Raw genomic sequence first — 121,896 nt, forward strand, 5'->3', positions numbered from 1 at the left:
ATCTAAAAACCATAACAATATTACACATGTAATTCAAACAGTCTATACAACATCCTTATATCTTTGACTACCTGTAACCACAGATTAAATGCGAGCCATGGAGAAGGCTTATCTCGGGATTCCTCTACGAAATCGAATCTTGGGGCGGACTACAGTAACTGAGATGGTCGTATAAATTAACAGTTGTCAGAGCACGTAACTCGCAGAACAAATGGCTGCTGGTACCTTTAGGTTTCGGAATGGAGACCACGATCCAGCAAGTGCAGTGTACGGCATCAACTTACAAGATAAACAGATGTACTCGTTAAGATTGTCAGAAAAATCTAGACAAGGGAGGCCTAAATCTAGCAGTGAACGTCTTATGACTGGAATGATTATAAAACTTTATAATAGCTCGGATCTTTCAGTCTAGAATAATGTAATAATAACATGAGATCTCATATAATAAAACAAACACGCCTGATACTCTTAAAAGTCACAAACAAGGTGAAAAACTAAAAACATCTAACTCGCGTTGCTTTATCTACATATAATATATTTGGTTATAAATTACAGTTTGGATTAACGCCAACTCTAAGAGAAATAAAATATGTTGAGAGTATTTCAGCAACAGGTGCTGAGATTCAGAGAAATCTTTTATTACGGGTAAACTATACTTTATGCTGTGTTTGCCGAATTAATAAACATAGTCTCTTTATTACACATAATATTACAAAAATATATAGATTAGGGTTCTTATAGATTAAGGGTTCTTTAACGTCATATCTATAATTTCTAACGAGATGTCGACTAGTAGACATAAATTACTTTTAAAGATTTCCACAATACCCGAGATGAACCTTCAGGTCTTTAATTATGGAGTACGTCACAAAGCAGTGCCAGCAAACTTTCAATACTGGACAAATGGCATCATAGAAATTACTGAGCTCCTTAATTAAAATAAATTGTTTATCACAATAGATTTCACTTCACTTTTTTTTAGGCGAATAACAGTAGTTAACTTGGAACTGGTTTAAACTGGCTGAATATTGAATAGCTAACATTTCTTCATCAAATCATCTAACAACCCAGAGTAAATTACCGTGATCTTATTTGTAAAATAGTACTTGATTCACCTTTCAGAAACTGGCCGAAAATAATAAGTTTTAATTTGTGCTTTATTTTTTTTCTCATAGGAGTGTTATTCGACCGTAACAGCGGTTAAGCAAGATTTAGAAAATCACGTCTTGGTTCTAAACGAGATCAACAAGCCTATGAAACACACCGGCAGCCATCCTCCGATAATTCCAATGACACAAACACGATGATGAATTATTAAGACACTAACTTAAATTAAACAATTCACTGATGAAAGCTGAAGATAAAAATAAGTAATTTTTTCTGCCTTTACTCTTTTAGTATAGTAAATAAGCAAGCATACACCGTTTGCTTTACAGTAAGTGATCCCAAGAGACTCTAGACGTCTATTCTGTAAAGAAAGACTCCTACGCGACGTTATTCTCGAGCACAGTGAAAAGCCTAAGCATCAATTTAACGGTACTATTTTGCTAGCAATTTCATTTCCCTGTTGTAAAGAATAAAAATATTAACATAAGAGATTTCTAATAGAAAATAAAAATATTTAACAAAAATTCTAAATATCTTTATTCATGTGAACATTTATATGCAACAGCATTCAGCATCAACAGATTCCTCGATTATTTGAACATTTTAAGTAGTAAGCTACCTCCAACTCGGAACGCTGATCTGTTAAAAAGAGCCAGCCAGGAAAAACAACAATATAAACCCTTAAATGAAATTTAACAATTTTTTATATGTATAATATAATATCAATCATGTATATGATTCAACAAACGAGATTCCATATAATTTAACTAACTAAAAACTCCTTTTTGCTGTATTAATATTCATTTAATTATATACTTTTAATATTATATTTAGTACTAAAAAAAAAGGTCTAAGTTATTTATTACATGATAATTTCGCACATTAAATGAAAGTACATTGTAGTACATTGTAGTATTGTACGCATATGAAATATGTATTAAACTAAAGCCTAAAGAAAAGTATAAAATACCTAACTGATCGTCACTCTAATATTATATTTCTACTTCTACTCATTACCATGTAATAACACGAAAAACTATGTAATCTGTTGTTTCGTATTTTTTTACTATCAAGAATCATTATATTACTGAAACGTTGACAGCTTCTCAGTCGATGAACTTTATACTTTTGGCAACTTTGGTGGCATAATAAACGCTACTTCAAAAAAAAAATTCCATTGTGAAATGCAAAGTTATTATTAAATTAACTTTGATTACTAAAAATAATTTAGAGCAGGTAGGATAGTCTATTGCTTAAGAACTATGGCTTTAATTGGCAGTTTTTCAAGTACCTTTACAAACGTTTGTTTTGGTTTAAATTTTTTTACATTTTTACTAATCATAAACGATAAATAATACACCAGCAGGATACCGGTAAACTTGTTCACTTCCAACACCCCTCAGTGTTTTAAAACGAAAATCAAAGATCAATGAATTTTACACGTGATAACTTGAACGAGCGCAGGAATATCGTCTCTCAATTCATCCCAAAATTAACACGCTCGCAGTCGCTCAATAAGCCACGGCCAGGGCTGTGCTCGAGATTTGTCTACAAGATCGAATTAGGTTTGAAGAAATCCGTAAACAAACCAAAGTAACTGATATAAAAAATAACAGTAAGTTAAAGTGGCAATCGGCAGGGCACACAGCGTGTAGAACCGGTAGCCCTTGAGGCTTCAAGGTTCTGGAGTAGTGAGCATGGATCAGCAAACACAGTGTAAGCTACCAACTCACAGTTGGACATCTGTCCATTCAGTCCATCCGTCTGGCCTTATTTAGATCCCCGGAAAACGCTGAAAGCATGCTGCTTCCAATCAGTTTTGTTTTTGTGTTAGTGAGCAAATCTACCATCAATGTCTTTGAAAACAAAATTATGGCTTTGTGTCTGACATTAACAATCCTTGGCTATAAGTAACATATACTTATATTTCTTATAATTATTAGGTAGATAGAATATTAATACTTTACTTTTACGAAACTTATGAACAAAACACTTGATGCTAAAATGTCTAAACTATATATACCTATATATTTTTCTATATTGCTGGTGTAATAATAGGTGGTCTTATCGCTAAAAGCCACTTATTAAATAAATTAATAAAATAAATCCTAAACAATACACACTTATGACATGTTATGTACTTAAAAATTTATATAAAAAAAAAGCAATCACCGTAATCATCTAAATAAGCATTTATGAATAAAGAGCTTTTTGATGCTCTTTTTAATCCTCTGTTTTATTAAGACAAGGCAATGGAACCCATTGTCGAGAGCTTTGACAAATGATATAAACTCTTAGAGAAAGGTGTCGTTTTAAATGTTGTATAATCATATTGGAAAATATTCTAACATACCTGAGTTTACAATAAAGTTGAAGTTTACATAAAAGAAGATAAAAAAGACTGTCAGAGTAAGAAATATTTATTTACTCCGTGGGGCGATAAATAAATGGAATTACTAAATAAAAATAATATTTCTAATTCTGATGAATTTTATAATTAAAAGGCTGATAATCTTATAATTTTATCACATTAAATGACTATGTATATGATTTATGATATTTTAATAATTCATTACTGGTACAAAGAAAATAAACGTTCTCCACTTTACCTAAAAAAATGGCAATTATGATTAATAACACAAAAAGGTGTTTGGCCCACGAATAAAGGATTTTTTAACCGAAGTAAGGCATGGATTTTTATATAAAGCATTGTCGTCATCGACATAACCTTTCGACCTCAATTTAACACGAATGTAAGGACATCTATTTGACCTTTACGAGTTTCATAGCTAACTACGTGGCCGACCCGTAATCATTGTTTACGGCATTTACCTACGCTTTTACCGACGAAAGGACAGTAACGACGGGCGCTTGCCATCTAATTAGAATTGTTACCAACGATCGCTCTAGATTGTCGCACTTTGTAGAAGTGAATTTAAGTTTTATCGTAGAGCAATTTTTCATAACTAATAATTAACGTATATTTGTTAATAGCGTTATAATTTAACATCTATATGTGTACTGAATTCTAATAAAGGAAACAACGGAAACCGTAATTCCACACAGATTTGAGAATATGTGTACAATTTGAACATGTGAATGTTCACCAATATGAATAACATGTCTACCAGGTTTTTCGTTCCATAATATATATTTCCTACTAAATACTTCGTCTTGGTTCTTTGGTAATTTCCGTTGTAACTTTTTTAATAAAATTAATTTTGGTGGAATAAGGTACTTATTCAGATTTCCTAACCTTGTGGGTTATAAAGTGGAGACTACGACCGGCAAGCGCAACGTAAAACGTCCACACATAAGTTCAACATACAACCTTATTAAGGTCGTTTGTAGACACTGGATGCAGGCTACGTCCAATCGATCCTATTGAAAATCTATAGGCTCTATTGACATAGATGCCGTAGGACATTCATAGCTCTCCAGAGATCCCTATGAAATACAACATAAGCTGAAATTATTATGAAAACGTCATCGTCAATTTTGAAAATTTAAATTTATAACGCATTTTATAAATAACATTTAAACACATATAATAACATTTAAAAATAGTTTATCTCGTTACTTTATTGTTTATTATTTAATAAACGAACTGGTTATATGATATATATAATAGTATTAATACCTATATTAATGTTCAAATTATTTACTCGACGTATCATAACTAATTCTCTTTCGATATACGAGCATTATTACTTACGTACTCGTACTTTTTTCTTTTTCAGGCATTCAAGGCGTAATAGTTAATATCCATTAATTAAAAAATATATATATTTCAGTATATAAAGAGTGCTACAAAGACAAAGCGGGTTAGGCGCAAAATCAAAAATTGCTTTATTCGTGGATGTATCTCCAAATTGTTATATTTATGCAACAAATTAAAATGTGATACGTTTATGAATGCTTTGAACCCAAATAAGCTTGATAAAACTTGTGAAAAACAAACAGGAGACTGTGTACGATTTTAATATAAATACGATAGAAATATTCTTAGATGTCCCGCTAAAATTATGCAAATCTACTAGTAATATCTAAACCTTGTAAATACTAAGTAATAAAGAAAGCTATACAGGTTGATTTATAATAGTTTTAAAAGCTTTAAAGGAGTGAATATATAGCTCATTTGTTATCCAAAAGCTCATAAGCTTTTACGCCTAATTTCAATCAATCTGTAGAAAAATCATTTAAGAACTAATAAAATTTATTATATTTCAAATCTTACAATTCGCTCAAACTCTCATATGACGAAGGTTATTGAAACAGAATATACAGTAACTTCTTTCATGTCATCGCCTATTTCCTTGATGTGAGCACAACCCTTATTGTTCATAAGATATGGAAGTAGGACGACAACGTCTTTATAGAGATACAATAGCATATTGAGATGTAGTGAAACATTTATTGCGAAAGGCATATCAGAAATCTCTACAGATTCTAAGATTATTTGGTAGTTATTAGCGTTTCCAATATATTTTACCTTATTATTGCCTGAACGAACTAATAATAAAAATCATTTAGACATTAAGTTTAGTAATATCAATTATATACTTATTATGATATTACAAAAAGTGATACCGAAATAAACATTTTTTCTACGAAAAAATTCTGTCAATATTATTAAATAATAAACCAAATATTTAAAATGTTATTATATGTATGTATATAAATATATATTAGTAGTCAATTTATGAATATTCATCAACGCATATATTATCTAGGCCAATAAGTAAACACGATTATAAAAATATAATATTATATAGAAATAAATAATAACTATATGTTTGGTTTCGTATAGCTTGATAACGAAGACTGGAGTTACGGATACATTAAATAGCTTCAAACTTAATGTTATCACAATGTTGACTATTTATTTTTAAAAAAAATTCTCTTTATCCACATAAGGTCATTTGTAGTGATCACTTGTACTGCGTAAAAGAATTCCATAAAATCCTTACGAAAAGTATTGATTGATTATGTAATAACTTAATATAAATCTGTTTTTGGGGTGCGACAATTTCGTCGCTTGACGGCGGCAACAGAAACGACACGATTAATGTTTTAAACATTAGATAATATAAATAGCACAGAAGTATGTATGTTCAAATATTAAATAGACATATTTACACAAAAAAAAAGATATTGTATTATTGTTAGGTATTGGTAATTGCAAAATTTCTTAAAGATAAATAGTTATTCCTACACAATTCTTTATTAACGACGTTAAAGTATCGAGAACAAAAAAAAACGAATACAAGGAAATTCCAGCTTGATTATCCGATAGAAAGCACAAGGGGGAATAATTTTCTCGGCATGAATTAAGGCGAGACTCCGTTGATTTTGCTCTTGTTTACTTCGTTTTTGGTCTTTGTTATTTTTCTTTATGGTTTTTCTTTTTAGTTTCTAGTGCAGAGAGGAATAAGCATATGAAATAATAAAATTATTTAACTATAAGTAATGAGGGAAACTACATTAATCAATTTTCATGTGGGACTTAAAGCTAGCGCGTTCTCCCAAGTAAATAATAATCGAACAAGTGACGTAAAATAAGCCGTACTACAAGGTTTTATGTTTGTTACAGAAATAAATAAATTAAAATCTCTTAAACTCATTTGGGATAATATAATAATTATAACTTTATGGATTTTATTATGTTTGGTTTAATTACAAACATGAATTGAACGTGATTGAAACGTGACAATCAATATTTCTTCTCGATTTTTACCTAGAATACTACAGTTCGTGTTTCTTTTTTTAGTAAACTGGCACAAAAGTAAAGTTTCTACGTTATGCATTTAATAGTAAAGATGGAGAATGATATTTAAATATGAATAGTCTTTCGGAAGACATAAAATGTTGTTAGTGTCATGCTTAATACAATACCGGCACGCTATAATAAAAAAAGTTTTAAATAGAAAATAAAAATAATATTAACAACGTAAATTTAAATCAATTTTAAAAGACCAAGAGAGTTATTTTTTATTGGGTTTATAATACTCGGAGTTAAAGATTATTAAATCACTTCCCCGATTATATTTTTCTAGTTTAAAATAAATTTTGTGTAAAGATACCGTTATTCGTAAGTACATCGGAGAAAATTTGATATCACTAATATTATTTTGGTGAACCACCTCATTTCCAAAACAACACATTTTCAGAGAATCTTTTTATATTCGACTAACAACGTAACAACGTCTGCGAGACTTGCTTCTTGTCGGTGCATCGTTATTTATAATCACCAACAAGCAATTTATTTATGTAATAAGATATTTTATTTATGTTGAAAGGTACTGAACGTTAATACAGCCTCCCATTTTTGCATTTCAAAAGTTTATATAGCAATCAAGTGATTATACACAGTCGCTTATTTTTATACTCTATCAGTCACCGTTGTGTACATTTCGTGTTAAAGAAAATTTGTAACGAGAAATTGTTTTTTTTTATTTTCTGCTCTTACCTGTCGGGTGAGTGGTCGAGCGGCGTGAGGGGCGGCCACCAGCCGTCGTCAACTTAGCGTCATGATCCACTCCACGGCGGTCTGCGACGGAAAACCGATCCGACACTACGACCGTTCAATTTCCACTTCACTTCACTTTACCACATTTTTCAAACCACACTTTCAAACCCATTCACTCTTCACTTCACTTATAACCTGAAACAAATTAAATAGTTATATTAATTGCTTATAGTTATAAAATAACCTACGTATTTAGTCTTCCTATTATTATTGGTACATGCGCCATAAGCTTAGGGTAACTAAACCGATATATCACATAAAAATTCAATAAAATATACATGATTTTGCTTGAACAGGTCGTAATTCTAAAAGTGACATGTGTGTTCTACAATAAGACGTGAAATATTCGCCGATACGCTTCATAAAAACTTAGGAGGAAAACATCAACATTACACGGTAGATATGTGGGATGTACACAACGAAACAAGATAAAAGAAACTTTTAATATATTGTCTGTATAAAAGCTTCGGGAGACGCTTCAGTTTAGATAATAAGGTTATTTTGGTAAAATTCTAAACGAAGTCGAAGTTACGTACGTCAATCGTATTATTCTGGAAAGAGTTTTGTCTGCCTTTTGAATAACTTCACTCATATTTCTAGCTGGTAACAAAATATATTCTATTACAAATTCTTCCCATGTACATTTTGAATGCACTCGAGAAGTACAGAATAAATCGACTAATTAGAGCTTAGTAAAGAAATTATTTGCTATTAAACATAAATGATTTCCATGTACGTACAGACTTTCACAATGCCTCTAAAATCATAAGGCTCAGAGAATTAAAATTTGGCAGGAATATTTCTTTCATCGAGTAAAAGTCAGCAAAAGAATTTACATTTTCTGATTTAATGGAATTCCACCTGCAACGGGGATTGAGAGAGTGTTCATTAAAAAAGTGCATATTTTCATGCTTTTGTAGGTATAAAACTTGGCCAGGATATTTTCTTAGCGAAATAGAAATTACCAAGAATGGATTTTAAAAATTACACTCACAAATGAAAATGCAGGCCACGTGAAAATGTCAGAGATAGCTAGTTTAATGATATACCTTCACGTGCGATCGGAATCGCTGTACCTTATAGGTAATACGATGTAAGCAACACCATAAAGATTTATTATTCATGGTATTGAAATGTATGATTAATTTAAAAAAAGTAATGAATCTCTTCCATAAGTAAACATATGAAAACCACATTGTTCTTTTTTGTACTATGAACAGAGATTATAATAAAAGAATTCACTTAAAGACTAATGATAAAAATAAGCAAGACTAAGTTACTAAAGCAATTATATTTAAACATCCTCTGTACAGCGTAAAGACACCAGTCTGAAATAAGTTGATGTGACCAATATCTCTACATATAATATGATGCCCACTACAAGGCCTCTCCCAAGGACCGATCTTGTTCTGATCGCATGCAGCGACTTCCCACAACCTTCATTAAATCGTCATACACATAGTGGAGAGCCTACCTATGCCGCGTCTACTGGCTTGTGGTCCTAAAAAAAGGCTACATGAGTCATATGCCGACGTATTAACCTTATAACTATAAGAAATAGTATAGTTAAATTTTTCATAAATTCTCACAGGTCTATTCTGTACCTAAATTTAAATAAAAACGTGTTACTTTTATTACTTTTATTTAAAACCTCCTTTAAAGTCTTCTGTATACAAAACATTGAGTCAAGTATTTTACCCTATTACGAATGCAACTTATTACTTAGCCATAACAATAATTTTATAGATAACAGAAAAATTAGAAAACTTTTAACTGGCGCAAGACTAAAGACACCATATATAAAAAACGTAGAAGTAAAACGAGGACATATTTTCAATTTTGAGCGCTAGTAAGTAGTACTTGTTCGAAACAAATTATCTGTTATAACTATCTATACGTGAGTATCGATTTTGTACAAAACAAATATAACAAAAAGTTACATAGTCCTTACGTAATAAATTAGCACTCACGATTACAAATTCAGATAATAATTTATATATTTAGATCCACAAGGGACCGTTACAAAATAGTAAAACCAAAACATTAAATTTTGCATAAAACCAAGGACCTTAACTAATAAGGTAGTTCGTACAGGTAATGGAAAATTTAGTGATGAAAAATTATATACAATAATACACAAACAGTATACATCAATAAATCATTTCGGTGGCAGATTTCTTGACGCACATCATTCTTTCTTACATACTAGCATATTTCAAAACTACATCTGTCTTTACCAGCTACAAATAACACGCCACAAACATTTTGCTTATAAACTAAAAAGTACCTATAAAGTTAAATAACGAAAACCACTTTCAACTGACAGCGACTAGAATAACAAATGTAAATAGTTACATTTTATTATCACGGAACCACTACAGGCACTCCAAAGATAATGTCGTATCGGAGATAACGAGCGGAATCAGGCTTAGCGTACACCATGCTAGCCAATGTAACAGATTTTATGACGGTTTAGATAATAAAACTTTTCTAGCACTTTTGTTAGAGAGCACACTTACGGGGTTACGCTTTAAAAACGAGTGCGAAAGGTACTCCCGATGATTTATATTCCCCCTTACCCCCGCCCGAAACTCGATTGGATTTCATTCCTATATTGATTTAAATTCCTAATAGCATTCTAATAATGGAAATGATTTATTATTCGTCATTATTAATGGTAATTATTACTTTATTTAAACACTTCATATATAATATAACTGAATTTAATTATTCTCGTATCAGCTGAATCAAAATAAAAAAAAATCTTCCTGATTTTTTATATTTTAACATATACTTATGGCGTAACACAAAATTGTATCTAAAGTAGTTGTAAGAGCTTCATAAAAAAAAAAAATTTAGAACCCATTTCCAGAGGTGTCCCGTATGTACATTTTCATTCAGATCATTGAAATACGACATTGTAGCAATGTTTTATTGTAAGCAGTTAAAAATTAAAGAAAATAGTGATTATTAAACATTGTCAATGCTTTTTAAATCAAAGCTCATTATTGTATGATGTAAAATAAAATCGACCAGAAGATTGTATGAAAAGTTATAAAAAATCATTTGAAGGAAGAATACTACTGTTTATATAAAAGATATAGTAACATCGTGTCTAAAAAAGCTCACTATGTCGTACGCTATTATATGGGAAACGGGTCCCTAATGTCTGAGTAACAATTTCGCCAATGGTCGTGCGGAAAAAAAAGTTACACTTTACTCGGCAGATCGAAAGTACGACCTGGCTCTACAGCGAACTTTATCTAGTTTAAACTGCCACGTATAACTGTCTAGTTTGTGTCTATTGTAAAACGTCTATTTCAATATACATATTTCCCTTATACTGTCGTTATTGTGTTTTATTTACTTTACTTTTATTTCATTTACTGCACATACTTCTTTAATAAAGTTAATATAAGACAACGTTTATTTTAACAAACGATAGTGTATTTCACTAGTAGTCTACGATAGTTTTTGACATTAACAGATATTGCATCTCCGTAAGGAATAACAGCTCTATCTGGTTTAAAGAGGTATAAGCGTATAAGCTGTTAAAAGTGCTAAGCTTAAAAATGTTTAAAGTAACTTAGCATGTAGGCCCGGCTCGGCTTTGGTTTTTAATTTTTTTTTTTTAATAGAACCCGACTGCTGCCGTTGTACTACTTCGGTGTAGTACGAGAGATGGGTAGCACCCTACAGAGCTACCAATCTCCGATCACTAAGATGCCTCCCAAAGGTCGCAAGCGATGTCAAGGGTCTGGTAAGATTTTTTTAAGTTCGGTTGGCTGCAGCAAGCTTGGTTGAAGTTTAAAAAAAAACTCTTTATTCATTACAAATATTTGGAAGCATTATTTAAATATATGATATATATTAGTCTCAAATCATCTTAAGCGTCATTTCAGCCGCAAGACGAACACTGCCATATTGCAACATATGGCCTCCTCCATAAATTCACAATAAGATCGATTTAAGGCGGTCTGCATCTAGACGCAGACCGCCGACTTCCGACCGTAACAAAGTCAGACGAAGGTGGACAGACACCTTATGGATGTATATCCTACGCTGTAGTTTCAAGTAATATGCAGTAAATTTCAATTTAAAATCAATGGTAAATATTAATTTTTAATATCTCAGAAAATAATACAACCCAACATTAATAGCTTAATGCGCAGAAAATATCTTAATTTGTTTAGGCGACACTGATTTGGAACTTTAAAAAACTCTTTATTAGTTTACATGAGTTGATTAGATATAAATACATCATACATCTTCTACATCATATTAACATAAAGTTATTGAATATTAATACAGGTCATTATACTACAGATAATAAAAATTGTTGCGGTGTAATACTTAACTTACTGTACTTTACTAAGCCGGAATTGACTCTGCATTTTGAAATTCAATTGTCATGGCAGATGTAGTTATTGAACGCGCACGAGACGGCTTCACAGCCTCGGTCCGGCCGCATAAGTTCGGTGAATAGATTTGCTTTACGTAAGCGTAGGTACCCAGACCACTATATGGTTCTAATACGACATACTGGTTCAGATTGTTCATCTCCTTACCAAAACTTAGTTGCTTGTGCGCTTTAAAATGAATGAAAAGATAGAATTTTTATAGTAATTCGTAAAAATTTTTTGTCAAAACTGTCAAGTTATTAAAAGAACGTACTCGTATATTGTCGCAAATGGAAATGTGTGCGGCTTATTTTTATTAAGAAAAAAATATTATTCGAAAGCAAAAATTAATATTTTAACAATATGTAAATATCGCAAGTCATAGAAAAATAATTCAACAGCGGAGACGTGTACGTTAATTGACTTCACACTGATGTATCGTTTAACATATTTCAAACAGTGTTTAAAGACAAGGCGCCTTCCAAAGTAAATGTAATATAGCCACACTTAAGTGTGGTTGCTTAAATTGTGAGTATAGAACAAAACAATCATCAAAAACATAGGGAGGAGCCCATTCTCTGTCATACATTTAAAATTTTCATGTTTTTAAAATACATTTCATTTTTTTTCTTTATAGGTCGACACATTACGCTGCGCTTGCCTATACGTGATCTCTACTCCAGAATCTTAAAGCCCTAGCGGCGAAACATTCTGCGCACTATGACGCTTTACCCACCGCTACTTCAAATTGCCAATCTAATGGGGTTTTTACTCTTATTCGTCTACAGGTCTTCTCAAACTTCATACGAGTTCATACAGAAATCCCGATTATAGTATAAGAATAAATAAAAAGTCTAAGTAGCGCATTGTAATAACCAGATCGTAACTTTTTGTTTATTATCTATAACACCATCCTTGTGTGGTTAATACTACAACTTCCTCTATGTTAATGCTACATAATAATACAAAAATATGGCCTCTTTGCTGTCAACAACATACCAATAACTCACCTCAACCTGGATTATCTAAGAATAATACTTGAATTAGATACCATTAATTGAACCCCAACGTGATGTTTAACGAGAATCATAATAACAATAAAAATTAAAATAAAATATTTTACGTAAATAACAATGTTAGCAACTTTCCAGGCACATCGTGGTCTCTCAGGTTTAATAAAGTCATAAACAATATCTAGTTTCTTTAGTTGTGATTTTAAATTACCATTTCAGTATTTAAAATATAATAAACTACCAAAACTTTGGTTATAGCTCCCGCCACAACTGTACTTTACCGCACAAAAAGGAAAGTCCAGTATTGAACGTTAAAATGAAATATACGAATATCAATGTATGAATGTAATCTCGTGCTACGGTTCCGACCGATAATGGAAAGTGTATGAGAAAATAAAAGCTTTCAATTTTCCGTGCATATTCCACGAAATGCATTTCATAAAACATCGACAAACAGACAGCCCTTTTTCCGATAATCAAAGCTTTGTACCCCGAGGCAATGAAGCTTTGGGCGGGAAAAGTTCATTCACAAAAAGATTCTTGATTATACTGATTCGATATTCTATTTCAACTCTATTGTACATTATCCAACGTTGCACATAAAATATAAGTACTATGTGTACTAAAATGTTAGAATATTTTAATAAATATTTGATATTTATAAAAATATTAAACGGTATGGTAATAATATTTTAAATATAAGTGATGTGGGACTAGGAGATCGCATCTGCATAAAAAAGCTAACCCGTACCTTCGCTCGATTGCCAGTCCAACATAGCTCCGCGCACCGCGGATATTACCATGTTTAACTGCATCAGAGAGTCGTTTGTAAATATTGTTAAAAACATATGTACACGATATACCTTAGAACATCTGTGTACTTTTATTTTTTTTATTTATCTGTATAATTTAGCTACAATACATAACAAATATGTACTTTTGACATTAATCCGGTACTTTCTTCAGCATATACAGGTTATAACTAAACTATTGCGAAAAACACGGAACGAAATCCTTACAAGGTATTCGGAATATCCTAGAAATACGAATGTTATGTGAAGACATCTAACAATCTGCACTAAGCCCGCATAATGGATTGCTTCGGTCCCTCTCTCTGATAAAAGACCTGCATTCCAACAAGAAAACGTTAAAAGAAAGGATGATATCAAACAATGGACACCATGTTGTGCCAATTTATTTGAAAACCTTTTGAGATTTTTAAAACTCATTAATATTGTTAAATGAGAATATTGTTAAAATCTTATATTTGTATTTGCAATATTCTCAATGGTACCACAAGTTTCCTATAAGAGCTCAGGCCCTCCATTCAGGATCTACCATACTGGCTTCAACCGGATTAGTAAACAATATAAGGATGTGATTATGTAACGATTTAACTTAGAACGCAGTAAAATGCTGATTTATTTCATATAATCTCGATTACTTATTAAATCATTTTAGATGTAATAAATAGTAATTATAATATTATAATATTAATTAATACAACACCATAAGTCATTCTATGATCCTAGGCAATACCAAGTATGTATAAATAAAAACGATTAAAGTTTTATAAACATAACGATAACGTTTCAGCTAATTACGCATTTTATATAATAGTAAGTAACGACTGCAAACATCAAGTAAATCAAACCTTAATATTATGCTTTGTGGCAATAAAATTAGATGTCAAATGTCTGACTGATCAAATTAATGAATGAAAAGTATTTTATAAGGTGAAAGACTTGATACTATTACTTAATACTATTTAAATGCTACTGGTTTTCTTATATGTAAATAGGTTGAAACGCTTAGATATCTTGTTGTTATCTCAAGGTCCATTCACTTTAGTAAAAATGCGAATTCGGAAAATGTTGCCTTTAATATTCCATATAGAAAAAAAGTAAAACAGTATTTTCCTCTCTAGAAAAAATAATGAAAATCCATTAAATTGAGCTATTTCAGCGAAAAAGTACTCAACATTACTCTGCGTATAAAATAACCATTAATTTTACGTCTTCATTAAAAGTACAATTGATTACTAATGCCAATGGTTCATAAAACTAAAAACATAGATTTTATTGGAAGGAACCGAAAATAAGAACATCAAATTTTGTTTGAAAAATATATTATTTTTATATGTGACTGATTATAATTAAAAAAAAAATACATAAAACTTACCACTACACACGAAAATGAATATAAAAACAAACAAAGAACACCGCACGCCGGAAACACAGGATTAGAAAATAACGTTTTCTTCCTTCATCCCCCGGATACGCGAGGACGAGGCGTTGGCAACCGCACGGCAACAGGTCGCATCCCACACTGACGGTCCCGGACCATGCTCCGCTCACGCTCGCGCCAAAAATACTCCAGGACATTGGAACTTCCCATTGACCCTATTGGAAAATGGATTTCTTTCGCATTTCATTATGTGCACCTTTTCACGGCAAATTGTTTTAATTGTATGCGGAAGTAGCGACGTTTTTTTACACGGCACGAAGTTAGCTCGGATTTAATTGGTACTCTTCAATTACTTCAACATGTGTATGTGCCATAAATTTGTCAAATCGTAATATTTATCCGCAGCAAATGTTCACATCTTGTTTTTGATATTTTTTAAAGATATTACCAACATAAATTTTTACACGATAAATATTTCTAACAAGTTATTGTTCCAGGGAATAATAACTTTTGCTGTTTTGCTCAAACAATCGACTATTATAACAGGGGTTAGACAACGATATTATGCTGACCGGAGTTGAGTAATCGTTTTAATTTGTCGTAAGACCAGTATATTTCGTATTCATTAACGTAAAAGAACAAAAATAACCGATCTTTACTAGCGGATCCACGAGTTAAATTAGCATTTGGCAGGCCACATAGCATGCAGATCAGGTGGCGGCTGGGGACTTAAGATTTTAGAATAGAGATCACAGACTGGGAACAGCAAGGCATCATCCGACAAGGTGTACGTACAGGCAACCTTGTTAAGATCGTCGAAAGACCCTTAACATAAACCAATTCCAACCGGTCCTATTGAAAATCTATGAGAGTTCTATGTCTAGCTGTCGACGTCCTATGGCTAAAAGGTGATGATATTTCATCTAACATTTTTAATAGCATGCATATACTAGTAAAATCTTGGTACGTTTTCGATATTTTATCAAAATTGCAAGTAGCGTACGGATTATTGAAAGACTTATCACTTGAAATTAGAGCTATTATTAAGATAGCGATATATTCTCTAGGGTCAAAAACCAATTCGTAGTGCTACGTTGAATTTCGTACTTTTGAAATCACGGGGGCTTTATATTTCAAAAGAAAAACTACAGTGAAAACCAGCTCGCATGGAGTATCATTTTAATTTTTAGATGGTGTAAATAATTCGATAATTAGTTCATAAGAATTTATTGATTTGTAATTCTACTATACTATATATACTTATCAAAACGTACTATACTTTTATGATTCCTTTTTATTTTTTACTAACCCTTTTTTGAACGCTAAAACACATATCTACTTATAAAGTAAACCTGTATTACCCGGCACTTGATTCCGCACATCTGACACAATGTGTAAGGCTCATGACAAAGTTCGGCTGAGTTCAATATTGTAAAGCGTTATCTTCATTACGTTGTTTTGAAACATAAGTAAGTATGTAACATATATGAAGAAGTTAAAATTTAGAACACAATATTTTATAAAATATTAATATTACTGCCGGAAGATATTTCTAACGTGCCAAATCAAATGACGGATACTTTATGGAATCCATATATTTTCTTTTCCTGTACTTTCATGATAGCGTAAATTTCTTACACAAAGAATGTACACTCGCCTAGGACCAAACTTGCGACCTACGGACGTAAGCCAACAGACTACCCCAGCCCAATATTTCATATACGTTTGTATAAATTAACATAAATGTAAAACAAACATCACATTCAGGATACGTTACGTTATCAATCAATGTACTAGGTTAAGGCAATATCCATTCGCTTTTAATGTTTCTGTCGTATAAAAATTAATTTGTTTTTGAGTTTAGATTTATTATGATTGATATCGGTTATGGACTCGCATTGAGTGCGACGCGTTGGGCATGAGTGAATACACGCAAACCATATATATTCAGGAAGGGCGCGCCTTCAAAGAGTGCCACCGTTAGCAAGTATATTCCATATACCTGTACTGTTTTTCTTGTTATCAGTAAAAAATATTATATCTTAATTTACTTATAAATGGGAGCATTGGTGCTTTTTAAAATCCTTCCTATTGTTGGTTACAGGCCTCCCCTATAAACTCCCAATAGGACCAATTAGAAGCGATCGTAACATCGTCTGTACGCCTTAAGAGCGGGCGTTCCACCCTTACAGGTTCGTGATCTCCACTCCAGAACGTTAAAACCTTTGCCGCCATCTGGTCGACGCATTATGTTACCCTCTGCCACTTCTATTTACTAATCCTCTGGCCTATGTCGGTTATTTTTTTTTGGTCTGCGGATCTCCGTATAGACCTCCTAGAGAAATCCCGAGCATAGCCTTCTCTATGGCGTGTTGAGCGACTTTGAGCTTATCAATAAGGCTCAGAGGTTCTCTTCAGTTACTAAATTATGTACACCCTAAACTGCCATCTCTTTCGTGTCTCTCATCTTCATTAAATGATTGTCTTGTAGAGATCGCCTGGAGCGATAAGACTGCCTCTTATACCTCTACATAAAATGTATGTTTTGTTTAGTTAATATCTATGGTGTATAATAAAGTGCAAATAAAAAATAAACAAAGATCGCAAAGCATGCTAGATAGTTATTTTTGGTGGTTTCCCATTCATACACCTATATTACATATATTTACACAACACTTTATGAAATAAATAAACATGAAATATTAATACATTCATCATTCTTCCTCTCTAAAATAATAAAATGCCTATATAAAATAACGTATCAGGAAATCGAAGAAATAATATATGGTGTGACATTTTGGTGGACGTCTTAAAGTTTATATATACCATTATTTCAGTAAGCAAAAAAACAAACAAATTGTGGCACATAACACGCACACATACACATCCATATACGCAGAGACACACTCCTATGAGTTTATTAATATATCTAGTACATAATTTTTAATATTAAGTAGTAACAGCACTTGCCACTGCCTAGATTACAGTTTACAATTAGAGGAGAGGGAGATAGAGCAGTGTCACTGTCCCAAGTACATATACCTATAGTTAAAAGAAGACACCAAATTCTATTTTTTTTTGCCACATGTAAATCTCAATCTTCTAAAGGCAGACCTAATAATACCATAAGCGATCTAATATAACTATTAGTATATTTAATTTTTTCATTGGTCTTTTTTTTTACAATTTGTCCTATTTCTCTCTCTTTTTTTTAATTTTCAGTTTCAATCGACCAGTTCCTTCGCCTTTATTGCACTATCATAGGTTTCTATACTTCGTTCTTCTTCTTTTCAACCGTAGGACTCCCACTGGAAGGCGTAAGCCTCTGCCAAAAATCGCCACGTCATGGTCCTGCGCTGCTCGCATTCAGCGACTTCCGGCGATCTTAACTATGTCGTCGGTCCACATATGGAGGCTTACCCACACCGCGTCTAACGTCGCAATTCAAATAGCATTTCTTCCCATATATTTTAGTCTATTTATCTGTATGCTTGCTATCTTTAACTTAGATAAAGCACGTTTCAATTATCTTAAAATTTTCTAACTTAATTCTATGTTATTCATCTTAAAGCTTATTCTATTATACACTAGTTTTTTATTTTCTATTTTGTGTGCGTGCGATATATTATCCAAGTTGATGGCATTTGGCACATTGTTATTTGCTACATTGCTGTTGACTACTTATCTTATTCATTGTTTATATCCTAATTATTTACTAATTCTTTGTTAATTTGGCACCGGACGGGCCGCAGCCGGCGCGAGATTTGTGTCACTCGCCCTTGTCCGGGTGAAATAAGCTGCCGTTCTTGACCGGAGCTTTTAAGACTATTTTATTGACATTAAGGTACACCTAATCCTTTAAAAATTTATATTTTATTAGGATGGCGAATTAGATTTTTTTTATATCTGTATTATAGTATCATATAAAGTAATAACTGATCGACAAAATCATTAATGCGTCCAGCTAAAAAAAGTGCCATTATATCCACATTCCGAAAGCCACCTACCTTTTCGAGCTTTTTCTTTGACGTTCCAAGATTCCCATCCGTGCGCTTTATACGTCAAATGTAGCGTGGAAGCAAGTAAGTGCGCAAAGGTATGCTAATTCTGACTGAAAGGCATTGGTACCAAAGGCACTGCAGAGATTTCTAGGTGAAATCTTCGTGCTTTATAATTCTAATAAACACCCTTGTATCATTTTGCTTTAATATGCTTGGCTGTACGTGTCATTTAAAATGGCCAACAAGAATATTTGTGATTTAATCAGACACTGACATAAAAAAACGCAGTGTATTGTTTTTTCCATTGCAAACGGATTGCCATAGTTTTTTTTTCCTTTCCGAAAACATTGATACAATAACGGAATTGGCACATATCGCGTGAACTCAACAGTGATTCGCACACCCACGTAGCGCGGCCGCCTGTACAACATCAGTCCACTGATTGATTGCCTCTCCACACGAAACATTCTTGTTCCCCGTCTAAAATAATGGAGTGACGCGTTATTACAAATTCTCATAATACATTATTCTATCAACAATCCTCAGGCCGATTAATCAACGGGCTAAACTAGAAAATGAGAATTGTTTGTTATTATTCCGATATTCCCGTTAAACATATTGCTATTTTACGTTCATCATATTGTTTATGTGTTGAGACTGGTTTTTATATTGACCTGAAAAATTATAGTTTATTCAACAAATTTTTCTTCTTAATCTGGGTTATCTCGTACTTAACTAATCATAATAATTTATAATATATGTGCGTTTTCAAGTAAACAAAGCCGCGAAAATGTTATATTTTGTAATTTTGCTCTAATATAATTTTCAAACAATCTACTAAAATCTTTTAAAACCGGAAACATTTATCTTCGTTTACTAAAACAGCAGTTGTAACTTTTTGAGTTATCTAATTGCATATATTCCTTTTATGAAAATTTGAACATGAATCTTTCAAATTGACCTGTAAATTATAAGTAATGTGTAATTTGTACGACTAGCAATATTGTATTTAAAAAATTAATATAACTAATGCATATTCGATAAAAGTTTGGATATTAGTAACCAACATAATGAATCAATTTTTATTTATTGTTTATATGTATATATAATTAATATTTTTCCTTAACATTATAAAAATCTTTAATATTCTTTGATATACCAGTAACTTTCCCTAGAACAATAAAATCACTACAGATTTATCTAACAGTTTTTATATCTGCATTCATATTATATTTATAGTATATTTAACCTAATTTCAAAATGTTAGTCATTTTTATAATGGTATGTTAGTTTCCACATATTATTTAAACTAATCAATCTTCAATTAACTGATCACCGTTGTCGTTGTTATTGTTTTTTTGTTTATCCTGTTTAATCCCAATAATCCATAGCTTAACTCGGTTGTACAATACATATGTAGAAATTTTGTTGAGTTTTAATGTTTGAAATTAGTTATTGATTTCTAATTGTGTTTGAATTGACTTGTATTTTATAATTATTTAATTTTGTTGTGTGAAATTGTTTATTATATCCTCTTTTCTGCTAATACTAATAATTATTTTTCCTGTTCAAGTTTTTAATTCAAAACATTGTTGAACCACAATGAAATAAGTTTGTCACGTTTGTTAGATGTCGGGCATGCCTTTGAGAAGTGGAACAAATATGTTGATACGAGATTTATCCACTGAGAGAGAGAAATAAGGTGACTCACCCTCTGAATCCTTATTTCTCTCTCCTGCGCCATTTTTTTTAAATAACTTTATTATATATGATCATTACAATCTTCTTTAATCGCCAGCTTAAAATCAAGTTTACATTACTTCGTAATGAGCCACCTGTTGAAAGGAAGTAACAATAGAATCAATTGGATTTGCAATTTTTTCCCTTAAAATTAGAAGAATTCTATTCATTGGTTGCGATTTTTAGTAATGTTTATGGCATCGTAAGTTTGCTGTAGCAGATTTGATCTGTCCAACGTATTGGACCTCTCACCCTCTCTAACCTTCTTGTCAACTCCTTCCCTTCCCTTCTTCTTCTTATTGGATCCCTTCGTCTTTGTGCGCTAACCAAAATACACAAGGACTCTTTCTAGAAAAATGATGAAGCCGCATGTCTTCAAGTTCTTTGAGTTCGTTGAATATCGAGGCGTTTGTTAGTTTCACCATCCAAGGCAAGTCCAGCATTTTACTCAAGCAACACATCTCGGAAGCATCCGTTCGTCTACAGCCATTAGATTTCAGCGTCACAAACTTCAAAAGTTGCGTAAAAAATCTTAGTACAGGAACTAATTTGAACCGGTACTGATTGTCCCATTTAAATAATAAATAAAAAAATAATAAAAAATGATGCTGTCGTTTAATTAACACACTTGTAATGCCACTTTTTTCTTAAAATAGTCTTGTTGATATTCCGAATCACAACAGTAAATATACACATGTCAGAATAATACCGCATTTTAATTATAACACAGACCAAATGTATATTTGACATAAAGTTTATGTGTTTATCTTTTCTTTTTAGGTATTGCAGGTAATTATAACAAAGGGGATTTTTTTCGAGAAGCATATGCTATGTTCTGGTGCCGTAGTTAATAAAACTAATGCACTAAGGACACGAATGTATTTAAGCATATTAATAAATAAATATAAATAAAATTATTGTTATGTTATTACAGACTTTTAATTTTGTTAGTAATTACTAACTACTCCATAGATTGTCCTACAAAGCTACTTCATAGTTTATAGCCTCCATCAGGTGAAATAAATAATGTGCCATGCCGTGATTCCTTAGGGAGCCTTCAGCCTGAATAAGTATGAAAAGGTTTAGCCTAGGCGCCTTTAGCATTATAAGATTTAAAACTCAGTGAAACTTAATATTAACAGCTAAACAATATTATCCGTACAAAAAAAAATGTTTGGAACTTTTGGAATCTTACAATTATCTAAACAGAGGAGCATATTAACATCATCAAACTCTGACTGCAAACCGCGTAAAGACAATTCTGTTGGAACTCTATGCAGGAGTTTTATATCCAACAATGGAAGTCTTATGGTTTAAATGATGAAAAAAATATATGCATAAATGATTAACAAGAACTATTCCTATGAACCCAAGACAGAGGCTGTACGTGAGGTCCCCAATAGCAGGGACCATAACAAAAGTGAACACGATCAAACAGTATTTTGCAATTTTAATTTGCCATAAAAATAGCTCTAAATTTATGGCCGTTATTTTTCAGCGCAATTTTGTATTTTTAGTATGCAAATGGTTTATTTATATAAGGGGCAGCAGATGGTTAGCCTATGTATTATTAATTTACATGCCGGTGTAGAGAAGAGGTCACTGGATTAGACTTTATCTAGGGTGACCAATGTAACAGATGTAATGAAAAACAAACATTTGTCTTGTGCCAAATACATTGTTTTACTAAGTATCATCAAGTAAGTTGTATGAATACTATTGCCATGCTTGAAAGCGGGTTGGCGGGCGCAGATTTTTTATTTCAAATATGTTCCTATGCCATTGCCTATTGTCTGTGAATATTTTTTACTTAGTCGGCTCAAGATTAAGGTCCATGTTAAGAAACCTGTCTAGCCTTGGATGTATTCCGGCTGAAATTGAGATGAAATTTATAGTTGAAATATTTTCTTTCATTCAATTAGTTACTGTAAGGTCTGTACCTAAAACTTTACATTAGTGTGTGTATCGATTGATTTTTGGTAACATATTTTTTCGAAATTATAAATTTTACATCAACATATCATGAGGTGTATCTGTATGAGGCACTACCGTTTCAAGGGATCATCTTATTTTTTATAGATAATAACGATAACAAAATTATAATAATTTTAACAATAAAAATACAAAGAAAAGATTAGAATCCAAAATAAAATTAATGATATAATTCACAGGATAATTAGACATAGGTGTAAAGACTTTAAGGGGTTGAAGACATAGCTTATTTACTAGTAATTAATGTCCAAAAAATTAATAGTTTCTGGAATAATAGATAATGTAATATTTTAAAAGCGTTTTCAAAATATGTTTATTTCAGCGTAATTAAAAGAATTATTGGTTACTATATGCCCAGAGATTCAGAAAGCTTTTTGCTGATAAAAGAGTGTACATTCACTCCTTCATGACTTTTATACCTTATCCGATCAACCTGTTTAAATTGTATTATTGTCAGACGCAACTCTCTTATGGCAGAGCTTACTTCGGTCAATAACAGTTTACACAGACTGCTTCACAATACTTTCCATGACCGGACCACGTCATCCAAAATAAAACTCGAGGTGGCGTAATGTTCCATTTTTTTATTTGGTGTACTTTTTATTTTTTGTACTGTCAATGTTGTCTTTTTTTTCCGGATTTTACTTATACATATAATTAAGAACTACACTTGTTGTTCCAAAATTAAATGAAAATATTATGCTTATAAGTTATTTTAAAGAATTATTGTAATGCTTTTCCTATACTATATGTTATGAAATAAAATAACTTAATCAATAACGGTTCTTTTATTTACTTAAATTTAAATCTACGTTGCAATGCTGAGTTGACAAGGCTAAACGTAATACGTAATTTCAAGGGATTGTCGATATGTAAACGCCCGTATCGAGGCTCTCCGGGGCCCTTCTAGCTCCGCTACCATACAGGAGGTTTTTTACTTGGCTCCTTGCATCCGTGGAATCTCTAAATCCTTCTTGGGCAGCAGTGAAAACCAGGTTAAAAAAATTTAAGGTTTGGCAAGCGCTGGTATTCTGCAGAAACATCTTTATTCAAATGTAATTCGTTCTTTAGCGACCAAAAGGATACGTCCATCACTACAATGCAAGTAAAAGCAAACATCGAAGCTCGGTAAAATAAGTAAGAAATGAAACTATTAAAATATTAATGTTCAGTTAAATAAAACCTTTATTCTGTCAATAAAAACATCTTAAAAGGTTTATTTTGTACAAAGAAAAAAGGTGACTATCGGTCTTATAGGACGGAAATTGCTCCGACGAGAAATGGCCCGATCTAATCTATCTTTTGCGTGTGGGTGACGGCTTGCGATCACTAACTCACTAATAGTTTTACCATTCGTTTCTCCACCAATATTCCACGTTGAAAGGGTACTTATTGTCCCCGCTGTACAGAATTGGTTTCTAACTCTGTAGGTGTTTTAACCCAATTCAATTGTTCTCGATCAATTTACACGGTGTAGTTAGAAACATTCACAGTTTTATTCAAAAAATATATAGATAATTATAAGACATAGACGTAAAAGTACTTTTTTCATTCGTTTTTGTTTCGTTGCATTATAATAACTTAATTGATTAAGCCGGTTAAATACATTATCATCATCATTACGTAAGCCGTAGAACGTCCACTTCAGGATATAGGCCTCTCCGTAGATTTCCAATATGTACTCTTTTCCCGGACGCCATTTCAGCCTACCGCGTGCTCCGCAGTGTCGAGATGGATACGGTCTTGGCCCAGCTCTTCACGGGTCACGGAGGTTCTCTGAGTACCTTCATAGGTTCAAGCTCAAGGAGGACCCCTCGTGCTTCTGTGAACCGGGCGTGGGCCAGACCGTGGTCCACCTTGTGGCCCACTGTCCGGCGTTCGGTAGACTGCGCGCAGATTCCGAATGCCGGATGGGTAAAAAGATAGAGGAAAGGAATATCTCGGCCATCATGCAAGACGAAGGGGAGAGAGAATGCTTCCTCAGCTACTGCAGGAAGGTGGTAATAAATGCAATAAGTAAAAATAAAACGAACACTAAAATATAGAAATAAAAGGAATAATACGTGTTAAATATTTTAACAATAAATAATGTTGCAAAATAAAATAGTAAGGAAACCTAGAATGTAGTGGTTGAGGATGAATGTATGGCTAATGGAATGAAAGAGAAAGACTGGGAAAATTGTAGAATGAAAGAAACAGTATGACAGATAAGATGATATATGAAAGAGAAGAATGATAATAATAAAAAAAATTACTAGAATTAAAAAGTCCCTGTCCCACACGAGATAGGGGAACGAGAGGTCCCCAACAGCGGGGACCATTAAAGAAAAAAAAATTATATGTATATATGTACTCTTTTTTGGCCCCGTTTTTGAGTGCTCTCGTTCGACGCATGTCATGGGTGAACAGGTTCTTTATTTACATAATTATTTAATTACATTTTTTTTATTTCTATACTCGTCTTTCGTCCTTCTCAACGTCGTTCATTCTTTCCCCTAATTTACTTCGCGATATCTCTCATCCCTTCCACAATAGATACATACGGTTAGAAATTGCCTGAAAAGCTGCCAGCGTCTTCCGACGACCCTGACTTAATCGCCTGTCCTGCGCTGCGCTTGCCGATCCGAGATCTCCACTCCAAAACTTTAAAGCTCAGGTAATCTCTGCGCGCTTATGCTCATGGCCACTTCTACTTGCCTCCGCTGGCTAATAGCGCTTGCTTTCGTTGATCTATGTATCTCCTCACTCTGACTCAATCTCGTAGAAAAATACCGAACAAATACAATTTTTCGGATAGAAATAAAAATATACTGGATTATTTACAAAACTATAATGTATTTAAATTAGATTCCAACGCAATCAGAAAACGATAAGTACCCCCACCACCATAACCAAGTTTTAGATAACGCAAAACCACCGTATCGTGAAACAACTTCGAATGTAGATCAAATCTGCCCATTGCGTGTTCCCGCTGGCGACTATTAACGCCTTCCGGTGATAACAACGACTCTACCTTAACTTCGTATAAGTTTTAAACAATACTTTATAGCCTCTATTGTGATGAACTGATATTTCGAAAAGTACTGTTGCAGAATTTATATAACCCTTATTTTCCATATTGCTATACGAGTAATTAGTTATAAACGTAAAAAGTTTTAAGTAGAGAATGTATAGTTCACTTGCTGTTAATTAATATACGGTAGACGCTATCTTAAAATCAATGGTTTAGTAAATAATAATAATAAAATAAAAGCGCTTAAAATTCAGATGACTACATATTGTAATGAATTATTATGTATATCCCTGTAAATTCTGTATCTGTCACCAGAAATTATTGCCCTGTCGCATTTCATAACAAAAAAAATATTTCCTAGTGATCACTTTATATGGAGTAATTGAAAAGAATTGTAAAAGATTCTCATATCTCAACTTTAAGGTTTTCTTTTACCCGATACAAAACCATTGTTGTATATAATTGATATATTCTTTTTGGATAAAATTATAAAAATCAAAAAAGTTTCAAGAAATACTGAGTGAAAATTTGAATACGTAAAATTCGATGCGTAAAAAGTTTCGTTCGCGTAAGACTTTTAACATAAAATTATATTTTTAATATTCTTCACACATTCTATAAATTCAAACATCAAACATAGGTTTAAACTCAAAAAGAAATTTTATGATTTTTGATTTGTACTGTAATTAAATGTTAATAATGTACAAATCAAGTATTCGATTAACATTAGTTTTCAGTTTAACTTCATTCAAAGCGATGTATTAACCAATCCACAAATCCGTCTCTACTTCGAACGCAAACTAAGTGACAAATAGAACGAATAAACTATTAAACAATTCATGTTGTTCAGACTACAACGTAACTGGAGCTGTCACTTGCTGTACGCATAACAAAATAAATATATCGGAGTAGGGCGAATACACATTGTTCGTCATAGAATAACGTCAAAGCTTTGCTCTCTTTATATATTATAATAAAGTTAAAAATATGTATTAACGAGAACATAACTAATGGAAATTATAAATTGTTGTAGAATGAGAAAAGTATTTTTTTTGACTTCTACACTGCGAAAAATTAGTAACTCTTTTGTATGAAACTGCGCACGGTCTTACTTTTTCTTATAAAATTAAGTTTAAAAGTTTTTATTTTTTTTAATTACCTAGTAGTAAACTCCTGTAAGAGTAAAACGAATTCTTTAAGCGATAATAAAGCTTGGATATAATTTTTTTATCTTTATTACTACTATTGTAACAATGATGACAAAAAAATCCTGTCTAGGGTTTTTGTAAGCTTTTATCAGATCAGGTTATATTAGGACATCTCGTATATTAAACTTTAAAGTTAGCTTATCCCCTAACAGGGAAGCTATTCTTGTACACAAGTAAACCATTCAAGTGATCCTAGGTGGATAATAATATGGATTTGTGAAAAAAATATATAAATCTAATTCTTAAATACAGTACTCGATTGGATACAAATATGCATCATAATTATCGACATCGATAATGATTGAGCCAAAGTCTTAAAATAAGAAGTTACTACAAATTCTAAATAATAGAAAAAAAATAGTAGAAAAATAGAAGAGCAACAGAAAATATCAAATAAAATTTTTCAATTTCAAATTTCAAATAAACAAAAAAACGTATTTTTAATATAAATAAAATTTAGAATCTTCGTATACGTAAACAAAATACCGTACACAAATTCATTTATTATTGATCCTACATAATAATTCTTCAGTTAAGTTACAACAATGACTGCTTTTGTTATTTACTCAAATATTATTTTAAAAGAAAAATTTGGTAAAGATTTATCTATTTAGGTATATAAACCATACCAAACATAAACCATATTGATTTTATAACACACTCGCTTTAGTAAACTTGACGAGACAAAGTCGAAGAACATTTTGTACGTGTTCTTTACAATATTTTTGTACTGTGACAACATATCAAAATAAATTTGTTCACTTTTTACGAGCGCGCGAGGCTTAGTTAGAAAATACTGTGCTACGCTGTGAGCTGATATAATATCGAAAGACATTTGGCCGAAAGATATTTGGCCGTCGGAGTGAATTTTTTGAGTCTAGGGTAGCTTTTTTCCCGATTTACGATTTTAATGTATTTTTTTAAGAAAATCATCAAAAATTATTAAAAAAAATCGGCAATTTTATACTTTTATTCTAATCGGTTCTCTGGTTTATCACCATTTTGATATTCACTTAAAAGAATCGAACATTACTACTATGATAAATCTGCCAATCGCGCCGTCTTCTATGTATTTCCCGGCAGGTTAAATATATATCGTAATATTTAACTCTTATAAAATCATATTGAAATTAATGCAATTTATATTTCTTATATAATATTTTGCGTTAATGCTTAAAAAACAAATTGCTCATTACCAAAGAAGTTCCGGTGATGTGTCTATCAACCAAGAAAGAAAGATGTCGGTCGGAATCCATCAACGATGGTACGACGTCGAAAGTCAATTAAATTACTTTATCGATATTCTTGTCACATTAAAATATACAAACTGGCGCTTTAACATAGTCGCATAGGTAGCTTAGATCTAAAGGATTTAAAATCGTAGATTGCGGGTTCGATTTCGGACCCGACCAAACACTATGTAACTCAAGTGACCAGCAAAGCTCAGTGGATTACCAAGTTGAAGCGGCATTGAGCAGGTCACACAGCGTGCATAACAGATGATCACTGGGACTTGAAGGTTCTTTAGTAGAGACTACAGGTCAATAAGCGAATCGTAGAATGTTTAACCACAAGGTTGACAGACGACCTTAACGAACTTGGATGCAAGTTGCTGCCAACCAGTCTACTTGGAAATCTATGGCAGAGATGTATATTGTAGGTACACTTTGTTAATATTATCTCATATTACTACTGTTGAAAAACGCTAAAGAAAATCCTTACGGAGCAGCCGGAATATCAAGGCGAAATATTCTGAAGTATGTTTGATATTCGCCAATCCGTATTACAGCTTGCAACCTCTTTAATAGAATGCTTGTGTTCCGAATTGTAAATAGTTGAAACACTACAAAGCTAATTCAAAGTAATAAACTCCTAAGTACTTTCTATGTAAATAGCGCCATACAAGAGACCCACTACCATTTAGTCTACTTCATGTTTACTTTGTACCGAAAGCATTATTAATAATTATATATATACGTTGTCCTCCAATGAATCTTTAATTGATTTCAGAAATACTATAAAACCTTGTTAAACATAGATATTTTATATACTTCACGGCAATTTATAATAGATAAATAAATATATCCCAAAAATACGACAATAACTTTCAGCAACAGTCGGTTTCAGTTTAATCGTATGCACGTTGACACCCACTCGAATAAAATTAAACCTTTCTGTAAACACCAACAGCAAAGCCTGCGTCATGCATTTAATGGAACATTTTAAATTTACAAAATTAAAACTTTATCGAACAACATTTTATCGCTTAACAAGCTCTATAATTAACTCAATTATTATCACGGCTTTTAATAATGCTTTTGGAATAAAAAAAATACATTTATTTAAATTTGGAATGTAGATGTCAAGCGCTCGCAGTATTTGAATATGTATTGTTAGCTTAATAATTTATGCTTATTGTTGTCGTGACTTTCAATTGAATCAATTTTCATTGGCGAATGCGATATGTAACCCGGTCCTGGGATATTTCGGTAAGTAATTCTTGTTACATTCAAAATGGCGATCATTAAGTACTTAAACAGTTAAAGTATTACTGTTATATATTTAGATTATATTTTCTTTTCTGTGAATTCTTTTTTCTGTGAAAATTAATGAGTTATCAAAATAACTTATTCATTAAGGAAGAATAATAGTAATAGTTGACATTGTCTTGCGGATTAGCAAGTTGGAATAGCAGTGGACAAGGACTACGACCCAGTGAGTACAACATAAGAATTCAACCCACAAGGATGACCTTGTTAATGTCGTTGAAAAATGGTCTTCTTAATAATCTATGGACTAGGCCTAGGTTCATCAGTCTAATTTCAATGTCCTTCGACTGAAATGACTGAGATAAATCATTACTATTTTATTTTTCGGTTTAAACCATTTCTTTAGAGAAGTTAAAGTCGTGAATTCAAATCCTTCAGCCAACGGTTGGGAACCGCCGCTTAATTAGCGAAATCATGACCGTTAAAACAAAAGTAAACAGGACTTTGCAATCTTAAGGTACTGTTTTAATTAATATTTTATAGTAACCGTGAGAAATTTTAAACTATTAAATGAACTTTAATCTTTATCTGTTAGTCTAATTAAGAATATACGCCCGATCGAACGCAATTCATATTTTTAAGTCAAACATGATATGAAAAGGTGTATGGTTTTATTTGATTAAGTTTATCCACTTACAATTCTTACACTTATGTAACATAATAAAAAGATTACTACTACTCTACTCTACTTATATATAGAATAGGCTGTACAATAAATTATAAGCAAGCACATAAAAACATGTAAAAAATAATCTGTGCAAAAGCGTGAAAAAGGGCATCACTGTTATTTATTCTACGGGAATACTAAGTATCAGTGATTTTCAGAGAATGGCCAGCCACGTCGTCTGCATACTACTGTCACTACTGTCGGGAATCTGCCAGCTAACTGTGGCGATCATATTATATCCCCCATAGATACTTTGAGGAAGGGATATGCCTTGCAGTGGGCGTCTATGGGCTGAAAAGACAACAATGTCGACGATTAGGGGTTAGGACCGAATTGTATGTAGTATGGTAGACTGTATAAAACATTGACAAACGGTGTACGGAATATATTAATAATGCTCATCACCATGCCAGTCAACAGACGTCTACTGCAAGGCATAGGTCTCCCTCAATGATTACCTTTTACCCCTACGATTACTTTTACCTTTACGATTTACCCTTACGATTCCCGCAACCCTCGCTGTGTCTACCGGCTTATTACACTAATTAAAACAAATTAAATTAAAAAAAATTATAATACTAACGAATGTTAATATGAATAATATTTCGTTTGTTTACTTTTCAAACATTTTTCCGCAACAAACGTTTTCAAATATTTTTAACAGTGGCAAAGTTCCACGAAGTTAGTGTAGGCACGTTTCGCAAAGGCTCCCGTGGCGGTTCTCCACAAACCTTTATATATGTGCTTTCTTGTGGCACGCTATTGATTGTTGCGAAGGGATAAGCAAATGCGCCGTTATCTCTTTTGGCTAAAGTATATAATCTCGTGATCTAAATTTACGTCTTTGATCTTCCTTATTTGTAGACAAGAAACACATTAACAGTACAACAAAACCTATTGTAAAACTGTATATACCCGCTCATTAGTTCTTTCATACTGATGCTGTTCGCAATTAAATTGAAATAAAGAATACTTCTTTTTATTTAAACTATCTGTAATCGGTTGAAAAGTAATGTGTACGTTTTTTAAATAAATCTTCAGCAAGCATGAAACATGAAACATTTACATAAACTGAATAATTTATTCCTGACGGATACTTTCACGTTATTTTATCATGTAGAAGCGTATATTATACAGTAACATCAGACTATGTAAATACTATTAACTTAAGCTATTTACTTATATCGTATTTACTTGAACAAGCGATCTAACGTTATTTTATACTGAATGTTTAGTTATAAGTGTAAAATCTTTAAACGAGTAAATGTATAGTGCGGTTGTAAGCCAAAATCTTAAAGTTTTCACGCCTATTTTTATATACCTAGCTTAAAATGATCCCCCTTAATCTTGATATAGATTCGACACGCTAATTTAATTTGGCAATTATAGTTCACAGACCCCTGCGTTCCGTGAACTCGTTTCCGATGAAGTTGTAAGAACAGCAAGACTAACAGCAAAAACTTTACATGAGACAATAGACAATATTTTGACAGTATAATATATACAGGGACAGATAGTAAATAGTAATTTTAATAAGTAGTAATTAAACAATAAAAATAAAACAGTTTTTACATAAACATTTAATTAACTGTTTTATTTTTATTATCATTACGTTATTATATTTATTATTTCCTTGACAATTAATTTTTGAATATGATGTTGCCTGGGAGGTTTTCTCACAACTCTTCTCTCGGCTCATGGTTGCCACTCAAGCGTAGCATCGTCGTTTCGAGACTAGCTCACTGCAAAGCCTAGGCTTCGCCCAAAGAGATCTATGGAAGATTATACCATAATAGTCGATGGCTGCTTGACAGGGTTGAAGATCGCGGTAGGGTATAATGATATGTAGAGAACGCTGTTGTCCATCCACAGGAAAGTTGTGTATGAGCGGTAGAAATCTTGTATAATTAATGTATAAACTGTGAATATAAAATTTTATATTTATATAGGTATCTATATAAATATAAAATTGTATCCCATGCATAAGGTGTAATAAACATTTAACACAGCAAATAAGCTATGCACTCATCCCGTTAAGACTTTTACACATATAATCACTCACTTTATTTATATTTAAATCATTTTATAATCACGTCCCCAAACCTACTATAAAACCATCAATGTTAAGTAACACCTTGAAGTATATTTTGATAAATGACTCTACTCTCCAATGTCTAATTATAATTAATGACATCTTTCCGCTTTTAGCATAAGCGAAACTAACTTAAAATTGAATGGATCCTAAGACGTAACATAAATATTCATAGACGATATATTTGACATTCAAGAGTTTTTGGTGTATTTTTTACACGAGTATCCTGGGTGATAGTTTATAGCTGTAAAAACATTAACGGAGTAATTGTATAGCCCATTTGTCAGCAAAATGGAGGTTTTATCACCTATTTCCAATGATCTTCATAAAGCGACCACTCTGAAATATGTCACGTGATTTTATTTTTTCTTGGAATGCAACAGGCCAATAAGTTCTGGCAGTACAAAGTCTGCTGGGACAGATAATAAACATTAATTAACTTTAATATGTAGTATATCTGAAGTTTGAAAAAGTTTTTTGTTACTATACTATTCAACGTATTTATTATTTCTGATTTTTGAATATAGTATACCAAACAATAACTGTCTGATTTTGTGCCTGTCATTCTCTCCTTTAAAGCTTTTCCAGCTATAACTAATTACTTTGTATAACAAGAATTATTTACACCCATAAATAAACATATAAACAATGGCAAAGTAAAAATCGTAAGTAATAAGCATTTAAGTGGAAAGATATTAACGCAAGAACGGAACTATATTGCCGGGACCTTTCCCCTTCACAAATGTGAAATCGGTCAGTAACTTATGGACTTAACAGCAATCAGGGTGTACCAAATAACGCGCCCTAACACTTCTGGCTCGATTCAATTCTTGATTGATTGCCTCTTCGCACGTTACATTCGTGAAATGTAATTTCGGTTTTCATTGCGTGTTTCCGCTAAACAAAGAACAAGTCTGTCAAATATTTGATTATTTTTTATATCTTGCGAATATCAAAACACGCCTATATATCAATTGTTTTATAAACAGCCTTCATTATAAAAATTATATATATAAGATGATTACAGAAGAAAAAGCTTTGAAAAGTGAACATATAATTTATTTTTCAGCATTAAGCTTTAAAACTTTTAGACATATAACCCTATTTTTACTTTAATACCTATTTAAACATATAACCCCTGTATAAAGTGATCACTCTGAAATAAGTTAGATAATTTATTTTTTCTTTTAATATGCGACGAGCCAAAACCTTTTGGTAATATTAAGTCTGCAATAACAGTTAGTAAATCTGTCCCTGCAAACCATTAAGTATTTCAATAAAACTATTTTCCTTACTCTATTATCATTACGGTATTTATTTCTGAAACTACTGTTTTTTGGTAAAATATACAGTACTACATTAATTTACCCTTCAAAGCTTTCATATCTATAACCAATCATGTTATATACTTTGTTTTTTACAGACAAATACAGATATTTTTACGTAATAAATAAATTATTTTTTGATATTTGTCATGGTCTAATTAATGAAATGTATATCATCATTTTAATCATTAATTAACCCTAATCTAGTATAAAATGTATTCACTATGCAAACATGTGGTAGAACATTGATTGACGCTTGTTATTGTTGTATAAACTCGTTGAATATGCACACCGCATTTGATGCATGGATGGCGGTTTGATAAAATTACAAAGTATTTTCTAGACACAATATAATTTCGCTCAAATGGATTCATGAATGGACATTTACATTTCGTAATTGTAGCACAACGATTGTTTTCATTAAAGTTACTTATTTAATCTCGATATTGTGTTGGTCTTTGGGTGTTAATTAAATTGGCTCTAGGCTAATATAGGCTATCTAAATAATTTTATCAACATATTAACACGAGTTTACTTAAACTTTAATATACAAATAATAAATATAGTATATTCAAAAGAACAATTGACTTATTGTTTAACAGAATTACGCGATTTCTTACAGCAAATCTTAGAACAGAGGATAAACAATTTAGAATTTAATTGTTTTCATTTTTAATAATAAATATTATTAACTCTACAAAAATATTAAAATAAATGATTTTTAGAACATTATACATATAATACAATACTCAAATATGCGCGAGCTGCGATAGCCCAGTGGTGGAGAGGACTGAGACTTAATTATGGTATATTCTTCCATAGATATCTTTGCAATTGGTTGAAACTGTACATGCTATATATATACATATATATGTATATATATATATGTATATATATATATATATATGTGTGTATATATACATCATAATAAAGAAAATTTTTGAAAAGAATGGAAAAAGGTAAATATAATTCGAAAACTGTCCAAAATATTGCAGTTTTAATAGCTTTTTAGAACTGGAAAGAGATTTCTCCTTTCGGCATAGGTAACTCATTGCACAGATGGGCGTCATGTAGAGTAAATGAGTTGGAAAGAAAATGTGCAGAATGTTTGCAAATTTATAACTCAAGAGTTACAGATATTTTTTATTATTGAAAAATATGTGCTATGCAAGCTGTGCGTCTTCTAATAGGAAGGTGAAGTCGAGAGAGTAATATACGTGCAATGAAAATAATCTATGGATTTGAGAATTACGAAGTCAGCAACTCTAGTTTTAAAAGAATTTCTGACAGAAACTGTACAAGTTCATAGTTATAAATTAAAAATATACGTAATCCTAACTTATTATTAGACTATACGTAAATAACAACAAACATTTTCTTTATAAATATATAAAAAGAGAATATTTCTGTCACAAACGAAAAACAGGCTATCGGTACAACCAAGCGGAAATTGCACCCCCAAGAAATGGGCCGATGTAATCTAGTGATGGCGTAGCGCAGGCCACGGTCACTGTGGCGAACCACAGATAATATCTCCTGAGTTACCACATAAAATGACTTTTAAATTAGTGTAAACATGTGTAATGTGTAATATTTTATGTTGTCATTTTTAATTTTTCCGGTTATAATACAAATTTTTACTCATATTAGATGTATTTTGATAAACAGAATTATTTATAAGCAAGTATTATGACAAACTAGTTACTGTAATACATAAAAATGAACTTTGTTAAAATGCGAAGTTACTTAATAAGACATTTAATTAATCAATATTGATTTTATTGCGTAATATTATCACATTGAATGTAGATCTTATTGAACTTATTAGAATTTAGATTATATAAAACAAAAGATTAAAATAAATCTTAATAATATCACGGATAAAATAGCATCTTGTTGGCGGAAATTGCGGCGCAAAGAAATAGGATGACCTAATTTACGGCTTGTGCGTAACGCCTGGTGGCAATAAACACGAACTATTGATAGTTTTCTTTAACACTGTATATACTTAAAAGAGCAAGGCATGGCATGTATGTTTTCTAAATAAATTAATAAATATGTTGGTGCAGTTTAATTCAACTGCATTTGGCCTTTGAGATCGCAACATATTTCTCACTCTATGGTATTAACATAGGAGCTCAGTAATTAGAACCACATATTTGAGCTATTTCGATCGATTGTTTCATTGACGTGATATAGCAGTCGGCTAAGAACGTTTTTGAGCCGTATTATATTTTTAAAAAATTATAAACTACTCCGTGTATTTATATTATATATACAGGCTGAATATAAATAAGTTTGAAATATTTCATATGAATGCTCGCTCTATATTAATGTATAGTATACCATATTAAAAAACCAATAGTTACTGATATAATATATAACGTAATAAGAATACAGCAAGAAAAGACGTTTTCTAAAATCGGAATACTACATACTAAAATTAATCTAAATCTGTCTGTGCAGACAGACTAGTACATTAAATATTTAATATAATGTATTTCAAAACGATCATTTTATACATTAGGATGGGAAAATTATGCTCTAAAGTTTAGGCTCAGAAATGGGCTATACAATCACTCCTTTGCAACTTTTACACTCATTACCTTGTAAATACTATGATGCACAAAAATCTCACTGCGCACAAATAAAATTTAAATAATTTTTGTAACTCTGATGTTAAAAAATAAAACAAAAAAATAGCTTTAATTATTCTGTAAAACGGTTTTCGGACGACCGTGTTAAATACAATTCGCGCGACGCTAACGCAGCGAAAACAATTTTGTTTTATCGCTGGAGGCGATTTTTGTCCAGTGATTTTATAATATTAAAATCTAAAATCAAACTAATATTAGTGAGTAAAATTTTTTTGACTCTCGCTATAGTATTTTCTTTTGTACGTATTATACTTTGTTTGTTTAAAACATTTTTATTTCGATCTTTTAATATAAATAAATTTCTTAGTTAAAGAAATCTGCTATGATCATCTCTCCGTTACTCAAACATTATACAAAAGGACGTACTCCCCATATAAGAGAAGATGCGAGTTGATATTAAAGTTTGCTTCTCTACCGTCATAACAAATTCCTGGGTTATAATATTTTCATATACGTTCAGGATATAAAGGTACATGTTGTTATCTGTTCTCTATTTAAAATATCTGTAACTATTTTCAAAGCCAAAAAGAAAGTGATTACAAATAAATAGACCCTATTAGGATTATTGTCGTCTCTTCTAAGATCAGGGTCCGTTATGAACAAGTAGTCATGAATTTTTAATTGAAGAATCCTTTTGTAGGGTAACTCAATTAGATTCTAACTTCCACCAAATTGTACTCTTTCGGAATTCCTCACACTACATACAAAAATTTTAACTATATATGATGAGACGTTTGTAATTATATGGATAAAATAACTATATGGATGGTATTTTAAAAAATATTTTAAGAATTTTATTACACCGGTAATTGCAGAAATTTTAAAAAATTGTAATCCTAAGAGAATTTTCGTACGATAAGCATTAAAATTTAAATCCATCGCAAAATAAATAAAAGGTAAACATTTTATTAAATCATAAACATTTCATAAATTTTATTTTATACATTTGAAAATACTTAAGGAAAAGTATTTCTTCATCATCATGTCCACCATTACATAGACATAGACCGTCCACTGCTATACATGGGTCTCCCTATAGATCTATTCATATGGGGATATATAGTTTCAATTCTCATCGTGCTTATTATGAGGGTTTTCGAGCTTATTATTTTCAAATGTTTTAGGAGCTGTTGATGCCCATCGTTCGTGGCAAAAGCAAGCTACGAAATAAATATTCGCCTTACTACAACCAAGGGAGGTGAGGGTGGGATCTACTATATTCACCGGTACAACCACTGATGAAGCTTGTCCTATGAATTATTAATTTTTAACAATCCCAACCAAGATCATGTTTTAAATTTTATAGATATTAACAGTGTTATTAACAGTATATTTTAAAAAGCCTGTAAATCAATGTATCAGTTTATACATTTTTCATATATACAATACAATTTAGATTACATTATTTAATAGATTCAGGCGTTACTTTGCGGAAGTCCATCTTAAGAAAGAAAAGGACTAATACATAGCTACTTCCGCTATGTAGCAATAGTAGTGCAATAAAGTTCACCGCCCGCCAGCCCGCTGATAAATGCGCATGCGGCAAACAATGCGAATTACACAACTACCACCGTTAAATCACTCAACACGTGTTTCACCCCTCCACGGGGCATCCTCAGGATAATCCTCAGATAATCGATTTTTTATAAAATTTTTGACATAAAATCTTACGTTGCATCATAAGTTTTGAGCATTCTTGTACTACACAATAGAAATTGAAAAATGTAATCATCAAGACTTTTGACAACATTTTATATATGAAAGTGATGTAAAGAATAAGACGATCGCCTGCGCGTAAGAGGTAGATGCAAAACAATATTAAACTAGAAGGTTTAAAAAACAAAATCCTACAAAGCACCACATCTTTACTCGTCATCCTAAGATATGAGACAATTCACTGTACTACGGTGTTTAACTCAAGAGATATTTTACCAAGGAAATCAAGTATGAACATATTTTTCATAAAACGCAATAAAATATGTGATTTCAATTCTTTTCTTTTTAATAACTAGCACGCCTTCTGCTAACGGCTCAAAGAACAGGAATAATTTGAGCTTCAGACGTCAATAAACAAAAGACCTCCGCACACAAAGCCGAAGCACGAACATGCCAGTTCTTTCACCTTTCTGAATTACAGGAGTCTGAAGTTTTCACACAAACTTCCGCTGGCAAAATTTTAACCAAAGAGTATGCTTTAAGCGTGCTGTTTGCGGAAGGTTCGTATTTTTAACTATAAATTGTGACGTATATAATCGTATTTTAAGGTACCACATAGAAAAGAAAAAGTAATTTTTGTCAAATATAAATTTATAACATATTCATAATTTTTCCACAAAGTTCAATAAAATGTATACCATTTGCTATACAATTACTTTTAAGTACTATACTATTACATGATATATACAAAGAATCTAAAACGTAAAAAACTAAAATATCAGCCGTGTTTCTAAAAACCTACTTAGTCTGGCCATAAATACTATTATGATTAAAATTAAAGGAAATATTATTTTTGAATTTGGAATCTGTTATTTTTATTTGATTGTACGTTGTGTTTATTTATTTTCGCGCCATTGTATTGTAAAATATTTTGTGATATTAAAATGGAGAGGAGTAGTAAAAGAACCGAATCGCTATGATTGCATTACAGAAAGTAGGTATAGTGCCAAATACAATTTTTAAAATCTAAAAAGAAAAACAGCCTTGGTATAAGTCAAACCTTTTTGTATCGGGCTTTTATGTAGATGCAATGAAACTTCTGTTTATGGCAGAAAAAGATTTTGCAGTCCGCGTAGTGCAACCACGAAAAACGCGATCAGAGCAGTATTAGAAAGAATTCGAAAAAATTATGGCTGAAAACAAAGGATTTTATCTGGGGAGATGAAGATAAAACCTAGCTCCATGTTGTGTATTTTAAAAGATGAATTAGGTCTGCAACCTGTAAGACATTTGTCATTTCTCACTGATTTTTTTTTTAAATAGGGTGGTAATATCAAAACAAATACTAAAGCGGTTCGCAAAGGGAAGTCAAAGAATATTTTTTTACGGATGAAAAAGTTTTTGCAAATAAGCAATATTAACAATTAAAAGGACTACATATAAATGTCAGGATAACCTGACAGCTTTTTATAAATTTCTCAATTAGTCAATAGTATGGAAAATTTGGCGACGTGGCCATTATCCGATTTCCGTGGTCCGATGGTTTGAGGGGTCGAAGGAAGGAGTGACTGATCCAAATTTTTATGTGAAAAAGGTATCAAAACATTGGCACAAGTTTATAAAGATACAATTCTTTCGAAGGTAGTTAAGTCCTATAACATAATCATGTTTAATAACCAAGAATATTTCACAGTAAGACTTGCTGTCTAGTCATAAAGTTCAATCCACTCAAGCTTGTTCAGAAACGAATGATTCGGACTTCATCAGAGCTGAAGACCTGTCGTCGTCTTGTCCAGATCTTAATCTGCTGGATTATGATTTATGGTCAGTTTTAAAGAATAAGGCTTGCTCTATTCTCACCATGATATTTTGTAGTCCCTGAAATAATCAATAGCAGTAAAGAAGTTTCACAAAAAAAGAGCGCTTGCTGCTATCTACAACTGGCCTGAACGCTTAAAGGACTTAATTTTCACTAATGGAGACCACTACGAATAAGCTTTATATATTTTAAAGGTTCTATATTGATGTACTAAATTGTAATTATAATGAATGTTACATACCATAAAAATGTTATTTTTCTGTGTTAAAAAATTTATTGCGAAACTTAGTATATAAAATATAGTTTCACCTTTGTCAGTGTATGCAAACGCACGTTGAGTCAGTACTTATAGCGATATCTCTGAACCCACAATGCTCAGAGAATAGGAATTTCCTTTCGCCTACTAGAGACTAACTAAAAAATGGATTTTACATTATTTCACCAGCCAAAGGCTTTTAGGGAGCTTTCGTCAAATTTGAAAAGCAAGCGAAGGACAACTATAAAGTTAGTTTATACTACAGGTAAGAATACCTTAATTTTTGTTTACAAACTATTACTTATACTAGTTTCTCGTGTCAGTTTTAACTTTTTACTTTTTAAACTATTCATATTAACATGTAAATAAAATATTACTATGTATACTGTATATAATACCATAATAAATTCCGAAATACGTGGTATGATTTGCCGTTATATGTACGACCAGCTAGTCTAAAAGCTTCGTAATAAGAAAATTAATTAACTTCTTTAAAAAAACCTAACATAAACGGTATGGTGTATGTGTATCGTGTGGAATCGAACTGTATAAGAACGGTTTGACTTAATAGTGCTTTGTCTCTATCGCACAATGTATTGTCAGTTTCAAATTGAATGCCGAGTACTTTACTTGTAATTACTGAATTGCTCCGAATAATTAATTATTTTTATAATTAGATCGAGTAATGCAAAGGCCCTGGCATATAAGCGCGAGTTTGGATTCGGAAGCGACGTGACGGCCGAGTGTATAATGCACACTTGACATACTCTGGTTTTTTACCAAAAAACATAGCCTTAGTCTAAAATTAGAAGCAATGTAATGTCGGTAACAACATGTAAACAGTAATTCATAAACAACAATGCTGCTCTAGCATAAATATTATGTGCTACTAATATTTTAAAGCCACGAAAAAGTTATACCTTTCCCGTAGCTTTACAGAATTAATAACTGTTATGCAACTGTGCACAATGTTGAATCTGTGTCTACTTTCTATCAAATTAAACTCTTCTAAATGATCCTATGTAATAGACAATGATGTAAATAAATGGCCAAAGACTGTTTGACATTATTACTAATCGCATTTGTCGTATCATTAATATCTTCTTCTCTTAAACGTAAGCTCGATGATATAAACAACTCTTTTGTTAACAGTACATCCTTCTACAAGAAACTCCCTTATAATACCACATAATGATTATTTATTTATTATGACGTCTTTCGCAGCTGACTATTATTAACATAACAGAATATTAACATTAATAGATACCTTACTTCAATGACAACAATAAACAACAATTACGCATTATTACCAATTAAAATTAAATTACGATAGTAGACTTAGAAGAAAAAAGCATTAAAGCATTAATTATGAAAGAAGTTTAAAACGTTCATCAAATATAAACTAATTTAAATAGTAAAATCATGTCTAAAAGGGTTTTTTGTGATAAAACTGTTTAAGAATGAATTGTTAGTAGGCAGTAGTTAACTGCATTTTTGAATGTGAGAGAAAACCCGAGTTTATGGTCAACAAAGATCAGAATGCCTTAGGAATTATCGCAGATCTCCAAAACGTACTAATCTCAGGTTTACTAAAGGTAGAATAAGGGAGCTCAATTTGATTCCAATATCTGTTACAGGTAAGTAATCACTATAAAGTAAAATTAAAAATAATATCATTAAAATAATAGGCTATATTTTAAATTTTAATTTATATTCATTAATACTCAATATTTGAGTTAATGAAAAGTAAGCGTTGAAGTATATGAATTAATAAGCGCAAATGTAGTATCGCGTATGATATTTTACTTTAAAATTCTGCTCAGTACAATACCGTTATGAGCTGGTTATATTTATCATCTAGAACGGTATGATTGCTTGACACAATAAAATATAAAAATCTGTATTTTAATGATGCTTTCTTTTCAGAATGAATGACTACCAAAACATTGTGTGTAAAATATTGACACCTATTCGATAAGTAGGTTTGTTCCTTTCTCTATATCACTTCGCTGAAACTCAGAAGGAAACCAAACAAAGCCCCCTAATGGATCTCCTGACGAACGGTGCCGTGCGAATGTGAGATAAGCGCAAAATGCCTTTGAAAACGTAATGGAACTGTGTCAATAACCTGCAAAAAAATTTATCACCTTACTATTATTGGATTTCTAATATTAATATCGGATGAGTTCATTCGGAACAAATTTGATATTTAATTGAGCTAATGTCATTAAAAAATTCTCGTTTCTGTTCAATGATTCATATCCAAATTTGATTTAAGTATAGTGTGAAAATAAAATGTGTTTACACATAAAGTAAAAAATAGTGTTTTATGCTTATATCTACATTGAATAATCGAAATTGTGACAGTACTGAACAGTCTGTATTCACTTAATTATTCTAGTACAAACCGATCGAAAATAATTAACATTCATAATCGAATATATTAAAAAAGGCTCTTCATGGATTAAAAATACGCATTTCACAAGTTTAACCAAATCATTAAAAAATAAATGAACTTACGATATTTCACATATACTGTTTAAAAACACCAATGAATGACAAAAGATTTATATTATATAAAATTTTTCTTACAATAGAGGTAAAGAGTAAAGTTTGAAACAGTTTTAAAAAATTATTGCAATTATAGTCACTTAAACGACAAATATTCTGCGAAAATATTTTATAGGATTAATTCCCTGCGTTCGATCTAATTTTCAAAGACGGTTTCTGGGTGGGAACCGACACATCGTTTATTTCCTTCGGCAAACTATATTTCGCAAATTTCCGTTTTCCATTTAAAAGAATATTAGATATAGGCACTCCTGAATTATACATAGGAAAAACAAAATCCAACCAGAGCGTATATCGTGTATTTTTATTTTTCTTGGTTTATCAAAAATATTTTTTTATAATTTTTTAACTAGTTCTAAACATTAATCAAGATTATAAAATATAATTACATTTGTATCTGTAACTATAGATGGGTTCAAGGTGTCCAAGCAATATTTTAAGTTTATATTAAGATAATATAATAATATTGTAATAAAAATTAATATTCATTAAATTAAACTATTTAAATATATCGCATGCATTTCGTATAAATATTAACATTAAATAACTCTATTGATGATAAAAGAGTTTCCATCTTTTACATTTCATAGCACGTCAGCAAAAGCAAAACCATACACATTTTTCTTAACGAAATTTTACTCCGTATTATAAGTATGATGTTCCCAAAACAGCAAGCTCATTTAAGTAATCATTATTCTGTAAAAAAATTTTTGGAAAAAATTCAAATTATTTTAATACTAATAAAATTGAATAATGAAACCATTTTTATTTTTTTTAATAATTTTAAATCGACGGCGTCATTGCGAGGCTTTTTTCATGGGCGAGTGTTTTCAAATATACTTGTATATTTTAACGTCACAATAAAATTACTAAACTAAAACAACACGCACAATTTAAATTGTAATTTCTTAATTTTTTCACACTTAAATCCTCTAAGAAATATTTATAGTAGTGCGTCTAAAATGTTTATAATTAATAAAAAAATTACACAAGCAATAAAAAAATGCTTACCTAATTTTATTTATCGAATTCCAAAATTTAATTCACACAAACACAAACCCTAACACGACCACCAGGCACTTTTAAATACCGCGCGTATATTCCGAAGTTATTCCTTGTAGGCGTCCGAATGTAGTTGGATCGCTTCACCCACTGGATATCGCACCTCTACCGCGCAGTAACATTCCGTGAACACGGGAAACAACTGTTGCGTGGACTAGATAGAAACTCGTGAAGGGATGCTTTACTAACTTGTTTCACTAAGCTGTTCCGTCGTATTCATCCCTTGTTCGAAAATGGAACACGTTGCACTAATGCGTTAATTTGAACACGTTTTGTTTCTGTATTACTTTTCTGTAGGTTTCTTTTAAGACAGAAAAACTATTTATAATGGAACACATACCGAATAACATAGCGTAGAAACATTGGATATGATCAAATAATCAAACACGCGTACAATACAATATAAAGTATTTTATTTATTTGAGATATTCTTAAATATATATGTAGTGTTTTAAAACATAAATATTATTGACAAAATAGTTATAGATGATTTAAAAAAATTGAATTAAAAATTACGAATATTGCGATAACGAAATTCATAATAATGTACAGAGTGATTATTGATGTAAAGGCTTTAAAGGAATAAAAGTATAGATCATTTGTCAGCAGACAGCTTTTACACCTTTATCCAATATCCTGATATAAAGTGGTCCCTCTGAAACTCCAATGGAATGCAACAGGTTAATAACTTCTTGCAATACAAATTCTGAGAGACAGAGATAAGTAATAATTGATTTTGATATGAAACAATTTTCAAAAAAATTTTTCTTACAATATTATCATTACATTGTTAATTATTTCTGTAAACATTAATTTTTTAATAGATGGACGATACACTCGTAAACTAATAATTTGACAGCATATGTGCATACAATCACCCTTTTAAATCTTTTACTTTTATAACCAATCACCCTGTTTATCCATCATTAATAAAAAATGTTTAAGAAAAATTTAAAATTTTAATAAACTTTAGTACCTGTACAAAGAACTTTTATATGAATAATTAGCATACTATATTACTCAAACGTAGCAGTCGTAAACCGCTACAAAGTTGTATGCTTTGAAACGAGTCCTTACATAGCTAAAAAGCTTCGCAAGCGGAAGTTAGAATGAAACACCAGTTTTCTTGCGTGTAGTTAAATAAACCAGTCATAAGATAGTTGTATAGGAAAAAAAATTGAAAAGGTAAATCAAAATATCATTTTAAAAAAGTAAGTTTATAACACATAATATTTTTACTTAAAATCTCATCACAGTTCAAACGGTTACAATAATAATACTTGTAGCACTATACCGCTGTACCGTGCCTTAAGTACCCGGCGAGACGCAAGGTAGCATCGGTTGAGCCATTTCATCAGTCTGTTGCCAACGTCCGAGGCGGCGACGTTCATGCTCTATTCTCTCGACCCCCACCTCGCTGATCTTTCCTAAGGCAAGGTACAGCAGTTTCGGCAGCACACAAACCGCTTTACAATCTTTACTTTATGTGACGTTTCTTCATACTTTGATGATTTTAAAATGAACAATCATTTTATAGCTTTTTTATATATTCATTCGAAGGAAATTGGAATCAAAGTAGACTCTTTTATAATATCATACTCCAACTTAAAAGTACGATGGTTCCTAACGTACTCTTATTTGATAATAGCCTGCAATAAATACCGACAAGTGTTTTATGCGGTCATTGTCATCAAGATTTTAGATGCCCACTGCTGGAATTGGGCCTCCTCCATAGATTACCAGATTACAGGTTGGAATCATCCTGCCCACCTTATGGGTTAACGTTTTTCAGTGCTTTTCACTTTGATCACTTTTGTAATATCTATAGTATCTTGGTATAAGATGTATATCTTTTATTTAACGAGTTTTTTATCTCACATGGTATTTTAAGAGTATTATAATGCCATAAACAGTTGCCTACAAAAGAATTATTAGTTTTATCAAGCTAAAAGAATGGAATAACACGCTTTATAATAAATACCAGCTCGAAGCTCTTGACTCGGAAGAACAGCGTGCAGTTCAATTTAAAGGTGATGATGCATTAGTTTCTAAGAAACTTCCCACCCTTGAACACCGTCGGCAGGCAGCAAGTCTGTAAATTTTTTAAAAGATTCATTTTGCGGAAAGCGCTTCGGAACTTTATCTTACCCCACCGTCCTCTTTTCTCTATAAGACGAGTGAGAAGTGTGAACACTACCATCCATACACTGTGGAGTTTCCTTAGCTTACAGGAGGCGGAAGAGGTGTACCAAGCGTTCCGATTATACAATCCCGATTCACACAGCTCGAATTTAGAACGATTTGCCGGCTTTCTTATTTTTCGAGAATTACACCCATCTCTTCAGGATTGGAGTTAATACTTACTGAGCCTACATGCTTAATCTTCGCCAAACATCGCCGCATTCCATCAGAGGAGACGGCGTTGAAACTGCTTCAAGCGTCTTCCGATGAGCTTAACAATACAGTGTGTCCACCTTCTGGATGGGTGTGCCACTCTAGAACGGTTAGGCCCTTCAATTAATTAAAACAATCAAATATTAATTAATAAAACCAAAATAAAACTGTTCCATAATTGCGTTTAATAATTATTTAAATATAATGACATTTAAAACGTTCAGAAACAGAGTTAAAAATTTCATTCCTTAAAGTATTTACTGCAGCTAATTAAATAACCCTGTTAGCGGATGAGGATTTTCCTGTTACTCCAGCTAAATGTTAAAGGTTTAAAAGTCATAATTTTGTTTTTGGAACATTTAGTTTAGCAAAACATTAACTTTATAAAGTAAAATATAATGAAGAATTGTAAAAATGTTACAATGTTGGAGCTATAAATACAAATTTCCATAAAACAGTGAATACAATGCAAATTGATTAGCGATTAAACAATTTCTTTAATAGAAAAGTCTTAGTCGTCAGAAATATCTGACGACTATAAGCAATGTTCAACTCCTATTTTTAAGTCAATATCATATTTTTTATTAGTTAAAAGCAAAGCATTTGTCCTCTGTCTCGCGTGATGTTAAGCGATGACGTGGTCTCCGAATGTACATGCTTGCCTAAAAGATATATACCTATTCACTCTTATCTTGAAGACCCTAGTTATAGCTAGCTGAAAAGAAAAATACCGGAAGGTTTTTCCATACTTGGCTGTTTGCATTATAAAAGTATTTCAAGAATTTCAATCGTGTATGGATGTAGTGAATCAGTTATCTATTATCTATCAATTGTTATTTAAACACCCCATTTAATAAAAAGAATCGTTACCCTAAAATGATAGATAATAGATAAAATACCATCAAAATAGTACTTAAATTTTTTTACAAAAATTCTTTATTTAACATGTAACAAATTATAAACTTAACATCAAGATCTTCCACCAGTTCGGGTGATAAATGCCTCCGACTTGAGAAAAATCAAGCCAAAGAAATTCCGCGGGACGATACATTTTTTACAAAGAACCTAGAAACAAACACATCATAGCCAAGATGTGCTCTCTTCTATGAAGTTATTAACAGTGTAGTAACCCTTAGCACATAAACATTCTTAGAAATTTTTTTAATCCAGAAATTAAAAATTTTTGGCCATTATCTGAGATCCTTTCGCAAAAGTTTACTGTTTGCCTATAGAAAGATTTTACCTTTGTTTTTTTTTTCGATATTTCCACGGTGTCAATTCCATTTCCTAGGAAAATCGATAATGTTTAAATGTTTTGCACATTTTCATATACGTATTGAGAAACGACCGTCAATGTTTTTAAACTCTTTAATTTTTTTTCTATCACTACTTTAACAATTTCAAGGAAAAACTACTTTTAAACATGGGCACTTAGAAATGAATGAAGTGAAATTTCAAGAAAATTATTCAACTGTCTTCATTCCATTATATTAATTTCTATAAATTTTAATAACAAAAGTATGAACACTGAAAAGTACTGCCATTTAACAACAATCATAATAATTTATTAATTTTATAAATAGTTTGCAAATAAATAATATCACCTTTTGTAGATAAGCCTAGATAATATCAAAACCTACACGATCCACAAATTGCTTGTTTTCAAATTACATAAACAGATCACGTTCTTTGCACAAACTATATGTTTATTCAATTAATATTAGTTTTATCATCGTAATATATTTATGAAAACAGTATCAATATCTAAAACTACAATTGCTTTATTATAATATTTGACAATACCTTCGTACTGATATTGTTATGTTATTGTCATTAAACATAATGTAATAACGTAGTTATTATTTTTCATTGACTTATTTTCTAAATGCGCTATGGCGATAGCTACGCACAGGATATCTCTACGAGATCGAAATGGACTAAGTAGACTCTCAGACGAACACAAGTAACTTATATAGCCCAGCGGATTGGCAAGTGGACAGACAGTGTGAGTGGCAGTGGACAGATTTTATAGCACACAGAACAGATAGACGCTAGTGCCTTTAGGTTTTTGAGTAGAGACCACGGTTTGTAAAATGTGACATTAGACGGGCATCCGACCCTCAACGTGGACAGTTGACCTTTTTAAGGTGGTCTGAAAACTTACGTCCCAGGCCGCTTCTAAAGACCCAGACTAGCAGTCAACGATATTTTATCACCTCAGACTTACAAAATGGCCTAATTTTATGAGGCTCATGTTTTATATTTAACACTAAAAAGCTCGATATTTTATGCCCAGGGAACAAAATACGACTGACGCAAATAATATTATAACTGCATCTTTCTAACAAGATATAACCTAAAAATGTTTTTGCCTTATATATGTAGATATTACCTGTAGAGGTAAAAAAGCTATGGGTAAAACTATATGCAAGTATATATCTTCATAACAAAAACGTATTTAGAAAGGAAAAATAATCATATACATAAATAAAAAACAACTTAAACTAAATGGAGGAACGGAGGTTCAAAGCAAAAATCTGTTAGTAAAGTTTCCCAGCGAGTCTGGAAGTAATTCGTAATAAAAAACATGTACAATTATGGCTTCTAATTTTTAGGAATTACTTCGTTCAGTGCAAATTAGAGTATAACATAAGTAAAGCTCTCTTAAATTTGCTCAACTTTACAGGAAGGAAACGATAACCGTTTAATGAGAAGACGCCATCTTGGGGTTTTAATTCATATACTAATTTATTTTTTTAAGGAAGCTGATTTAGGTCTTCACGCAATATTTTGTGTTGCAATGATAAATACACACTTAAAGCATATAGGCACGAAATGTTAACTTTTCGATTTACTGTACATTATTGAATTACATTTATTAATAGTCATAAAAAAGCGAAAAAATTTGTAATCAATGCGAAAATGAAAGTGCAAATGCGATAGTTTTATTTGCATCAAAAAATTAAAATCTCCATTTCGTCTCAATTATCCTTTCATTAAAAATTGCGAGATTTGAAATCTTGAACACAAAATTTCTTCTGAATAAGCTACTGGGCTTCAGCTAGCAAGTATAAGGACTATAGATCCTGTATTTTTAAACATGAAAATTTTTCTTCCATAAATTTTACGGAAAAAATTTTTTCATAATGTTCATTTTACAATACAATGTAACAAAGAAGACGTTCATATGTAAGTTACAGTTAATAAATTTAAAAAACATATTTTATTAAATGGTGGTTACTATTATTTAGAGTTTTATATGTACTAGCCTAATAATTGATCTAATCCTCCTTTACCTTTAACAAGATAAATAACTAACCTACTATTAGGTGGTACCTCAGTCCCTTTATAAACTGCTGAAGTATTTAGGCCTATCAAGAGCAAATACCAGTTCCTTACTCGAACGAGCTTTCAAAGCGGCATCAAAAGGATTATTTCAAACTTGTTTTATTAGGAAGAGAAGCCTTGTCGGGGTGAACGCTGATACGCATTGCAGGGAGGCATCCTTTAACCTGCTACGCGAATCGACGGCCCATGGGCATCGTATCCGATCTTTCCTTCTACAAAATGATCGACCCGGCATCCGCACGGTAAATCTATGAAGTGCTGAGAAATTACGTCTCTTGTGGCCACAATCGCCTCTTTCTTATTATCAAAAATTTAAATCACCCGAATCTCTTCCATCTACCGTTATTCTTCATAAATTTAACAGTATTCATTTACGACTTTATCGCAACCAATATAATTTACAATGTAGTCCAACACAAAGAAATTCAAAACAATTAAGAAACAAAGAACGTATTTTATACCAAATCGCGACGGAACTAAGGAAAATAAAAGGATTATTATAATAACTAAGTGTTATTTTATTACTAATTTATCACATTTAAAAAAATACATGTTTGTAAGGCTAATTAGTTATTTATTACCGCAATGACTACCTCTTAACTTAATTGCAAGTTATATTTATTGAAATTCATTGATAGAATTCTAAACGTTATACTGTTTCATCCATCATAACTAATTTTATGCGAAGTAAAGATTTTATAGTAATAATTTTTCTATTTCAAATATAAATATTTTATAACAAAATAAAATCACTAGTAATACTAAAGAATATAAAATATGAAATTATTATTTATTATTATATTTCGATCTCGCAGCGAAACTTCGAACATCCCTCTCCATTGCTCTTTGGGTGACTTTGAGGTGACCCATCGTAAGTGACCGCCTCTCAAATCCGTTTGAAAGCCAAGTCACGTAAGAAGCTCGAAGAATCGCTCGTGTAACCGACGGCTGTTGAGGCCAAAAGGTTCTCAAGTGGTAACCACAAACCGGTAGACGCGGTGTAGGTGGGGTACGCTCTCCGCAACCAGCGCCTTCACGCGACAGTTAAAGTCTTCTGTTAAAGTTAAAATGTCTTTTAAAAAATGTATCATAATTTTCACCGAAAACCAAGTAGATAACAATTAGTCAATACAATACGTCAGTTGACGCATCTGATGTAAATTTTTTTTATTAGTATTACTATAAAGAAGCTGTAAAAACCAAAACAGCTAACATTTACAGACAAAGCATGGTAGCCGTAGTTTGCACACCGTAGTCCATTAGCTTATAATCCGTTCAATTACCCGCCTCTCTCATGTTTAGCGGAAAGACAACCTGCCCGTGCACAGCGTGGGAGGCATATTCGTCCAGTTAATGAAATTAGCCCTTGCTTTGGTGTAAGGGCTGTGGTCTAAGCAAAACAATACAATATGTTTCCATTCACTATTCACATTGAGGTGTAATAAATGTAATATAATATATATAACTTATAGCAAGGATATTTTTAACCGTTATATTAAAAGTTTCTAAAATATTGAGCACGCCCTAATAAACTTTTACAGAAAGTAAACAAATTACTTTGAACTTAACTCATTTCAAATAAGAAAAGGGTTTGCGATTGAAACTTTGTCGTAGCAAAACATAGTAACAAATTTTCCGCCTTTGAATTTTAATTAAAGAATTCAATTAGATTTATTTAATCTCGATTTATTTGTAGTAAAATCGATGGCATTACGAATTCTGATAAAGTTACCTCCGTGTTTAGAAAGACGATAAATCCCAATCCTCGTTGTTGTTTCAGGATAAGTAAGGTCACGCTAAATAAAACCTTTAGAGCTTAAGCGAGGACGAAACATATATAAACACAATCGTAACAATATTTCAAAGAAATTTTTGCGTTTTTGTACAAGATTTTTCAACAAAAAATGTTTTTTCCAAAAGTCATGTACAGGTTGGTTGGTTGTTATTGCAAAAGCTTTTAAGGAATGAATTTGTAGCTCATTTACTGTCAAGTATTACTAATAATTAGTAAATTATATCCTAAAACTAATGGTTTGAAAAATAATAAATAACATAATAGTAATAGAATAGTTTTTCAAAATTCGGATTAATATATAATAACATTAATTATTGTTTACTATATGTCCCTGCAGACTTTTTAGTGCCATATGTTATTGTCCCAATGCATTCCTATAGAATTTCCTTTAGAATGCGATATTTATTGATCACTTCATACAGTCATTGGAAATAAGCTTAAAAATTAAAAGGTTTCGCTGACAAATGATCTATATATTAACTTTTTAAAAGCTTTTACACCTATAACGAATCATTTTGTACATAAAATTTCTTTTTGAGCTTTTCTCACCCATTAAATTAGTGGAGTTTCTTCACCTCTTGCCACATTTCGTGCAATGAGGATTTATTTGCTACCTTTAGGATGCTATCTCTCGAACACATTCGTTGTCTTCCCCACGGCTTTTTTGATCGATGGTCTCCATACTACCAGGAATCTTAGTTTCTAGTAAAATATCCGGGTTAATACCATTTGAGACTTACCACTCTATGGTTTTTACCTGTGCCTTTGTTCTATTTTTAAGCCATTTATTTGTCTTTTAGTACCTTAGAGTGACACCCATAAACTTTCTCTCAATTGTCCTTTGTGCTACCTTCAATTAAGTATTATGATATTACTGGAATTTAATTTTAATAGATCATACAGTCACCGAAATAATAGCTTTATTGCGATACAAATTTTCCGGTCGCATAATTTCACGAAATTTAGTTAATGGTAATTTGTCGCCCTGGTGATTCTATTTAACACGATTGGATATTTTGTGTGAAGTTATGAAATAGATAGGTTGTATGAGAAGAACGTTCGAATCGATTGCAACCTTAAAACTCGAAGTTAAATTGACCCGAGGTGTTCCTTCACAAAAAAATTGATTTCGTCATGATTTTAGCCGTAGACATCAATTGCGGAACATAGACCTACCCTATATTTCCATTTCGACCGACCAGTTGAAAGCAGTCTTCCAACGTCTTTAATAAAGTCGATAAATAATAAGATAAATTCAAAAAAAAAATGAAGTTCACATTGTTCGTAAAAACACCTGCCCGATATAATTTTCTTACTTATTTTTATTTGTGGTGTATACCACACTTTCTAATACAAGAAAAGAGAACAAAAAATGATTTTCAAATTTTATGTTCTATTTTCTCTCCTTATAAAATTACACATAAGTAATTGTTTCCTTGTCCAGTTGAGGTTGACACTTCGAGTTAAAATTCAAATATTTGCATATACTAACATCGCTTCGCAATTGAATTCAAAACTTCATCCAAGTAGGTTTTAGTAGTTAACGCTTGTAATGAAGCCACTAACGCAATATAAAACTTACGAGCCGATGTTGATTGAAGCTACACAGTGACCGCATGCTCTTATCGTTGCCTATTAGTACATAATCCGTTTAATTACCCGGCTCTCTCGTGTACGAACAGAATTACGGATGTAATAGACTTCGATAATTCTTCGGAGACATTTATTTCACAACAGTTTCTACGTGTACATTGACCAAGATATCTTTTTATATTGTTTTACTATAAATGAATATAATAATATAATAAAATAATATAATAAATATATAATAATATAATAAAATTTCTGATCTTATCCTAACATACGCCGGTTTAAATTATACACAAACATATAAAATCATGCATGGGACTTCTGATAAGCCTATAACATTTCCAATTAAACAATTAACAAATTGTAATTGCATTGTTTCTCACGGTCAAATACAGGCAGATAAAGACAGTAATCTGGTGGACTGCCCATACGTTTAATTAGATTAAAATAAAGAGAAAAAGTGTAATAAGGTCAACACTAGCAATAAAGACAAGCTCCTTATACCTACAGGCTGTTATATTTTCGATAAAATTAGAAATTTCTTATTGATTTTTGTACAATATCTGTAAATTTTCATGTAACTCTCCCCGAAACATAGCACGTTTTCGCTAATAGTTTCAAGTTAAAGAATGTGATTATAAGGAAGTTCAATATGATTGTAATTTCGATGAAATTGAACTATTCGCAATCTTCGTATGACGTACACAAGTGGTCGCTGTAAATAATTCTAAGTGGATAATGTGGATAAATATGAATAAATTAATGAATTGTGAAATGTTTCTTTTTATTTAATATAATATACAAGTAATAAAGTAGCGATTTTATTTATAATATCGTCATGTGAATAACTAAATGTATAATAAATGAAACATCAGACTTAAAAAATTAATCCATTAAAAAATTTGGTAGAAAAAGCTTACGTATATAAAAGTGTAAAAAGAAATCCTATTTAAATTTCTCCAAAGTTGTTAATGGAATTAGTTTGGACTAAATGCAAAGTTAGAATGCTCGTAATTAAGACAAGGATTTAAAATAACTGAAAACTGTTTTTAAAAAGACCTGCAGAATCAAGTATTTACTTGTTCTAATCAAATTTTAAATCAAATTTTTATAAATGTTTGCAGTTAATTTCTACATAGTAAGCATAATTCCAGGAAACAGGTTATAAATCCCCCCACCTAACTGGAGTCATTACTTTCTTTATCACGAAATCTATGGCGATACTTATGTCCAGCTGTGGTTATAACACGGTTAAAAAGATGATGATGGTAACACCTTTCATAACGCCTTTCTATGTGTTCAAAAATTTATAAAGATTATGATTATTTACCAATATACATATAATAAATGCAGCCTTTCGTTCAAAATAAAATTAAAACATTTTTCTAAAATAATAACTTAATCCATAAAATTTAGAAACTATACGTAATACGTGTCGTTAAAATTACCGGTATGCCTGCATCCTAATTTTCCATCGCTAATGTATACGATACAATAATGTTTGCAACATTATCATATTCTGGAAAAAGAAATGCCGTAGCTAATACGTTGCGACCGCAAGCTACGAGTATAGAATAGTAGTAGTCACCATCATTATTTCAGCCGAAGGACGTCAAGTCGTGGACATAAGCCCCTCTCAAAGATTTCTAATAGGATATCTGTTAAAGGGGAATTGCCGATTCTTGCCATGCGTGATATGTGGATTGGCGAACCGAATATTTTTATTTCAAAAATGTTCGAGAGATACTGCTGCCAATTGTCTGTGATTATTTTTCTATTAGTCGGCAACCACGAAGGAAGAGGGTGCGACTATTATATGCGCATGGGTCACCTTGGTAAAAATGTACACCACATTGCAATTACTAGAGATTAGACAGCATGAGAAATTATAAGAGTGTTACATGACCACATCGTGTTAAAGCCCTGTGTCTCGCTATTTATGTATGAACCCATATTCTATTTATAAATAATATTAATATTAACTAATATTGTGGTAAATGACGTTTTAAAGTTCTTCTCAGTTATTACTTTAAGTTGTCTTAATCGATGTTTTGACTACGTCATTTTATCTTTTTCCTTTTTTCTAAAAATATATGAATTTTGTTGTGCAAAACGTGCCACATTTCGTGCTACGGCTTCTGAATGGTAAACCGTTTCGAGTTCTCGTTACCGAGATCTTATTTAAAATCTCGCTTCTACGAGAAACGAAGCCAATCTAGAAAAATAACGTAACAACTTTTCCTAGAGTATTTCAAATAAATTCATTAGGGAATTTGAACTTTATATCTAAACACTACAGTAAACCTAAAGGTCGCCAATAATAAATTGACTTGTACGTGAGTCGCACATTTGGAGAATTCCAAACATATATAGTAAAAAAAATCAACCTCAGTATTTGAGGTATTGCAAATAGTTTATATATTCAACACACGTCTCTCAGTTGAGCACAAGTTGCTAAAAAATATTTTGGGGCAAAATTTATGTTAATGCTGATAAAATAAATCGAAGACCAAAATTATCTTTAGTGATATTTTCGATCTACATTGAACGCTATTATTTTTCATAATTTACTTTTCCGTACACAGCTGGGTAACAGGCTCCCCCACATTTCCATAAGACCTATTGGAAGCGGCTTATATCCAGCATTTTCTGACGACTTAAACGAGAAAACTATTCACTTTTTGATGGACGACAAGTATTTACTGTAAATATTTGATGAAATTATAAATAAAAAGAATGTCAGAGTATCCGCTTATTTGTAAATAATGTTGAATGTAATAAAAAACCCGGAATTAATTTATGACTGACCGATTATATATCTCACAATAAAAAAAAACTTATTCCGTTATTTCAGATATACATTAAATCATTATTTAGTTTTCATAACAAACATAAAAAAGAGGTTTAGCTTTTGTGACAAAGGGATTGCAGAAAGTATAATGTAGTGCAGGAACGAAAGGAGAGAGATTTAGAAAAGTGAAATTTCATGTGACGTATTTATTGAACAGCCCCCATGATAATAAAAGATTTAATCCCAATTGAAGAATAAACAAACTTAAGAGATATGAGGACACACTTTGCCGCTATCATTGACAATAAGTCCAGAGTCCGTTTTATTACTCGACTCTACATCGTTACATCCATATCCGTAATATCGTATTCAAACAGAAATGACGATACGATGTTTCCTTATATTGAACTTCTTCGTAAACATGGATATTATATTTGGTTTCAATATTATTATTCCAGTTATAATTCAAATATCAGATGTATTTTATTACTTACAACGTTTATGAATGGTTTATTTATACTTTAAGTTTATTACAATCATCGTCATTATTTCAGACATAGGTCGGTGACAGTTCGATATAATCGTCTCCACAGATTTTCAATAGGACAGGTTAAAAGCGGTCCACATTCAGTGTCTTCCAACGATCTTAAAAAGGTAGCCTTTTTCCATGTCTGTATTCTCCACTCCAAAACTCTCATTACAATATAAGGTTTTAAATAATTATGAATACAAAAATGGAATAAATGTGCAGAATTTGAATTATTAGGGCAGTGTCTCTCCGGAATATTAATTAGCATCAAACGAAAGCCGAAAGATCGCTATTGATACTATGACCATTTTAGGCTTAAACATTTAATCTTTTAATTATTTTAAAATTAATTATTGAAAGATTGTATATCTAATTTGAAACCTTTTATCGTGAAGACATTTTTATTATGAATGTCATGTAATATATATAACAAGTTTTACTCTTTAAAGGAGTATATTTCTCATAATAATTGAAAAAAACAAGCGAGATTGCAGTGAACTTCCTTTTAGCAATATAAAACAATGATGTATAACATATCATGAGAAAACAGGACAATAAAATTTAAATAATTTTGTAGTTACCTCAAACATTTACTGGTTCAAACCATAATCCAATTATAAAAGGAATTCTTTTAACTATGAGTAGATACAAGAAAGGCACTCTAATTTGAATTTCGTCCGACTCAATTTTGGTTATAGAATTTAGATGAGATTGTACTGCGATTTCCCTAATACTCGTTAGGTCGAATAAATTTAGGGACATTCGGCTTATATATTATTGCAATATCATTGTAATAAAAGTTAGTAATATCATATCAATATATATTATATTATTCTGAATATATAATGAACATAAAATAATAAAGACCGGTTCCTACTCAGTCACAAAATTGCACATTTATAGGATATTAACTAAGACTAAAAGTATAAAAGATAGGCAGCGCATTTACCAATACATTGTCCTACTAGCTTTTGAGTGTTTATCAACAAAATCCAAGTATATACTAAGTGATCAATAATGAAAAGATAAAAATAAGTTTGGCTATTATCCATACGTTTCAGCCAATTATTTCAATAACTACGACTTCCCTAAACCAGACCATCAAATGATGCAATGTAATAACCATAATAGAACTAAATTAAAAAAATAATAAAGCTGGTACAAAAGCTTCTTATTATACCGCACAAAAAATAAAGTTACGAAAGTAATAAATGATTAAAGTTTAAGCAGAATTAAATACTCAACCCTGTACATTTTGGCTTACCCGAAAAAACCCTTGGGAAATCGGTACAAAGCATCCAACACTTATTTATGTATATTATAATATAATAAACTTTCTACTGTTCACTTTGGTAGCTTAGTATAAAAAACAAGGAAAATTCATCAAAAGCAAAAAACCGTTGTGAATACAAAAATACGTAAAAATAAATATAAGCTGTCTTTAGTATATTCAAATTGCGTAAAAGTATAAGTTCAGAGGACGTTATTTTTTAACGTCTGATGAAAACACAATTTGATTTCCTATAAATCAATCACGAATTTTCATCGTTTTATAAAGATGGTTTAAAATTTTAGAAAAGAATGTAATTTTCTGTTTTATACGATGATTGGCTATAGGTATGAAAACTTTAAAAGGGGGGAATTAATTTCATTTCCTGTCAATGTATATATGGCAAAACCTATAAAAAATCAATGATTTCGGAAACAGTATAGAATGTATATTATTTTTAATGTAAGAACTGATATTTCAAAATTCGAATTACAACATAAAAATTCATTATATTTCACTATCTGTACAAAAATTATTGGCATCTTGAATTCCAATAGAAAAAATAAATTATAATAACTTATTTCAGAGTGATCACTTTACACATGATGATTATAAATGGGTGTGAAAGCTTTAAAGATTTTTACTAATAAATGAGCTATGCACTCATCCCTTTAAAGTTTTTATACCTATTACGAATCAAACTATGTGATAAGAAATTATAAAGTCTATATTTGTTTTTGTTAACAAATTCCAAACAACAAAACTAAAAAGCGATTCGTCTCGCGCCCCAATTATAAAAAGTAAACAACCAAAGACTATAATCTCTTATTAAGTTAATTGGTGCTGATTACTCTGACAGTTTGTAACGAAATCGAGTAACTTTTCTCATTAACTAATTTTCCAAGTTAACTCGGCGAGCGAAATGGCGCGACAGATGAGATTAAAACTCTAACTATGCAGATGTTATAAAATCTCCCACGTTAATATTATAAACTTCAATATGATGACGGTTTGACGTTCCAACGGAAAATTATAACCGAAGTAGATAATCGAAATTACTTGTCTGCTATTAGTGTTGATAGAACAAATTATTGGGCTACTTATCATCAGACTTTTTTTTATTTCGGAAGGTAAATCCTTCAGATGTTCAAGATATCTGGCCTCTGTAGAGAACAACCTAAAACTAAAACCCCTTCCGTGATGGCCTTCTACGAAGTATGAGGTAACCCAACAAGTCCAAGTTAGAAATCACCGCGTTGTCCTATTCTGGATAACTTGTCCCAACTTATGTGTTATACACACTACCCTTAAAACTAGGACTTACTATTGTAAGCGGCAATTCGGTATTCCGAACTAAAATCTTAATACTGGTATTTGCTATTTCAAATTTGGAATACCTTAATACCGTTATAAAAACCGGTATTTTTAATAAAAAAAATAACTAGTTATATTTTACTTATCTCAGTTGCTATATTGACTTGTTAACAAATAATATATGAAATCCAATATTAAATTCTATCTTACATTTTACATATAATAGGCCCGTATGGCATTATATAATTAAATAAACAAAATATATAATTAAATTGATAATGTTTATGAATTAATATTAATAACTTGCGTTTTCTTTATTAAAGTATGCTCTTTAAAAAACATAAACAATTAATTGTTCAATTTTTCTTTGTAAACACTTCAGCTGATTTGCATAATGAATCAATCTAGTCTAAACAATTTAATAATTTTCGTGTTACATACTTTATGTATTTGTATAAACGAGACCTGTGCATAGGGCAGTGGACGTAAAACATAAGCAATCGCTTTGTATTGCCGACACCGCCGCTTCTCGATGTTGCCATACTACGCTCAGTTTGTTATAAATGGGCCTGATATAGATTTTAATACAATTAAATTGTCTGTATATCTTTAAAAAAAATCGTGTAATTAATCAATGTTATTTTAAAATGGATTTACACTGTGCATAAATTCAATTTTCTTCTACTAATGTAATACCGAAATACCGGTATTTTTACATAAATACCGGTTTTTAAAAAAGTAGTAAAATCGCCTGAGATTCAGGTATTCGGGATCCCGGAATCCTGGTATTGTAAGCCCTACTTAAAACCCTCGTGCTACTGTCGAAATAGTTAAAGACTAGAGTGATCCAGATCCCACAGAGAGATTCCTCAGTTTCGCTGAAGCTGGTAATAGATATTGTCCCCATCTTGACCTTGTGTTAAGGTAACTATTTTATGGATTACCATGAATTTGTATACTTTAATATTGGTATCAGTAATGGAATGATTCCAGTGTCGTCACTTTGTAATAATAATAAAATATTATAATTTTATTTATTAAAACGTTTTCGTGCGCAAGAAAAATAAACAGACTTAACATGGTATATATATATAATACAATGCCTTCAAATTTTAAAGTATATTACCAAAAGTTCCTAAAATATGTTACAAAAAAATATTATATATTTTATGATTTACATTGCATAATTTTTCTACACTATACCTAAACTGAAATTCCTCATAATAAATAAACAAAATAAAATAAATATAGTAACAAGTCTCTGCTTTAATAGAAAGGATTATCAGGTAACATGCATTTGACGTAATATCTAACAAGCTTGTGTAACAGAAATTACAGTGTCTAGAGCAATGACATTTAGTTAATGAGAATATAGACTGCATATTATGTGTAGTTACTTAATGAATTTGACTTTAATGATTGTTAAGGTATAAGTTCAAGATTTTTATATTTTTATACGTGGCAAGAAAGAAAGAAAGAAGATAATAATCGTTGTCGTTTCAACCCATAGACGCCCACTGGAGGGCAAGCTTGGCAGGCGGGTTGGCTATCGCAGTGTGATATTATAGTATACAGAGGAAGCTGCGGCCCAACCTCTGCAAACTTGAACAAAGTGTGAATTTTATAAAATTGTATCCCGGCAATCGAACCGGCAACCCACGATCGCTAATTTCAGTCCTCCACCTCTGTGCTGCGGCTGCTTAGCTGAAAATTAATGAAGGATCTCCAGCTCGAGAATGTTCATGAAATCCAGCTCTTTAAGTTTTAGACTTTTTAGAATATGACTTAACTCGTAATATTGTAATGGACCCAGACATTTATATTTTTGTATTTCTATGGCCTACCGTTACTGCTTGCTACCGTAATTAAAGGTGGGATTTGGAGAAAAGTAATATATAAAGCCAAGACTTTAAAATTTCAAATACTGTTAATTACTTTTCCGTGTTATCTTGAATCATAGTACCAGTCATTTATGTGTACAAATATTAATAGTATATTTATTTACAGTAATGAAAAAACAATGTTTGAAGTCAAAAATGCGTATGAAAGTATTTTTTACATTTGCCTAATAAGTTGATATAATACTTCAAGATATAATACAACTATTACATAAATATTAAAGTTTTCAATTTGTAATGTTTTTCCGTTTAAATATCCTGAAGGTACGTTTTGTAAATTAATTTTCTCATAAGCTGCAACGCGGAACGACGACGAGAACTGCCTTAAGAAATTGCTAGCACGACGCAAAACGTTATTATCAGATGTAAATATTATTTTTAAAAATTTCATTGAACTGATACAAAACTGATATTACAACGCTGAGTAATAGCATTTTTATATACGTAAAGAATTTTAGTCAAATATTTATTACTCAATTATTAATAAGGAAGGAAAATATAATTTTAAAACTTATTTTATCATAATGACAATAATTAAACAGAATGGTTGTGTGTAAATGGAATGTGTAGCTTTTTGTCATTAAATTATGTATCTATGGGTGTATATATGTATTATACATATACACCCAAAAACACTAGTTTACTAAAAAAAAAAATCGTTTCAGAAATAATGAATCACATAATGACAATGTAATTAACAAATCCTTTTAAAAATTCCAATTACTACATATTATTATATATTATTGTTAACACTACGTTTAATTAATTATCGTACTGTCTGAAGTTATTTTCTTGGCACTTTTCAATAGAAAAAAAAAATAAGTGACATATTTCAGCATCAACGTTATACAAGGATTCCTTTTGTGATGGGATAATTATTACATGCCTATTCTATAACACATCACCTTCCCAATCGATTTTAATCCTCAATATTTGCTTAATGGTTTGAGTTAAAAAAACACTGAGTCAGTATTTGAAACCGAATACCGATGGATGTAAATATTTCTTTGAACACTATTTTTACAATGCCAGTATACAAAGTGTTACAATCTTGCATTTGAAATGATTTATTTAAAATGTAACAGCACGTATTATTCATAAATAAAAAGTTAAGACCCCGTTCTCAATACTGCGAAGGGAAAACGTTGAATAATGTGTATTTATTATTCGGAAAACAGCTTGCAACCCGCAGCAGAGAGATCGTCGGGAGAGGAAATAACAAAAAATCATCGATGTTAGGAAATCTGAATAATAGTTTTTATTCATAATGGTAGTGTCTTCACTACTCCTATGAATAGATAAAGTGTTTTAAGAGGAATGGAACAGAATACAGTTTTTTTAACTGCTATGAATTACATTTTCTCCTTATTCATTTCTTCACCTTTAAATGTACGGCGGATTAAAAAACTAGACAAGCTCAATTGTATAGAAACTAAAATCAGATTAAGCTACCTCAAAATGACATCCTTCAACTAAAAGCTACAAGAGTTTCAAACATGACCTGATTAGCAAAGAACCCACAAAAAACTAAGACGGATTTTTCATATTCACTTTTATCAATACTAGAACAATTCATCCTCAAACTTAATTATCACTTAAAGAATCTTTCACGTTATAATAAGATTTTGATACAGGTTTTTGTTAAACGAACTTTAATAAATTTAAGAAATTTATTATATGATTCTCCGTATATTACACGGGAATGTATTCTGTACTGTAATACCATATACATAGTTTTAACATTCCAAAATTAGAACCATCGTTTTATTTATCCCATAGTGATTTTATCCAAAGCATTTTTCATAGCGACGTATATCTTTTGACATAAATTTTTTTCATCAGCAAATGTATTTATTATGGATGTGTAAGTGTATACTAAACAAGAGGTTTATGTAAAAATAAATGTGATCAATAAAAGTTTGTGAATTTATGTAATTTAAATCGACTAAATAAAACGCGTATGTCAAATTAATGGAAATCTTATTGTATATAGAAGTACAACGGTTCCAATTAATACGATTAAATTAACAAAAAGCCTCTTAGACAATTTAAGCGACCTCTTAATTATCTCTTGAGTATTTATTACAATCGTTCTACGCCAGCTGACTCTACGAGAATTTCTCACCATGCCTCATATTACCATATGAACTTGTAAATCGATTTATCTATGTGGGTTACTTTCGTTCGTTTACGGAGGTCCTTATTCCCGATCAGATACTGTGTGCTTGCCCATGAGGCCCGAAGTGAGAGATTACGTGTCAGTGCCGTAGGTGAACACAGGTAACACACATTAGTCTTACGACATTGAAGGATATTGGACGACGTTTCATTGTTTCCCAAACTCTCCCCACCCAAGTTTAAATGACCATAAACTTTGACCTTTTACCGATTAAATAATTAATTATGTTGAACTATTAAATGTTTTACAACTAACTAAGTTCAATATAATATATAATTCAAAAAATTACGAAAATTCGTTCGTTCAGAAATACATAAAATTGCTCGCTTAAATATATTCTTGTATAATTTACATTACTAAGAAATTTTTCTGAACTACTTTTATTAAACATTTTAAATTAACTCAGCCATTCAGAGATGCATCTAGAACCAGGAACATACACGAGATAGGAAAACTATAAATACTAGAAATGAGAATTGAATGAGTAATCATAAAGTAAATAATAATATATTTTTACGCAATATAATTAAACTAATCGTAGACATACAAAAACATAAAACACTTTTAATTGTGAATGTATTTTAATATATTTAAAAACATGGATAGTTATCTACTTATAGAGACAAATGATGAAAATAGCAGAGCAAGCAGCGAAAGTTAGAAGATTTTACTTTAAAAAGCACAGCAAAAAAAATTTTCACATTTATATGCACTATAATCCCTGGTGCCAAACATTTAAGTGTCACTATACATGGAAACATTACCCAGAAAAGGGTTTTAATGTACAGAATATTTTTACAGGATTGAGTTAGGCGTCTTAGTATTTATATACATTATGCTTTATAAAAACACCTTGCGCATAACGCTACGATTGTGACCGTAGTCTAATTTAAATTCTTATTACCAACTTCGCTTTCACAAAGTAAAAGTAATTCGTCAGCACAAAATAAAGCTTCAATTAAACTCTACGTACTAATTTCCTCGCACGCATCGCTGGTTTTCTCACAGAGCTGGTATTCTTACGACTTTACATTTTACATGAAAGGATTAACTTTATTTTGTTATAGAATTACAAAACGTTAAACGTAATTATTTACTTTAATATTATAAGTAAACTAAATTGTTTAATTAATTCGTACAAGAATATGGAATGTAAATTACAAAATCTTAATATAAAACCAATTTGGAATAAAGTTTTAACAGATTCCAATACAATGAAATATCGTGTAACTCATCAGTTAGGCTCCAAGTTTCTCGCTTCAAACTTTCTTAGGGGATGCGAGAACTATTTTAATTTAAACATACTTCTCTTAACCTAGTGCTAAAGACTGTGTTTCTGTAACATGTACTAAGAAACACTCAAATATAATTCTCATCACACTATCACCTTAATATAAAGTAATTAAAATTTGTTATCTGAGGTTACAAATATAACCTTATATAACACATAATTTCAACAATATTTTTATGACGGTAGGTCTCTGTTGCCTTGTGAATATTTACAGGTTTTGTGAATTAAGACGATAGGGTGCTGAGTTTTTAACTAAAACTTACTTTTTACAAAAGCTCGGATCTTCGGTTTACATAGAGTTATTAGTTGACGGATGTACCATGAAGTGATCAAGAGAAAGAGGTCAGTTGTTCTTGAGGGGCTAATATTAAGGATTGCATTAACACTGAACGAAGAATTATATGAAAACTGCAGCAATTGTTCCTAAGTTTCTTTTATCTACGATTGAAGAAGTAACAATATATAAAAACTTTTAGTTATTATACACCTTATGTACTTTCAATTATTGTATGTTACACTCTATCAAAATCCAATAGTATCAGAAATAATAAACGAAGTAATGATAACATAGTAAGATAAAGCGTTGTCAAAATTCAAATTAATAGCAGAGAACCAGGTAAAATGTATATCCAAAGTAACATTAGGCAAAAAATAAAATTATTATAGGCAATTCTTTTATTACCTTTATTTGCACTTATAATTCATCTTTGTTCTGACTTTGAGATCTCATGCGTTCACCATCGAAATATCTTAATATAGTATTTAAAGAAAGTTAAAAAGAGAATCCTGTCGATTGTCTGCTTTGCCCGAAGCCGATCCTTCACGGTAAAAGCATATATCATTAATACATGGTAGCAGTTATCATAGAAGTAACTTCCTCGTCTCCCATACTATGTGCAGGCTCCATGTGCACTGACGACACTGGAAGCGTTGAATCATGTTGTCTGTGACTGTATTTATTATAAATTAAATTTTATTACATCCCTTCGTTCGCGCTATAGAAGAACGTTGTGGTGACCGCACAATCTCACAATGTCATTACCAAATGCCAACATAAAATCAGTACGAGTCAACTAGGAAAACAAACTGTCAAGCTTTTTTAAAAACTCGCAGACTTTTTTCTTGATCTGGATTAATTACAAAAGTAGTTCGGACCCCTTTTTTAAGATATCTGTAGAAGGTTTTGAATGATTTTTGTTCTTATTTTACAATATTTATTGTATTTTTATAGCCTTCATGGACACGAAGCCTGGTTTATTTTACATGTATTTAAACACTACCCTGCAACTAAACTAAAAATTGTACCCATAGTTAACCGCCACGGGTAACGTAATCGCTTTGCCCTATCCATTTTGCCCTGAAGGACCATTTTCACAAAAACCTAACCGTACTCAATATGTAAAAAAATACTCAAACAATAAACCAACGCAGTGCAGAACAATATTTCGATTGAAACCTCACAACACACTTCGTTGCACAAACATTTATTATTATAAGTTCATAATGTATGCAAAGTTGTTCTAAATAGAAAGAAAAGCACAAATTAAAAATGTTTATTTTTGGTACTACGACGTATGAACGCTGTAAATTTTAATGTTTTAACTGTCATGACGTAGGCGAAGAGATCGTGTGACCCCGACTTGTAAAGCTAACAATCTACAGGTAACCAAAAAGCTGCCTATCCGCTTTACCCGGACTATCTACTTTGTCCGAGCCGCACCTACATAAAAAAATAATTAGTAATTTCTCTCTGTCCCTGGAGACTTGCGTATGGCCAGAAGTTATTAGCCTGTGGCATTCCTATAGAAAAAAATTATGTAACTTACTTGAGAATGGTCACTTTATACAAAGTAATTGAAAATAGATTTTTCGCTGATCAATAAGCTTTTACAATTATAACCAATCAACCTGTATATAAATGCAACATATCACTCGACCCAGTCGTGGTTTTAATTTTTTTTTAAAAGTGAAGCTATCAATTTCGCAGTCTTAGAAAAACAGCTTAAGTTAATCTTCAGGGATATGTATAAATTATCTATCCTATTACTGCGCGGATAGTCTAATAAATTGGGTCAGACCTCGGGGATTTGGTGAGTATTAAGCGCAGTGAAATTATAATTCTTAATATATATATCTCTAAGTACTTCACTGAAAATACAAACACGTTATTATTTTTGAGTTTATTCATTTTATAACGAAACGTAATTATTACGCCTTTACTAGGCCACTTGGAAAGTTATGCGAAAAAACTTTCTATGCGCTTACGCAGACGTCTTATTAAATATATAATTTATTTTCTAAATGTATTGAAAAAAGAAGAAAAAAATTTAACCCACAAAAATAAATAAAATTAGTTACGAAACTATTGTTATAAAAAAATTCCAAAAAATTCTCAGGTTTTTTTTAAGAATTCAAGTCGAACTTGAAACATGAAGTTCTTCATCAGCCTCGATTAGTTTTTCGCAAAGCGCTTTCTACACAAGTGGAACACTTATAAATGGACATTAAAATTAAAAAGTATCCTGTAAAGAATACAAAGAAGACGTAAAAAAATTGATGTTAAACCAAAGCAATCTATTTATGACATTGTCATGAACCTACCCTCGTTTTAGTTTTACGGGGAAAATACCATCGCCATATAACTCCAGTCGTTCTAGCATGAAAGAACTCGGTCTTTTGTCTCGTGAATAATTTCCACATGGTATACCCGGCTCTCTCCGGCGTCTTTTTCTTAAAACTACGGGAACGCTTTCTCATACTTTTAACGGAGTTAGCCTTGTACTTCAGTCTTAAACAGCGTTTGTAGTTTCCCGTCCGTTATCATATAGAGCGAGCAGAGTTACCTCTCGCGCCATCACGTATCCAAAATATATCTGGAGCAGAGCACCCCGAATTCATCGCGTAGACCTCTTTAAGAAGATTGGAAGAAAGGGTACTGTAGTAAAACTTCCTTCCATGTCCAGATATACAGCGTATGAATTCTATGTCGGGCATATACCTACTAAAATCCTTACATAGTTCAAATTTTTTTATCTCGCGATAATAGAGTAATAGGAACGATTTCCGATCTAGCTACCCTTTATCCGGAAAGAATAATAAAGCTCTCCCTTAGTCAACTGCAGACTTGTCGTCCTTGTGCTCGAAGCTTGCTTTCAAACCTGATTTGCCTAGACTCCTTAAGAACAAAACATGCACTGAAATGTGGTCATAAAAAAGCCCACAATGACAATGTTGTCTTAATATACGTCAACCAAAATTAGGCCTCCAGGGATTCTCATCCACCATAATTATAGAGCTACCGCAGACGCTGTACTACACCTTAAGAAAGCGTGGCAATGGGCGCCAAAATAACAACATAGAGCGCCACCCACGCCCTCTAGTCTCGCAAAGCGCATACCCAAGGCACGATTCAGTTTTTAGTAGCAATATCGCCTAGGACAAGTAGGGCGCTACTTGACAATACTGACTGTTTTTAAACGGTTTTATTTAGTTCGACCCGTACGGAATTTATTTTTTTATTTGGGTCAAAATTAGAAATTGAAATTTAAGCACCTTCCCGTTGTCAGATTGATCTGAACTTTGGTACACACATTTATTTTAGATGAGAATACAATATAATAAAATCAATAACATTATAAATCTAAGATGGCTGCCGATACAAAATGGCGGATTACATATTTTTCCTTAACCCCTTCAATATGGGTATCTAATGAAAGGGCTACACTAGTAAAACACGATGATTATGTCAAAATTTAAAATTCAAGATGGACGCCGTTCCAATATGATGGACTAGGTACATATTTTTCCACAACCACCACAATATGGGTATCAAAAAACCGTTTAACTTAAAAGTTTTTTAAATGTATTTATTCCCATTGTAATCGTAATCCTACCAACCAAATATACGAAAAAGAAATTAAAACCTCTCGTAATCTGCTCCTTGCCCAATACCACATATCGACAAAAAAATCTTTCCAGCCACTAGACGCCCACTGCAAGTCGTAGGCCTTCCTGAAAGATCGCTACAATAACCGGTCTTGCGCTGCCTGCTTTTAGTCGGTCCACCTAGTGGGGCGTCAACCAATGCCACGTCTTCAGACTCGTGTCGCCACTCAAGACTGTGCCTCGCCTACTGCCACTTTATACGAGCAATTCTTCGACTTAAGTCGGTGAGTTTGGTTCTTCTGCGAAACTCATTTCTGATTCGATCTCGAAGCCAAGCTGAGCATAACTTTCTGTATTGCTTTCTGGGTGATCTTGAGCCTTTTTATAATGCCTAACGTAGGTCACCACGTCTCGGAACCGTATGTGACCTTAGTCTTCAAATATTGCTATATTTTGGACAAGATATTTTGGAGCCCACGTCAAAGTTGTATTCGGCGAGTAATCTCTTTCTCGTAATTGGACAGTTTCGTCTATTACTTCGAGTATGGCCCCTCCGAAAACTATTTGAGCAGGTACAACATAGACATTATCATCTGTCTTGTCGATATTTATTTTAAGGCCTACTTGTCCAGAGGCTCTTGGACAAGCCCAATTTTGACCCATTTAGTTCATTCATCTTCAGGTATTTATACAAATAAATGTACATTAGCAAGTTTGCAATGCTCTAAGGGTTATAATCTTTTTACCACTATTTATATGGTTTTAAAAGAAAACACAAGATACAACTACTAAATTTTTAATTGCGTCCAACAAGTTATTCTTAAGCAAAATCCTAAATAACTCAATCTTAACTAAGACATAATGGCTAAAACTTTCCATACATATTTTCGTCAATCGCATGTCAGATACAAAAATATTCAATATCTTAGTAATGAATTAAAATGCACACATTCAACTCCAGTTGATTTTTGTGTATTAACGAAATATGATCAATATCAGTATCAGATTGTCCGTGGTACCACAAACTATGGTATCTTAATTTTTAAACTATTCACAGGGCTATAAGCAACCGGCTCGCAATATGAAGCCACAATATACAGATCACTGTAAAGTGGAAAATCTGAAACAAGAATTGCACAATTAATTTATTTTTTATACACATCTACCTAAATATACAGATAATGTTTTTTTTAAATTGCTTTATAAATACAAAAGCATGTTCCAGTCTTTTTCTTAATTTGGGACCCAAGATCATATTGTTAGATAGACCACCATCATTCATCAACATTTCAGTCATAGTACATCTATATACCATATATTAAAAAAACCAGTTGAAAATGACCCACACCATTATCCCACAACAAGGTCATCTGTCCACCATTTAAGTGAAAATCTTAAGCTGCTAACACCAACATTGCATAGATATAATACTTTTATAAAACTAAAACCAGTACAAGGTTTCTATTTTTGTTGTGTGTTTGAATCTTCAATCAGTCCCATGACTATAAGCAGATATGATGATCGCTTTGTGATGAGTTACAAGTGCATTCCTCTGGGGCATCTGCTCACAAATTTTATATTGGCCTACCATCCAGTTCCAAGAATCTAAGTCATATATAGCCAGGAGATGAACCAGTATGTTAGTTAGCTGGATCTCACAGGTTTGCTATTACTAAACTTTCCTAAAAGGCATATCTTCAAAAACCAAATTTACTGATGTCTGAAATATTATTAAAAGCTCACCAAATTAAGTCTTAAGTGTCACTTTTCCATAACTTGATAGTCTTGTCGTTCTCAAGTGCTGCAGATGCAATTATATTCTCGGTGGGGTGGCAAGCTGTGCAGAGCACTGTGTCTGTGTGCCCTGACAACCGTTGGACTATCTCCTTCGATTGTAGATTCCAAATGTACACAAGATTGTCCTCTGACCCTGACACTATCCACTGCCAAAAAAATATTTAAATTAGAGAATGCAAGAAATAAATATAACTCTAGATCTCATATTTTCTTAAATGAGTGCACCTGAAACTTAAATGCACTGAATTCTTACCTTACCACCTGTAACACTGAAGTTAGCAAAAATGCAATACTTTTCATTCTTATGTCCTGTGTATGTTTTGAGACATTTTCCTCTGCTGTAGTCCCACAGTTTCAGAGTATTGTCCAATGTAGCAGCAAGAATATACTTTCCGTTTGGTGAAAATTTAACAAATGAAACTGGTGGGTTATCATCATCTATAAGTGTTTTCAAGCATTGTCCAGATGCTGTGTCCCAAATTCGACTGGAAAGAAATAAAAAATTATTGCATAAATTGTCTTTGTTGAAAGCCATTTTTATTTGTCATTTAATAATTAAAAAATCTCAGTTTGGTGAAAGAAATAATGATGAGTCTATGGTCTGAAGCAGTAGTTTTATTATTCATTAAATATTTGATATGGTTACCTTAAAAATACTTACCATAAACCATCATAACTCGAAGAAACAATAAGACTGCCATCTCTATTAAAATGAACTGCTGAGACTGGATCTGAATGAGCTGGTAATGTCTTCAAACATTTACCTAAAAAAGTTTAAATTACATTTTAATTTATATGTATATTACCTGTGCTCCGCGAATTCATCCGCTATTTAGCAAAAACAAAATACTTGCCAGACATGAATTTCGTAATTTACATAAATTTTTAAATTACCCACAACTCAAAATGGCGCCATTTGTTCGCTGTTATATATATATATATATATATATGAAAGTCTTTGCAATGTCAGTGGCGCCATCAGTCGATAATTGGTCATACCAACTTAGAAACCTTTAAAGGCCATGCACAACTTTGCTAAAGATCATCACATGATCAAATGCATGGTTTACAATTCTATTAAGGACATAATAGACCAACATTCATTTTAATATATATAGAAGAACATTAACATTAAAACATCTAATGTACTTGATAGCTTATTAATATTTCCATTATTGAGATCATCAGTCAAAAATTATCTATATTATTTGAAATAGATACAGTGCAGTCATCTATTAAACCTTTATGTACAGATGTCATATTTGTTTATGGACTGAAGAGATGATGTTCACAATGTTATCTGTCAAACATTATGAACAACACTGTAATTTATTAATACAACATGTAGTACATGGAGTTGACACCCATGCTGCATGATTGCCAATTGGCTAATTTAACAATAATGCTATGAGATTAAAGAAAATAAATATAATAGGTAGCAGCATAATAACCCAATTGACTACAGTAAGCTATTTGTAATAGCAATGTATATGTATGAGATCTATGAGATCACACACAAAAATAATTTTTAATGACTTACAATTGCTTTAAATATTTCCATTCTCTTATTATAACCTTATCATATGATAGTATTTTGTTTTTAATAAAGTATTTACCTGTTCTGACATCCCATATCCTTACACTTTCATCAAAACTTCCAGAAACAATGAGGTTGCTTTGTGGATTAAAGTTACAGCAAAATACATAATTACTGTGTCCTTTTAATGTCTTCAAACATTTGCCTGAACTAAGTTCCCAGACCTGAAAAATTATTTTAGTTAAGAAACAGTCCACTTTTAACAATATCACCTGAAGCATAAAAATAAAATTGTACTTTATAACTCCTAAAAAATTTAACACAACTTTCTTAATTTGTATTTTATGTCCTGCATTGTTAACATAGCTATATAAACTTTACTACAATTATTTCTAGTTAATAAAGTTATTCTCGGTTTAAATCAATAGAGGGTAAATATAAATATTCAGAAAATAAATGTGATGATAAAAATATTGTGACTTTAATAAAATACAGAAAGCATAATTTACAATAAATATAAACAAAAATAAATCTTTAAGTGACCGAAATTGTTAACATCTTTAAATGTGCAACATGCTAGGGAACACTTGGGAAAATTTGGAGAAAGTAAACTGTTTTATCTATGTTGGACTGTATAATCAGAGATAACTTCAAAAACTGTGAGAAATACTTTTAAAGAATGTTTCACAGCTATTTCATCAGATTTCTATTCATATTTCCAGTTACCAAGCAAAAGAAATAATAAATAAATTAAATATTGTGAATAGTAAGGGACAGTAAGAATTATGTCAAGTCAAAGATATCAAAATACCCTCATGTTTACATTTTAACATAAAACTAGAAGAAAAAGTTAATTATACTAATTAATCTATGGATAATTACAATGGTATGGTGTTTTAAGAAGCTATAATGTTAGTGAATGGTGAATATTATAAAGAAATACTGCATTCCAAACTCACTAACAACTGACTTCCCATCTATCAGCACATTTTAAAACAACAAAACAACTACTAATTAGTTATAATAACTGGTATAAAACTGATTATTAACAGAAAGTTAAAGTATTATATCAGATGAATTTTAAATATTGGACTATTTATAAAGAAAGTTTTATTATATTGTTGGTTCCAAAAAATTTCGCCATGTTCAAAAACACGTCATTTGGTAAGCTTAGGTACAGAGTAAATGTTGCACAATCTTTCTCATACAAGGTACAATGGCGTTAGTAAATGTCGCGCAATACGGCTAATGTTGGGTAATAAAAAAAGAGAACCTTTATGATTTAACATGTTTGTTATTAGCGAGAATTATCGGTTTTATCAAAATTACATTGTTTGCTTGTTATGAAAAACACATTTATGTGACAAAATTCAGTTATTTGGGGTTAAATTTATTTTGGTTTTAATTATAGAGTTGCATATCCATTTAAGTACATTTCCCATGTTAGGTATCATGTGAGACATTTTACTTTCATAAAAAGGACCCGAATTGAGATTGATAAATTTTGAGTTTTGATTTTTATAATAGAATATGTATGTAGTTAAAATTACATACATATTCAATTATAAGAATTCAAAGTATTTTTGGTCAAAATAATGATTTTTTTTCATTTCATTAGATTTAATCGAATTTATAGATGTTAGTTGGTCAGTGGGTCACACCTAATTTGATATCAGACCATACATGATGACAAACAACTCAGGCCCATGAATCTAATTAAAAATTTCTTAATTGATTAAGCAACCTAAAAATAGTTGCTTATGTTCATTGATTTATTAGTAAGAGATTGAAGCTACCTCCATAATTTATCTCAAAAATAAACATACATTAATTTTTGGCTACATAGTTTTACTTTTACTTAAATTTATTAACAACCAAAGCTTACCAGCAGTCATGTTATTACTTGCATTTTAGTGCTTTTGTTAAGTAGGTAAAACATTCAGAATATCATAAATGATGTAACTAAGTATATTAAGGTTGAAAGTAATCAATAGTTTAGGCCATCAACCAAAACAAAATAGCATTCCTACATTACTCATAATCTGTTAGACAAACCGCCTTAATGTCCGCACATGCCTTCTATGATTGTAATAATATTTTTTCTAATAAAATAAGTAAATGAATCTATCTCACCTTCAATGTCTTGTCATCACTTGCACTAACTATCAATCTGCTATCCGAGGACCATGCCACATCACTGATACCCATTTTATGTCCAGAAATTGTCTTCTCAAATTTACCATCATAGGCACCCCACACTTTAATAAGTTTATCAGCAGCTGAAATGAGACATTACTTAGATACTACAAGCAAATAAGTAGTTAGTATTATATAGTATTACATGGCATTAGTTTAATTAATTAGAAAATCAAAAAAGATTTTGTAAATACAAATTTTGTATTTGAAATATGAGAGAATAATAAAATCAATAAATTTTGTTGATAAAACCTTTAATTTTGTAAATAAAAATGATCATGTAAAAATATTTTGTACTACTATTCTACTTCCTGATTTACACTACACAGAATGAAAATAAAAAGAAACTTAATCATTCCTTTTTAAATTGTAAACTTAGAAAATAATTATCTAATGATTTCTGCAAAACAAAATACAAAGATCCTCTGATATATTGTTATAAAAATATGACATTATTTAAGGCAACAAATTATTGTTTATATTTACTAAAAAGCAAACAAAGCTAATTTCAAAAATAACATTATACTTAATAAAGACAAAGTTAATAACTTTTTCTTGAAGTAGTGGTCAAGAACAAAAAAGACTACTACTATTTAAGGCAGCAATTACAAAAAATATTCAGTACTCTGACACTGAAGGTCACTTAATACCATGTAAAAAAGCATATGTATTTATTGAGGGCACCCTTATCAAACATGTACCTATTTGTAATTTCGAAGACTACGAAAACGAATTGTAATAACTTGTTATTAAAAGTAACGTCAAAACCATAAAGTGATTTTATGATCTATTAATGAAAAACAGGGTCCATGATACTCACAGGAGCTCGCGAGCCATTCTCCATTAGGACTGAATTTAACCGACGACACAGCCTTAGTGTGTCCCGCGAGAGTAAATTTAAGAGTGTAATTCGGCTTCTGAAAGCAAATATCAAAATTAGCGCCAAATCGCACGTGCTCAAAAGTAGAAGTTACATAAACATGTGCGAACCGCCAGATTGTCACTAGTTAAATGAAATACCAAATAAAACTGCGAATACTTACCGCTACTGAAGACTTATTCGATTGCGGAGCACTTTGTGATAAGGAATTCGGGCCGGACAAATTAGTGGACGGCCCTCCGTGAGTTTGATGTGCAGTAGGATGGCCAGGCCCGGGTCCTAGCGGCACCATGTTTCAACTTTCAACGCACTTATTTCTGTTTTTGTTCGTCACCCAAAACAGTCACTTATGAACACTGAATGGCAATGCAAAACGGTCTTTAAGACAGATAATTTCCAAAACTTATCACTCACTCGCGGCTTTTCATATATATCAACGTAGATTTTCGAAGAACATTCCAAATGCGAGCGTCCCAATGCATGCATTTCGCGACGAACAAACAGTGATGCCAACTTAAAAATAACGAACTCCTCCCGTTCTGCATCGTATTTTCTGCCAACATTACGTCACCACGATTAAAAACCACATAGCGACACTAAGTACACCATGTACCACTATCGGAAACAAATATTTGATGATTTTTATTTTATAATAATTCTTTCATTTTAATATAAAAATGTTTTATTTTTTTTTTCCAATGATTCATGTTTATTATTTTGAAAAATAATTGGTATAATTTAGATTAAACCATACAGATACTTGTTTATATAGTAATTATTTTTGACCTCTTTGACATAACAAGGTTAAATTTGACATTCACTGTAGAACTTCGTTCAGTGCAAGTGTAGAGAAATATTTAAAATATCTTTAAATATATTAAATTAATTAAGAATGGCTTTAAATAAACTTAGTATTGATGCTTTAAATTTAGCTGGCAAACGAGTTCTTATGCGGTAAGTTTTGTTGCTAAATGATATAATCAATTAATTTAACTTCTCGGTCACTAAAGGACACCGGCGTTTTTCTTTCAGAGTTGACTTTAATGTGCCACTTAAAGAAGGAGTGATAACCAATAATCAGCGCATAGTCGCTGCTTTGGATTCAGTTAAATATGCTTTAGACAAAGGCGCAAAGTCAGTAGTTCTTATGTCACATTTGGGTCGTCCGGATGGACAAGCAAATTTAAAATATACTTTGAAACCAGTGGCGGAAGAACTAAAGAAACTTTTAAACAAGTAAGTAAAAACTTAAAACATACGTCACAAGTTCAACCATAGTCCTATTTTAAGATGTGCAGCAGATTAAAAAAAAATTAAAACCTAAATTTTATATTGTGTTTTTGCCCAAAGCCACCTCGAATGTGCCAAGTATAGAACTCTACACATAGTATATATACACATGTATGTCAATATAGGCAGAATTGAGTATATGAGAGTTGATTGCATTGCAGATGTAACTTAATATCTGTGGATGCCCTGAACTCTTAAGTAGCATAAGACTTAGTACTATTTTAGTGAACTTGTGCAGGGCCAAATTGTTCCATGGACCTAGTGTAAGCGTAATATATGAGTAAAATAGTTTCTTTACATGAACACAGACTTTTCAATGAATTCTCACACTAATTCGAATTAGACTTGTGTGATACCACTATTTCTCATGTAAAAATTAAATTACAAGAAGTCTTTTTTGGGCGCTAATTTAAAAATAATGAGATATTTACTTATATTGCTTATCTATCATTTATTTCACTCTTATTTTTACATTATATTCAAACAGAATTGAACATTTTTGGTACCAAATGTAGGCTAGGCAATAATGCCTTGTTATATGAATTTTTATTTATTGTTATTTATTGTTGCTGTGAGTTTTTAGTAAATAATAAAAAAAAATATTAGGCATATACATGGAGACTGGCTTATAATGTGTAAATATATTCATTACAGTATGTATCTTTTTAGGAATATAAGTAATATTGCAATATTTTTATAAAATATATGGACTATATTTACTTTATGTATTTTTAATGTATAATATATGTAATATTTTCAACAGGGATGTAACTTTTCTGTCAGACTGCGTTGGTCCAGAAGTAGAAGCAGCTTGTGCTGATCCACCTGCAGGATCTATTATTTTATTAGAAAATTTGAGATTTCATATTGAAGAAGAAGGAAAAGGTGTTGATGCCAGTGGGTCCAAAGTGAAAGCAGATGCCGAAAAGGTTAAATCATTTAGAGCAAGTTTGAGGAAGTTGGGTGATGTGTACATCAATGACGCCTTTGGTAGGTTTAAATAGGTTATTTTTATTGAATATAGTCCACAAAATTAATCAAAGCAACTAAACTAAAAAAAACATAATTTCAACAGTAGATTCCTAAAGATTTACAATAAGATTTGTTGAAAATGCTTGCATCTAGTGCTTTCTGATAACTTTAATAATTCATTGGTCAATCTTGCAGGCTGCCTGCAAGATGTCCTGCACATTGAATATTTATTATGAGTTTCAAATGAAAGTACAAAATGCTTCGGTGATAATTAATTAAATATCACAAACTGCTATTATTAGCTGCAGTTAACTTAAAAAATGACCTATGACATACATTTCTCAATTGTGTCCATCAGCAGAATGTGTGCGTTTAAATCACTCTTTGAAAGTATGTTATCATAGTTATGCTATAGCAAATATTCTTCAAATCAGCAATGATTTTTTTTATTTAGGTACTGCCCATAGAGCTCACAGCTCTATGATGGGAGAAGGTTTTGATCAGAGAGCAAGTGGTTTCTTGTTGAAAAAAGAACTGCAATACTTTGCCAAAGCACTTCATGAACCTGAAAGGTAAATTTAAGTAAAAAACTACTAAGTACAAATTAAACATACTATAAGTTTTTTCTTTAACAATAATTTTTCTTTTAACATCCACAATGTTCCAAGGTATATATAAGTAACATCTAATTTGGCATTTTGTTAAATGGTTTTTATATAAAGGAGGATTTATTAAAGGGGTAAACATACAGCTCATTTCCGGCTTATTAATGTATGGTTCACCCTATCCAAAATCAACAGTTATTTAGTCACTATTTAAAGTCTTTACACAGATTTCCAATTACCGGACAAAAAAAAAGCTATACATTCACTCCATTAAAGCTTTTGCACCTATAACCATTCATCCTATGTTTATTAAAAACTCTAGTCATTGTACTAATTTACAGACCATTCTTGGCTATCCTTGGTGGAGCTAAAGTGGCTGACAAAATCTTGCTGATAGAGAACTTGCTAGACAAAGTCAATGAAATGATTATCGGTGGTGGTATGGCATACACATTCCTCAAAGAAACTAAGGGCATGGCTGTAAGTCTTTTGTTTCATATTTGTTACTTACTTTAAAACGAGTCTAGTTTAAAATTCATCATTATCAATTTCTATACCATAATTAAGACATTTCATTTATTTCTTCACAGATTGGTAATTCATTGTATGATGCAGAGGGAGCAAAGATTGTTAAAAAATTGGTGGAAAAGGCAGCTAAAAATAATGTTAAACTCCACTTGCCTGTAGACTTTGTCACTGCTGATAAATTTGATGAAAATGCACAGGTAACAATTTTTTTTGATACCAGATTAAAAATTATTGTTTATTTACTATAGTTTATTCTATGTATGGATTATTATGTATCCTGTAATATTAAATTCTGTCTAAAATAATAAACTAATGATTAATATTCATAATTCAATAGAAAAATCTTAATTTTTTTTCCAACCAATGAATTCATTTCAATATAAAAATGTGACTTAATATATTGATATAATTTTACTTTTTTAGGCTGGCAATGCCGATGTCGACTCTGGCATCCCAGATGGCTGGATGGGTCTTGACGTTGGTCCTAAGACACGAGAGCTCTTTGCTGAACCTATTGCCAGAGCTAAAGTCATTGTATGGAATGGGTATGTATTAACTCTAATACATACTATTTTATTGTATGTATTAAAAAATTACTTATTCTTCTACATTAAATCTGGTTTATGGAAATAACATATAATTATATACTTTATTAAATGTTTTTTTATTCATATATTTATTTACTTAATCTTTTTACAATTTATGTAATTGTGAACTTAAAGCCTTCAAGCATTTTCTTTCTAAATGTTATACAAAATTTATTATATGTAATATCAAATAGTGATTATAGTTAGTTTTCCTTAATAATTATCTTGTTAATTGTTCAATTGGTAAAGTAAATGTTTGTTATACAGGCCTGCTGGCGTCTTTGAATTTGAAAAGTTTGCTGGTGGCACTCGAGCACTTATGGACTGTGTTGTGAAGGCAACTAGTAATGGAGCTGTTACCATTATTGGTAAGAAAAAAAATATGCTTAATATTTAGTTGATTGTTCTAAATTTAAATTTGTGTAACATTATTATGCAAGTACTTGAATTATTGCATTATAAAATTATTTAGTAATAAATAGCGTACAAATTTCTTAATACTCATAACTGCTTGTTTTTTTTTTAGTAATACAGTAATATTATGAGAAAAATTATGTTTAGTTACTAGATCTCATAATACATATGTAGTTTTATGATTCATTATACTAAAAAATATTACAAATAAAAAGTGATTATAAATAGGTGTAAAAGCTGTAAAAGGTGAATCTACAGCTCATTTGCTGTCTACATCTTTCAGAAATAATAAAAACGTAATTATAATACAATAAGAAAATGTGTTTCATAAATACATATTACTAAATATTAAGATTATTAATTATTGTTTAATATCTGTTCCCGCAGTCTTTGTACTGCCCGAATTCATTGGCCTGTAGTTTTGCAACAGAAAAAAATTTAGTAAAACACACTTTACAGTAATACAGAATGATTAGAAATAGTTATACTAATGAACTGCACATTCACCTCTTTAAAACTTTTACATCCTTAAACAATCACCCAGTACAATTATTTTCCCATATTTGTGTCCATATATTCAACTTTATGTTGATATATAACTGTATTTGCACTTACAGGTGGCGGTGACACAGCGACGTGTTGCGCCAAGTGGGGCACCGAGGATAAGGTTTCTCATGTATCAACTGGCGGTGGTGCATCACTAGAATTGCTCGAAGGTATGTATTTCTTTCATATTTAATTGAATAAAATTATTTATATATTTTTATCAATAAAAAATATGGTTATAGATCTATCTCCCATCTTCCACTGTTCGTGTAATTTTAATGAAAATGATCTAATTATTAAGGGACAAATTAAAATATTGAAAGGCAACAACAATTTGTAATTGTTAGTAAAATTTATTGCTATTTTGCAATTAGAGTAATAATGTTGCTTTGAAACAAGTTAATACAGATTTTTTTATTTCTTGAAAACATCTACAGTATTTTATTCTATGCTAGTATTATCTTTTTGTTTACTATCAATAATAATTTATTTTACGAATAATGTTATAATCTCTATATTAATATGTCACAAATATATGATATTATTATTTGTTTGGTCACATCTGCGTATTTGTCATATTGTAAACTGTATGCAAATGTTTAAAAGTGATTTGTTTACATCCTTATTAATAATGTATGTTTTTTCTTATAGGTAAAGTTCTCCCCGGTGTAGCAGCCCTGTCCGACGCTTAAGATTAGTGTGAAGAGATTAGTGGCTTTTGAACTAAATTGTAACCCGCCATAATAAGTGATTATGTTTTCATTTAGAAGCATGTCATAGATGCGTTGCATAGAGTTATTATTTATAAGAATAAACGTTAAACGACATTAAATTGTTTTATTGCTTATTTTTCACTTTACAAATTTAGGCAATAAATAGTTGCAAGTTATCAAGTGTTCCTGATTTACAGTTAGTATTAATTGAAGATTCGCGTCTAAAAAGCCTTGTTACTTAAACGACAGCTTATCAAAAATTGATCTAGAGAAATAGATAATATTTCTTAATGAACAAGGGGACAGGTCAGTGGCTGTCTTAATAATGTATAATCAATATAAAGTATTTTTGGGCCTCTCGTCTCCTGCAATGTGTGAGCAGGGATCTTTTTGCAATAATGTATTTATTCACGTCATCTTTTATTTTCATTATCATCTTACTTCCTTTTTAATGTCTACCATTCATTCATCCTCACTTCATTCCTTTCGATTTTTTTTCATACATACTTTGCGTCCCTTCTTGGATTCCACATTTATTTATTTTATTACTTTATTTCATTGGTTTTAACATGTCTCTTATTTTTTTGTTAATTCTTTTTCTATTTCTTGCTCACGTTTCGTATTTAGCCAACATCAGACTAATTTTGTCACGATTTTATCCCGGATTAAAATTTTTACTTCTTTTTTACCTTTTAACTTTTTTACTTTTTCTTCTAATTTTCTTATAACCTTTTTACACAAATTGATGAAGGCCTGGCGATGGTCCTTATTGCTTACTAATAAGGCGATGTTGTCCTCAATTCTAGCTTATTTGTAATGCATTTTGGTTCACAATATTACTAATTTTACATTTTGACGCGAAAATAAATGCTTTTCAAACACAGGAACCAGCGACATACAATTATATATTACGGCCATAGAAAAATCATGGATTTTCAAAATTAATGACCACGACTGTCCTTGCGATTTGTTTATCGACATTGTAACTACAAGCCACATTGATAATTGTATTCTTTTTCTATAGAACTTTCTACAAAGTCTTAGAAAACTTATAAATAAAGATGAACGAAATCATTGTAGTTAAGTTATGGTATGGAATAGGTCCGGGAAAGACTTGCAGCAAATGGTATTTATAATCTTTAAATATTATAAAGACTTTTTGGATGTATTATTTATATGTAGCTGATTTTAATGACATTGAAAAGACGTTAATAAATAAACATGTTAGCAAATTACTGTGAAAATGTTTTGTCATAATGAATGATTTTTATGAAGAAATGTGAGACTTTCAAATTTTACTTTAAAAGGGGTAAAATAGAAAAAATCAGGAACTTTGAGCGTTGTTCTTCTTCTTCTTGAAGTGCCTTTCCAACTAGTGGAGGTTGGCTATCAGCTTCCTGCTCTCTTCCTCATTTTTGGTTCTGCGTAATAGCTCAGCAAAGCTGGCGATTCCGGTCCACTCTCTAATGTTACGAAGCCACGACTTCTTTCTCCTACCAACCTTCCTTTTACCAGCGACCTTTCCCATCATGATAAGTTGAAGCAGATTGTATCGAGCGTTGTTAATCCCGAAATATTGACGACAAAGATGAACCTCGCTCTGGTTACGCAATTACGGATAAAATAGACGCTATACTTGAAAAAGTGGATCTGAAGCTGGAATTGGCCACAAAGTACTTTTAACCCTTTTGAAAAAATCTCGATATTTGGATGCCACACGAGCTCACGGAATGAAACCTAATGAATCATGTACTTATTTGTGATTCTTTATTAAGATCTAATAAAATTAAACCGTTTTTGAAGAGTTTGATAACTTGTGGTGAAAAGTAGACTACATATGACAAGAACGTGCGGAAAAGGTCGTGGTCGAAGATCGGTTAGGTTTCACAGACTGGGAAAACCCATGTTAACTCGCAACAAGGTGACGCTGTGTGCGGAGCGTAATTGGAACGAATTCTTTATTATGAACTTTTATCTCCGGAAAGAACCGTTGATTCAGATTTCTACTATCAATAACTGATAAGATTAAGGAAAGAAGTTGAGTGAAAACGGCTGGAGTTATTCTTTCATCAAGATAACTTGAATGCACACGTCTTTAGTGACTCAGCAATAAAATTAAGAGAGTTTGGCTGGGAGTTGATCATCTAACAAGAACTATTTACGATATAGCAAATTGAAATATTGTGAAATCAGCAGTCCCCGTCTCGCCTTTATCTAGGCAGTATTCAATCCTGTATAAGTTTGAAAGATGCCAGCCAAATAACATCCAAGTGAAAAAAAAATTAATACAGATCTTTAAAGTTGTCTATTTATGACTGTCGTATGAATGACTGTTTCAAGTTATTTTGTTGTTGTATTCTCGATAAATAATAAAAAACATTGTGCATAATTTTAGAATACTCAGAATTTACTAGAAGAAAAAAGAACATTTGTAATTCGTCCTAATCCAAAAGCGTCCTAGTCTTTTAAAATTATGATTTGTGAATATTGTGGTTTTCTCGCGATCCATTTCTTTGACGTTTTTGAACAGCTGAGTGATTGTTTACAGGTGTAAATTTTTCAAATATATGAAAATATAGCTCTTTTACTGTCAATTAATAAATGATACACCTTATCCAAATAATAATAGTTTCAGAAATAAGTCTTCAAAAAAGTTAATAAAACCTTAATGAACCGAGGAGTGCACATAAAGTTCCATAAGATGTCTAATATCTTTCGTTTCCTAGTTTTAATTCAAAAATTAAAAGTATTTTATTGAATAAATTACTCTAGCATTCGAAAGTTTTTAATTGATCGAAATGTGAAGAACTTGGTTTGTTGACTCATTTATATGGTTTATATAATAACATACAAATCAAAAACTGTTAAATTTCATTCAATACAAGAAACTGTTTAGTTTCTAGCCGGCTCTTAGATCGGTCTTCTGAGCCGGTGTACTTTACTAATTATATGTTAAAATGACGATTCCAAGATGAATGAAAATACCTACTGAAAGATAAATTATTTTTTTATAATAAATGACGTAATGTTAATACTACACTTCGTATAAATTAATTATATAATTATTTAATATCTATCTGTCCCTGCATACTATTCACTGCCAGGAGTTATTGACCAATCATTCCTATAGATAAAATAAATTATTACAACATATTTCAAAGTGATCACTTTATACAGGACGATAAAAAATAAATGTCAATTCTTTAAAGGTTTTTGCTGACAAATGTATACTACATTTACCCTATATGCATACTATAATACATAAAAAATAAGCTTTATTGGTGGGTTTCGAACCTGCAACCTATAATCATTAGCCCTTTGTCACTACGCTATCATTGCTCTATTTAGATTATGGTGATAATAAAAAAATTTCATGCAAGAAATAAAATGTGTTTATATAGAATTATGAATTTGAAAATGCTTTTTATGATTATGATGTCAATGATGTAAAAAATATTTTCTCAGTTTTAAAGCTCTCCTCGTCATAGATTTGTAAAAGGAGTGGTCGACTAACGGCGCACATCGCGTGCCCAAAGAAATAAAGAAAATAAAGCAAAGTTCCTCAATAATTTACGGATTCTCTAAGTCTAAAAACGTTATATATACATTCTACTACTTTAAACTTAAAACATTATGTACTTAATTTTGTCCAAATAAATTTATACATTACAAGCATTATTCAAGTTAGCTCTTCGCTAATCTTATAAGACATTTGTCTTCAAAGCGAAACTTGTTCTATTCTTGGTTAACTAACCCCTCTTGTTGTATAACTTGTAATTTACGCCACGTATAAAACATCAGATAAATTCCGCTTTATGAATACATAATCAGTGTTTTATGTTTTGTACAGTTTGGGTGTCAATGGGAAAATAGGGCAATGAATAAACATTCATTACAAAAAATATTTGTACGTATATTATTATTTTATTGTTCCAGGTTCGGTCAATTTCAACTGCACCCACCCTATACGACTTTTATGGAAATACCCTGTATCGATTTTCCTTACGCGCAAGCGTCCTTTGACGTTCACGTCCAAACCAATTATTAAAATTTAACGTTAATAAAGGCAACATTATTTCAAAACGCGTGCAGAATTTCAATAAGTAATATCATGTACTAATTTTGTATTAATCCAATCATATTTGGAATACAATCCGTTGGATAATTTTCAAATGGAAATCGAACATCTGTCAATTCGGCGGTTCGTTTGGTTGTGGGAGCTTCCATTACCTTGGGTGAACTTTAGTGCAATTGGCGAAGGTGTGCGCATGCTCAGATATTGCTAGGTGTTTTATCACAATAATAATTTCACAGGCCAAGTGTCAGTTACGGTGAGAATCGCGCCCGCCGCCGGTTTACCGGCTGGCCAAATAAAATGTATCCACCGTTGGATGCTACATAATCGTCGCCTCCTCAATAAATATAGTATTAAACATAAGTTTATTTAAGAAGTTACTAGATTCATGTCAATTGTTGTTTAGTGTGTATGTTCTATGTCGTAGTATACGTGTTGTTTTAAGGTGAATCAAAAAGCAGGTGAGTTGTCGGCGTGAAGAGTGATTGTTTTGCTTTGTTAGCTATGCGATTAATATTGATAACTGAGAATCTTCAATTATGGGCTTCTTTTTTAAAAAATATTGCGATTATGGTAATTATGTACTGTTTTTATTTAACTTACTCTTATAATAATACATTTTTGATTTCTTGTAAAATCTATTAACATTTATATCTTTTACGTTTTATATAATTTTTAAATTATCAATCGGTGTCTCTTATAAAGAAAGATTACATATTCCCTAATTTACCCGTAGCTAACAAACTCCCTCTCTCATTCCCCACATTTAGTCAACACTTCAAACTTAAAGAACTCTGTCGAATCACAGTTCCCTTTTTAATGACGCGTTTTTGGTTTTTTTAAACTTTTAAATTATTTTCTGATGCCTGTTATTGAAATGATTTATTCCAAACCCCTTTATATCTTTTCTCATTTATTATAATTTTTTTTTAAATCTTATTAAAATTTATTTCCTAAATAAAGTTATTTATATTTCGACTCATACGATTGAATCAATTTTTTTATACATCCATGTTTTCTGTTTATTAAAAAAAATGTAAAATTAAAGGATGGTTACGAAAAAAAATACAACTCTTAATTCATCTAATACAAAAAATACAATATAACTTGATTTTTTTATAATATAGTGCTTCGAAAATAAATGTTCTGTGTTTTCGATTACTGCTTCAATTCAATATTGTTAGATCTCCATATAAGGAAGCCGTCTAGCATCCCCGATCAACGCGGCGTCAATTACAACCGCACAGCTATGTCACTATCTATATATATATCTTTACATTTCCGTTTTTAAGGGTTCCGTAGTTAACTGAACTAAAGAGATGTGAAATCTTATCACACAAGACGACAAACGCATGCTTATTTTTTTTGTTTATACATCCTCGTAGCGAAACAGCTCTCGATAAAGCCGTTTTCAAATATATAAAGCAACATCTGTGTCATAATGCCACAAATAATAATATTAAACAGGAGTAATAAAAAGTTGATTGTCGTTTATGCAATACTATAATAAAGACTAGTTATATTAAATTCTTTTCCACATTTTTTATATAAATTGCCCAGCTTTTTTATTATAAGAGCAGTTTGTTTGACTTGCAATAGTGTTACTTCTGTTATTGTACATCAGAGCTCATCATTATGAAAGACGATATCATACCTCTTATTTACGCAGTGAAGTAACTAAGACAGTCAATTTTCGTTAAACATATGGAAAACGCTTTCGCATATCTGCCTTTGCGGAAGCAGGCACAAGGTATATAACCCTTGTATCGACTAAAATCCTCACAATGTTCCTTCATCGTCGCTATACGGAGAGATCTTCAGCCTAGCAAGTGACGGCTGTACACGTGGCCCTATCTAGTGGCTGGAAAAATCTCCTTTTCGTTTCCTTAGTAAAAGAACGCTGGAACTAGCCCATCTTATTTCTCGGATTCTCCAACCAAAGTGTGCAACAGACTCCCCCAAGTTCGTCAACCTGAGACCGAGGGGCCAAGAGTGCTATTACTCACAAGTATCCTTCTCAGCCCCCTGCGCCGAATGCGATCCGCGGCTCCACCGCCATTTCATTCCCGCCATTCCCTACAGCCCCATCGCCGTCGTCGGCGGTGTGACTCCGCTTAATCGTGGAGAATAGGACATACTTAAATATTGACACTCCTCTCCTACTCCGTCACAGCCTTCGCAGTGGAAACAGAGACAGACTCTCATCTCTACTGCGTAACCCACCTGCTCACCTCTAAAATGGGCTCATCTGGCCAATTCAGAGCGGCCGCCTTGGGTCAGCCCCACACCTCATCCGGCCATGTTGATCCCTCTTAGCTTCACCGCTGGAGACCAGGCCAAGACTATTGGGACTCCCCACCATAGGACGAGAACTAGTTCGAGGGGGAGTCAATCGATGCTCGAGATGCTTGTATTATATATACTGTGTTAAAAGCGTGTCAGTAATATTTTCTATATGAAATCCGAAAATTTTATATTAAATTGAAACTAACAGAGAATTATTAACAATAACATCTTTTAAAACACTCACATTTTTTCTATATCTAAAAAAATGGAGGCCCTACTTTATGATAATCGTTATGACCCATTTATATATCAAAAATAGTTTCAGAAATAAAAAAAAGTAAAACAACATGGAAAGAACAAGCGTTTTCAAAACTTTAATAACTACATATTAATTACGACATATCTGTCCATGCATATTTTTTATTATCAGAATTTATGAGTCGATCGTATTCCAAGAGAAACATCTCATATTTCAAAGTGATCACTTTATAAAAGATCATTGGAAATGGGAGTAAAATCTCTAAAGCTTTTAGTATACAAAAGAGCTAAACATTCACCCCTTTACAGCTTTAAAACCTATAACTAATCACCCTCTATATGGCCTCTAATCAGAGAAAAATTCAATATTAAACTTTTATTTTTAATTACTTTCTCTAAAACAAATGTGTTTAAATCAACAAAATTATTTTTGTATTACATAAACGGCTGTGATACATGGTTAGTTATTTGAAAATGAATGTTGTAATCGATTTAATATTTGTATTGAGACTGTAAATATTAAAGCACTTTCATAAGTGTAATGACGAAAGTTTTAATGAAATAAAAAGTGTCCAAAAAATCGTTTATTTGACGTTATTCAATAAAATCATTGTACTACAATTAATAAATATTAGTAATAAAAATATCTTTTCAGTCAGTCTCTCGTGAACTTTTTGTCCATAATTAAAACATATAAATTTCTAGAAAAAAATAATAATAGGGTAAATACGGTTATAATGAGCAAGTTTATGCTGTAATATAACTTGGGCTGTAATAATACAGAATGATTGGATATAATATTAAAAGCTTCAATTCTTTTTGCTCACAAATATTACGTAGTAATCCGAATTTGAAAGCGCTTTTTACTCATGTTATTTATTATAAATTGACATTTAATTGACAACAAATGAGACATACATTCACTCCTTTAAAGCTTTTATTACCAATTTCCAGCCACCGAGTACATTTACACCCAGGTCGTAGCTGGAAGCAGGCCCCTTCCAACCAAACCTTGTTGTAAAGCTATGGAGGACGCTTACGTCCAGTCTTGGAGGTTGTACAGCTGAAATGATGCTCATGAATAAGTATGCTGCTTTGTACCGCTTTTTAGTAATAAGTCACGCGGTACAGCTGCTTTTGTTTTATATAATATCACTGTAATAGAAATATAAAATCTTCTCTTTATTTAATTGAACATAGATTGTTCGTACTATTTAATTATTGTTTAGGAAACGGTTGAATATTATTTTTATTTTTAATTGCTTTATTTGCGTTTCGATATAATCTAACATAATTATGACCGGTACTGTTTATGTTTACAACAGACAAATATTTATAAAACGTACTAGTGGAAAACAAAATGTAATCACTTTCATATAACCCTATTCAACAAAACGTAGCGTGAATATATAAAGTTGATTAGATTGCTCCAAATAAAAAAAATTAGATTAAAGAAACTGGTGACCCGTAAGTCTTTTATACGACCCGAACCAATTTATTACAAATATATAGGCAGAGTTTAATTAAGTGTACTCAAGCTGACTAGATTAAATCCCGTTCATAAATGAAACTTTACGATCTTTTTCGTGTATATATGAAACTTCTCATTGAATGCCAATTTTTATTGAAAAAAGTAATTTTTAATATAAATCTTTATTATATATTTTTAATACAGGATCATTGGTTACAAATGTAAAAAGTTTTGAAGAGTGAATGTCATTTGCTGTCAATAAATGTATAGTTTAACAAATAATAAACTGCGTCATTACGCTAAATAAAAAGCGTTTTCAAAATACGGAACACTACATATTAAAATTATTTTTGTTACTAATTATTACGTCCCTACAGACATTGTACTGCCAGAAGTTATCGACCTAACGTATTCTAATAAAAAAATTAAATTAATATATCAGAGTGATAACTTTATACAGGCTGATTGGAAATAGGTGTACAAAATTTAAAGCTTTTTCCTGACAATAAGCTATACACCCCTTGAAAGCTAATCGCCTATAACCATTTACCATGTATATGTAGCTTCTCTATGGACGCCGTTTTTATTGAAAAAATCAGTTTTTAACAATTTTTTTAAATTGATTTGATAGTATAAAACCATTACATATTTAAGAAAAACCGCGATAGAGCATTTTTAATGTGTCAATAAAGGACAATTGGTAAGTAAACACGGAAAAACATTGTTTCATTATGCAGTAATGGTAGCCTTGGAACTGCACGCTACCTGTTTCAATTCCAATAGTTTTGCTGCACTTCGGTTCAACCACATTTCGATCGTTATGCTGCGGTAAAACTTTTGATTACTAATACCCTAATAATTCCAACACCCCAGTGAAATGTTGATATTATGCCAATCGTATTTTCGTATTAAAAGGCTAACGCAAATAATTAAGAATAACCTTCTCGATAATCCATACTTTTAGCTCTTCGTCTCGATCCTTGCTTTTCTTAGTTCTAACTTTAAAATAAATAGTATATTATTAAATAGATATTATTACAACATTACATTTTTATCTAACCGAAGTGTTTGGAACTTGGTTTGTTAACTCATTTGCATAGTTTATATGATATTGTTTACATCGGAATTTGTTAAATTTCATTTATAAAGCAACTGTTGATTTCCTGGTTGGCTCTTCTTAATCAGCGTTCGGAACCGGTGGTAGCTTACTACTGATAATTTTATAATAATCGACAGTTAAAAAGCATGTGTAGGCATTTGCCTACACTAATAAAGACATTAATAATTTGAATTTGAAGTTAGAATCAGTTAAATATGTAAACAACAGTGCTGTAAACATAATTATGTTTCTACACAAAAAGGCTATCTCTGCTTATCGTTCATTAGTCTGTAGTAATTCATGAATAATAACATGACACATATGTTCGAGTTTTCGTGATATTTTTATTTTTAATTAACACAATCAAGGACGGTAGCTTATCTACCTACTATTGTGTTAAGCATAGTGTTCAAAAAGTTGAAAACTTGTTATTTAATTATTTGTGATTTTTTCTTACATAGCTAGACAACAACTTAACAAACAGAAATCAATTAAAAACGTTATTATTGTAAGAAAAAGTTCAAAAGCAACCGTAACTCGGATTTTTATTAAAAACGCTAACTCCCGCGTCTTACGTAATACTAACATAAAGACTATAAAGACGGCGAAAATAGATAACAAAAACTGGAAAAACATAATACCGCAGGCTCCACTTTCATTTCCGGATTTATTACTTATATGCACATGAACGTAAGCCATTTAGTTAGTACGATGAAGATAAAAAAGGTTGAAGAAATATTTCATCACCATTATAATCATTTTGTACAATAACTGACATCCAATGCTGGACACAAGGTGCCCCATAGATTTCCAATAAGATCGGTCGGAAGTGGACAGGATATAGGTTTTCCCGCGTTGATATTTATAACCACCTAAATGTGTCTATACTTTAAACTAAAGAACAATATATGCACATATACGTACACTATATAGTACTCATTATATTTTTATAAGAGAATTGTGCGAATATAGAAATTAATATTGAAATATTCCCCTAAAAATTCTGTTTCTACCCCTTTAGGTTACAACAATGTAGTTAAACTCACTTTATCGAAATAAGACCTTGATACAAGATACATTTCTATTAAAATATAAAACTATATTAAGCATTCCATAAAAAAAAATGTTTTGTACTACGCCAGTGGGTAGTGAAAAGAAAGCATACAGAATCTCTTTGCATTTGTAAACATGTTATGTCTAGACAAACAATATTAAACTTATAGTTTATTACTGTTTCGAATCTGTTTGGATTACCAAAAATATTTTTAGTATTATTTATTATTATTATATATTTATTTATATGATAAACGGTTAGTAATTTTTTAAAATATACGTTCAAATCGATAATTTTATATCAAGTATATCCATACTAAAAGACATAAATCGTATAAGATAACTAGGCCGCCTTCTAATCCCGTGAAACACGTAAAGTAATGGTCGATGTTGAAACTCTCTACTTTTTTTGAAACGAATTTTCTTAAAGTTTCACTGGTGACCAAGTGGTTTTTGCAGATTTCGCGGGTACAAGGCAGAGGGAGCGTCTAGTATAGGACCTGTTTTAAGGTAGCGAAGCTCAAGAGGTCCGTTGGAAGTATTGGGTCAATCCCCTACATACTAATGGTACACTGATTGGGGTTGAAATCGTCAAGCTTAGTAAAAGTAAAAATTAAATAGGTGTAAGTTAAATGCCCTTCCTTTTTTCCATCTCAAATCCAGTAACACTGCCAAAAGGGAAAAACATTTATTATAACACAAAAATATTTTTCAAGGACGTAATTTACAAGCGCATGCAACAAATATGCAACACAAGCTCTAGTTTAACTAATCCGAATCTATAATAACTAGTTAATTAAATTAATTAATTAATAATTGATGTAAAACAGTTATGTTTACGGGACATCTTATCATCGAATATGTCTCAGTGCCTAAACATAAAAGTATGTTATCGGTAAAAAGTCATGGCTGAAACGTGACCCTTTTAGGATTATGGGCAAGCTCACTATCACTTAGGGAACCATGAAGAAGGGTTTGCTTGGGATTTACCTACAAGATCGAATTAGAACAATAGTAGTATAACATAGTGGTGGCCGCTGGAGTCTAAATGTTCAGGAGTCTGGAGAGTGGAGGCCATGGATCGCAAGCGCGGCATAGGACACCCACAGTATGGACAACCTTGTTAAGATCGTTGGAAGACGCTAGACGCAGGCCGCTTCTAATTAGTAGTCTTGGAAATCTATGATGTGGACGTTCTATGGGTGAAATGATGTTGATGATAATACAATTATTTAAGAAATACGTATCTGTATTGCAAAATATACATAGTAGGAACATAACAAATGGTCCCCTAACCATTGCGTAATCGCTTAGTTATATTTTTATCTCTGTCAAAGGTAACTCTTTTCTTCCATGCCCTTCCACACGAACAGGCAAACAGGTTTACAACATATTTAGGTTGTATATTATAGGTGACCGGATTGAATTTGGGATATAAATAAAAAAAGGAATACGCTTTTTTATTTTAACTAAAAGTACTATGAGCTTCTATGAGAAATTATTACTAGTTGTATAAAGACGTTTGTTTATCTATAGATAGAAATAATTTTGTATCAATTTTTTTTTACAGATAAGCAATCATGCCGGATTGGACGTGGCTTCTCCTCGCTGCGCTTTTTGGCGCAGTATCCGCGTTGGTGATACCCTTGGCCCTCCTTATCTATATCATCAGACCTTTTGAAAAGAAATTAACTCCAGAGGAACAATGCTCTATGCCAGTTACATTGCCAACCGTAAGTTTATCTAATGCTTTTGCAAGTCGAAAAATACGCATTATTTTAATAATAAGACTTGGGTTGAAATAGATAAAAAATATCCCTAATACGTAACAGTCGTATACGTAACAGAAGGGTTTTTTTTTATTTTAAACATTTTTCCTGTGACGTTTGTTCATTCAAAATTATTCCCGCCTAATTAAACTGACTAAAGTTTATGGACCCTAGTTTCTTGGCTCGCGTCCAACGTAAAGCAAAGACAAAACCTCTGTAAACATTTTGTTTATAGCCTACGTGCCCATAATTAACACGAACGAGCCTTTGCAAATAACGACTTTTATTGGAGGTGTAATTTGCAAACGCCTATAAAAAGTGACATGAAAGTCGATATCGCTATTTAGGGTCAATAAAGTTTTCTATTCAGGGAAGTTATTAAAAATTAATGACTCTTATTAAGTATTGTATGGTTTTAAAGCAAATTTTATTATGAAGATATTTTGTTTCATTTCACATTACACAACAGTCTTTTATTTCGTTTATGATAAAAGTTCCACTCATAAATATACTTACCTAGAGTAATTTTTGCTCATACATTAAGTAAGCGGTTGCAACGTCTCGTAACAGCAGTACAAGTTTTGACTCCCTTGACGATACTCATCCGGAATTCGATACATACAAAAATTATTACCATAATAAGACAACATTTCAACTTTATATATACATATACAATAATCAGATATCTGTTTATTAATTTGTAATTAAATTGCATATTTTTAATCAAACAGAACGTTATGTTGTTTACTTACTTACATCCTAGTTAACAAAACATTAAGAAGAAAAATATTTTTAACTTTTAAATAGAGACAAGAAACATCGGTGACAGGATTGAGTATTACAAATGTTTTGACATAAAAATAGCGTAATCGTTAAATAACTGGTCGTCTAGATCTTTTTAAATTAGATTATTTCTTATTCTACTGTCTTGGCAAAGACGAAGTTCTATTACAGTTGTACGCAATAGATACTTTTGCGGTAAAATTTAATCATAACCGTATTCATCATATAGTAACAAAAGAAACAAATAAAATAATTGTTATTTGCACAGTTTCCTACGCAAATGAAGTCACTTTTACGTTGTTAATCATTCCTTTTATTCACATTTAATTAACATGTATTAATAATACCCCTAAGTTAACATAATAATACTTTAATTTTTGAATGGAAAGGTCCTGTTTCATAGTAATAAAAATATTATTACATTCATTTTATACCATAAGAAAACTCATTAACTTCTTAAATGTTTGACCCCATGTCTATAAGGGTATTAAAAAGTAAAAAAGACGTCTATTTTCTTTTAGGTACCCTTAAATATCGATAGGAAATAAAATTTTACTTTAGAATTATGACGTTATTGTAAAAATAAATTTAAATTACAAATAGTATTTCAATATCTCGTTGAATTTTACGAAGTAGTCTTTCGAAACAAATAATTGTTCTTTGTTCGATCTACATAATTACTAAGCTAGATTAGCGCTACATTAACGTTTCCAACCTGTGTTTTTACTGAATAAATAAGAGGGTTACGGAATTGATTAATAATTTATAAAAAATATCGTTATCAACCTTCTAAAGTATAAACGAAATTCAACTAATTTTCTGCGCAAGTTCTTAATTTATAAGTTTAAATTTAGGAAGTATGTCGATATTAACTGTCTAGTATTAGTCAAGGTAAGAGACCATAAAACGCGTAAATAAGAACCACATGAATTATTATCAGAAATGACCAGTTCAGTATATCAATGAAAAGAACTGACAAAGGCCAGGAGGTCGGCGAATCAAAGTGGCAGCGCGTACGCCGCACATTACATATGACTGCTGAGGCCTTAGGGTTCTGGAGGGGTGACCACGGCCCGGCAAGTGCAGCAAAGATCGCCCTACCACAGGGTGGACCGATAACGTAATCAAGATCGTCGCTAGAAGCTGCGAGCCGATTTCAACCGGTCATATCGGAAATCTAATGGTGACGCTTATGTGTAGCGGTGCATGTCCTATGGCTTAAATGATGCATATAAATTACATCACCTGGAGCATGAATGAGATCTGAAACTAACAATAATAGATACGTACCTTAGACGTAAGAAAATCATTACATTTTTTCTGATGAGATTAACTAAGATAATTTGGTATAAAAGAAATTAAGCGTTCATTTATAATTTTTAAATCCTAATAAAAATAAAATAAGGATGTGTATCAAATTGTGTGAAGTCATTTTATAGTTGACCAATTTCACCGTGCTAGGCAGCAGGCATTGTAACGCAACAAATTACGATCTTATGTTAAAACTTACACTAACTGTCGAAATAAAGAGTTAAAATTTCAGTGTAATTTAACTCAAGGTAAACGACAACTTTACGATATATGATAGTATAATTATTTTATTATGCATTTACACTAATACAAGGCCAATTTAAGTATTGTGTATATGAAGTCCTTTCTAACGCTCTTCGTTACATTTAGGGGTCCGTAAATTATAATGTCTTACAAAATCTCCGTTTATTAACCAATCATCACATTTTAAGACGACTTTTTACAAAAATATTTTTATTGTGTAAATTGGTTATAAAGTAAATACAGATTAAACAAAAATATTACCATTTACTTGTTTAAATTGTTTTATACATGTCCAGAAAGTTAACTATGTATTTTTTCATTGTAGTTAAAACAATACCTCTTTTAAGCAAAAATGATAATTTTGAGATGTGGAATAACATTTTTATAATACTCAAAAAAAATTATAAAGCGCATTGCACATTTTTAAAGTCACGCAATATACCTATACAGTCTAAAATAAAACAACAATCTTCCTATTAGATAATTTGGTAACTTAACTAGTCATAGTAGTCAAAATAATGATAATGTCATTATAACTTAGATTATTACCAACGGTTTGTCAGTAAATATATTAATATAATAATAAATTAAGCAATAGATCAGCATTCCAAACTGGATGTAGCTTACTAATAATGATAATATAATAGACTATCTAAAATTGAAATTGGATATTTGACTTAAAATATATACATATATACATTTTAAAGGAGATCCTTAACGAGCTGACCCGTGGCGCCGGCAGCACGCCCGAAGGCGTCTTGAACGCAATGTTGCAGTTCATCTTCCAGCAAAGTACCGCCGACACGCGCTGGCTTCGTCGCAGGATGGCAACCGAGCTGGCTGAACTGCTGGCTAAGACTTCCTCAGGGAAGATCTTTGAGTCACTTACCGTAAGTCATACCATCTTCTGAGAGAGAGAGAGAGAGAGAGAGAGACTTAACGTTAGGTTAATCCTTCAAAGTAGCCGTAACCGATGAAGATAAATTTCAGCTCACTTTACCTCTAAATGAATTAAAATGACACGTGTATAAATGAAAATCCAAGCCAACATTGTTTCTCGGACTGAGGAGCCCAGCCATCTAAAACTAATCGGTATCTTTATCAAGTGAAATGTTAATGTAATGTCATGGATCCTAAGAGATCTCTAGAAATAAGTTACGGTAAAGAAGTGTACTGCTAACCTCGATGGTGTTGACGCATAGAATAGTCGTTACATTCTCCACTCATTTTTTTTCCGTAATGGCGAAATATTAATATTCACGGACAATGGACAATATATCCTGTATGTAAAATTAAAAATTGCACTCGACAATCCACATGTCAAGCTTGGCGACAATTCACATATAACACCCATGATAGATGATTCCACACCGCTGATTCTGGTGGGCGTTGCAGCCATGGTAACGGTGGAACAGGACGTGCAAAGAATATATTTATTTTTAGAAGACTATGGAAGGAAACCGTGTACTGCATTGACCATCCTGTAGCTAAAATGATAATGATGATGACAAAGAAGGTTTATGCTGTAACTTCGACGCTGTGCTATTCGAACCCGTTGAATCTATAAATGTCCCCATTTACAGATGGTATTTTTCCACACATTTAGACCCATAATCGAAGCATATTATTTAATCGAATTCAATACATATTTTTTCTCTATTCCAGCTTCGTTCCCTAGAAGTTGGTACTGAGTTTCCAAGTATATCGAATATGCAATTGTTAAACGGAGAATTAGAAGAAGACGGCGCCCGTCTGCGGTCTCTCGACATTCGATTCGACTTAGCTTACGACGGCAGCTTTAGGATCGATGTGGATGCTGTGATGCTGCTGGGGAAAATAGCAAATATTTCCATAACAGGTTTTCTTTTATATAACAAAACATATTTATGTATTAATACATCTTATTATATTGCAATTAAAAACTAAAACAACGTAAAACGTGTTCTTCATTCCATGACTTATTCGTTTCGATGTCACTCTCCGATAAGAAGAAAGTTCGCTGAGGATATAAAAACTGTAATAATTATACTTAAAAATCGTAAAAGTTATGACATAGAATTTTCTCTTTTTCAGTGGAAAGTATAAGCGGTAGCGTTCGTTTAATGTTCCGTCGGACTCCGTACACCCATTGGGCTCTAGCTTTTGAGACCCCGCCAAAGCTAGAGCTCAGGGTGCGAGGACGCTTCCAGGGACGGCAATTAAAACCACGTCTCGCTTCATTAGTAGCTGCTCACATTCGACGAGCGGTCGCGCAAAGGCATACGCTGCCAAATTATAAAATACGGTAAGCAGTCTGTATCTTTACAGTCTTTAAAATATTATGTTATCCTTATGTGTAAAATAGATTAATAATTTTATTACGTTGTATACATAAGTGTAGTAAGTCCAGTTTTGGGAAAGAGATCAATCGTCTAATCTAACTCTGCTGGGCAGCATCCGAGAGACTACGAACGAGACTACGGCATCTTAGTCCAATATCAATCTATATCGATACATAGAGCCTAAAGAGGAAGGTCTACAACCAATACGTGTTACAGTACCCGACAATAAATATTGCACATCGACCTTTGGAAAGTGACAATCGGCTAATTTCAGCTTCAGAATGTAACTAATTTAATAGATATGATTATCTCTGTTGACAGGTACAAACCGTTTTTCCCTAAATCCGAACCTGGTAGCACAGAGGGAGAGGACGGGCCCACTCCGCAAGGGCGTCTTACCGTTCGCCTCGTGGAGGTTACGCGATTGCAATGGTCCGGAGGCAACGGCATTGTCCGAGCTGCCTTAGCTGTCGATTCACATGGATGGGTAATAAACTACTATCCTTTATGTTACTTGAAAAATGCTAACAGCATTTTTTTAACGTGTTGCTAATAGAAACTAATTAATAAGACACTGCCTGGGCCCTCCATTCCCAGGCGTCCAATGAGGATTCCCCCCCCCCCCCGTCTAGAAATTGTAATTTAGTAACTAAAGGCTCTGAATATGTTAGAGGAAAATTTTGTATAATTAATAATAAAAAAAACGTGTTGCTAAGTATTTTATGTTTTAATCTAAGTCATGAAAATTATCATTTTTAGTTTTATAACAGGAGTTAATATGATAATACTGACCAGGACAGCGATATGTCTTCATCAATATTATCGTAATATCATTTACTGCGTCTTGTATAAATAGATGAAATAAAAGAAACGTGCACAGGTTACTTTTTTGTGAAAAAACAATATATTCGCTCTTACATTTTTGCGTAATTCTGGACGAAATCAATTTGTATACATATACAAATTGATTTCGTCCAGAATTTTTTAAATTATTTATAGCTGCACATAAAGTTTACATGTCTTTCTAGTGAAATATTAATGTATAAAAACAAAGCTATGTGAATTGACTAATTTCCACATGCGTTTAAACTTATCCTTAATGTTTTAAGTCAAAAGAGCTTGACGTTATTTTCCAGGTCTCCCTTCGTCGTGGAGTTCTGGTTCTGGACATAGTATTGCCTGCCGTTACGGGACCTTTAGGTCTGGTGTGCTGTCAGGGTGTGGGCGTTGTGCTAGTAGACACCGTGGTACCCATGTCGCCAGCCTACCGCGCCGACCTACGTCGTGATGATGTTGTGCTTGCTATTGACAATAAGCCGATCAATAATGTAGCACAGGTACTTCACACGTGATCTGATGTTATTTAACTTAAATGAGGCAAAATTTATATTAGGTGTTATAACGTTATTTATTTTCTATAAATGATAAAAGAAGTTTGTGTGGAAAAAAGCTTATTTTAGGAAAGAAAGAATATTTTTTTTAATTATTTAAATTTTGAGTCGAGTATATATCAAACAGAAGTTAAAATTTTTGCCTTTAATACATTGTTTTTCAAACATTCTGTGTAAATAAAAAGTATTAATATCTTATTGTAGAATAAACCAATCGTTTGTTTCACCATACACTAAAATAATCTAAAAATTATTCATCTGTCCCAAAATATAAGAACAAAGTAAAAACATCGTAGTACATTAAGGAATAATTCGATGACGGCGAGTATTACTCGTAGTATTTCGACGATTCAATTGAATTCTCTATTCGTCTATTGGCTTACAATATTTCATCAAGATTTCATTTTGTATCGATTTGAAGCTTGTTTTATTATTATTCAGAGCGTTTTATTTTACTTTTTATTCATTTATTAACGCTTTTTTATGGTTATAGTCAGCGTAATTATGGCCAGAGCCTGTGTACGCATACAATAGGCAATAATTTTTGCAATACAATATACAATTTATTAAAATGTTTACTATGTTCTGCTGTTGATGCCTAAACAAAATAAATCTTTATAGTCGTCTCAAATGTTATTTTTAAAACTATAATGTAAAAAAAAAAAAAAAACATTGTTTGAAACTCATCTTGTTTTAACAGTTTTTAACCGAGGACAGTTACACAAAAAATTTTGGTTATTTTATAGGTGGGAAAACTTTTAAGAAGTGTGGAACGTCGGGCTGTGACAGTAAGAGTCCGACGAGGAGGAACAGGTGGTGCAGGTGGTGGGACAGGTGGTGCACGGAGGGAGGATGAGCCTCGACGGCTTCGCACAAATTTCTCCTTCCGACGAGTATCTGAAGTTATGGAAGGAGTCAGACTTCAGAGCATGCGTGCAGCTGCTTCTAGAACTAACTTGCTGGTAGGTCTTAAATATTACAAGCTTAAATAAATACAGAACTGTTACGCTCTTAGAGCAAATTATAATAAAAGTTCAAATGAATTACACATAAATGTGATGTAAGATTAACAATAATTGAACTTAAAAGTCGACAAATATATTATAATAATATACATAGATTTGTAATAATACTTCAATGTGACGCATGAAATAAGCAATAAATTTATAAATACAATTGCCCGGGACGACTAATTTGAGTTTCTCGCAGGATCCAAAGATGTCATAGTTGATTGAATCATCGTATACAGTAGGACTTTATGGCGTCGACTTTAGAATAGAACATCCTCTTTTCAAGAGACGAAAATAAATTTTAAATAACATAGGTTACAGATATATGAATAAGATATTAGTATTTAGTATATTAGTTATTAAGTATATTCCAGTCTTAGTAGTTGGTCATAATGTTCTTAAAATACTTTTTACTTCATGATTTCAGGAAACAGACTCCCCTGCCAAAATATCAGAACCCCAAAATGACGCTGATCAAAAGCAAAAACCTGACTCTACACGGCAAAGTGCAAAATCGTGCGAGCAACCTGGCCCAGGAAACTTCGGTTTAAGAAAACGAAGATGTTCTGTAGAAAATAAGTCCTCTGATAGTTCCGCAGGTAGTACTCCACCCGCGTCTGGAGCGAGCACACCTCTTAGACAGGCAACTGCCATCAACAAAACTGTCAAACATCCCGATATACCCATAATAAAAACTGATTCATCCGAATGTAAATCAGAGAAATCTGATGTAATACTAGATGAAGAAGAACAAATATTCGAGACGGGCGGCCCTCGTCAAAGCGAGCACGTAGAGATATGCCAAATGTTCTGGACGAAAAGCGTCCAACTTAAACCAATCATACCTTTTGACGAAGAGACTGATTTTAAACTGAATGAAAACCACAAATATTTGAACATAAACGTATGGGCAACTGTACCTGGTGAAAAGGACGAAGTACTATTGGGTTATTTGAATATACCACTTGCAGCATTGCTTTCAGAATGCCAAGATTCTACTGTGCCACATCACATGAAACGATATCAATTTCTGCCGCCCGATGTCGATATTAAGTTCAGGTAACTCTAACAAAAGTCTCTAGTGATATCTAATTGTTTTTGTTGATATTTTGATACTAGTTTCTCAAAATTAAAATTAAATTTGTTATAATACATGTCATTATCGTGTTAGACGATACACACCTACCGCAAGGTATATGGATTTCCCACAGATCTCTTCTCTGATGAACGATCTCGCACTGACCGTTTCCACCGACTTCCCGTGATCTTAACTATGTTGTCGGTCCACCTAATGAGAGACCTACTCATGCCGTGGCCACCGGCTCATGGTTGCCGCTCGGGAATCATAGAAATAATACATTATAATTATAATATACTACACATTCCTAATTAAAAAATGTATACCGTTGTTTTTAGAACAGTGTTAGCTAATACTAATTTCTAATGTAGCAAAAGTCACAAGCTGGCGTCACATCCTGGTTTCGAGCCGTGCCTATGTTTCGGGGACGCGCTGGTATGGTGGGAATGGGAGGGAGCAGGGGGAGCTCGCAGCACGCCTCGCTCGCCGCCACGTGGAACTCCACCTCCACGGCCCCATAAACCAGCACGAGCCGCACACGATTTTGTGCGAACACACTTTCACAGATCAACGCAATGCGATTTTTGTAATAAAAAGGCAAGGATTTTTTTACTTATTTTAATTCTTGACCACTGCATGGTATAGGCCTCCACCAAAGGTCGCCACCGTGATCGATCCTGCACTACCCGTATCAAGCGATTTCCCGCTATCCTGATGTCGACGGGCCAACCAGTGGAGGTTTACCAACACAGCGGCTACTGACTCTTGTTCGCCACTTCACACAAAGTTCTGGAATTTTTGTACCCGCCAACTACCATATGTTAAAACTAATTAATAATAAGGAAAATTATTGCATCTTTTACATAATTATGTACCTTAATAATGTAATTAAGGAGAAAAGAACATTACTATAAGTCCCTTCAGCGCTTTGCTGCCTAGAAAAATCAAAATAAACCAAATAATATTTAAGAAAAATAAGTCAATAAAACTATATGCAATATTACGTTTAAACATAAAAATTACCGTCACGTTTTTCTTTTACAGATTTGGTTAAAAGACGCAATGCAATGCAGAAATTGTGGTTTATGTTGCCACAAGAAATGCGTTACCAAATGCCAAGAGTCATCACCTTGTATACCAAAACAAGACCGTGGTAAGTGTCTTAAGAACGTTAAACTAATATACAATATTTGAATTAAGAACATTTTTTTTAAAAATGTGTTTTAATGAATTTAAATTTTTATTATTAATTTAATTTAAAAAAAAAAACAAAATTGTGCTTTCTCTAAACATATGACACGATATTTTTACTCGATATTCTAATTTCGTACACAAATATGTTTTTAATTCAAGACGGAGGAAATGAAAGTCAATATATATTGTCAGTCATAGATATACAAGTTGCACGCGTGTTATATAATTTCACCATTTCGTAAATATTCTCGAAACTAATACATTATTTATAAATTATATATGGTGTTGGTATTCAACGGATTGCAATGGATATGCAGTAGGTAAATTATTTCCATTTTACATTAAAATCTTAAGAAGAATCCGTTTTGTTTACCCCAAAAGGACGTATTTACGTCTGTTCCAATTTTAAATCAACCTTTGATGTTTTGCCAAAATTTCTTTAACGTGAGATATTATATTAACGACCAGTAAGGTCAATGACTTACACACGATGCAGATTTGTATGAACAAGGAATCGAATTTTTAAAAAATAATTTTTATGGATGTTGAAGTTGTCATTAGAACATGATGTAGGTATGTAAAAAGATAGTTTTTAATTCATTTTATTTCAATCGATGTCTTCTCTATTTTCGCAAATAATATAGAATGTACCGAATTGTAACTAAAACTTAAATACTTTTCTTAAAAAACAATAATATACACCAATTATAGTTACGCAAAAAAAGAATAATATGCACATTAATTATAAATACACAGACTATATATTAGATCTAGACATGATCATCGCGTGACCGTTTCTACCGTAAGCTATGCGGAAGGCTAAAGAATGTTCCACTTGACGTTGCTACATGCCTTTCCACGTAAGAAGTCGTAACTGCCTTTATTATATCTTTATTTCGTTCTTATTTTTTTTTTAACTGTGATGTACAACAGTCTCCGTGAGCGCGGGAAGATCTGTCGCAATGAGGCCACTTAATTTTTGCAACTATTACACTAACAGATTGCGTAATCTACAAAATTAAATTTCTTATCATTTGCACTTATACTTAACGAAACAATGAAAAATGCTTTAAACCAAAATATACTTTTTTCTTTAAAATAAATTAACAGAGAGTATAAATAAAAATATGAACTAATATTAAATTAGTAAAGAATATTAATAAAAACATTAATGATATTATGTGTGAAATCCTTGACTTACAATAAAATATTAGGATTAATTTCCTGTTACAAAGAACCGAAAACAATTTTTTTTTAATATAGTCTGGTTTATATAGGTTAAACATAATATCTTGTAATCTTTAGTTATAAAGTTGAATCAAAAGTCCTAGTCGTATATTGAACGCTTTTTTATTTTAGATCTTTCTACAGGAAGTGGTTGCTCGCCTCCAGAACTAATTATGACCGAACCTGATTCCATGCCTGACCCTGACTCCGACGATGAAGACAAACCCGACAGAAAGGACTCTTTAGACGTCCACGAAGAAGGTAACTACATTTTGGGACTATTTAAAATTTTTACGCCAGAATTTGTAGTTTTATTATTAAATATACTGTTCAATTTCAGTGTTAGAATTTTTAATTTTTCAAATTATGTAAATGTAATTTTTGGTATTAATATACAAATATAATACTTTGATTGATATCAATAGTATTTATTATCACACTTTGAGCATAATTCGAAAATATATTTTTGTTTGTTGCGCAGACGAGCTATTCGAATGCTGACGAAAGAAGTTTTATGCATTAATAATCCACCCGGACTCATCCGACATACTTCACAGAATGACGCAGGTTTTTTTATATAATCGATGTTTAATCCCCTCTGTGAATTCATGTTGATATGTTTATTAATACTCCTTTCTTTTGTTGTCTATCGTACGCAATTCCCTAGTTAGACTAATTGTCAACATTACCCTGTGTTAATAATCAATCGCATTAACGATGTGAAAATTTTAAAAAACATAAAATAATTTAAGATAACTTAAGAACGTCCTAATCGGTAATTTAAGAAGTCACGAAATGGATTTTCCTTTTTTTACTGGTAGACTACCGTATTTTTTGGGCAAAGTAATACATTTTATCTCATAAGTTATTCATAACAAGCTAAAGGTGCGTTTACATGGAGGTAAAATTTCAGTCTAATTGTATCATTTGCACGGCGCGGACACTTTATTTTCCTGTTATGTTAAACGGTTACTTTTACTCTACGACTTAGTGCGTTTTGAACTGATTTCTATTGAAATAGTTATTTGAAGAAATGAAAGTCTTAGATTCAATAATTAATAAATTAAATTGCAATAAAAGATTCCAAGGGAAAAAAAGGTAATTATCCTTTTTTTAATTTTAATTGTGAGTATTTCATCAGAACATGACAATTTGAAAATAAGCAACATGTGAACGCTTCTTTAAAATTGTTAACGCTCCTTACAATCTTGTCTGAGATAGATAGTGAGGCATGTGACACCATTCGGGTGTTATGATACAATGGTTTGTCTTTCGTAGGTCTAAGTCGGTCCATCGCATTCGAGATCAAATGTGTAATCGCGAGCCATCGATTTTACTACTTCATAGACTAACTTATACCACCGACCAAAAAACATAGTTACAATCCTACAACATTCTAAAATAGCTAAATTCCAACGTCGATTATATTAAATACAAATATATAATCGATGTTAAATAATACTATTGCTTATGCCTAAAATTACTAATCTTAACCTAAATTTGAAACAGAATGCGTGCAATGGCCATGTTGCGCGCTCTTTTTAAAATTTCTAATTAGCAATTAACGAAGATATGTTAAAATGGGTGCGCGCTTGGTAATAAACGGCCTGGTTGGCATGTTCTTCAAGGATAATGCTTTGTGTTAGGAAATTCAATACAATGCGATGCAACATCTCACAGACTTATCTACAATCTTTGGCCGTCGTATCAATCCCCACTTATTATTTCTTAATACGGGACCGAATTAGAGAGACATTTGTATAGGCCTTGATTTATGAAACATGCGATACGAAATATATACGATTATGAATCTTATTGCTAATTGCTATGGACATAGTATTGTATATCGTAAACTTTTATCAGAGCATGACTTGAGTGAGTCACGGAAAAATACGGGAAAGCAAATGAGTCAGTAACAAGTTCCGTTCCAAAGTAAAGAAATTGAGGATAAAAACTTAAAACGTAACCAGTTCTTTACTGTGACTCTTCCTTAATACCGCTCGTATAACTTTAACGCGTTACATATAGTATATTGAGAATTTATTAAAAGAAACGCCTGTCCCATAGTTTAAATCTAATTAACCCTGATACATTTCATTTATAAACATCTTTATGTAAATGTTTTAACACATAATTCCTTTACATTCGCTGTATATGATTTCCAGAAACACTAATTAAATGTAAAAAATTATATAATCTGTTAAATAAATGAAATCACGATGGCACACCCACAATAATAAATTATGTCATTGATGTTTTAGTTTATAGTAAAATGTGACGTAACATTAAGTTGTGTTTATTACAATAAATAGGTGGTGGTGCAATGAGCGCTCTGGTGGCAGGGCTGCGACGCGCAGGGTCCGCTCACGCCCTCTCCGCACCAAGGACTAATGCTTCTTCCCGCTCTTTGCCACCGTCACCGAGTCACACGCCTAGGTATTACAAACTATTACCTCATTTTTCATAAACAATAAATGAATTTTTAGGCATAGAAGCGGCGTCTCTCATTTCAGATCTCAAAGGCAAGTTCACAGCCGCTCAATGCTTCATCGCCCTCTTCATGTTCGGAATTTCTCTCCGAGATCTATTAAGAAATGAAGAGAATCGTATATGAACATGTAATCGTAATAATCTATTACATGTATGTAGTACATGAGCGTATTGGCAGTTGAAGTGGTAATCAGTAGGCCACATAGTGAGCGATGTGCGCGTGATAACCGGAGTCCAGAGGCCCCCTCAGGGAACCTAAACGCCAAGTCAATCCATGGAGTGCTCACCTAAGTAATTTATTAACTTGATGGCCGCCTAAGCCGGGTTAGCGTAGCGGCCCGAGTCGCGTTCCCGTGGTTGCCCTCGAGCACAGTTACGCAAACGACGTTCAAGCTTAGCGCTTTTCGCGCTCTGCCCTCTCTAGGTAACAGAATTTCTGGAAAAACCAATAAGGTAACGGTGAGAACTTACATAAAAAAACGATTGAAGTCTCATTAGTATATCAAACGCAAGCTGTTTAAGGTTGCATTTAATTCACTTAATTAAGGGACATTCGTGCATCACTCTGTCTTTTTTAACCAGATTCGATTGGTTTTTGAGCGTTGTTAGCTGCTTCGAATTTTACATATCTTCCTGCAATTTAAGATTGGCGAACCTGCTATTTATTATATTATGAAAACCAATATAAGACACCTTTATAGAATTAGGTTGACAATCGCAAGGGACATCTTTTTTTAAAATTTTTCAAGATGCTCCGCCTCTGGGGGGAGGACAGGGACTATAGGCGAGGCCTATGGACGTTCTACGTCTAAAATGACAACATCCACGTCTGTATATGGCAACGATTGTCATTTTTCACGATCAGCCCTTGTACCGCAAAGGAGGCAGTCGCTGGAGGGGGGTCCGTTCGGCGCGTGCGCGACGATGTGGACGGCGCGGGGCGAGGGGGCGGCGGGTGCGGCGGCCGCGGTGGCTGCGATGCTCCGGCCGGCGCTGCGCAGCGCGCTGCCTCCCGACGCGCTGCTAGCGGCCGCCAGGGACTCCGCGCCTGACCTCGCCTCCAAGCTCAGCGCCGCACAAATACACGACATGGTAACTATGCCGCCATCTTGTTTGATTGCGTCATCTTATTCAATACTGCTAACTTGTTCAAGCCAGTCATCTCGTTTCATACATATCATATAATTAACTTAATTAACATTATTATTATATACAAATTATAATATTTTTTTGGAGTCGTGCTGCGACATTGAATCAGGGATTTGAAGATCCGCAGAAGATCTAAGGTTGTAGACGTAGCTCGAAGAATGCTAATCAGGAGTTGCAGTGGGCGGAGCACATTACTCGTGTAACCGACGACTGAAAGGTTCTCGAGACACAATCACGAGCCGGTGTACGTGGCTTCAAAGGCTGCGGAAAGTCAGTGGATACGGGCAGCTCAAAACCGGTCATTATGACTCAGCAGGGCTGTATTTTATGTTTAATATAAAATTATATAATCTCATTAACATTGGATTAGCCTTGAGGCAAACACATAATTCCCAAGACTAACTTCTATGAAGTCATTTACAATGCACCCGTAGCAATAACAAGAGTTCATTGATTTTTTTTAAAATCCAGCAATGGAAGCTTTCTGTACGTTTCCTGGAATCCTTTTGTAAAAGCGTCTACTTTGCCCATATTTGAAAGATTTGCTAACTCGATGCAATTTGTCTTAGTTCTATAATATTATAGTAAATAAATAAGCAACAATCGTTATGTATTAAGTATATAATTTAGTAGTTAAGTATATCTTATATTTGTCAATGGTGATCAGCTCCAGGCGGTGCGTGAGGAACTGTCGGCAGAGGACGCAAGTGCCGCGGAGGAGGGCGGTGAGGGCCGTGCGTGCGCCCTCACAGCCCTCATGCTACACTGCTGCGCCGCAGCACAGCTTGCACAGCGCGCCGATGATGCGCCCACCTGATATCACTCAATATAAAGTTGTTCAATGTCTACCCGTCTATTATTTTTAATTTTCCTTATAATACGTTCCACGTGATTTTTTGCAGAATACTTGAACAGGTGTAATCTATCCCTTCAGTTCTTATTTCCGAACCGGACCATCATACTCGCGAGTCTTAAAGTAACTAAACTCATATTAATTTAAAGAGAATTTAAACGTATAATAAAATAACATCGGATCATCGTGATAGCACAACGAGGGAATCAGTCATAGCTTTATTAACACAACGCATACGGAAAACTGTTACGTGTTCTGAATGGATTGTCACCAGCGCAAACGATGACCACTGAGTAGGTTTTTGGTGGGTAGGAATCCTACATTACTCTGTTCTCCCCTAGACGACATGGTAAGTTACCCTGCAGATTGTACACCAGAAAATTTCTCCCCGAAAAATTCAAAAAGAGTGTGGTTTAAAATAGTACAAATAATAATGTAAAATAGCATAAATGAGCGTGTTCTCTTGTTGCTTGAATAGTGCCATTCTAATTTTTAACAAACGCAGAGCTGAACACTTACATATTTTAAAACAGAGAGGAAAATTTATTTCTTTTATGGCTAAATGCATCACTTTAAGCCATAAGACTTGGTTTGTTTTTGTTACTGTGAAATTATTATTTTCTTTCTGCTATAACAGAAATGTGTAAAATGTTTATTCTTCCCTCAAAACTTTTATAAAATTGGAATATTTTATAAAGCGTGTTATAAGGCTAACGCTTAATCCAAATGACTTTAATTGTAGCTAATATAAAACCTTCGTAATTAATTTTAAAAAATACTTAATATGTAAATTCACATCGTTGAATCCTTAGTAAGCGAGTGACTCAAACCAAACGGTGACATAATATCGTCTCAGGGCAACTTCGATATGACAGATGGACAACTATTAAATAATATTTTTTCGCTGGTCAAATGATTATTGCAATTTAGTTGCAAATGTAAAACTTGAAAGAGACTGCTTGTAACATATTTGCAACATCAATCACAAATTTAATAACAAAAAATACTATTTAACTAATGCTTACAGCAATTTTTAAAAGTTTTCGCTATATTTTTTAAGAAATTATTATCATTTATTATTATAATTGTTAAGAAACGTACTTTAGATTTACATCAGTATTTTGTTATCAGTATTTCAACCCACAGACGTCCACTACAAGGCTTATACCTCCCGCAAAGATATCTATGTGAGATATATCTTAATCGTCACACTTGGTAGGCGGGTTGACGGTCGCGAGTGTGATGTTTATACGTCTATGTACCAGAGGACGAAGCTGCTCATCTTCTAGGAAGCTTGTTTGTAAATAGTCGCAATCCTATGTAATAATTTTATTTAGTTCTATTTAATTCGCGCTTTTTACAATAATTGTAAAGGAGGACTTAATGCCGTTGATATTCCCTACCAGTCAATTTAATTAATGCACAGTTTGAATTATATAAGATTGCATCGCGGGAATCGAACTCGCAACTTACGATATACACAGTTTTCTACGGCTGGCCATTGCTCTGTATTTTCTCAACACAAAGAAAATGTTCGTTTCTTGTTTGCGTATATTTGATACAATCCTTGCCGACCGATGTAAATATATTTAAACTTTATTACAACATCCGAAGTGCTATATTCCTGTAAATGAAATAGAGCAAAGACCTGAACCGGCACGTGGTAAACTGCGTCGAAAGCAATATGGACAGGGTATTGGCCCACCTCCAAATTTTCCTGAAATAGCACAAAGGATCAACCTCTGTGCTCGCCGGGAGAAAAATCTGTTGCTAAATGTCAGTGCTCTTATTACTATTGAAAATTTTACTTGTCATTGTTGGGTAGCGAAAACAATATTTCATTAATGTATCCTTGATATATAAAAGTTCCCGCATTTTTTTTTCTTAATGAACAGTTTGGACTTCTTAAAAGTGAAATAAATATTATCCAAGAACTGTAACTATGTCAGAAACATTAGAATACAGTCTACTTAAACTGGTACATTTTCTGTGTTGACACTCTTGTGACACAGACTCTCGGAGAAAGTACAAAATACAGATGTCACAGTTGTACGTTGCACTTTGAGTTGCAGATTATTTATATATTTATAACCTACTACACTATCGTATCACAGCAGATGCGTATCGCTTAACCAGTGAAAGGAAATTGTTAGGTATTACCAATGTAATTAATTAAGGCGATGAGTCAAGATACTTCTTAAAAAAAAGAGGCTAATAAAGGCCTCTGATATTATTGAAATAATTATTAATGAAATGATAATATTAAATGCGTTTGTATTCATTTAGTAATTAGTTCTTTAGCGCATAAATTTAGTTTTTCTTTTTCTTATCAGCCGATGAACGCTCATTGCAAGGTATAGGCCTCTCCCAAAGATTGCCACGATGATCGGTGATTTTAATTCTAAAATTAAATTTAAAATTGCCCCTGTAATTATAAGTCTGTGCGTTCGATATATAGTGCTTAAAAATATACTTCAAATTTATTCTGCGCAATCTCAATATCAAAAACAGGATTTTTATCACCTGCCTACGGATGGGATAGGGATTTTCTTGTCACATAGCCATAAATTAACGTCGAAACCACAGAAAAAGTGTTGGTGGCTGGAAAAGTTGAAGGCAAACATCCAAAAGGTCATAATCCCATCTATTGGATCGACCAAATCCGTTTATTTCGTCCACGCTCCACGATGTCAAAGATGGAACATGTTACGCAGCTCAATGTAGATAAAGATTACTCCGTGTCCAAGGGATCACGACTTTGAGCAACGAGGACAATGATACAAGGAAGAAGTATAAAAATAAAAAAAATATATATTTTACGTTCCAAAATACGAGACTAAAATATTGGAATTAACCACTTTAAAAATATAATTAATGAACGGAAATAAACTTTGCTTTATTTCAATTCAAATTGTAGGTTAAGGTAACAAACGTAGTTTATTATATGTTTGTAGATGTATTGGGGTCGAATGCAACATTATTTTGGTAACGCGTGGAAGGAAAATTTCATTTCAATGCGATTTTGGGCGTCCGTGTATTTTTCCTTTCGCTACTGTTTCATTTCAACATTTGGATATCATAGAGTAGTAGTAGATTATTTGTTAAGAACTTTGACTTAAAATTCTGTAGGTGGCGGGTTCGATTCTTCGCCGCCGGACAATCTTTGTGTAAACTATACAACATCTCCACAACCCGCAAATTAATTGATTAAGGAAATTGACTTTGAGGAAAAAGATATTGCAAACGTTTTAAAAATTGTTTAACTGCAGCTTTCATATAATTAAAATAAAACTTTGACAGAATGAATATTATATTACGGTAATTAAAAATAAATGCAGTCATTGGTACAAGGCTGATTGTTTGTACGTTCAAAGGATTAAAATATAGCTCCTTTACTATCAATTGTGTTGTTCACCCCATCTAAAAAACAAAAGTTAAAAAATAATTGAATAACGTAATAATAATATCGTAAAAAAGCGTTTTCGAAATTCGAATTACCATACATTAATATTAATTATTGTTTACTGCAGACTTTGTGCTGGCTTAAATTATTAGTCTGTCGTTATCCAACAGAAAAAATAAAATATATAAATAAAGTGAAAATTAAATATGTTACATATGTTTATGTAACATATTTTAGTCATCAATTTATACAAGATGATTGAAAGTAGGTGTAAAAGCACTAAAGATTTTTGCTGCAAGTGAGCTATGTATTAATTCCTTTTATATTATATACACTTTTATATTACTACTACTTTTATACTACTACTTTTATATTACTGCTCTTATATTATAACGGATAAACCTGGCTATCCTGTTTATATATACGTTTTAAATAGAGCGCCTTTACTCTCATGGTTTATTGCATGTTTTGTTGTCACAAAACAGCAGAAAATCGAAATAAATATTACAATACTAATAGAATCAACGTGTTTTTTGCGACACGTTCAAGTGTATTTTAATGTTACACTATCACGACTGTTTACTATCCGATATTAGATAAACAGATTTCGATCTAGAGCACGGGACTTTGGGTTACTCCTGGCACGCGTTCAAGGTTGCTAAAAATGAAAATTTACGTCTCTGTTTAGCCAAGCTACAAAAACATACCCTACGACGACACGTTAGACGTCAAACTCTTAAAATTGACGCAAATAAATCGAACTAATTAGATATTCAATGAACGAACACCTAAACAAATGCGAAACAAAATTCAGTTGTTTAGATTTGAAAATAGCCCAAAGGAGCCCATTAATTTATATTCCTCGCTATACAAGCATTTAATAACTTTTATTTAATCATTTGTAATAAATTAAACATGTAAAAAATTTAAAGTATGTAATTAAACATTTTAAATAAAAGGTATAACTGTCCGTCTTACCATATTTTTTTAAAACCTTGAAGCCGTGTTTATCTGAAACTTTCCTATTCATTACGAACACGACCTCACAGACTAAAACCAATGTTAATAAATTCAAGGTTAGAATTATGAAATAAATTTTACGACTGTTATATATATGAAACTCTTTAACGATATCAAATTGATTGATAAAATACTGTGTAAAGTCTAATAACAATAAATTTCCGTGTTATAATTAATAACATTAGTTGCATAAGATATAATTAGCTTAGATAGTTTTTGCAAAGAAATATGTGGCTATGAAGTGAATTGGGTTGGAAATTTACGTTTGCTTGTCGTGGCAATCTTTCCTTTCACATCAAAACCTACCAAGCATTGTAACATTGATAGTGCCTTTGAAAAAAATAACAAAAACAATAAGATAATACTGAGATCACAGTTTTGTTTGAAACGTGACAAAAGACTCTCAGAATTCAGGTCTGGAATCATTGTTTATTAAAGCAGGAACACTAATTCTTTGTGACGGGATTCGCGATAAATTTTCCTCGTACTTCCGCGAGAACGAACCTGTGTGCAAACTACGCAGCAAAATGCGCGAGCGAGATGCCAATTTGTTATTGTTGTGTTCTCCTTCCCGCGGCCACGCTTCTTTGTTTTGGCGACGATATAAAGGCGAGCTTTGGTTGCGGCGCTCGAATTTTAAAAGTGATTGCCGCTCGTCCAGGCGCTTGGCGTTTCGGAGCGGTGTGTTTGTATGCAATCAGAGCTGTGAAAGGCTGTCAACTAGTGACGTCACGGACTGGAAAGTGCAGTGGTGATAATCAAGTGCAGTGATGAGGCCTCCGACTGAATTCGATGGTGGTGCGAGAATACCTGCTGAAGCAGAAGAGGGAGATCCCCGAGCGCCCGCGATGATGATATGCGCGCGACTAGCCGGGAGAGCCATCATTAGAGTCGTCGGACGATGTGAAGATGCCCAAGAAAACAGTCAACTTGGTCAGTTAATATTATTAAACCGATAGAATAATCAAGTTATGTAGACCAAAATATATAAACCCAATTATAAGATATCTGAGCTATAATAAACACTAAGTAATATTAGATAACATCATTTAAAGAATTACTTATAGCAACCTAATATTTCTATGATGTTACGCAATTAAATTAACATTTATTATAAAAAATATTCATAAAATCGATGCTGTAATGTTAAAAGTAAATTTATGCTTATTCCGTGCTAGTTTTATAGAACGGTTGACCGAACGCATCCTAAAAACATAAATTAATATCGCCTACTTAAGCCATCTGTCTAATCAATGTGATTGCCCGTTTCACTTACAATTTTTCTTATATCTTATCTATCTTGATATTTATTTTTATGATATTGAGTACAAACACACAATAGACATTATCAAATTGTAATAGTCAATGATCTTTAAGTTATTTAACGATCATTTTATTCGCATTATCGAGTAAACCAGTTATTATCACTAATTCTCCCTTGTTAAAAAGTATATGAAGGAATCTTCGGATGAAACCTAATATTCTACAAAAATATTATATACAAATAGTTTCATAGCACGCACTAGTTATTAAAATCACCTATTAATAGTTAAGTGGAATAAAAAAAATTATACAAAATTTATATTGTATAATCTGTACTGTAATATTTGATCTGTGCATGCTAATTTCGCGGCAACGGCCTTAAAACAATACTGACTATTTGACTAAACTACGACTTAGTGAATTACAATAATATCTCATTTCAAATAAATTTAATATTTCTTAAAATATACAATGAATTATATCCTTAACAACGCAAGCGAATACGAGAAAATCTATTAAACCAATTATGCCCACTAAGAAGGCATATGATTTTGATTTCTGGGTATTAATGGCACCATGTTTGTATGTGTCATCGATATTTGTTAAATGAAAATTGTTGCCGATGAGTCGGCGGCACAAGGTTCGTCGATTAAACCGGTGCTCCGCAACCTTTTCTCGTCTACGGCACATTAAAATCTTTCTTAGAATTTCACGGCATACCGAAAGCTAAATTCGAGAGACGAGTGAACGTGACCTACCAATGTGTCTCAAATACAAAATATGTACATAGTATGAAAAAATGTAAAATTTCAATTTATTAATTTTTACCGCGGCATACTTGTATCCGACCTACGGCACACTGGTTGCAGAGCACTGAATTAAACCATCAGTGTTGGTATTTCAAGACACAGAAACTCTACTGATCCATTATAATATTTCTCCGACATTGTCTTGCATACAAAATAGTTTCAATAATATATATTTATAACATACATTCCATAATTTTAGTCATAAATTATTAATATAAATATTACGGTAGGATAGCGTATAAAGATTATAGTTTTAGAACGAATTAAAAACCATGTTTGAAATAACGTTTAAATGAACAATTTAAATTTAGAAAAAATTATTAACGTCATCCTAAAGCAAAGTCAATCGTCACTCTAAAACATTTTTTTATTAACCTGATTATAAAAAGCACTTGCACTGTACACACAATTTTAACAATGTTATCTTGTTTCTAGTCGGCTTTGTAAAATATTCATAGTATTTCGGACATTTATTTTGAAGCCGAAAACTTAAAAATATTTGACATAAAAATATTTTTGTTTTTTTTTTCATTTTGTCAAACAATACTGTCTTAAGGTAAATTTTGAACGTGGCAGAATAACTATTATTTTAAATATTCTTGAATAGACGGTTTTCTGATATCGTTTAGGAATAATAACCATGCTGACAGGAATTAGATATAATATTATAAACCATTATTAATTAACTATTAATAATTGCATATTTTTATATTACAATAAAGTGGTTTAAAAGTTATTACAATTATTATCAAGAACGACAGAAATTGTAAGTATTTATAAATTAGTAGCAACAAATAATCGGCAGAGCGTGCATGACCGTGTCATTATCTGTTGAAATCTCGTTACGCTATAAACCTGGTACAATAATGGCATCCGGTCGTGCACAGCGCTCAATCCACTGTACACGATAAGTGTCTAATCCCTTTTGTGGTTTTTTAATTTTGTAAATAAATATATGTAATTTTTCACTTCATATTAATCATTAATTTTATACTATATTCAATTGGGGCTGGGGGCTATTAACCTTTCTGGCTTTTACAGCTTCTCCAGAAATCCGCGAACTAATAGATTAAAAACAAAACATCTACATCTAATTTGACGTCTAGTGTAAATTTTTGACTAGTTGATATTAACTCGGTTGTCATAGAAAAGTGAGAATCTTTTTACGGAAAATCTTTTAATCTTTATATTAATCAAATTCATACTATGTATATTTACATCGTTTCAAATTCAAACAAAAACAATCTCTTAAATCAAGTTTAAATAAAAAGAACAATACAAAATCGAAAATAGAATATTGCAGTAAGAAATTCTGCGTATATGTAAAAGTTTCTACTGCCAAGCACTATAGTAAATTCCGGTTTGTAAGACTGTTGTAAATTTATTGCTCATTAAATATATTTAGTAAAACACAATTTCATATGTAAAGGTTATAATTGCAAAAATAGTATGAATGTTTTTTTTCTGTTCATATTCATATAAATTTGTTTTTACGTAGAAGTTATAAGCTTCGAATAACACGTCATATTTACTTATCCCTTGAATCTGCTTCTTTTCATGCTTTATATTAAACAGAAACAGCTTAATTTTGAATTTATATATTAAATAAAAAAATATTGTGCACTTTGAATATTAAGGTTAAGTAACTGTACGTTACAATATTTAATAATACAACTGGAATAAATCCATGCTATGTCACTTACTACGTTGACATATTAATTCCAGGTTAGATACTCCAAGAAGTAAATTTTTTGTCGTAAAGCTTAACATTCAAATATCAATAACAATGTACATGTAGATATGATTTTTCATTACGACAACAAGATACTAATTATCGTAGAAAATGATTTCCATTAATAAAAATTACTCCTTGTAATTTTTCTATAGTAAATTCTTTTCTGATAAACGTCTTATAAATTATCACATATAAAATTGTGTTCTATTTAAAAGAAAAAAAATCTAAAATATTATTGTTTTTTGTTTTTAAATATCTTACTATTTGGCCTAGCAACCTATAATAAAAAAGTAGTACAAATAATTGAGTAGTACAGCATAGTATAGTATATACTAAATACTGATACAACCAAGACTACTAATACTACTGAAAGTTTTAATAGTTTTTATAATTACACGAATGTGTAATAGCTTGCACAATTTCGTAACTCAATGAATGTTCTCTGTTGCATTTTGCTTTCGCAAATGGGAAGATATAACGTAAAAATTGTGAAATGAAACAAGGTCATTTCCAACGTTGATACAGAGTATTAGAAATGTTAAAAAATTTATAATTATCTATTTCTCATTATGACGTTATTTTCTTTGATAAGCTTTATTATGTTAGTCCGTGCATTATTATTTCTTTCAAATCTTTCATCATCTAAGATGGTGTCTGGCATACAATAATTAATAATCGTAATTGTATCTAAACTGTATCGTGATTATGACTAAACATTTTAAGTTTGGGTTTTGTTTATTATTTCAATAAAAAAAAGTAGCCGCAAATAAGATAACTTCTACAAAGAATTTTATTATTCGCATGATCTACATCTTTGTTATACTTGAATGCAATTCATTTATCAGACACAATAACAAACAAAAGAACTAGAAGTTCGTTACAACGATAAATATTTCACGAAAATATTCTTGGCCGCTGCCATACTAAATCGTAACTTCTAATTTTAGTACGTAATTTGGAGAAGAGAAAATATTTTGCGCAGTAGCTGCAGAACTTTGTCCAAATGGCCACGCGGTTTATTTCACAAAGCGTATTCTCGTCATAATATACGAGTACAGCATATTATTCTTAAATTTAAATTGTTCAAACAATTCATACCATTCTACTAGAATACGTTTATTAGCGCAATATATAGCAACAGTATTTTAGTACTTCTCTATAATGAAATTACCGGAATCTATATAATTGTATATGAAATGCGTAATAACTAACATAAAATTGTGGATCTATTTAAATGAGATTTTAAGAATAGAAAATTCTTTCCACCCATACATTTTGTCAGCATATATTCAAATATTATATTCTTATTAAGCACGTAAGGCTAAAAAATACGTAGTACATAATTCTATATTTTAAAAAGTACAAAAAATTCGATATTTTTATACATATTCCTTTTTTACAGTAGTTAATACATAATTAATTATTATAAATAAACATTACAACTGGCATTTCTATGATAAAATTTATATAAAGAACATTTATTTTACAACAAACGTGATAACTCGTTACTTCTTTTACATTTAACTTTATGGTTACAAAGTTATTTCCGCATTACAGTCCATATATTATGCTACAATCAACCCCCGGAAGACAGAACTTGGCACGTGATCTAACGAAGTATTCTGTAGACAAACGTTGTTGTGTTTATACTGTTGTTAACTTGTCAACACTCTATCAAATTTTAATCAATGAACATAGATTAGTTAACTTTTGTTTATAAGACACTTATGACGCAGCATTTAATTATTCACTGCAAGTCTTGCGTAACATTTTTTTAAATATATTAGTTATGGTCATTACTTATTAAAAAACACTTTCTGAAATTGTTATAGATTGTGCAATAACTTTAATAATTTTTCTGAAATGATAAAATCTTATAAATTATTAAAAAAAAACTATTTATTAAATGTTTCGTTTGTTTCCTTTGCACATAATACGCTATATGGTAAATATTTCTATTTTTTCCATGTTGATATGTGTAAATAAACTGCACAACCGTATGGTACTTTCATAAACAGACTTTTTACAACGCGTTAGCCTTAACGATACAATTTCATGCCTTATACAGCCTAACCACTTTGTAGAGGCCATTGTCCGCATAAGACTACTTCCTTGTGCAATAATTTTACGTCCAATTCGAATTAATGAAATACTTCAGAAAACACCATATTATAAGATCAGTAATACCCGGCCATACCAAAAACTAGGATTATACACAATGTTTATTATGGATTGTATTTTTATTAATTCGTAAAATACATATAAGAAATAAGAGTATTATAAAATGAACTAAACACTTTGCATTACCTAAGTATTAATCGATAAAGCTACTAAGTGCCACTTTCTAGTTTATAATAACTTGAAGATCTTTACACAATTTGATTTAGTGATCGACAAACAAGAAGGGTTTAATTCCGTTCCGTTTAGTTTCGTTCACCTTTCATAAATGTTTATACTCCCAATAATGCTGCCAGTTAAAAAAAAAACAAGTTTTATAAAACACTTATGTGAATTTAATAAAACCAGAAACTGACTGCAGCTTCAAAAAAATAATTGATAAGTTATTTAAATTTGCCTATCATTATATGTAAATTTTTTACTTCAATATACTGGTGGCCAAAATTTACAACTAGTCACACTTTACTTTCAATGTCATACAACTCCAAAAAAATGACTACATTGTCAAGTTGTATAAAATATTAGATAAAATTAGTTTAAATATTATTAATACACTGCCTTTTTTAAAGTTAAAAGCAATGATTATTAAATATAGTAGCGTACCAGACAATGCTTTGTATATAGACTAACGACATGTTTTTTTTTATTTAAAAAATATAAATAGGATCTAGTAGATGGAACACATTGGGATGTAAAAATAGAATAGAAACATAGACAGAAAATTGTCTAGTTCTTGAAGGTAGCGAAGTCATAGGTAAAAATGGCTCATGCTGTTACACGCGTGATATTACGATGTGAAACTGCACAAGAAACGGAAGCACTTGGTATTGTATATTTAAAAGATTTTTTTGGAAGGAATATTATTAGCATATGTATTTTGGAAGAATATTTGTAGTTTAAACTCGTTTGTAATTACAAATTGCCATTCCGGTTATATAAGAGAATACAAGCCTATTGTTAAAACCTCCACTTTATATTACTTGATTATCAATTTTGTTAAAAATTTATTCCGTTCCAAACTTTAATATTAGATGTTTGTTTTATTAAAGGAACCAGAAATAATAAAAGTGGTAACAATGGTCTCTAGCCCATTTGGCTTTACAAAGAATTTTTTTTGCTAGGTGTGGATTAATCATTAGATTTTTAAACATCTTTTTATATTAATTTTAAAACTATTAAATAATTGTATTTCTAATGTAAGTTGATTGTAATCATTGTTAGGATATCTGTACATTTAGCAGTTTTTGGAACACAATAATTGTTTTTAAAAAATGTATTTAACATATATCTGCCAATTATGCCTCTAACTCAATTAAAAATGTTTAAATTGGGTTACCAATGTTTATACAAAATATTTGGAACAGATAAGACTTGTGAAACTCCTATAAATATTTAATAGTTTATTCTTGTTACAGATTTATCGGAATGCCAATTGATGCAAGTACCTGATGCTGTGTACCACTTAATGCGACACACTGAACTGAAAAGCTGTGATCTCAGTGGAAATGTTATTACTAAAATACCACCAAAGTTTACAGTCAAGTTTAGTTTAATTACAGGTTGGTTTTGAGTGATATGATTAATTTTATTATATGAAGAATTCAAAAGGTTTATTAATAGAATTACATAGAGCAATTGGTTATAGGTGTAAAAGCTTTAAAGGGGTAAATGGAAAGCTCTTTTACTGGCAATTAACATATTACTAAAATGGTTCTAAAATCAATTGTTTCAAAATACTAAATAATGTACAGTACCCTGTGACAAATATTGCTCATCAACCTTTGGAAAGAGGCAATGGGCTAATTTTAGCTTTGTGAAGCATTATCTCTGTTCCACACTAACTGTCTGACATTTTATCAGTAGTTGTATTTTATGCGACAGAGATGATGGGATTCTGTGATGTGGAGAAAGTGTTTCAAAATTTTGATAACTTTCTGTATAAATTACTGTTTATTATCTATTTTTGTAGATTGTTTACTGCCAGAAGTTATTGGCTTATCAGTTGAAAAAGGTGATTGGAAATGTTTGTAAAAGCTTTAAAGCTTTTTACTGACTAATGAGCTATACATTGACCCTTTTGTAGCTTTAACACCTATAATCAACCACCCTCTACATTTTACTTGACTTGTTGTAGTTGATAGTGTAGTGTAGTTGTAGTTTGTGTACATAACATTTAATATTATATATATATATTATATTTCCAGATTTAAACCTTGCTAACAACCAAATGGCCAGGCTTCCAGATGAGCTGTGCACATTGGCATGTCTGCAGCGATTGGACATTTCACATAATAGTTTTGTAGCACTACCTCAAATTGCCTCCCAGTGCCCCAGCCTACACACACTTTTGGCGCACCACAATCAAATCATTGGTACTTGATAACTTGTTCTTTTGCATGAGTAAGGTAATTTGACCCCTGACAAATCAAGAAACAATATAAACAACATAAAATTATTTTTAAAATAAATGATATGTGTTAAATCCTGATATAGTAAGATCACTACATATTTGGCTTACAATTACTGTGGAATAAGGGTAGCAGAGTTTTGAAAATGCTTAGCCTTAAATTTGTCTTGTTTTATTTCAAGCATTATTATTTAAGAAGATACATTTCTTAGTTCTCTTGTTCAATTCTTAGTTCTGTTGATAGACAATTATAAAATATTCATTATATTGTAACAAGCAAACAATGCTGCTATGTATGTTTTAAAAATATCTTACTATTTTTATTTATTGTTGAAGATTCTTCTATTTTTCTATTGGAAGGAAAATGTTGGTTAGTGGTGTATAGTTTATTATTTTTTTATTTCATCACTGAATATTTTCTTGATATAAATAATCATGTCACATGGGTCTTATTACAGAGACATTAAAATGTACAACTGAATAAAATTTTGATATTGTGTTAAGACTTAATTTTTAATTTTCAGAAGTTGATGTGGACAGATTGGCTAGATCAAGAGCCCTCGAATATGTAGACCTTAGTGATAACCCCATACCTCCAAGAATGCAAAAAGAATTAAAGCAACTGTCAAGGCCCTCTGTGTCTATTACAGAAAGAGAAAAAGAAGATTGGGAAGAAGACCTGTTAATATAACATACATTCTATGGACAGTGTGTACAGTGATAGTGATATAGTGAAGGACTGGTGCTATTTTAAATCAAATACAGATGATCTACTTGTCCTATCTCAGCTGTGATCTATCAGTGTATTGTAAGGTCATGTAAACATAGTGAGAGTATTTTTTATAAAACTTTATATTGCAAGGCAATACAAATACTTTAAAATAAGAGAGATTAACATGCTCAAATGCTTCTGTACTTAATTAAGATATATTTCTTTAATTTTACTCAAACTCTCGAATTGCCAGAGTTTGAAATTTTCTACCAGCAATTGTATGGATGCTTATAAAACCATGCACAAGTATGTTTAAAAACATTTTGTTTTGTTACTAGTCCCTGTGTCTGTACTTATTAAATATTTTTTTCTTGGCAATGTTACAATTTTTTAAAACAAAATTATTTACCTCTTTTTACACAAGAATCTTGTGAAAAAATAACATGAAAAAAGTTTTATCCTCTATACACTTTTATAATGAATTTAAGCAATTTTTATAATGAAGTGTAATAATAATGTTATAGGAAAGAATGACTTTTTAAAATAATTTAACCATATGAAATATTTTTATGTAAATTGATAAATTATAATGATTGATTAACTTCAAATTTTTAGAAACAGTCATTTTTGTAATGTTTTATTATAAGCGAATTATAACATGGTATATATAATTGTCATAAATAAAATGAAATAACAACACTGTATTTTTTATTAATGGTTCTTACTGTAAAAATGTATCTCCTTCTTTCCAGTCAATAGACACCCATTGAAAGATATCGGCCTTCGCCAAGGATCGTCACAATGACTGTCTTGCTCTCTTTGCTTCCAACAACCTAAATTATGTTGTTAGTCTATTAAGTGTGGGGCGTTCCCACGCAACGGTTTGTGGTTGCCACTCGAGAACCTTTGTGCCTCAACGGCCATCGGTTGCACGAGCGATGCCTCTCGCACTGCCACTTCAGACCAGCAAGTTTTCGAGTTATGTCCGATTGTAAAAAATAGTGTAATAACATAATACTGTAGTTACTTAAATGTTCCATGTGACTAGATATTGATGAAACCTTATTATCGGAAACTATTCCATTCCTCATCCAAAGATATATAATATTTTATAT

General features: G+C 31.8%; 4 protein-coding genes across 5 annotated transcripts; 3 read left to right on the forward strand and 1 right to left on the reverse strand.

Annotated features, from left to right (window-relative positions):
- Positions 1–68,921: 68,921 nt before the first annotated feature.
- Positions 68,922–75,037, reverse strand: wds (WD repeat-containing protein wds). Its single transcript, XM_068772462.1, has 8 exons — positions 74,702–75,037; positions 74,479–74,575; positions 73,596–73,741; positions 71,542–71,686; positions 70,587–70,689; positions 70,179–70,410; positions 69,872–70,071; positions 68,922–69,248 (listed from the first exon to the last, which is right to left on the reverse strand). Exons 1-7 carry the CDS (start codon positions 74,828–74,830, stop codon positions 69,883–69,885), a joined length of 1,041 nt encoding a protein of 346 aa, XP_068628563.1. The 5' UTR covers positions 74,831–75,037; the 3' UTR covers positions 68,922–69,248; positions 69,872–69,882.
- Positions 75,038–75,352: 315 nt separating this feature from the next.
- Pgk (phosphoglycerate kinase) lies at positions 75,353–80,306 on the forward strand. The gene is made up of 10 exons (XM_068773107.1): positions 75,353–75,492; positions 75,571–75,774; positions 76,592–76,818; positions 77,255–77,372; positions 77,747–77,885; positions 77,996–78,130; positions 78,357–78,478; positions 78,788–78,888; positions 79,552–79,650; positions 80,132–80,306. The coding sequence occupies exons 1-10, from the start codon at positions 75,431–75,433 to the stop codon at positions 80,170–80,172; spliced, it is 1,248 nt and encodes a 415-aa protein (XP_068629208.1). The 5' UTR covers positions 75,353–75,430; the 3' UTR covers positions 80,173–80,306.
- A 4,338-nt stretch (positions 80,307–84,644) lies between these two features.
- Pdzd8 (PDZ domain containing 8) lies at positions 84,645–107,218 on the forward strand. Its single transcript, XM_068772925.1, has 15 exons — positions 84,645–84,729; positions 92,006–92,168; positions 95,249–95,431; positions 96,207–96,399; positions 96,615–96,825; positions 97,184–97,349; positions 97,999–98,199; positions 99,000–99,215; positions 99,691–100,322; positions 100,713–100,938; positions 101,386–101,494; positions 102,895–103,023; positions 105,075–105,198; positions 106,134–106,344; positions 107,069–107,218. Exons 2-15 carry the CDS (start codon positions 92,016–92,018, stop codon positions 107,216–107,218), a joined length of 2,904 nt encoding a protein of 967 aa, XP_068629026.1. The 5' UTR covers positions 84,645–84,729; positions 92,006–92,015.
- Positions 107,219–112,327: 5,109 nt separating this feature from the next.
- On the forward strand, positions 112,328–121,336 carry Sclp (leucine rich repeat containing protein 20 sclp). 2 transcript variants are annotated; one of them, XM_068772632.1, is made up of 4 exons: positions 112,328–112,610; positions 119,078–119,221; positions 119,867–120,034; positions 120,594–121,335. In XM_068772632.1, exons 1-4 carry the CDS (start codon positions 112,448–112,450, stop codon positions 120,758–120,760), a joined length of 642 nt encoding a protein of 213 aa, XP_068628733.1. In that variant the 5' UTR covers positions 112,328–112,447; the 3' UTR covers positions 120,761–121,335. The 2 variants fall into 2 exon arrangements, with proteins under 2 accessions (XP_068628733.1, XP_068628734.1); XM_068772633.1 differs by lacking the exon at positions 112,328–112,610 and adding an exon at positions 118,179–118,486 and having other exon boundaries at positions 120,594–121,336.
- Positions 121,337–121,896: the final 560 nt, after the last annotated feature.

Source organism: Battus philenor, unplaced genomic scaffold, assembly GCF_028537555.1.
Source record: "Battus philenor isolate CCGP_79_NKW_IND1 unplaced genomic scaffold, ilBatPhil1.0.hap1 SCAF_5, whole genome shotgun sequence".
Lineage (NCBI taxonomy): Eukaryota > Metazoa > Arthropoda > Insecta > Lepidoptera > Papilionidae > Battus > Battus philenor.

Excerpts from the sequence above, each read along its gene's own strand:
- Pdzd8 (XM_068772925.1), top strand. The coding sequence starts at position 92,016 with ATGCCGGATTGGACGTGGCTTCTCCTCGCTGCGCTTTTTGGCGCAGTA. Across the intron at positions 98,200-98,999 it reads CGATCAATAATGTAGCACAG|GTGGGAAAACTTTTAAGAAG; the intron begins GTACTTCACACG and ends GTTATTTTATAG. Across the intron at positions 100,939-101,385 it reads GCGATTTTTGTAATAAAAAG|ATTTGGTTAAAAGACGCAAT; the intron begins GCAAGGATTTTT and ends TTTCTTTTACAG.
- Pgk (XM_068773107.1), top strand. The coding sequence starts at position 75,431 with ATGGCTTTAAATAAACTTAGTATTGATGCTTTAAATTTAGCTGGCAAA. Across the intron at positions 77,373-77,746 it reads GCACTTCATGAACCTGAAAG|ACCATTCTTGGCTATCCTTG; the intron begins GTAAATTTAAGT and ends ACTAATTTACAG. Across the intron at positions 78,889-79,551 it reads TGGAGCTGTTACCATTATTG|GTGGCGGTGACACAGCGACG; the intron begins GTAAGAAAAAAA and ends TTGCACTTACAG.
- wds (XM_068772462.1), bottom strand. The coding sequence starts at position 74,830 with ATGGTGCCGCTAGGACCCGGGCCTGGCCATCCTACTGCACATCAAACT. Across the intron at positions 74,576-74,701 it reads CGAATAAGTCTTCAGTAGCG|AAGCCGAATTACACTCTTAA; the intron begins GTAAGTATTCGC and ends ATTTGCTTTCAG. Across the intron at positions 70,072-70,178 it reads TCAGTGTTACAGGTGGTAAG|TGGATAGTGTCAGGGTCAGA; the intron begins GTAAGAATTCAG and ends TTTTTTTGGCAG.
- Sclp (XM_068772632.1), top strand. The coding sequence starts at position 112,448 with ATGAGGCCTCCGACTGAATTCGATGGTGGTGCGAGAATACCTGCTGAA. Across the intron at positions 112,611-119,077 it reads CCAAGAAAACAGTCAACTTG|ATTTATCGGAATGCCAATTG; the intron begins GTCAGTTAATAT and ends TTCTTGTTACAG. Across the intron at positions 120,035-120,593 it reads GCACCACAATCAAATCATTG|AAGTTGATGTGGACAGATTG; the intron begins GTACTTGATAAC and ends TTTAATTTTCAG.